At 39.8% G+C, this 144,179-nt stretch overlaps 4 protein-coding genes and 3 pseudogenes across 11 annotated transcripts; all 7 read right to left on the bottom strand.

Annotated features, from left to right (window-relative positions):
- Window positions 1-10,248: 10,248 nt before the first annotated feature.
- LOC123856468 (olfactory receptor 52D1-like) lies at window positions 10,249-11,241 on the bottom strand (annotated as a pseudogene).
- A 13,027-nt stretch (window positions 11,242-24,268) lies between these two features.
- On the bottom strand, window positions 24,269-25,220 carry LOC123840916 (olfactory receptor 52H1-like; annotated as a pseudogene).
- A 19,515-nt stretch (window positions 25,221-44,735) lies between these two features.
- On the bottom strand, window positions 44,736-45,662 carry LOC123856636 (olfactory receptor 52H1-like). Its single transcript, XM_045892784.2, is given in 1 exon segment — window positions 44,736-45,662. A coding segment is annotated over 1 exon segment (927 nt).
- A 20,661-nt stretch (window positions 45,663-66,323) lies between these two features.
- On the bottom strand, window positions 66,324-79,762 carry TRIM22 (tripartite motif containing 22). Of its 3 annotated transcripts, none has more exons than XM_045894263.3 (9): window positions 79,589-79,711; window positions 75,902-75,952; window positions 74,187-74,657; window positions 73,519-73,614; window positions 72,647-72,877; window positions 70,050-70,072; window positions 68,734-68,834; window positions 68,408-68,434; window positions 66,324-68,150 (listed from the first exon to the last, which is right to left on the bottom strand). In XM_045894263.3, exons 2-9 carry the CDS (start codon window positions 75,923-75,925, stop codon window positions 67,555-67,557), a joined length of 1,569 nt encoding a protein of 522 aa, XP_045750219.1. In that variant the 5' UTR covers window positions 75,926-75,952; window positions 79,589-79,711; the 3' UTR covers window positions 66,324-67,554. The 3 variants fall into 3 exon arrangements, with proteins under 3 accessions (XP_045750219.1, XP_045750218.1, XP_045750220.1); XM_045894262.3 differs by having other exon boundaries at window positions 75,890-75,952; window positions 79,589-79,705; XM_045894264.3 differs by lacking the exon at window positions 75,902-75,952 and having other exon boundaries at window positions 79,589-79,762.
- Window positions 79,763-85,302: 5,540 nt separating this feature from the next.
- Window positions 85,303-104,944, bottom strand: LOC123857437 (E3 ubiquitin-protein ligase TRIM34-like). Its single transcript, XM_045894265.3, has 7 exons — window positions 104,824-104,944; window positions 97,168-97,654; window positions 94,305-94,400; window positions 93,436-93,666; window positions 88,503-88,525; window positions 87,211-87,311; window positions 85,303-85,719 (listed from the first exon to the last, which is right to left on the bottom strand). Exons 2-7 carry the CDS (start codon window positions 97,591-97,593, stop codon window positions 85,610-85,612), a joined length of 987 nt encoding a protein of 328 aa, XP_045750221.2. The 5' UTR covers window positions 97,594-97,654; window positions 104,824-104,944; the 3' UTR covers window positions 85,303-85,609.
- Window positions 87,211-127,947, bottom strand: LOC123857439 (E3 ubiquitin-protein ligase TRIM34). Of its 6 annotated transcripts, XR_010406996.1 has the most exons (12): window positions 127,707-127,941; window positions 123,787-123,885; window positions 121,456-121,944; window positions 120,517-120,612; window positions 119,192-119,422; window positions 112,948-112,970; window positions 111,613-111,713; window positions 111,281-111,307; window positions 104,824-110,978; window positions 94,305-94,400; window positions 88,503-88,525; window positions 87,211-87,311 (listed from the first exon to the last, which is right to left on the bottom strand). XR_010406996.1 is itself a non-coding variant. In XM_064577029.1 (9 exons), exons 3-9 carry the CDS (start codon window positions 121,645-121,647, stop codon window positions 110,413-110,415), a joined length of 1,236 nt encoding a protein of 411 aa, XP_064433099.1. In that variant the 5' UTR covers window positions 121,648-122,027; window positions 123,787-123,885; window positions 127,707-127,941; the 3' UTR covers window positions 109,501-110,412. The 6 variants fall into 6 exon arrangements, 5 of the variants coding, with proteins under 5 accessions (XP_064433099.1, XP_064433102.1, XP_064433100.1 ...); XM_064577029.1 differs by lacking the exons at window positions 87,211-87,311; window positions 88,503-88,525; window positions 94,305-94,400 and having other exon boundaries at window positions 109,501-110,978; window positions 121,456-122,027; XM_064577032.1 differs by lacking the exons at window positions 87,211-87,311; window positions 88,503-88,525; window positions 94,305-94,400; window positions 119,192-119,422 and having other exon boundaries at window positions 109,501-110,978; window positions 127,707-127,947.
- Window positions 127,948-140,304: 12,357 nt separating this feature from the next.
- On the bottom strand, window positions 140,305-141,269 carry LOC123856469 (olfactory receptor 52B4-like; annotated as a pseudogene).
- Between the last annotated feature and the right edge of the window lie 2,910 nt (window positions 141,270-144,179).

Raw genomic sequence — 144,179 nt, 5'->3', positions numbered from 1 at the left:
GTCTTTGTTCTGAGTCAGGTGTCAACTGGAGGTAAGAAGTGGCTGAGGGAAGGAGTAGCAGAATGAAGGACCTGACACAATCTATATATCAACAGAAAGAATCACCAACAAAAATAGACAAACAGCGATGCATCTGCTCATAAACACATCTGCACAGCTTCCCCTGAAGAAAGCTTGTTCTAGTATCATGCCAAAATTCTGGGCTCAGTCATTCTTTCCTCTCTGCCCCAGGGAGATCCTGATGGATAATAATGACAGGTAGTAACCAGCAAAACTCCTTTTTTCCTAGCCCTACTGTCTTAGTTTTACGTTCATGATCCAGAGAACTCCCTGCATACTCCTAAAGAATCTTTTCTTGTAGAATATTCCAAAGTTTTCTAAGTGCCATGGTGTTGCCCAGAATATCTGTGACCTCTCAGTCACAAGTTTGAAGCTTGTTCTTTGGATAATCACACTAGTCAGGGAGAATAGCCCTGGTCTGATTTCTCCCCAAGTATTGTACCCTGATCACTAGCATCATGCTTGTCACACATTGGGCAGATAGTAAGAGTCAAATGAATAAGGGGATGAATAAGCCCATGAATAAATTCTTTAAATATGAATTAAGTGTGTCCTAGTTTATGAGATCTTACATGGTTTGTTTTCTTGTGTTCATAAAAAGCAAAGACACAACTACTTGAAGGCTATGCCTTCTTCAATGAATTCATAAATCACGGCCAATCCAAACAAATTTCAATGATTCATTCTTTTTAGAATCTTGACAAAATTCTGAAATTTAACTGGAAGAACAAGTATCTGAAAATAATAATGATATAACAGAGGGGACCTTACCCTCCTAAAAATTAAAAGGTATTATAAAATGTTGCAAACAATGAGCCTATGGTGTAGAAATAGACAACTTATTTGAGCAGAATGGCATCAATACAAATACCAAAGTATGTATACAGACAATATCCAAAAACAGTAGGGAAAAGATGGATAACAGATAATATAATTATATAGAAATAAATAAATCTTAGCATCTCACATCACTCAGGATGTTTTGATGTCTACTAATGTGAAGTCTAGGTTCTTTATTTTAATGTATTTTGGATACACAAAGGTTATAAAGAATAATCTAGCATATATTCATATATTCACAATGTAGATTAAGAAGAAAATGTTACAAACATTGTAAGATCTGCCTGTGTAGCTTATTCCTGTGGCATTTATTTCCCTTTCCCTTAAGAGATGAATTGTATCAACACTTGACATGACCAAGGAGGCTGACAGCAAATACACAATCACTGTCAAAATCAGCTAGATCCTGCATTTCCCTATAAAATTCCCTAGCCCTTTACTCCATGCAGACTTGCAGTTTCTTGAAGGTCATAGCCTGTTTCAGGCTCCAGCAAAGCAATAAAGCTACTATCCTCTTTATCCCAAACTCTGTCTTTGCATTATATTTTGGCTCTGAAGTATGGATGTCTGTTTTCAACAATACCACATATAATTCATAGATTTATTTGAATGAAGATAATCTATTTAATTCATTTTCTTTGATAAACATTTAGTTGGTTTACAATTATTATAATTCTATTGTTGATAATATTCTTATATAAGTCTACCTTATTCACTTGTGCATTGTGCCTCTCAGGCTTGTATTTGTGAAGTTTCTGTTTTATAGGATATGTATATCTCTAATTTTGCTAAATATTATAAATTGATCCTTGAAGTGGTTGATTCATAGTTAATATCCCACTAGCAATGAATAAATGTTCCTATTTCTCTATATCATCACTAATTGTTAGTGTTATTTGATTTTTGTTTTAATTTTGCCAATCTGAATGGTGTTTTTTTAAGTTTTTATTAATTTTTATTTTTTTATTGCGTTTTTATTTTTATTGCGTTTTCCTTATTACTCAGATGGTTGAGGGTTGTTTTCAGGAAAGGTTGAAGTGTGAAGCTTCTGGTTGTCTTTTCCCAATGGGTGCTACCTCCTCTTGGTCACTATTTTGACTATACACAGTGTTATTGACAACCAGGGATGCTCACTTGAGCCTTTGGAATCCAGAATTGGTAATTTGGCCAACCCTAAGTAACTATAAGCATTGGGTAGAGATTCATTTTCTTAGTTTTATTAGATTGTTAATCACGTAGAAAATTGTTTAAGTTAGACATTGTTTCAGTTATTTATTGTTGTATAACAAATCACTTCAGACTTAGTAGCTTAAATCAACATTATTTTGCTCATGAAAGTGAAATTTTAGTGCCCAGCGGGGACAGCTTGTTTCTGTTCCCCCAGTGATGATGGGGACAGATTGAAGGCTGATTCTATTTGGCATCAGAGAAGGGACAGGAATCATCTGGCTACTGGCTTACTCCAGGGTCTGGTGTCTGGGCTGGGAGGATTTAATAGCTAACGGCTGGAACAGCTAGGAATCCTCATGAATCTCTCTTCATTTCTAGATGATATAATGGCAACTTCAGAGAAGCTGGAATACTTACATGTGAATGAGAGAGAAGAACCAAGAGGAAGAAGGAGGGCAACGGTGAGGGGACAGTGGGGAGAGGAGAGAGACCAGTCTGTATTTCCTTCCATAATGTGGCTTCAGAAGTAAGTCATACTCTGTCACTTCTGACACTAGAACTGAGACACTAAAGCCAACTCATATTTAAGGGGAGGGAACATAGCTTGTATCTCTCAGTGGAACGTCAAGGTCATTTCATTAGAAGAATGCAGAATAGGATACATTGGTGTAATTATGTTTTTATCATCTGCCATGGACATCATTAAATTTAAAATTTTTTCTAAGGCAAATTGGATACATATATATAGACAGAGATTCCAATATTCCCAATCCTGATTCACTTCATTTCCCTGATTCCTTTTTTAATTACAGTATAATTAACATACAATGTTATATTTGTTTCAGGTGTACAATATAATGACTCAGCAATTCTATACATTTCTCAGTGCTCATCAAGATAAGTGTACTCTTAATATCCTTTATCTATTTCACCCATTCCCCCACCTACCTCCCCTCTGGTAACCACCAGTTTGTTCTCTGTATTTAAGAGACTGTTTTCTTCATTTGTCTCTTTGTTGTTTTGTTTCTTAAATTCCACATATGAGTAATATCTTATGGTATTCATCTTTCTCTGATTGACTTATTTCACTTAACATAATATCCTCTAGGTCCATCCATGTTGTTACAAATGGCAAGATTTCATTCTTTTTCATAGCTGAGTAATATTTCATTTTATATATAATCTTTATCCATTCATCTATGGATGGATACTTGGGTTGTTTCCATATCATGGCTAAGGTAAATAATGCTGCAATGAACATTTTCAAATTAGTGTTTTTGTTTCTTGGGGGATAAATATCCAGTAGTGGAATTACTATTTTTCTTTTTTTGAATTAGTGGGGTTTTTTTGGGGGGAAGGGGGTAACTAACTACCCAGTAGTGGAATTCCTGGATTGTATGGTACTTCTATTTTTAATTTTTTGAGGAACAACCATACTCTTTTCCACACTGCTGCACCAATTTGCATTCTCACCAATAGGGCAAGAGGTTTCCTTTTTTTCCACATCCTGACCAATGCTTAATATTTCTTGTGGTTTTTTTTTTTAATTTTAGCCATTTTGACAGGTGTGAGGCAATATCTCATTGTAGTTTTGATTTGCATTTCCCTGATGATGAGTGATGGTGAACATCTTTTCATGTATCTGTTGGCTATCTGTATGTCTTCTTTAGTAAAATGTCTATTCAGGTCCTCTGCTTATTTTAATTGAATGATTTGGTTTTTGGTATTGAGCTGTATAAGTTCTTTATATAACCAAGGAGGTGAAAGACCTGGACTCTGAAAACTATAAAAAAATGATGAAAGAAATTAAAGATGACACAAACAAATGGAAAAATATTCCATGCTCATGGATTGGAAGAATTAGTATTGCTAAAATGTCCATACTACCCAAAGCAATCTACAGATTTAATGCAATCTCCATCAAAATACCAACACCATTTGTCACAGTATTAGAATAAATAATCCTAAAATTTGTATGGAACCACAAAAGACCCCGAATAGCCAAAGCAATCTTGAAAAAGAACAAAGCTGGAGGTATCACAATCCCTGATTTCAAGATATAATATAAAGCTATAGTAATCAAAACACTATGGTACTGGCACAAAAATAGACACACAGATCAATGGAACATAATGGAGAGTCCAGAAATAAACCCATGCTTATATGGTCAACTAATCTATAACAATGGAGGCAAGAATATACAATGGGTAAAGACAGTCTCTTCAAAAAATGGTGCTGCATGCAAAAAAATGAAACTGGACCATCCTCTTCCACTATACACAAAATAAACTTAAGATGGATTAAAGACCTAAATGTGAGACCTGAAACCATAAAACTCCTAGAAGAAAACATAGGCAGTAATTTTTCTGACAAGAGCAGTAGAAACATTTTTCTAGATATGTCTCCCAGGCAAGGGAAACAAATCCAAAAATAAACAAGTGAGACTATATCAATACAAAATATTTTGCACAGCAAACCATCAACAAAACAAAAAGGCAGCCTACTGAATAGGAGAAGATATTTGCAAATGGTATATCCAATAAAGGGTTTATATCCCTGATTCTTTTTAAAAATAATGTAGCACAAGCACAATTACAAACCCACTAAGAATTTGTGATGGTTAATTTTATGTGTCAACTTGACTGGGCTAAGAGATGCCTAAAGAGCTAGTAAAACTATTTGTGGGTGTGTCTGTGAGAGTGTTCGGGAGGTGGACCAGGTAATAGTAGTCCCTAATGTGGGCAGGCATCATCCAATCCACTGAGGGCCTGAATAGAACTAAAAGGGAGAGAAAAGGTGAATTTGCTTTCTGTTTGAACTGGACATCCATCTTTTTCCCTTGAACATCAGCATTCCTGATTCTCAGGCCTCAGGTCTCATACTGAGCCTCACATCATCAGTTCCTTAGTTTTCAAACTTTCAGTCTCAGACTGAATTACACCACTGGCTTTCCCAGGACTCCACTTTACAGACAGCAGATTGTGGGGCTTCACAGACTCTAAAATTGTATGAGCCATTTTTTTTTTAACTTAACTTCTCCTTTCCCTACAGCGTGAGTTTCCTGAAGTCACATACTGTGCCTTATTCAACTGTGAAATTCAATGCCCATCATACCTAGTACATAATTGATCCCACAATAAATCTCTTCTTTTATCTGTCTGTCTATCATCTTCCCATCAATCTACTTATTTACCTATCTCTGTAATCATCTATCAATCTATCTCCTATTGGTCCTGTTTCCCTGGAAAACCTGACTAATAAAAAATCCTGTGCTCTAATAAAAGGTGCCCAAAGGTTAGTCTTTGGAGGAAATTTTGATGTGCACAAGATATTTCATTTGTGAGGCACCTAAAACAAAAAGTAAATAATGTAGCCAATGATCTGCTTTCTTTAACTAGCATGAGTAGTGTTACAAACATAGACTCAAAAGTCTCCCTGTTATCTTCCTGAGTCACTCCAAAAAGGGAAAAGCCTATTGAAGACCTATTAAGTTCCTACATTCTGTCTGGGTAGAGCCAGAAGATGCAAAACTGTGACTGCAGAAGACTAACTGACATGGTCCTGAAAATCATTTAAAGTGATATGATTTCTAACATACCTCTTACTCTCCCTCTGCTCCAACATGTAACATTTTTACATGTTAATCTGTGGCTAATTCTCCCTTCTTCCTTCCCTCTTTCCTTCCTTTCCCCTTCCCTCCCTTTCTTCCTTCCTTACTTCTTTTTCTCTTTTTTTCTCTCTCTCTGTCTCTTTCTCTTTCCCTTTTTATTCCTTCTCTTTCTTCCTCTCTTTTAAAAAAGTTTAAGGATTATTGGCCCCCAAAATTGTTCTTTTGGTTTATGCCCACTTTAAAATTGTCTATTCCAGATAAATCTAATATGTATAATATAAAATTAACCTATTTTTTCTTTTAAGGAAATGGCTGAAATTTATTAAGATTATAAATTCTCTATAATATATACATTGTTTTATTATCTTAATATAATTGGTTATGTTTTAAAACTTTAGTTGATAGCCCTTAATTTATAATTTTATATTTGTATATTTGTATGTTTCTGTAATTCTATTTATATTGATACAAATATACATCAAAAAATTTAAAAATCCATAAATAATGAAGAAAATAATATAACAGCTCAAAAATATAGATCTTTAAACATTTTCTCTTTTGGCTTTCAATTGCTTTATCAAAAGTTCATTTTTAAAAAATATATAGTAAAGGTTTTAATAAGCAAGTTTCTTATGGTTTTGTGTTCTCAGTATATTACCTTTATTATCTTGCATTATTTATGTCTTATATTCATATCTTGTCTTCTCTGATAATTTTCTTTGACTTTATATTTCCCAAAGTAAGGCTTTGATTTCAAAATAAGAAAAATGGTAAGATGTCTTGATACTTAAACTATCTTTGAGTTGTCTAAATAACCATTACTTATCATAAAGATTTGCTTGCATACTTCCTTTTTTTAAAGCATAATAGAAATAATTAGGCTTGTTTCACATTCTCTTTTTTTTAATTTTTTAATTTATATTCAATTTATTTATTTATTTATTTATTTAAAGATTTTATTTATTTATTTGAGAGAGAGAGAATGAGAGACAGAGAGCCCGAGAGGGAAGAGGGCAGAGGGAGAAGCAGACCCCCTGCTGAGCAGGGAGCCCGATGTGGGACTCAATTCCAGGATTCCAGGATCATGACCTGAGCCGAAGGCAGTCGCTTAACCAACTGAGCCACCCAGGCGCCCGAATTTATATTCAATTTAGTTCCCATATAGTGTATTATTACTTTCAGGGGTATTTGGTGATTCATCAGTTGCATATAACACCCAGTACTCATCACAAAAGGTGCCCTCTTTAGTGCTCATCATCAGTTACCCCTTCCCCCCAGATACCTCCCCTCCAGCAACCCTTAGCTTGTTTCCTACAGTTGAGTCTCTTATGTTTTTGCATTCTCCAAATTTTAATTCTATTGTGAGAGCTCTCTCATTATCCATATTAAGATAAACTTTTTGATGATTGTTCACTTTTTAGATTAGATAAAACATATTCATTTTTTAAATTAATTAATTTTTATTATGTTAATCACCATACATTACATCATTAGTTTTTGATGTAGTGTTCCATGATTCATTGTTTGCGTATAACACCAGGTGCTCCATGCAGTACGTGCCCTCCTCAATACCCACCACCAGGCTAACCCATCCTCCCACCGCTCTCCCCTCTAGAACCCTCAGTTTGTTTTTCACAGTCCATCATCTCTCATGGTTCGTCTCCCCCTCCGATTCCCCCCCTTCATTCTTCCCCTCCTGCTCTCTTCTTCTTCTTTTTTTTTTTTAACGTATAATGTATTATTTGTTTCAGAGGTACAGATTTTTATATTTAAAGATACAAAAATATATTAGTAACATACATTATGGAATAAACAAGAACCTTGAACATTTGTTAATATCTTTACTGTCCATAATTAATTCTTACTAATAGGATACTTATGTGATACTAAAAGGGTAATCACAGATTAAAAATCTTTAAAAGTTAATTGTGTGTTATCAATCAGTTGGGAATTCCATTTTGATAATGCTAGTTAAGATGATAAACTGACTGTAGCTATTTAAGATTATCAACAGATTATCACCAACCGCCTTCCCATACCAACCACCTATTTACCCTCTACCATACAATCTTAAAAGAAGAGATAGGATATTTTGGAAACACCATCAAAAAGAGATTACCCTGATTCTCACTAAGAGAAGACTTCTCAGGTACTGTAAATAACCAGCACAGCAGTGAAGCCCCAAAGAATAATCCTTGAATACATGTTTCCAGCTAACAATGTCCCTTTTCTAATGAAAATTATTTTTTATTTTATTTTATTTTTTTAAAGATTTTATTTATTTATTTTGAGAGAGAGAATGAGAGAGAGAGCACATGAGAGGGGGGAGGGTCAGAGGGAGAAGCAGACTCCCTGCTGAGCAGGGAGCCCGATGCGGGACTCGATCCCGGGACTCCAGGATCATGACCTGAGCTGAAGGCAGTCGCTTAACCAACTGAGCCACCCAGGCGCCCCTCTAATGAAAATTATTAAGGAATCCACATATTGGAACCTTAAGACTCCTCCAAAAGCAGACAATCCTTGGAGGGCAACAGCTCACCCCAAATTTTCTGCTTATCAGATGATGACACAAAGTGTCCAGCCTCTAGGCAAGAAAACAAACCAAGATTAATTTTTGAGATCTCTGTTCTCTTTTATTAATTTGCTTTATTACTAATCTTCCATATTATCATAGTTTGGTATATTTTGCCAGTCTTGAATTGGTTTTAATAATTTTCAACAGAGGAGATAGGTATCACAGTTACTTAATTGTCCTTTCCCCAAAATATAGGAAGCACCTTATTACAATTACTTTTTGATAGAATTTTTTATAGAGATGGCTTAGTTATTTGGCATAGGAACCATGAGAAGATTAAAACCAAGATACAGACAGGTCATACCTTTTTGCCTCAGACCAGTGGAAAGAGGGCCTAGTATTAGGATGGATCATAAATTAATGATTATTTCATTGTAAGAAAAAATAGGATTATCTTAACATGTACGTATTTTCCTCTTTAATAGTATCTTTTACACCTTGTCACTGCAAATGCCATATTCTGTTGAATTACTTTACTTCCTCTCTCTCTAGAGTGTGAATTTTCTGAAGTCACACACTGTGTCTTATTCACCTGTGAAATTCAATGCCTATTGTACCAATTACATGGTTGATCTTCAATATATACTTTTGAATGAATGTTCAGCTAAAGGGATAAATAAATAAACAGTCTTTCTAAAGTTCTTGCAAAAGGCCTATTTTTGTTGTTGTTAGTAGATTAGAGATGTCCAAAGGCTGGGCAGAGGTAGGAATGGAGAGTTATTGCTTAATGGTTATTAAGTTTTTATTTGTGGTGACAAAATGTTTGGAAATACATAGTGCTGATAGTTATACAACATACTGGTTTGAAAGGCAAATTTTATGTGATATATTTTATAATAGCACAATAAAAATTCTTTTTGATCTCTGCTTATATGACCCTTATGCTTATGCTTCAAACATCACATTACAAATTAAATCAAGTCTTTATAAGTTGAATCTCAGATCTTAGAAAAAGAAAGATATGGATACTGAAGTTGAAAAGTGGCACAAATGCCTTAGAAGATGGAGAATTTCTGGTCAAAGACAACATACAGAAAAAGTGGCTCAGGAGAAGATTGATGTATTGTGTATGAGGGTAGACTGGTTACTTGCTTTCATCCCTTTCAAGGTATCCAAAAACAAACACCCCAGCTATGGAAGGCAAGCCTGTGCTAAAGTATGAAGTTCAGCTATTTGCAGAAAGCAACTTGTCAGCTCTGATTAACCTGTGTTACCCTGGCTAGCATCAGCAGGAAACTCTTTGTCCCCAGGATTTGTATATACCCAAAGCGTTGACTAGATGAGGCAAACAAAAGGTCAGACTACCTCCATAGTGGCCCACAAAATCATTTACATGTAAATCAAGTTCATTTCAGAGAATATCAGGGAAGAATACAAAGATCAACAGAAATGAAGTGAATATATTAGCTACAAAGTGTCATTTTTTGAAGCAATTCTTTGAGAAACTTGAGTTACGGCTTTCCCGTTGATACATGTGCTTCCAGACTTCTTACAAAGCGTCACTTAGCAATCATCTCCATTAGTTTAAATCTAATGCCAGACCCAGAGGATCCTGGGCTGCCTCAGCCCATCTCTCATCTAGGGTTGACACTCCTACTGCAAACACTCTTGGTTTAAGAAAGTGCTGACAATCAATCAATCAATATGTATGTGTGTTTTATTCTCAATTTCTTGAAGCTATACGTGAGTAAATCTTTTCTGATCACTTTTCCTCTTTCCAGCGCTGGGTTTTCTGAACATAGAGTAACTTAACTGGCTCTTATTGTCAAATGTACTACAACAATGCCTCCTGATATTTTCCTACAAAGATTCAAAACCTACGGGCCTATTGATGAGCCACATAATAGCCTTACAGGAAAATAATATTCTGTAGATTTAGCAGGTATAAATGTGTTGTTCTAAATACTTCAAAAAGTTTCAGATAATACATGATACTGACTTGCTAGAACTAGCAGAAACAGAAATCTCTAGTCCAAGGAAGATGACGGATTAATTATAACTTTTTCCATTGGTCCTTGGGGTACATAGAGATTCTAGCTACCTCCTTCCCATAAAAAAAGCCAAATATTCTCAGGCAGATCTGTTTGGTATTAATGCCATAGACCAGGGGGTTGAGAACAGGGGCACAAGGAGATAGAGATTTGCAAGTACAATGTGGACATGAGGAGGTACTTGGTGACCAAAGTGGTGGGTGAAAAAGAAAAAAAAGGCAGGTACATAGAAAACAAGAATCACACAAACGTGGGCTCCACAAGTGCTAAATGCTTGGAATTGGGCATCCTTGGACGGCAGGTGTAGCACAGCCCGCAGGATCAGGCCATAGGAGGTGGTGATGAGGACCACATCCATGCCAGTGACTGAAAGTGCCATAGTGAGACCATAAATGGTGTTGGGCCTGATGCTGGCACAAGCCAGCTTGGCAATGCCCATGTGCTCACAGTAGGTGTGAGGTATGATGTGATGTCCCCAGAAGGGTAAATGTTCGATGAGAATGACAAAGGGAAAAACAAAGAGGAGGCCATGGACCACACATGCCAGACCAATCTTTCCAATCACTGTGGCATTAAGGATGGATGTATAATGAAGCGGATGGCAGATAGCCACAAAGTGGTCAAAAGCCATGGCCAGTAGAACAGCCGACTCTGTGGCAAAGACAGTGTGAACAAAAAACATCTGTGTGAGACAGCCATGGTAGGAAATTATGTGGGACCTAAGCCAGAAGATTGTTAGCATTTTGGACAATGTGGTGGAAGAGAATCAGGTCAGGGATAGAAAATAGGCACAGGAAGAGGTACATTGGCTCATGCAGAGTTCTATCTGTCATGATGATGTAGAGGATGGTGCCATTCCCAATGAGAGTTAGGATATACATAGAGCAGAAGGGGATGGCAGCCCACACGTGCTGGTCTTGCATCCCAGGGATTCCAAGTAGAATAAATGTGGAAGGATGGAAGGCAGTGTCATTGGTGACTGACACAGAAAGCATAATGATGAAGAGAACACATGGCTTTATCTCCCTGAAAGTGGTTAGAAAATGAAATGAATCATCCTAGATGTCATTTATTCCTCCCACATAATCATTCAATTTCTTGCCTCTCTTTCATTCCCACCAATTCTACTCCAATTCATGCCTTCCTCACGTCTTGCCTGGGGTATTAAAATAGCTTTGTAACTAATATGCCTACTTCTAGGATTTCCATCTTCCAGTGAAGCCTCTACATTGCTAAGGAAATATTCTATCATGTGAAATTCATCAACAATAACACAAACATAACCTTTCTTAGTGTGTGCTGTTCAGAATCCCTTGTATTACCCTCCTCTGGTCTACCCTCCACAACTTCCCATCATGTTCTAGGTCCTGGGACACTGGACTACATCCAGAGACACCCTGCTCTCTCACTTCAGAATGGATTTGACAATAAGAAACACCAACAGAGGATTAAAGGCAGATGAGAGATTTATTCCTTCAGCTCCCTTCCTGCAGGATTGCTGCAACCTGGCTTTATCTCTCTGTAAATATCTTTCTCTGGCTTTGGTTTCTTCTTGTAACCATGTCCTCCTCTTGTCCTTTCAGTCCAAGAGACAATAACAGTGCCTGCTGTCACTAATCCAGGAACTTCACAAGCACTTGTGACTTCCCTACACTTACCCACATCTTTGAAAATGGTTTCTGTATTACACTGCCCTGAATGTTCCTAATGTAACTGTGGGTTCCATTTCCTGCTAGGATCTTGATATGGCATGCAAAGCTCTTCTTCCTTCCACTCTTTCCCACATCTCAGATTGTTCACCATCCCACTCCACCACATACTTCATGTTCCAGCCATATTTAAGTGTTTTGAAATGTCCAAAAGCATGCTTTGTCACATCTGCATGCTTTTTCATATGTTGCTTTTTGGGGGCACAGAATAGCTATTCCCATTGGTCACCTGGTGAACTGCTCTTTAATAGTTCAAAACCCACAGGAATATGTCCCCCTTTATGAAGCCCTTCTGTGATCCCTGCTGTTGTGGTGAGACAGTCACACATCTTCAGTATACCTCCCTTAGGAAATATAAACGACTTCTGATGATGTGTATGTCTCTTGTCCCATTATACTATGAAATTTGAGTCTCATTTTTTTCCCCTACAACTAGCATTAATGCCTTATATACATAAGACCAAAAAATAACATTTAACAGGTAAATGGATAAAAGATTGAACACAGCAAATGAATTTTTTAACAGACTTTTGTAAGTGACCACAGTTGAAAAATGGTGTTTCTTTGGATCAGACAAGATCTTTTCTCACCAGATCTATGATCCCCATCATGTTCTTTTCACTCAATATATTCCAGGATGTGCTCCTATTTAGCTCTTCAATACATATGTAATCTAATCTACATATATAATAAATCCCTACCTGCTTTCTTGATTGGCCATATTATTTAGTTGGACCGTAAAATATATCTACCTTAGTCTGTTTTGTTTGCCTTAAAGTATGAGCCCTGATATGATCGGTCAGGCCAGGAGCCTCTCAGGTGGGTGCTCCCTGAAGTCTCCAAGTGAAGCATGCCATGGGAAGGGAAGTAGAATGTCAGAGACCAGGGGCTCACAGGTGAATTAAATCAGGGAAGATTTCTGGGAGAGACTGGGCTATAGATTGAGATTATGACAATAGCCAAGCAGAAAAGAGTGAGAGAGGCATCTTTTCCTGGAGTCATCTTGCCTTGAGAGATCCTTGTAGGTGAAGTCAGAGTTATCATTCCTACCTTATTGAAGTCCAGTGTTTGGGACTCAAAGATCCTCTTTTTTGGAAGGAACATTAACATTAAGTTCATCCAATTGTCCTCCCCTCAAAAGAATTTAGAATGTGGAAACACCTAAGACAAGATAAAAAATTCTATAATAATTAAAAAGAATATCCTTCCTTCAATCTCCTATTCATATCCAACTGTATTATTAAAAGACCAACTAATTTTGTTTGTTTTATTAATTGCAATATGCATTTCTCATATACTACTGCAAGTTTATTACTTCATGCTAACGATTACTATAACTACAAATCACATAGGTTATAATGTTATTACAAGCTTTAATTACTAGTGAAATTATGATTTTGCTTAACTTTTTAAGCCATAAAACAGAATTTACTACAACTCTATTGTAATTTTTTTATGTCCTTAAAAATCCAATAATCAAGTTATAACAGCAAGTGACTATAAACATGTCAATTTCCATCTTGGAAAGTATAAATATTTTTTTTACTTCCATCCAGGGAATACCTGTGGCTTTTAAACAATTGATAGATTAATGGAGCATAATCTTTCATCTATTTTGGAAATAAGTTACAAAGCATGTATAGTTCAGTAATTTTATGGTGCTTGGCTCCCAAATGTGATATCCTGAAAAGTGGTCACCTGGAAGTTGCCTATACAACTCTAATGGCAGAAAATCTATGCTTTCTTGAAGCATCCATTTTCAATTTCAGACCCTCTGGGTCTGAGAGTATTTCTCCTTTCCTTAAGTCAATATTTGTAAATAATCCACATCAGACAAGCACTATTCCTCTTCAGTGTCTTAGGTTTCCAATCTTATGAAATTAATATCTTTTCTAAAGTTGTTCTTTCATTTGGCTTCTTTGTCAAAAAGCACATTATTGATAGTCTACTATGTACCAGACACTCTTCTAGATGTTTTGTATATGCTAAATAGTAAGAATATGCATGTTCCATGACACATTAGTTTTGCTAATGAGAAGACATAATTAATCAAATAATCTCCAATATACATGTGGAAATGCTATGTTGATATATGCTATGAAGAAAAGAGAAAGCTTCACAAAGGAAATAAAATTTAGTCTCCAAATCTGAGTCTTCCTCAAATGCTTCAAGCATCTCTTGTGCAACTCACTTCCTAGGATTGTCACCCTTTTTATGTGGTCTGCAAAATAAGAGATCAGAGACTAAATTCAGACTGCCTGAGTTCAAAATCTGGCCTGATTGCAGTTACTTGCTGAATGTCTTATTCCCCTCTGTTCTCAGTTTCCTAATACAAAATTCAGATAATTCTTTATAAGGTTGTCAGGGAATTGAGAAAAATCATATAAAACATAATACAGTTTCTGTAATTTAATAAGCATGTATTATAACACAGATATTTCTCATACTTCTGCACATGTCAGAGTGCATTGCCTCTCAGAAGAAGAAATTTCATTTAGTTCCTCAAGTTGAAAGACATATTGTCTTTTCTTGAGTCTGTAATCCAAGGGTGAAGGCACTGTGATTTCATCCACTTTTAAATCAAGATCTTCAGAGATATGCAAGACCACTTCTCAGCTGGATTTGGTGAGTTTCCCGAGATCTGTGATAGAATGGTTTCTCAATGATCCCAATCCCATCAATATGATAATGTCATTGAGTTCCCCTCATTAATCTCTTTTGGAGACCAAGAAATAATTGTGATATTTGGGATCCTTCAGTACAATAGGAACGAGCATGCTCTGTGCTGCCACTAAGAGACAGTAAAGATGAAGAAAAATGTGTATCTTATTTGAGTTAAGGAAGAACTTCTATTAGGCTGGTCAATAAGACAGTCATCTGGTTTTGCCCTGGAAAAGACAATAAAACCTGGAGATACTGAAGCAGAGATTCCTGGTTTGGTGGGCTTCTAAGTTTCCTACATGTGAAGTTACTGGAAAGTATTAGAGAATTGATTGAAAGGGTGCCAGCTATACTTGGACCCTGGTGAGGCTGGAAATCAGATGAGTTTATTGATTCCCTAGGCTTTCTGGGGGCACTGTGAGAATTTTAGGTAGTCATGCACAAGGTTACTCTCTAACTGATAGATGATTAGATAAATAGATGATAGATAGATGATAGATTCACTCTTGCCAAGCTGATATGAGTGAGAACAAAATACAGCTATTATCAAGAAATTCTGAATTCATCATTGCTTTAAGAAAGACTGTTCCCAGAGATTTATCTGACTGGCTTGTTTTGAGCCCAAAAGGAAAATAGCAAGAGACTAAAATCTCTAACTGCAACATAAAGGACTGAAGTGCAAAGAAAATAAGGAGTTACTGATGATACATTTTGATACGCAATCAGACTATGCAAACACTTGAGGAATTCAGGAAACTGTACTTCTCATAATGGAGTCAGGGGACAATCTGATATGACCTCCAGAGTGGCCAAGGACATCAATATCTTTGTATGATTGTCATCCCACTGTATCTTCCCCTACCACTCCTCCTGGCTTTACAGAACTGTCCTCAACCTTATTTTCTGTCCATTTCATCCATTTAACACTTACCCCAGCCTTGGTGGTTAGCCGTACTGGAGAAATCTTGATCCAGCACAAGTAACATAGCTCCTGGATGTATGATTTGGTCTCATTTATCTCCACCTTCTGAAGGCTTTTTTGACTCAAGGAGACTGTGGTGTGACTCAGAGCACCAAAGGTCCCAACTGCTAAAAGGAGAGGTGAATTTGCAAATAAGATCCCTAGGGAGACACACCAGTCATTTCAGAGTCTTCTCATAAAGGCTGGACATTTTTTAAGGCAGGGGAAGTGTCATCACTATCCTACAGTAAGTTAGTATCTGCCCAACTTTCAAACAAACAAACAAACAAACAAACAAACAAAAAACACAAAAAAAACCCACAAAAAAACAAACAAAACAAAAAAAAAACAAAAACAAACCACATAGCCAAATTGTGTCAAATGGTTGGGGAGGGAAATTCAGGGAGAAAGGAGGTGACATGGGATGAAGATAGATTGGGAGGAGATATACCTTGAGATAGATTTTGCATGACTTCCTTTGGTTTCTAATTCAATACCACATATTATCTGCTCTCAAGAAAATAATCACTCTGCTTAATCTGAATTTCTCCACATTGACCTTGAGCCTGAGTCTTTATTTCCCTTTAACAGTTTATGTCTTCATTAGGGTAATTCTTTGTCTTTTCTCCTTCGTCTAATTAGATGAGAGGATAAGCTACTGATTCAAAGATACTGCTAGTTACAGTCCAGTGTAAAATGCATTCTTCTCCTATAACACACTGAGGTAATGACATGGTGGCCCTTTGAAATGTTTCTCTTTATTCGCCATCAAAGTCTCACTCAGGCCAAGTATCTAAATAACCTGGAACGAAGATGCAAAATATATGTTGAATTGATTGGGTCAGGAGAGACTCATAACAATAGCATTTCCTTCCAGGACTGGATTGTCATCTGGAACTATCCAAGACTAGGGTGTATCTGAGCCATGGGTGATAGCTTTCTAGGAAGAATGGACAAAGTGGACTCAGATTCATTTCAACTGTACTTAGCAGGCAGATCTCATAGAACTGTAAACATCTTAGTTATCTCTCTTCTCCCTCACTCCAGCCCTAAGCATCTGACTCATTGGTATTGAACTATAAGTACATACTCAGAGCACAATAATATTGATAATTTGTTTGTGACTTCTTTCATGCAAGTTGGTGTGTAAATTGGTTCAAGATTTTCAAAAAGTAATTTGGAAGTAAAAGATTATTCCCCTTAATCTAGTGCAGCTACACAGAGGAATCTATTTTATAGAAAATAAAGCAAATTAAAATGAGAGAGATATAAATTTGAATCCCAGGTCTGACATTTACTAGATGAGAAATTTTGAATAGATTGTTTAATTTTTCAGGTCCTCAGTTTCTTCATCTGCAAAATAGAGCTATTAATTACACCATAAGTCTGTGGTTCCCAAACTATTGTACACTGGGACTTCCTGGGGGCTTTCAAAAAAATGCTGATGTCTTAATCCTACCCACAACCATGCTGATTTAATTGATATGGCATGAAACCTAGGCATGACAGCAGGTAGAGATTATCAAGGTTCTGAGGGGGAATGTACTTGGTGTAGTTGAGAAGATTCAAGAAGACAAGTATGGCAAAAGCAAGTAAGTCAGGGTAATGTAGAAGTAGATGTGATCCGCAATGCACAGAAGTCAAGGTTGTGTTGGATTCTGTAATAGAGATTTCTCATTCTCAAATCTATCTGGTTTCTCTCTCCTTTCTCTATATAAGAGGGGGCCATGTGACTTTTTACGGCCAATGAAGTTAGAATAGAAATGGCAAATGTCATGTCAGGCTAAAATATTTAAGAAAAAGTGTGTACGTCCTGTTTTCTCGTCATCTGCTGCAGTGACAAGGAGGCCATGCTGCCATCACTGAACTGCAAATTACAAGCAGCCTCGGTCCCTGAGTCACTGCATGGAGAAAAACTACCCTTGAGAGTTGTCAACTGCTGTAAGACTTTGTGGACATAAGAAAACAACCTAAGTGTCCATCAACAGATGAATGGACAAAGAAATTGTGGTGTGTGTGTGCGTGTATAATGGAATATTATCCAGCAATAAAAATGAAATCACACCATTTGCAACAACATGGATGGAACTAGAGAGCATTATGCTAAATGAAATAACTCAGAGAAAGATAAATACCATATGATCTTTCTCTCTTTTATATGTAGAATACAAGAAAAAACAAAAAACAAAAACAAAACCAGCTAGCTCATGGACACAGAGAACAGATGACTGGTGGTGGTTGGTGGGGGATGAGAAATGGATGAAGGGTGCCAAAAGGTGACACAGCTAGCATTTTTTGAGACTTTTTCTGAGAGGGTACTAGAAACCATCCCTACAGTATTTTCTTCATCCCCATTTACAGATAATGCTAAGATTCAGAGGTCCCCTGTCCCAGGTGACTTCAATGGTTTAAGTGTCCGGAGAACCCAGGAGGTCTCTCCCCCCAGCACTCACATCCTAAACCAATCCACACAGGCACTTGGTGGCAGGTAGGGTGGAAGGCAATGGGCAGAGGAGCTTGCAGGAGGCCATGGGCAGAGGCATGGATACTGAGGCAGCAAGGGCATTTCATGAATTAGTAGTGTGACAGTCATGGCTCTGGGTTGGTGGGGATCTGTAGGTGTGGGTGGCTGTGGCCCGAGGTCCTTCAGGGAGGACTGGAAGTTATCCAGTCAAGCAGGCCTTTGTAACTGAGAGGTGGACAGTCCCAATGGCCAAGGAAAGCTAGTGGGATACACACACCCCCACAAACACACATCCCAGTGGCCAGGAAATATTTTTTCCAAGAAACTAAATTTAGTAAAGTTAAGATAGTGCATAGAATTTAAAACTTAATCTACTCCCCTCCCTGTGTCTTCCCCAAGACTTAAGGTTTAGTGGTTGAGAATGTGGACTTGGAGACTAGATTGTGTGGGTTAAAATCCCAGCTCCTCCATTTTCTAGCTGTGTGAATTTGGGCAAAGTGATACCCTCTCTGGGCCTCAGTTTTTTCATCTATAAAATGGGGATAATAATAGTACTTCATTCATAGGCTCCTTAGCAAAATGAAATAGAAGGATTTTACTTGGCACTCGGTCTGGGACCAGGCAGGGCCTGGGAGGCTCTGGGGCATTGAGATGCCATAACTCCAGGTTTTGAAAGTTGGGAGGGCCAAACAGCACATAGAGCCAGAAAACTGCCCAAGGCACTCACATAGCCCAGGGAAGCAGCTACTTGCTGGGGAACCTTAGTGTCTGAGGGGGCAAAAAACCCAACAACCCCAAAACAAAACAAACAAAAAAAAGAGTATGAAAATAAATAGAGAAATGTGATATAATTGCCATGAATTAAAAAACTTAGGTGCTGTACTACTGGGTATTTATGCCAAAGATCCAAATGTAGGGATCCGAAGGGGCACGTGCACCCCGATGTTTATAGCAGCAATGTCCACAATAGCCAAACTGTGGAAAGAGCCAAGATGTCCATCGACAGATGAATGGATAAAGAAGATGTGGTATATATATACAATGGAATATTATGCAGCCACCAAAAGGAATGAGATCTTGCCTTTTGCAATGACGTGGATGGAACTGGAGGGTATTATGCTGAGCGAAATAAGTCAATCAGAGAAAGACATGTATCATATGACCTCACTGATATGAGGAATTCTTAATCTCAGGAAACAAACTGGGGGTTGCTGGAGTGGGGGGTGGGGTGGAAGGGATGTGGTGGGTGAGTGATAGACATTGGGGAGGGTATGTGCTATGGTGAGTGCTGTGAATTGTGCAAGACTGTTGAATCACAGATCTGTACCTCTGAAACAAATAATGCAATATATGTTAAGAAAAAAAAAAAGAAGAAGAAGATATATAGCAGGAGGGGAAGAATGAAGGGGGGGAAATCGGAGGGGGAGACGAACCATGAGAGATGATGGACTCTGAAAAACAAACTGAGGGTTCTAGAGGGGAGGGGGCGGGAGGATGGGTTAGCCTGGTGATGGGTATTAAAGAGGGCACGTTCTGCATGGAGCACTGGGTGTTGTGCACAATGAATCGTGGAACACTACATCAAAAACTAATGATGTAATGTATGGTGATTAACATAACAATAAAAAAACCCCTTAGCTGCTGTATATTCCAGCTTGCCCAGGAAAGTCCCAATTTGTAGCTGTTGTCTACGTGAAATTATGTTTCCCTATCATTATCAAATTATTGTGGTCTCTTTATAACTAAAAACATTGTTTTAAAATAAGGTGAGTCAGCACATTTACAATTTTCCCATAGCTGCAGACATAGAGTGGGCAGTTAGATGTAGAAAAAAGTTACTGGAAAAGCACAGTGAAGTGTGTGTGTGTGTGTGTATGTGTGTGTGTTACAAAAGGAAGGAGGGTGAAAGGAGAGAAATAATTTGTAATCAACAGTAAATCTAAGAATGAATCTAAGAATGAATTCTAAGAATGAGTAATTCTTAGAATGAATAATTCTAAGAAATTAATGCTGGTAAAGAGGAAGGAAAAAGGAGAAAAAGAAGGAAATATAAAAAGGTAAAAGAATCAATTTATTATAAATGCATTGAAGGAAAGAGATTGGGGCGCCTGGGTGGCTCAGTTGCTCGCGCGGCTGCCTTCTGCTCAGGTCGTTATCCGGAGTCCTGGGATCGAGCCCCGCATTGGGCTTCCTGCTCAGTGGGGAGTCTGCTTCTCCCTCTGCCCCTCATTCTGCTCTTGTGCTCTCACTCTCAAATAAATAAACAAAATCTTAAAAAAAAAAGAAGTAGAGAGATTATTGGACTAGGATTTGAGGTAAAGTGAAAATAGAAGGTGATGGATCAGGAACTGAATACCCAAAATTTAGATTATTAATAATTTGCATATATTTGTGGAAACACAAATTATAAGGTGTTTCTAAGGAATTAAGTAATTAAGTAGATGAGGTAGGATGGTCAAGATCTTTAGAGAAAAATTCAGAATACTGAGAGTCTAATTGTCCCAATTATTTATTATTGCATAACAAACTACCCCCCAAAGTAGTGGTTTCAAACAATTTATTATCTTATGATTCTGTAGATCTCCTGGGATCATACGGGCAGTTGTCATTTGGCGTCTCTCCTTCTCTCTCTTTCTCTCATGTGGCCGCAATCAGATTGTGGATGGAGCTGCAGTTACTTCCTTTTTTTTTTTTCAAAGATTTTATTTATTTATCTGAGACAGAGAGAATGAGAGAGACAGAGAGCACATGAGAGGGGGGAGGGTCAGAGGGAGAAGCAGGCTCCCTGCTGAGCAGGGAGCCCGATGCGGGACTCGATCCTGGGACTCCAGGATCACGACCTGAGCCGAAGGCAGTCGCTTAACCAACTGAGCCACCCAGGCGCCCTGCAGTTACTTCTAAGTAACTGATGCAATTAATTCAATTAATTCTGGCTGTTAACTAGTAGCTCCGCCAAGCTGTTAAGCACATGAACTCTCCATGCGGTCTGGGATTCTCACAGTATGGTGGCTGTGTTCTAGGGAGAATGTCCCAAAATGCAAATATCTATCCAAAAATACCAATGAAGAAGAAGTAAGGGTTCTTATAATCCAGCCTTGGATATTCTGAAATGTCATATCTATTACATTCTTTTTTTTCAAGGACATCACTAAGGCCAGCCCAGGTAAGAGGGGAGTGGAATTACACCACACCTCTTAGAGAAGTAGCAAGATCATATTGCAGAAAAGTGTATAGGATGCATGATATTGTTTAGGCCATCTTTGGAAAATAAAACCTGCAACAGTGCACGCTAGGCCACAATAACACCAATCTCCTTTTACATACAAAAACATTCACAAAACAAAACAAAAAAACAAAAATAAAAACAAAATACATTCACCTCTTCCCTAAGATCCCAAGGTCTCATTCCCATTATGGGACTAGTTCAAAGTCCAGGATCTCAGCCTCTAAATCAGGACCAAGTGTGAATCAGCCTCTAAATCAGGGCTCCTCCGGTTCAGTTCCTTGTATGCAGATTCCTGAATGCAGTTCCTTTCAATCTGAAGACCTGTGAAGTAAAGAAATGAGAAAGAAATCTGCAATCTACACAGCCAACACACTCTGATGATGCTGAGATGGAGAGCTGCAATTGATACTCATATGTAAAATATTGGGAGAGTCATATTACAGTCACTAGTCCATTAGAGTTTCTAAAATCCAGCCAGAGATTAATATCACCAGTTTCTTAATAAGGACCCAATCCTGCTTCTTGGAAATGATTTTTCATGGCTTTTGTCTAACCTCTGGGCACTTGGCTTTATATTCTGTGTCATCTTTGCTTCTCATTGAGTAGTGCCCTGTGTTTACATCTGAGTACTTTTCTTCATCTGCTTCCTACCTAATGAAGTTGGAGACCCAAAGTCCCCTTTTCATTTTGTATTAACTCTGTCCCTTTTAGTTGAAGCTGATGGTGCTTACCTCTGTACATTTCTCTTAAAAATTGTGGTTCTTTATGAATCCTTTAGGGATTTATTCCATTAGAAAAAAATCATACCTCTAGTTTGCTCCCTATCTGATTTTGCCTGAAAGTTATGGTTCTCTGGGACAATTTCCTTAAGATTCCTAGAAACTTCTTTGTCTAATTGAAAAAATTAATTAGGCATACCCTTAAATATTTCTCTACTCTTAGCAAAGGATTTTATAGTCTCATCCTAGAGATGATATTACACCCTGAGGACATATTTTTTTTCTTTTGAGAGTCTTTTGTCATTTGGAGAGGATGGGGAGGGGAGAGATTTCTTTTTTATTTGATTTCAGCCAGCTATGACTCCTTTGTATTTACTCTAAGTTATGCTTGAACACTGAATAATTTCACTGTAGCTTACATCTATCTGTACCTTATCATCTGTGGCATAAAAATAATGTTGATATGTTCAGTACTCCGCTTCAAAATCTCCTTGGCCAAATGCATTAGTTAATTAGGTGTATTTTCTACTTTCCAAGTTATGGTATTTTCAAACTTCCTACAACTATCTGTTACCTATACCTTTTTCTCCAGCCTCAAATAATAATTTTCTCACTGTCTTTGACCTCCATTTACAGCTTCTTCAAGGTCTTTTCAGCTTTTGCTTGCTGCCTATGCCAAAGCTAATGCTACCTGTGTTAGGTTTTTGCTACACCAGCACCTCACTTTCTGTTACCAATTTCTGCATCATTTATCTATTGCTGCATAACTAACCATCCCCAAGTTTATTAGCTTAAAACAGCAAGTTATTACTTCTTGTGGTTCTATGACTTAGCTTCAATTGGTTGGGTAGTTGTCTCTTTGAGTCTCTCATACATTACAGAGAGATGCCAGTTGAGCCTACAGATACCTGAAGTCTCAACATGACTGGTAGTTGTTGTGGACGGTTGGCTGGGATCTCAACTTAGGTCGTCCACCAAAATATTTAGACATGGCTTCTCCATTTGCTCGGGATACTTGTAGCTCAGTATTTGGGTTCCAAGAAGGAGCATACCAAGATAAATCATTTCAAGAGACCCAAGTGGAAGCTGCAAAGATTTTTGTGGTCTAACCTCAGAAGGCTCAGAATGTTACTTTCACTGAATTCTGTTTATCATGGAACCCCTCTGTTTAACAACAGATTCAAGATAAGTAGTATTAGACTCCAACTGTAATGTGGGAATGGCAAGTTCACACTGCAGAAAAGCATGGAAGATGGAATATAGTACTGTGGCTATCTTTAAAGAATACCACACAGAGTTATTAATGTGTCATCTCTGTGTTTATTAAAATAACCAACAATCATGACAAGAATTTTTTGTGCCAGAAGTGAAATCCTTCAAAGACTACAATAAGTAGAGGTAATTGATAATATATTTTGATGATATGAGACTTACAGTTATGGAATTTTAAGATGGATCACTAAGACTATACTTTCAGGGATTATTTCTATAGTTCTTTAAGATGGATCACTAATACTAAGCAAGAGGCAGTTATGGGGAACATAAAAGGGAGCTATGTTACTTCCAAGCCCAGGAAATTACTAGAAGAACCAAGTCTATGGGTATTTCAAAGGACCAGGACTTTTCTGATTTGGAAGGATCCAAGATTTCTTAGGTATTGGAATCACCTAGAGAACAGTCAAAGAACACAGAGACCCATTGAAGTAGGATAGAACCCGGGACTTTGCATTTCTATCAAATTCCCCAGGTGATGTTGATACTCATCAGTGTTTGAGAACCATGCTTTTAGATGATTAATCTTCCTGGATGATTCCTAAGGAGGGTAATCATTTGCTGTTAATGTTACCAACTTTCATCTGGAAAGTATCCAACAAAGATATCTCAAATTGTTAGACCTTTAGTCATCTCTTTTAACCTGTTAATTAAGAATAATATTCTATTTTTTTTCATCCACATTATATACGATCAGTATTCTATCCTGTAAGTCTTGGAAATCTATCCCAAAATGAAATAGAAATTTCCCTCTGGTCTATCTTTTCAATCAGACATACCTTCTTCAACTTTTTTTGTTGCCCTTCTTTACATCTACTTCCTTACCTTGTCTTACTGATTCCTCCAACACATGGAAAACTTTTAGGATTTCATCACCTAAATTTAAATTTATTTAAATACCTAAATGGTATTTAAATCACCATTGTAGATATTTTAGCTGTAGAAAAAATGAAATGCATACTAAAGTCAATATAGTTACCTGTTTCCTTTCCCAAGCTCTCAGTCTCATGTCACTGGTTCCCTTTAGGGAAAAAGGGTAGGATGATTTTTTCCTGAATCTGCTTGGTCTTCACCCCATAGATGAGTGGATTGAGTGCAGGAGGGATGGCTACATAGAGGTTGGCAGCCAGTATGTGGAAGGAGCGAGGAATATTGTGACCAAAATGGTGGGTGAGGACAGAGAACAGGGCTGGGGTATAGAATATAAGAATGACACAAACATGGGAACCACATGTGTTGAGGGCTTTCTGGTGGGCATCTCGAGATGGAAGGTTAAAGATGGCACGGAAGGATGAGAATGTAGGAGATGCCAATAAGGATCATGTCTGATGTAACAGTCATTATAGGTACAGCAAAGCCATACCAGATGTTGATGGAGATGTCAGCACAGGCAAGTTGGGCAACACCTATGTGCTCACAGTATGTGTGAGGGATGATGAGTTTTCGGCAAAAAGGCAGTCGCTTTAATAAGAATACACATGGGAAGATGATACAAAAGCTCCTGCTGACAATAGCCATTACAATCTTAGTAATAATCTGACGGGTAAGAATAGTGGTATATCTTAGGGGGAAGCAAATAACAACATAGTGATCAAATGCTATAGCCAGGAGAATGGCAGAATCCATAGCAAAGCTGTAGTGGAGAAAGAACATCTGAGTAAGGCATGCAGGAAAAGTGATTTCCTGAGGACCTAGCCAGAAGATGCTGAATGTTTTGGGTACACATGTATTAGACAGGATGGTATCTGTAGCAGCCAGCATGGAGAGGAAAAAGAACATGGGCTCAGGAAGGCTGCGCTCCACGGAAATAAGATAGAGAAGGACACTGTTGCCTGCAAGGGCCACAAGGTAGATAATAAAGAAGAGAATCCCGATCTAGACATGGAACTCCTCCAGCCCTGGGATTCTCAGTAGGATGAATGGGCCTGGATTGAAGCTGCTCAAGTTCAATGTGGCCGTCATGGTCTTGGATTGGATACATCTCATAGCCTGAAAATAAAAATTTCAAGGCTGATTGTTATAGTGATCTACAGACATCCACCTCTGAGCCTTCTTGAATATTATCCCCTCACTTTCAGCTCTGTAAAGTGATAAACTATCGCTTGTCTCTTCTCCTTACTAATAAATACCTGCCAAACTTTTCGTTACAATTTTGTCATAATAGAAGTGGTATCAAAATAATTTTTTTCCCCAGAGACACAAATCACGTAACTCCAGTCATATAATTTTGGACCTGCCTAGTTATCAGCAAACCAGGAAGTTTTCTAGGAAAATAGGTGCCCAAAATACTATTAGGTGGAGAGACAATGACTAGTTAGGGATTTGGAACAAAGTTCAATGTAAAGTCCCAGCCATAGTGAATTGGAACAACAACTATGGGGTCTCAGGGGGTTGAACAAAGGCAGGCTCAATGTCTAACACCAAAGTAGACCACACAGTCTCTTTTTTTTTGCTCTTTCTCTGCAATGGAACATCTGCCCTGGTTCTCATCAGTATTGTAGCAAAGTTCACCAACATAAAGAGGAGACAAATATTCTTCCCTAAAGGCTAAGGTTTAGGTGGTTTACTCTGCCTTCAGATATTCCCAGGTTTGAAAATTTCCAAGAAAAGACATTCTCTAATAACTTACTATGTCAGATTGGTCTCAAGGAAAGAATAGAACCCTCCTATCCTCACGGAGGACATCTCAGCAGGAGGAGCCCAGTCTCTGGGTAAAGTTATACCACAGCATTCTTGACCCTGTCTAATCTATATAATGACTCATTCGTGTGAGACTTCATCAAAAACAGTTGGGCCCTTCTTCCAAAATTCTTCTATTTGTGACATGATACACAAATCTTTTTCTTAACTTCAGTAGTCTCTCATTTTTCTTTTGGCCTATTCTTGAATGTTGGTATTCTGTAGTGCTCTATCTATGTCTGCTGCTTTCTAGGTCAACAAACTCCACCTGGGTGATATGCCCAAATGCCATGACTTTGTGACTCCTATGTTGAAGATTCTGAAGTTTGTAATTTTGAAGATATTCCTCTCTCCTCAGGTTGGAACTAGTTACCCAATGCCTGCCCTCTTAGAAATCCTTTTGGTGCATCCAATTCAGCATGTTCCAAACTACCCTATTTCTCTTTCCATTGCTCCAAATCTGTTTCTTCTATAATGTTTTCCAACTCAGCAAATGATAGTATAACACAATTTCTCAATCTAGAAACCTTGAAATTATCTCAGTCCTATTCTTTCACACACAATCATCTTACTCATCTTCCAAACATTCAGGTGCTCATTCCCTAAGTATCTCTGTCTTACATCCACTTATTGCTATCCCTGCATTAACTGCTTTATCCCACATGCTATCATTTCTCACCAAGACCTCTGCATCCTAACTCAAATGCACCAGTTTTCCTTGAGCAATTAAAAGCAGATGTGATATAAAATCTATCCCAACTAGAAAGAAAAGAAAAATGGAAAGACTATAATTCCAGATAGGAAGAAATGACAAGGCTGGCAGTCAGCAGCAGTAAATATCCTCAGGGCTCAAATCTAGGTGGAGTCCATTTCATTAAAAATAGATATAGTTACAGCAGAGGCCAATGTATAGAGAAGCCTCAGCTAGGTTTCAGGATCCAGGATTTTGGTTCCCTATTCACTGCCACAAAATTATGTATAAGCCACATTGTTCACATCCCATATCCCTTACCACATATACACCCAGATGACTTCTAAAAGAAGGAAGAAAGGACAAAATAGAAATTGGAAGGACAAACTATTACAGAGAAATAATAATAAAACAGGAAGCAATAAATTCCACGACAAAAGCACTACGATTAAAGATTAATCCAAATGAAAAATATATAATAATTCCATTAACATTTATTTAAAGTATTCTTACAGATCACTAAAGCAAAGTGGAAAAAGTGACAACGGATATGAACAATGAAGTCATATAAGAAGAAACTCTAATGTGTAATAAATATGTAGGATATTCTCAGTCTCATAAATAATTAAACTCAGTATAAATATGAATGACAAGGTATATTATTTATTAATTAAGAAAGACTTAAAAATATCAATGGTATCATTGATAATATCCATCCTGTGAAGGGTCTGAAGAAACAAATTGTTGTAACTATTTTAGAAGGGTTTGCTATATAATATTCCTAGATACTAATTTGCCAATGTATATCAAAATATAAAATTCACATATCCATTGCCCCAGAAGTTCCAAATATAGGAATGCTTCCACAGATACAATTATAGTAAAAAAAAGGCATAAAGATATTCACAGCAGGGGCACCTGGGTGGCTCATTCAGTTAGGTGTCTGCCTTCAGCCCAGGTCATGATCCCAGAGTCCTGGGATCAAGCCCTGCATCAGGCTCCCTGCTCAGTGGGGAGTCTGCTTCTCCCTCTGCCCCTCATCCCACTCGTGTTCTCTCTCTCTCTCACTCTCTCTCTCTCTCAAATAAATAAATAAAATCTCTTAAAAAAAGATATTCACAGCAGCAACACTTACAATATGAAGTTTGAGTGAAATTATAACATGAAAAATTAAAACTGAAATGCTGGCACCACTTTAATTTTTAACATGGAAGTGATTTTAACATTTACAGTATGGTCATACAAGTGGAAGAGTATACAGCTTTCAAAAAGAATGAGGTAAAGCTATGTGTATATGAATCAAAAGATGCCAAAAGAGTGCTGGCTTCTGCAGCACACATACTGAAATTGGAATGATTCAGAGAAGGTTAGCTGGTAAATATAATTAAAGGGTAACATAATTTCAGAATATTTTTTAAAAGTAAAAAATATGTAAAGAAAATGTTTTAAATGATAATAAAAAGGATTATGCTATTTATGAGTTAAAAATAAAATGGCATGATTAACTTGAATACATGTATAAAATGCATGAACACATAAAACAAATTAAACACATGAATAAATTACATAGTATATTGCTGGCTCAGGAATAAATATGCCCAAAGAGCAGAAATTATAGCCCCAAAGTTGGCTGTAATTTTTATAATAGTATATGCAATTGGAGGACTCAAGATCAGCAAGAAGATACTGGATAATTCCACAAATAACTTGGAAATTATTTGTTATTTATTAGAGAAGAAAATGTAGGGGCACCTGGGGGTGGCTCAGTCATTAAGTGTCTGCCTTTGGCTCAGGTCATGATCCCAGGGTCCTGGGATCGAGGCCCACATTGGGCTCCCTGCTCAGCAGGAAGCCTGCTTCTCCCTCTCCCACTCCGCCTGCTTGTGTTCCCTCTCTCGCTGTGTCTCTCTCTGTCAAATAAATCAATAAAATCTTTAAAAAAAAAAAAAAGAAAATGTAGATGGATCCATAATTCACACTAAGTAAAATAAAATTCCTCATGAATCAAAAAGATATATGTAAATCATATCACAATAAAATCTCTAGCTTATATTAAAAGTGTATGCACCTGAAATGCATATGAGAATGAGGTCTTTAAGGAACATATTTAGGTGAGGGGCACCTGGGTGGCTCAGTCCTAAGCATCTGCCTTCAGCTCAGGTCATGATCCCAGAGTCCTGGGATCGAACCCTGCATCGGGTTCCCTGTTCAGCAGGAAGCCTGCTTCTCCTCTCCCACTCCCCCTGCTTTTGTTCCCTCCTCTCTTGCTGTTTCTCTCTCTGTCAAATAAATAAAATCTTAAAAAAAAAAAAAAGAAACATATTTAGGTGAATAAATAACCAGCAAATATCAAATAAGGCAGAAAGACAAAAAGGTAGATACAGACTAGAAAATGGCACCAAGGACTCACTAAGTGGCAAAACTTCAAAAGTAGTAGAAGCTGCTTTAAGATGCAAAATATTAGTCTTGAACACATTATCAATTGAATAAGAAATAATTAATATAAGTATATTAAATATCCACAAGTGGAAATCAATTACTTTAAAAAGAAAAAAAGTAAAAAATGTGATCAGTAGAATTAAGTCTCTAAAGTCACAAGTGAACTACATAAACATAATGATTAAAATTCAGATAAGAAGACAAAAACAATATCTAATGACAAAGAAGATATACTTTTTAACAATAATGGTATTTTGAAATCAATTTTCATTCTCTGACAATTAAAGTAAAATTAATGACACTCAGGAAAATATACATTAACAAACATGATGAATAATCATAAAACCTAAATAAACCAATTTATATAAAATAAAAAGGTTGTCAGAAACCTATCTCCCTCCAAATGGTGCCCAAACTAGACAATTTAATTGAATATGTCTTCTTGTATTTAAAGAGCAGGTAATTCATGTAGGATACAATCGATTTCTGAGCATATAGGAAGCTTAAAAATGTTCTAAGTTTATTTTAAAAGCTAGTAAAACTATTTTGTGAAACCTAAATATATTCATTTATTCAAACACTATTTGTAAGTCCTAATATGTGCCCAGATGGAATAGGAACTCATTCTGTAAATAAGAAACCTAACCGAGTACGATAATCACTGTGGTGAGGTAGAGAAAGACAGCCTGAATTAATGTAACAGAAGAGGTTAATTGACTTCAGAAAGATGAGAAGACAGAATTGGTAGGACTTGCCAGTCAATAGAGGGGTATAGAAAGAGGAGTAGTCAAGTTGGAAAGAGGAGTAGTCAAGGTGCTGAAACATCAGTGAACTCTTCCATCTCTATGAACTTGAAGTTAAGTTTGTCGTGTTTTATTTTGTTTTCGGGGCTTCTAATTTGTCTCCATTTTTTTTTTTAAGAATTTATTTATTTATTTATTTATTTATTTATTTATTTATTTATTTATTTATTTATTTATTTATTTATTTATCAGAGAGAGAGAGCACAAAGCAGGGGGAGCAGCCAGCAGAGGGAGAAGCAGGCTCCCCACTGAGCAGGGAGCCCGATGCAGGGCTGGATCTCAGGACCCAGATATCGTGACCTGAGCCGAAGGCAGATGCTTTAACCCACTGAGCCACCTAGGCACCCCGTCTCCTGACGTTAGAGAATAATTTTAAAGATTATTCAAAATATGGCCATTTGTTTACTGGCTACTAAGGTAAGAAAATGGGCATTAACTTGAAGACACATTACCTGGTTGTGTGAGTAGTATCCACATCTGTAGATCTCTTGCTGCATACTCTCATAAAAGAATTTGCAAAGAACTCATGGTTCTCTACCTAACACCATGGTGTTACTGATACCCATGTAGTACCCCAATGTCACTTTAAAGACTTTCAATAGTTTTCCTTGTCCAATCATAAACAAGTATTATGTTAACTAACACCAGACCCCAGATGAGAATATTAAAGTGGAAGAGGCCACAAAGCCTTCTCCCATGTCAAAAGTGAGATAACTTTAGTCTACTTAATGCGTCACTCCCGATTTAAACTTCAGCTTTGGGGAATACTCTTGTTTGATTTCTCTTCCACCTACATTTGGTCTTGGAAGTTTCATCAGCTTGGTCCATTTTCTTTCTTTCTCTAGCTAACTTTCTCTCATCTACAGTACAGAGCAAGCTTTCCTGAACAATATCCAAATTAGGTAATATTCCCAGGTACACTCCTGGCACTCCACATTATCCAATCAGAGCACTTACCACACTATTTTCATTTTGTTTTACTTAGCTTTCTCACTTAAGAAATGGTAAATTTTAAGAGGATAGATATCGTGTCTGCTTATTTCACTGTTCTATCCCTGGAACAGTATCTGCCGCAGTCTTCAGTAAGTTCTTGTTGAGTAAAGGAGTGGCAGAGGACCCAGTGGACTTCACACTAATGAACTTCCAAATAGTGTTGTGAAAACCCTATCATTCACCCACCTCTACCTCAGTCTTATATCCTCACAGCCTACCATAATAACACAAGATAGGCTCCTCCACCTAAACATTGGACAATTAAACATCTGGAAAAGCATGAAAACTTGCTTTCCATATTTAAGTACTTCCAAACTGGATGAAGACTCCCATCAAACAAACCTAAGGAATCCACTGACCTTGCATGCTACCAAAAGATGGTCTGGAAGGAAGGACACAGCTAGATGTGGGAAATTAGTAGCACTTTCCTCACCTACCTTCAAAGTCCTATATACAATAAAAGGTCTGTGGCTTTACATTTCCTTTCTTGAAACTTCTCAGGTATCACTAACTATGCATTCTCTTTAATCTACTAGTATTGGTACTCTTTGATCACAGTCCCTTTGATTACAGATTCCTGAATAGGATTTTGCATTTAGCAAGCATTCCACTCCCACCTTATTTACTGGTCTCTGATTGTTGAGCATTTTTCTCCTCCCTCCTAAGGCTAGGAATATTGAAATGACACATCCTATATCTCTACATGCTCCATCTCTTCCAACACTAAACACAGGACAAGTCCCTCAGTAATATCTTCATCACGAAGTATTATAATTCATACCTTGACTTTATTTCTCTTTTTTGTGCTAAGTGTCTATGTGAATATCTTTCTTCGGCCCCATTTTATGGAAAGGAATATCCATGGTTGGTTCATGGATCACAGAAGGACCATTTTAAGACCGATTCCAGAAAACAACTGTTCAACTGCATTTTGTATTTGTGTCTCTCTATTGTGTGTAGGGTGGGTGGATATCTTAGTGTTTGCCCCTATCATCCCAAAAGAACAACAGGACACTCACTCATAAGTGCATTCACAAATACAAACCACTGCTCACACATATAAGATAACCTAAATATCTCTGAGATGGCATATGAAATTTTAATCTCCAGGTGCCTGGCCCCAGTCTGAAGTGGTTAGTTCTAAATCTATCATGACCACTCATGCTCGCTTATTTATTTATTTGTTTGTTTGTTTGTTTATTTTTACATCCATAGCATTATAAATTTTGATCTTTAGAAAAGCCTAGGAAAAAAAAAAAAAAAGAAAAGCCTAGAAACGTTTTAGGAAATAAGTGGGAGGGGCTCAGAATTAAGCTCCTAATAAACACCTCTCTTCCACACCATTCTCTTAGCATGAGTGTCAGCTCTATAATCTATATGTAGAATTCTAATCTTGTCCTTTCCTCTTTCCTGGAGCCTCCTCTTTCCCCACCTGCCTCTTTCCTCTTCACCAGCTCCTTTTCTCATCGACTCTACTCCATTACTCCCTAATAGTTCTGCATTGCTCACCATGGGCTTATACCTTGCAGATCCTTGTCCCAGAACTGCTTTGCAAAGACAAGGTGATGATCAGAGAGTGCAGAAACACAGCAGGTGAAAAACAGACCAAAGAACAAAAGAAGCAATTCCAGGGTTAGTAAGGACAAGCACAGGGACATAAGGGACAGACATGAGATCATGCTCACAGTAAGGAAGAACTAACACATTGGGGCGCCTGGGTGGCTCAGTTGGTTAAGCAACTGCCTTCAGCTCAGGTCATGATTCTGGAGTCCCGGGATCGAGTCCCGCATCGGGCTCCCTGCTCGGCGGGGGGTCTGCTTCTCCCTCTGACCCTTCCCCTCTCATGCTCTCTGTCTCCCATTCTCTCAGATAAATAAATAAAATCTTAAAAAAAAAAAAAAGGAAGAACTAACACAGAACCTGGAAGAGTGGAGTACAAATGTACTCCCTTGTCATCTCTGGGGATTAGAGACAGGTTAGAACAGAGGACCCTGAACCCGGGGGATCTATGGGCCTCAGGTCCCAAGGCTCCAAGTCAGTCTGGGACATGAACAAGGATTCAACCAAATCAACACTTTCCCAGCTTAGAAACTTACACCTCTGCTCATATTAGCGGTAGCTTGGAAATTTTGGAATCCATGATGATAGCATACCTGAGCCTCAGCAGGATCTTGATCTAGTTTGATCAGTAATTTGATAAAGAAAGTCTGGCAAGAGTCATTCTACTATGTGTCAGCCTAGTTATAGAACTCCTAAAACTTCTTGTGCAGAGACTATTTCATTTTCCTCTGAATCCCTAGCTGAGAGTACTTCATAGTGGAAAATCAGTACATGTCTATTGGGTTGAAATGCATCTGTTTCTAGCCTTATATAACAAAACCCTGGAGATATTTCTCACAGGGGCTGCATCTCTCCAGGTGTGAAGAGGCCTCTCCTCTTAGATACTTACTTCAATGTTCAGTATTGCTTGGTAGTTCTATCTTCCATCAGTGGAGAATCATCACTAACTCTGTGTTCTGTCAATTTTTTAGACTACACGCTAGTAATCTGTTTGTTTAGGGCAAATGTCTAACACAAAGCACATGCAAATCTGAAAATCACAGCTAGCCAGCCAGGGTAGCCAGCCAGGGTAGTCTCACCCTTCCAACAGAACTCTACATACAAATTCCCATCAGACCAACAAGAAAGTCTACTTTCAATGTCTAGTGGCTAAACATCTGGAATTTATCTCTGTTCTACTCATCCCTCCTTTTGTGCTATAACAAAATACTTTAACTCTTCTGGAAATCAGTTTCTGCATCTATAAAAAGGGAATAATAACTTAGAAATGCTTAATTTAAAGAAGGGCTCTGAAGAATAAGTGCGGAAACAACTCTTACCTTACTGTGGAGAAAATAAGTCTTTTTCCATGACTCTCCATAATTTTCTGATTATTCAGAGTTACAAATCCAGGTAGATGCTCACCAAACAAAAGGGATTTCATTCATTCATTAAAACTCATTCATTTCAACTCTTTTATTCAGCAAACATTTATTGCATACCTATTACAAACTAGGAGCTTGTAAATGATAGGAATGCAACAGTAAACAAGGAGGCATGAACCTGGTCTTTGATGATATATAATGGAGGAATAGACATTAAACAACTGAGTATACAAGCAATCATTTTTTTTTATTCTTATGTTAATCCCCATACATTACATCATTAGTTTTTTTTTTTTTTTAAAGATTTTATTTATTTGACAGAGAGAGAGACACAGCGAGAGAGGGAACACAAGCAGGGGGAGTGGGAGAGGGAGAAGCAGGCTTCCCGCGGAGCAGGGAGCCCAATGCGGGGCTCGATCCCAGGACCCTGGGATCATGACCTGAGCCAAAGGCAGACGCTTAACGACTGAGCCACCCAGGTGCCCTACATCATTAGTTTTAGATGTAGTGTTCCATGATTCATTGTTTGTGCATAACACCCAGTGCTCCATGCAGAATGTGCCCTCCTCAATACCCACCACCAGGCTAACCCATCCTCCCACCCCCCTCCCCTCTAGAACCCTCAGTTTGTTTTTCAGAGTCCATCGTCTCTCATTGTTCATCTACCCCTCCGATTTCCCCCGCTTCATTCTTCCCCTCCTGCTACCTTCTTCTTCTTTTTCTTAACATATATTGCATTATTTGTTTCAGAGGTACAGATCTGAGATTCAACAGTACAAGCAATCATCTTATTAAAGTTGTGGTAAGTCCTAAAATGAAAGGTACATTGTGCAATGAGAATGTATATGAAAGATACTAATCTAATATACAGGACTAAAAAAGGAATATCTGAGGGGATTTTTAGTTGAGGCCTAAACAGGAATTGCCAGGCAAAGAATAAAGAGAAAGCACAAGTAGAAGAGACAAGGAGAAATGTGATGCATTTGAGAAGCTGAAACTATGCAAGTATAGTGGTTTACTGTCTTAATTCATTAACAGTAGTATCAGTCTGTCCTGTGCCATCATTTTCTCCAACTTCCCCAAAATACAGGGCTAATTTCATTAAGATTCATTAAGATTCCTTTTTTTTTCCAACTGAGTATGTAAGAGAGACAGTTGAGTTTAGAACAAGATGAGTTTAGGATAAACACGACAATGGCTGCAATGATATACTATGGAATCTAAACTGGATAGAGAAGGAAAAAAGAAAAGTTAGGGATAATGGCACCAAGAAGGAGTTTCTGATAAAGTTTGAATATGTATGAAACCTTTGTTGAGAACACATGATGTGTCAGATATTTTCATATAAAAGGGCATAAGAAGATGCCTAAGACTAAGTTTCTGCCTTCAAGGAGCTCATAATGTAGGTGTGGATAGATAAATAAACAAGCAAATAATTATGATGGTTTGTAATTGTGGCTTGGATAAAGCAGCACTGCCTGTGTATCTTCCGAACTGCCTAAGGGCATCACAGACAGCAAAGAAAATGTCGACACACACACAGACCCACACACACAGAGGATCTCACCTCATTATACCAATTTTACTCTTTACTTCTTACTCCCAAGTAATTTAATATGTTCATCTTGATTAAATTTATGGCTTCTTTTTCAGTGGAGATTGTAGGAAATGGACGTTTTTATAGGATAGTTTCTTAAGAGGAACATAGATGACTCCTGCCCAGCTCTACTCAATACAGTCTACTCACACCAAGTTGTTGTTGTCATTTTAAATAACCAGACACTGAGTATGACACACACAAAAAGAACATCACTTCTGGAATTATTGCTCAAAGACTCAGGGATGTGCAAATTAAGTGTGAGAAACATAAATGAAGTGTAAATGAATGTAAATTAAATGTAAGTCTCCTACTTTCATGGAAGATTGATCTTTTCATTAAATTCCTCCATTCCTTGCATTGATCCTAAGGACAATGGAATTACTGAAGAGATGCAAGGTGCAAAGTGACACAGTCATATGAATTCTAAAACGATCACTCTAGCTTTTATTGAGAGAGTGGATTGAATGGAGAAGAGTTGGAACTCCTTTAAAAAGATGACTCTGAGGGGGGGCGGAGAAAGATGGCGGAGGAGTAGGAGACCTGGATTTCGTCTCCTCTCAGGAATTCAGCTGGATAGGGATCAAACCATTCTGAACACCTACAAACTCAACAGGAGATCGAAGAAAAGAAGAGCAAAACTCTCTCATCAGAAAAGCGACCACTTTCTGGAAGGTAGGACGTGCGGAGAAGTGAATCCGAGGCGATATTCGGGAGGATAGACGGCGGGGGAGGGGCCTCCTTCGGCCACTTCTGGCAAGTGATAGAGCCACGGAGCACAGAATCGGAACTTTTAAAAGTCTGCTCCGCTGAGGGACATCACTCGGGTGGCTAAGCGGGGGGTGGAACCCTCCGGGACAGTGTGGTCTCAGGACCCTCGGGGTCGCAGAAAGACCCGGGGTGCCTGAGTGCGGCAGAGCTCCCAGGTAGCGGGGCAGGGAAGCCGGCTGCAGAGGCGGAGCCCAGGTGCGGGCTCTCAGCTCGGGGTGGCCATAAACCGTGATCCGCGGCACAGTCGGGCCCCTGCTCCTCCAGCAGGGACCCAACAAGCGGCAGATCCAGGGAGATCTCACGTTCCTCCCCTGGGAGGAGCCACACAGGAGTGCACCGCAGGGATCTGCTGGGTTTGGAGACTCCACCCGGGGTCGGGTGCCAGAGATAGAAACGCGTGGTCACAGGCCGGGTGAGCACGGAGTGCGGCCGGAGACCGGGGAGACGGGAGTGACTGACTGCTTTTCTCTGGGGGCTCACTGAGGAGCGGGCCCCGAGTTCTCGGCTCCTCTGGGTCGGAGATTGGGAGGCCGCCATTTGCACTCTCCACCTCCAAAGCTGTACGGAAAGCTCGCAGGGAACAAAAGCCCCGGAGAGCAAACCCGAGCAGATTACTTAGCCGGGAGGTGGCAAGGGCGGGGCAATTCCGCCTCCGGCAGAGACATTTGGAAACCACGGCAACAGGCCCCTCCCCCAGAAGATCAGCGAGAACAGCCGGCCAAGACCAAGTTTACCAATCAATGAGAATGGCAGAACTCCAGCGCCAGGGGACTACTGCACATAGAATTCATGGCTTTTTCATCAAAAGGAATGAGATCTTGCCATTTGCAACGACGTGGATGGAACTGGAGGGTATTATGTTGAGTGAAATAAGTCAAACAGAGAAAGACATGTATCATATGATCTCACTGATATGAGGAATTCTTAATCGCAGGAAACAAACTGAGTGTTGTTGGAGTGGGGGGTGGGGTGGGAGGGATGGGGGGACTGGGTGATAGACACTGGGGAGTGTATGTGCTCTGGTAAGCGCTGTGAATTGTGCAAGACTGTTGAATCTCAGATCTGTACCTCTGAAACAAATAATGCAATATATGTTAGGAAAAAAAAAAAAAGAAGAAGAAGAAGAAGGTAGCGGGAGGGGAAGAATGAAGCGGGGGAAATCGGAGGGGTAGACGAACCATGAAAGACGATGGACTCTGAAAAACAAACAGGGTTCTAGAGGGGAGGGGGGTGGGAGGATGGGTTAGCCGGGTGGTGGGTATTTAGGAGGGCACATTCTGCATGGAGCACTGGGTGTTGTGCACAAACAATGAATCATGGAACACTTCATCTAAAACTAATGTTGTAATGTAAGGGGATTAACATAAGAATAAAAAAATTAAAAAAAAAAAAAAAAAGAATTCATGGCTTTTTTACCATGATTCTTTAGTCTTTTAAAGTTAATTTTTTTAACTGTCTTTTTGTCTTTTTATTTCTTTTTGAATTTTTCTTTTTCCCTTTTTCAACCAACATCTTATCAATCCCTTTTTAAAAAAAAAACATTTTTATTTTTCATTTTTAGAGTCATATTCTATCCCTTCATAGTAGTTACCCATATTTTTGGCTTATATATATAAGTTGTTCTCTCTTTAAAATTTTGAGGTAGTTTCTTCTAACAGATCAAAATATACCCTAAATCTCTAGTATATGGTGTTTTCTATTCCCCTGCCTGATCACATCCTCTCCCTTTTTTTTCTTTTTCTTTTTTCTTTTTTTAAATCCTCTTCTTTCTTTTTTCAAACAACTTCTTATCAATTCCTTTTATAAAATTTTTTATAATTTCCATTTTTACAGTCATATTCCATCCCTTCATCATATCAACCCTTATTTTTGTACATATGTAAGTTTTTCTTTCTTTAAAATTTTGGGAGGCACTTTCTTCTAAAAGACCAAAATACACCCCAAATCTAGTGTGTGGCACTGATCTATACACCATATAGATCATGTTGGATCACATTCTGGTTTTTCTTTTGTTGTTGTTGTTTTGTTTTGTTTGTTTTTGTTTTTATCTTTATCTTTTTCTTTTTTTTTTCTTTTTCTTTTTTTTCTCTTTCCCTTTCTTATCCCACTGCTTCAGGTCTTTTCTGATTTGTTTAGAGTATATTTTCTGGGGACGTGGTTACTCTGCTAGCATTTTGTTCTCTCATTAATCTATTCTCCTCTGCACAAAATGACAAGGCAGAAAAAATCACCTCAACAAAAAGAACAAGAGGTAGTAGCGACTGCCAGGGACCTACTCACTACGGACATTAGTACGATGTCAGATCTAGAGTTCAGAATCATCACTTTAAAGATACTATCTGGGCTTGAAAAAAATATGGAAGTTATTAGAGAAACCCTTTCTGGAGAAGTAAAAGAGCTAAAATCCAACCAAGTAGAAATCAAAAAGGCTATTAATGAGGTGCAATCAAAAATGGGGGCGCTAAGTGCTAGAATAAATGAGGCAGAAGAGAGAATCAGTAATATAGAAGATGAAATGATGGAAAATAAAGAAGCTGAGAAAAAGAGAGATAAACAACTACTGGATCACGAGGGCAGAATTCGAGAGATAAGCGATACCATAAGACGAAACAACATTAGAATAATTGGGATCCCAGAAGAAGAAAGAGAGAGAGGGCCAGAAGGTATAATGGAGCAAATTATAGCAGAGAACTTCCCTAATTTGGGAAAGGAAACAGGCATCAAAATCCAGGAAGCACAGAGAACCCCTCTCAAAATCAATAAAAATAGGTCAACACCCCGACATCTAATAGTAAAACTTACGAGTCTCATAGACAAAGAGAAAATCCTGAAAGCAGCTCGGGAGAAGAGATACGTAACCTACAAGGGTAGAAACATTAGATTGGCAACAGACCTATCCACAGAGACCTGGCAGGCCAGAAAGGACTGGCAGGATATATTCAGAGCACTAAATGAGAAAAATATGCAGCCAAGAATACTCTATCCAGCTAGGCTGTCATTGAAAATTGAAGGAGAGATCAAAAGCTTCCAGGACAAACAAAAACTAAAGGAATTTGCAAACACAAAACCAGCCCTACAGGAAATCTTGAAAGGGGTCCTCTAAGCAAAGAGAGAGCCTAAAAGCAACATAGACCAGAAAGGAACACAGACAATATACGGTAACAGTCACCTTACAGGCAATACAATGGCACTAAATTCCTATCTTTCAATAGTTACCCTGAATGTAAATGGGCTCAATGCCCCAATCAAAAGACACAGGCTAACAGACTGGATTAAAAAACAAGACCCATCGATATGCTGTCTGCAAGAGACTCATTTTAGAACCAAAGACACTCCCAGATTGAAAGTGAGGGGGTGGAAAACCATTTACCATGCTAATGGACACCAAAAGAAAGCTGGGGTGGCAATCCTTATATCAGACAAATTAGATTTTAAACCAAAGACTGTAATAAGAGATGAGGAATGACACTATATCCTACTTAAAGGATCTATCCAACAAGAAGATCTAACAATTGTAAATATCTATGCCCCTAACATGGGAGCAGCCAATTATATAAGGCAATTAATAACAAAAGCAAAGAAACACACCGACAACAATACAATAATAGTGGGGGACTTTAACATCCCCCTCACTGAAATGGACAGATCATCTAAGCAAAAGATCAACAAGGAAATAAAGACTTTAAATGACACACTGGACCAAATGGACTTCACAGACATATTCAGAACATTGCATCCCAAAGCAATGGAATACACATTCTTCTCTAGTGCCCATGGAACATTCTCCAGAATAGATCACATCCTAGGTCATCAATCAGGTCTCAACCGGTACCAAAAGATTGGGATCATTCCCTGCCTATTTTCAGACCACAATGCTTTGAAACTAGAACTCAATCACAAGAGGAAAGTCGGAAAGAACTCAAATACATGGAGGCTAAAGAGCATCCTACTGAAGAATGAATGGGTCAACCAGGAAATTAAAGAAGAATTAAAAAAATACATGGAAACCAATGAAAATGAAAACACAACTCTTCAAAATCTTTGGGATGCAGCAAAGGCAGTCCTAAGAGGAAAGTATATAGCAATACAATCCTTTCTCAAGAAACAAGAAAGGTCTCAAGTACACAACCTAACCCTACACCTAAAGGAGCTGGAGAAAGAACAGCAAATAAAGCCTAAACCCAGCAGGAGAAGAGAAATCATAAAGATCAGAGCAGAAATCAATGAAATAGAAACGAAAAGAACAGTAGAACAGATCAACAAATATAGGAGCTGGTTCTTTGAAAGAATTAACAAGATTGATAAACCCCTGGCCAGACTTATCAAAAAGAGAAGAGAAATGACCCAAATCAACAAAATCATGAATGAAAGAGGAGAGATCACAACCAACACCAAAGAAATACAAACAATTATAAGAACATATTATGAGCAACTCTATGCCAGCAAATTAGATAACCTGGAAGAGATGGATGCATTCCTAGAGATGTATCAACTACCAAAACTGAACCAGGATGAAATAGAAAACCTGAACAGACCTATAACCACTAAGGAAATCGAAGCAGTCATCAAAAATCTCCCAACAAACAAGAGCCCAGGGCCAGATGGCTTCCCAGGGGAATTCTACCAAACATTTCAAGAAGAATTAATACCTATTCTTCTGAAACTGTTCCAAAAAATAGAAACAGAAGGAAAACTTCCAAACTCATTTTATGAGGCCAGCATTACCTTGATCCCAAAACCAGACAAAGACCCCATCAAAAAGGAGAATTACAGACCAATATCCTTGATGAACATGGATGCAAAAATTCTCACCAAAATCCTAGCCAATAGGATCCAACAGTACATTAAAAGGATTATTCACCATGACCAAGTGGGATTTATCCCTGGGCTGCAAGGTTGGTTCAACATCTGCAAATCAATCAATGTGATACAATACATTAACAAAAGAAAGAACAAGAATCATATGATCCTCTCAATAGATGCAGAAAAAGCTTTTGACAAAGCACAGCATCCTTTCTTGATCAAAACTCTTCAGAGTATAGGGATAGAGGGTACATACCTCAATATCATAGAAGCCATCTATGAAAAACCTACAGCAAATATTATTCTCAATGGGGAAAAACTGAGAGCTTTCCCCCTAAGGTCAGGAACATGGCAGGGATGTCCACTATCACCACTGCTATTCAACATAGTATTGGAAGTCCTAGCCACAGCAATCAGACAACAAAAAGAAATCAAAGGCATCCAAATTGGGAAAGAAGAAGTCAAACTCTCACTCTTTGCAGATGATATGATACTTTATGTGGAAAACCCCAAAGACTCCACCCCAAAACTGCTAGAACTCATCCAGGAATTCAGTAAAGTGGCAGGATATAAAATCAATGCACAGAAGTCAGTGGCATTCCTATACACCAACAACAAGACAGAAGAAAGAGAAATTAAGGAGTCGATCCCATTTACAATTGCACCCAAAACCATAAGATACCTAGGAATAAATTGAACCAAAGAGACAAAGGATCTGTACTCAGAAAACTATAAAATACTCATGAAAGAAATTGAGGAAGACACAAAGAAATGGAAAAAACGTTCCATGCTCATGGATTGGAAGAACAAATATTGTGAAGATGTCAATGCTACCTAGAGCAATCTACACATTCAATGCAATCCCCATCAAAATACCATCCACTTTTTTCAAAGAAATGGAACAAATAATCCTAAAATTTGTATGGAACCAGAGAGGACCCCGCATAGCCAGAGGAATATTGAAAAAGAAAAGCAAAGCCGGCGGCATCACAATTCCGGACTTCAAGCTCTATTACAAAGCTGTCATCATCAAGACAGCATGGTACTGGCACAAAAACAGACACATAGATCAATGGAACAGAATAGAGAGCCCAGAAATGGACCCTCAACTCTATGGTCAACTCATCTTCGACAAAGCAGGAAAGAATGTCCAATGGAACAAAGACAGTCTCTTCAACAAATGGTGTTGGGAAAATTGGATAGCCACATGTAGAAGAATGAAACCGGACCATTTCCTTACACCACACACAAAAATAGACTCCAAATGGTAGAAAGACCTCAATGTGAGACAGGAGTCCATCAAAGTCCTAAAGGAGAACACAGGCAGCAACCTCTTTGACCTCAGCCGAAGCAACTTCTTCCTAGAAACATCGCCAAAGGCAAGGGAAGCAAGGGCAAAAATGAACTATTGGGACTTCATCAAGATAAGAAGCTTTGCAAAGCAAAGGAAACAGTCAACAAAACCAAAAGACAACCAACAGAATGGGAGAAGATATTTGCAAATGACATATCAGATAAAGGGCTAGTATCCAAAATCTATAAAGAACTCATCAAACTCAACACCCAAAGAACAAAGAATCCAATCAAGAAATGGGCAGAAGACATGAACAGACATTTTTCCAAAGAAGACATCCAAATGGCCGACAGACTCATGAAAAAGTGCTCAATATCGCTCAGCATCAGGGAAATCCAAATCAAAACCTCAATGAGATACCACCTCACACCAGTCAGAATGGCTAAAAGTAATAAGTCAGGAAACGACAGATGTTGGCGGGGATGCAGAGAAAGGGGAACCCTCCTACACTGTTGGTGGGAATGCAAGCTGGTGCAGCCACTCTGGAAAACTGTATGGAGGTTCCTCAAAAAGTTGAAAATAGAGCTACCATATGATCCAGGAATTGCACTACTGGGTATTTACCCCAAAGGTACAAAAGTAGGGATCCGAAGGGGTACGTGCACCCTGATGTTTATAGCAGCAATGTCCACAATAGCCATACTGTGGAAAGAGCTAAGATGTCCATCGACAGATGAATGGATAAAGAAGAGGTGGTATATATACACAATGGAATATTATGCAGCCATCAAAAGAAATGAGATCTTGCCATTTGCAACGACGTGGATGGAACTGGAGGGTATTATGTTGAGCGAAATAAGTCAAACAGAGAAAGACATGTATCATATGATTTCACTGATATGAGGAATTCTTAATTGCAGGAAACAAACTGAGGGTTGCTGGAGTGGGGGTTGGGGTGGGAGGGATCGGGTGACTGGGTGATAGACACTGGGGAGGGTATGTGCTCTGGTAAGCGCTGTGAATTGTGCAAGACTGTTGAATCTCAGATCTGTACCTCTGAAACAAATAATGCAATATATGTTAGGAAAAAAAAAAAGAAGAAGAAGAAGAAGAAGGTAGCGGGAGGGGAAGAATGAAGCGGGGGAAATCGGAGGGGTAGACGAACCATGAGAGACGATGGACTCTGAAAAACAAACAGGGTTCTAGAGGGGAGGGGGGTGGGAGGATGGGTTGGCCTGGTGGTGGGTATTGAGGAGGGCACATTCTGCATGAGCACTGGGTGTTGTGCACAAACAATGAATCATGGAACACTTCATCTAAAACTAATGATGTAATGTATGGGGATTAACATAAGAATAATAAAAAAAAAAAGATGACTCTGAAATACTCTCAGAGGGACAGATAATAGAAAAGGGCCAGGCAAGCTCTATGGTCATGATAAAGGTGAGATTGTCATGTATATATCTACTGGTATGACTTATAAGTACCTTGAAATCAAATATTTAACCCAAATATTGACTTAATTTTGTTGGAGTGTGACGTAGGATTAATCAAGGACAAGCCATAGGTTTCTGGCTTGGAAATTCATGTGGGTGGTAGGACCACTCACTGTAAAAGAAGATTGAAAAGGAAGGGCACTTTTTATGGAGGAAGTTTGTGAGTTTCCAGGTCAGTTTTGGAGAAATTAAGTTGGAGGCATTTGTAAGCCATTCCAGTAGATATCCAGGAAGCAATTGGATAAAGAATTCTGGATCAGACAGACCTAGGTTTGGATCCTAAATCTACTAATTGTTTTTCTGTAATCTTTGTAAGTCTCTATTTCCTCATCTGTGAAATGAATTAACTAATATTACCCTATCATAATTATTTTTAATTCAATTAATTAATACTTGTAAAATATGGACCAAGGGCGGTGAAAATTTTCTTGGAGCCCGCAATTGAAGAAAACAGATACAAAAGATAATCAGCTCTATGTAATTTAAGATGGGTAAAGAAAAAAATAAAGCAAGTACAGGACACGGGATACAGGACTGAAGCTCAAAGCAATAAGTTTGGTAGTTATACTTGAGAGCATTGATAGCTACTGAAAGAAGGAACACAAGGCCTTTGTCTTTAACTCAGGAACTGAGAAATACAGGGGTGAGTTGTATGTTAGGAAATATCTAGCCTTCAAATATCTCAAAATTAGCAACAGGAAAAATGTAAACCAGAGTATTAGTGCTCTTGTGTACCCATCATCACCTTCTTCATACAAGTGGTGAGAAAACTGAACCAACAAAACCCTTGATTTCCTGAAAGTCTAGAAGATTTTCTCTCTCTCTTTTCCTCCCTTCCCATACTTTACACATGGCTAGAACTCTAAAATTTCAGGTTAATAGGAGTTACAGCTTTATTTTTATGTCTTCCTGTGTTATATAAAATTTCACCTAATTGAATTTTACCTAAACTTCTTCGGTGGCCCTCCCCCACTCACTGTGTCTTCTTCAAAAGAAGAGGAGAATAAATTTGTCCTGGATCTGCTTGGTCTTTACTCCATAGACAACAGGATTTAGAGCAGGGGGGATGGCCACATAGAGGTTGGCAAACAGGATGAGCACATTTCGAGGGACAATGTGCCCAAAGTGATGGGCAAGGATGGAGAAAAAGGCAGGTGTTTAAAACATGAGGATGACACAGACATGGGAACCACAGGTGCTGAGGGCCTTTTGGCGGGCGCCCTGAGATGAGAGCTGAAAGACAGCATGGAGGATGAAGGTATAGGAAACAGCAATAAAGATCACATCCGAGATGACAGTCATGAGAGGCACAGAAAATCCGTACCAGATGTTGATGGAAATTTCAGCAGAGGAAAGCCGAGCAACACCTATGTGCTCACAGTATGTGTGCAGTATGATGCATGTCCCGCAGAAGGGTAACCGTTTCAGCAGAAAAACATCTGGCAAGATGATAGAGAAGCTCCTCACAACGATGCTCAACACGAGCTTGGTGATCACCTGCGGAGTCAGGATGGTGATGTACCTCAAGGGGAAGCAGATGGCCACATAGTGATCAAATGCCATGGCCAACAGGATGGCTGAGTCCACGACAAAGCTGAAGTGGAGGAAAAACATCTGGGTGAGACAGCCAGATAAGGTTATTTCCTGGGAGGCCAGCCAGAGGTTACTGAGCAATTTGGGCACAGTGGCAGTGGACAGGATGAGGTCTGTGGTAGCCAGCATGGTGAGGAAGAAAAACATGGGCTCATTGAGGCTGTGCTCAATGGCAATGAGGTAGAGGAGGGTGCAGTTGCCCACAATAGCCAAAACATAGATGACACAAAAGGGACTCTCAATCCAGCTGTGGAACTTCTCCAGGCCAGGTATTCCCACAAGCATAAAGGAACTGGGATTGTAACAGCTCAAATTATACATGGTCTCTTCAGTCTGGGACCCACCGGCTTTGGAGCCCCGAGGTCAAATCATTTGTCAGAATGGGCTGGGGCTGACCGTGGTAGGGGACTGCAACGGTCTCATTCGGGCTTGCTCTGTCCCCTGGATGTTGGCACCTATAAAATTGGCTTGTTATTGCCCCTTTTTCTTTGCCAGTGGCCCCACTTCCTTTCCTTTATACATTTATTAATACACCTTACGGAAGGGTTACTTTTGTAGGTCAGCAATTTCGTATGATTAAACCTAAGTAACTGTGTCCCTTTCTCAATGTAGATTATTGGGATAGGCCCAGGCTCAAATGGAAAAAAGAAAACATATTATATTTGAGGAGAAGGTTTGTGTATGTCAGTGAGAGGGAGGGCAAGGGGAGGAGACAAGCAGGAAATATTACAACTATTAAACGGGATGAACTGCGAATAATGGACTTTTATACAGCAAATACTATGTTTCTGAAAATAGTTTTGATAAAATAAACTGAAGAATTTCAATAGAGTAGTAGAAAAGGTAATGAAAAGGGAAGGAAAAGAAAGAACAAGTTCCAGAGCTATGGGTGATATAGGAGATTTGCTGCGCAGGGATTGAAATATGGTTCAGATTAGGAGGGATGCTTCCTGGGATGTGAAAATGAGAGAATGTATCCACCAACAAGTGCACGGGACAGGTAAGCAGCATTCTCCTGACTCAGGCAAAGGGCAGTGAACTCAGAGGATGATTTATGGCCTCAGGGATGAGTCCCTAAACCTTAGAGGATCTCTGTTCCCTAACTTAGTAGGGGAAAGAGCTCTACCCACCAGTGAGTGTGACAATGCCTCCGTAACAGATACCCTGGCCTGGGACAAGTCAAGCAGAGCAGATTTCTCACCTCCTAGAGATAAAATTAAAAATAATAAAATAGTGCTGCCCGAATGTTTTCATTTCTGGTCTGCCAGTGCTTGGACCCCATCTTTGCCCTAAATAGAGCCTGCCTTTGGAGTGCCCTTTGCATTTCAGTTTTAACTCCATTGTGTGATCTATTTTACAAAGTACTTTTGCAAAGGGGACCTGTAACGGTGATAGCAGGGAGTGCAGCATTGAAGAGGCCAGCACAACCAGAGTCATCCTTCGGCCAGGTTGGGAGAGGTTTAGTTCTTACCCTCTCCAACAAATTTACAAAGTCATTCAAAAAGCGTTGAAGGAAAGGAAGTGGATCTTGAGGACAGGTCACAACAATTCCATATTATTGTGTCTGGCAGGAATCTGTCGTTGTGTGACAAGCAGGGAGGAATGGGTTAAGACATGTGGGATTTTGTCACCTCTGCCAGAATCCCGGTCAAAACTTTATAGAGTGAGTTCTCTCACACGGGGGATGATTTTGTCATTGCCAGAGTCCTTACTTAGTCCAAGTGAACAGGCACTGACCTGAGAGTCATGTTAACTAGTTCTTACTGTCCCAAAGCAGCCTCCCACCCCGCCCCAACCGAGACTCATCCTCCACGCCCGTAAGAATGTATTGTCTAAGTTCCGTCTGCAGGTCTGAGGCAGGCTAGCAGCCTGTGGGCACCGAACTTATTAGAATAATGGTAATGATGAAATCTTCATGAAATTGTCCCCAAAGGACAGCCACCTCATCTCCTGTGGTATAAAAGGTGAAAGGACTGAGAAAGACCCCAAATACCAAAATGTAGGCTAGATTGCAGCTCAGTCTCTTGAAGCACAGACTCGCTGCCTCTGACAAGAAGCACATTTCCTCAGGGTCCCAGGGAAGAATACATTTGAAGGGGACAAAGTAAACCACGAATCATTGAAACTACAAAGGAGGTCGGCAGAAAACATGCGCACCAAGGTTTGCTGCTTCAGTCCGAATCTATTCTGATTTTGCTTCTTTCACCCAAAGAGCTCTCCTTTCCTTCCGGATTCCCCACTGTATTCCTGGTCACATTAGTTGGTCTGCACGTGAAATCAATTATTTTCTGCCAGGAGCTGTCTTCTTATGGAATCATTGGTGTCAGCAGGACTCCTTCCTCCCAGAGTCATATCCTCTACGACACAGACCCTACTTGGACTGAGTAAGCACAAGGTTACATTGTTTGATAAAAACCAAAGAGCCAAAGTAGTGTTTTTCTCTTCCCTAATTGGCGGTAGTTTTCAGCTCACCAAATTGTCTTCTATCTCTTGCTTTATAGGAGTAGTGGAAAATATCTGTTCAGAAGGAAACAAGTAAAATTTTAGGCTGGGAGATGTTCCATAAGAGGTGAGATGGAAGTTTTTATGCATTACCTTATATTCCTAGGAGATAGACTCCTATTATGTGGGTACCACCATTTCCCTTGAGATGGAATGTAGCTTGGTGGCTTCAGTAGGCTGTGGATATTGTATCCCTAGGAGATTCAGTCTAGACAATTTAGACACAGTCAGTTGAGACAGAATTCTGAGAGGCCTAAGAATGTTTCTGTACATGTGGTACTCTTTAATTAGTCTATTTGTATAACCTTGCATCAATATTGTATGACTACAATTAAAGCTTTCTACTCTTTTTTTTTTTTTAAAAGATTTTATTTATTTATTTGACAGAGAGAGACACAGCGAGAGAGGGAACACAAGCAGGGGGAGTGGGAGAGGGAGAAGCAGGCTCCCCGCAGAGCAGGGAGCCCGATGCGGGACTCGATCCCAGGACCCTGGGATCATGACCTGAGCCGAAGGCAGTCGCTTAACCAACTGAGCCACCCAGGCGCCCAAAGCTTTCTACTCTTGATATTGGAATGTAAGACCTTCAACTTTTTCTTCAAAAAATTTCTTAGCCAGGGGCGCCTGGGTGGTTCACTTGGTTAAGCATCCGACTCTGTATTTTGGCTCAGGTCACGATCTCAGGGTCCTGAGATTGAGCCCCATGTGGGGGGGGTTGGGATTCTCTCTCTCCCACAGCCTCTCCCCTCTCCCCATCGCTAAAAAAAAAAAAAAAAAAAAAAAAAAAAAAAAATTCTTAGCCATTCTTTGCACTTTGCATTGCCAAAAACTTTATAAGCACTTTCTCAATTTATAAACACACACACACTTAGAGTTTTTGTTTTGATTGCATTGACTCTGTATATCAATACAGAAATACCTGATATGTTTATAATACTGTATCTTTATATTATAAATATGATATATTCTATTATTGATGTAGTCTTCTTTTAATTTCCCTGATAATGGGTTAAAAAACTAACTTGAAAAGATATCTGCATAACCATGTTCATTGCAGCATTATTTATAACAGCCAAGATATGGAAATAATATATATATGTATATATATGTGTGTATACATATATACAATTCCACAGTATATACTGAATATTATTCAGCCATAAAAATAATGAAATCCTGCCATTTGTAACAACACAGATGGACCTTGAGGGCATTATGCTAAGTGAAATATGTCTTAGAAAGACAAATATTATATGACCTCACTTATATATGGAATCTTAAAAAACAAAATAAGACAAAAAAAGAAGCTCATAGATACAGAAAACAGACTGGTGATTGCCAGAGGTGGGGAGTGAGGGGTAGAAAAAATGGGTGAAGGTGGTCAAAAGATACAAACTTCCAGTTATGTAATAAACAAGTCATGGAGAGGTAATGTAGAATGTACAGCATGGTGACTATAATTATAATTGTTAACTAGACATTGTGGTGAACATTTGCAGTGTTTACAAATATTGAATCATTGTGTTGTACACATGAAACTGATACAATGTTATATGTCAATTATAATTCAGTTAAAAATACAAATACTCTTTTTTTGTGGGATGCAGAATATTTTTTATAGCTATTATAAAAAAATTACCACAGATTCCATGGCTTAAAATGCCACAAATCACAGTAATTATCTTACAGTTTTGTAGTTCCGAAGTTCAGCTTAGGTCTCACTGAGCTAAAATCAAGGTGTTGAGAAGGCTGTTTCTCTTTTTGGAAGCTCTAGAAGAGAAACTTTCCTTGCTTTTTCTAGTACCTAGGAGCTCCTTTCCTCCATCTTCAAAGAAAGCAATATTACTTCTGCCCTCCTTCCTGTATTCAATTTCCTTCCACTTCTCCCTTCGGGCCTTCCTCTTCCACTTTTAAGAATCTCTGTGATTACATTTGAGCCAGCTACATATTCTGGAATAATGTCCCTATTTTTAAAGTCTACTGATGAGTTTCATCTGATAGTCATCTTAATCCCTCATGGCCATGTGACATAACATAATCACAGAGGTTTAAGATGGGGACACCATTTGAGTGGCCATTATTCTGCCAACCACACGAAGCTTCAGAGTTTGTAAATTTATGTTTGTTGAACTCACTATTCTTGATTAATTTAATCTCTAGATATATTGACAATAATAGATGCATTTAAACATCTCATTTTGTTTTGTTCATTTCTCCTTGCTTCTTAGTGAACATTTACAGATTGAGGCTATATTGTAATATACATATATAATGCCTGTTTTCACATGTCCTGGCAGTTTGCAGCATGGTTCTGAGTGGAAGATTCCCTCTGGCTTTTCTCTTTCTTTTTTACTTCTTATGTGTGCTCATTCTTCCAGTTACCTCATCCTATGCTCCTAAGCACTCTGTCCTGACCCAAAGCTTAGTGGGTGGCTTCTGATCCTGGTCCAGCAATCGTTTCCTGGGCATCACAGCTCTAGTTACTGGGACGGAAGGAAGATTGGTTCAGTTCCTTGGGGCAGAATGTGTCTCTGTCCTTTCACATCTCTAAGTAAACAACTTTCTATAAAGGTAATTCTAGAAAGTGGTTTGATGCCAGTTTTTGGATGTGTGTGTGTGTTTGTGTATGTGTGTGTGTTTAATTTACGTTTTTGAGCAGGGACCCTATCTCTCATTCTTAGCCTCAAGTAGTGACCTTAGTTTTGATCTGCTACATGAAAGAACTGGTCAAAATCTTACAAAGCTAAATATCTTCCTAGGCTACTACTACCTTTTTCTAGATCTGGAACTCAGAATATTTATACATTTGTGAACCCCTTGACCCAAAATCCTTGTTTTATTTTTTTCCTTGACCCACAAAAATGTCATTAGTGTTTAGATATCACAATTCCACAATATTTATTTTCCCTGAGCCTAAAAATAAATGTTTAATCTATTTTCCCCATTTTTCTATTACTTTAAAATGAGAAAGAAAGTTTCATTGGTACCATTTTCTTCTCATAGACTAAAGACAAAGTACCTGTGTTCATTTCTAAAATGACTACTGTCAAACTCTCAGCTCTCCTTCTCCATAAGGGTGATTCCTTTGCAGGGAATGCAATAGGGGAATAGTTAAAGTGTTCAGAAAAGTCTTCCCCTGCCTTCCAGGACATCATATCTCTGACATCATCTGCCAAATTCTCAGCTTCCTACTGTTATTTCCTCAGCAAATTTGGAGTTGCTTACAATTTCTTTGAGAACTACGTCAGGTCAATACAGAATGTCAAGGTGTCTTAGTGTCAGAACATGGGAAGACTAGGAGGCAGATATTATGTTTCCTATGAAGAGAATGTGATTGAAAGATCCACAAGCAATGTGACTGCATGACAAAATAAAAGTCAATACTCTACAAGGAAAGTCAGTAAACCAGATATTAAATGTAAAAAATACAAGTATAAACTCTTTAGAAGAAAGCATAGGGGACCATTTTACAATCTTGAGTAGTTAAAGATGTTGAAAAAGATTTTTAGGCCCAAGATGGAGCTGCTCCTGTCCAGTTTGCCACATTAGCAAACTGAAACTTAGACAACTTTCTTGTCCCTGTAAATGCTCTACTTGACCAGAAACACAGTATATCCAGTTAGCCAGGTCCCAAAAGCCAAGCCAACTGTGGGCACACAAGGTTGATTATGTGGCCCCTGGCCGGTCAGATATTTTTTATTTGCCTCTTCCTTGTTTATTCTTTATTCCATGAAAGCTTTTTGCGTTCAGCCCCATTTTGTGGTTGTCTGAAAGGAGACTATCCATTTCATGAAGTATTTAAAAAGCTTGTGTGTATCACACATAATCATTAAATTGTCTTCTTTCTTTTAAAAATTTTTAAAGAGGTTTAGTTATTTATTTGAGAGAGAGAGACACACACACACACACATACACACACTCACACACACACACACACGCTAGCACAAGCAGGGGGATGGGCAGAGGGAGAAGCAGACTCCCTGCTGTGCAGGGAGCCTGATGCAGTGCTCCATCCCAGAATACTGAGATCATGACCTAAGCCAAAGGAGGATGCTTAACTTACTGAGCCACACAGGCGCCCTACTAAATTGTCTTCTTTATTTTTTTTAACTGTTCTTTTTTTTTTTTTAATGTGGAATTGTTTTTGAGGTTTTCTTTTTTTAATTATGTTATGTTAGTCACCATACAGTACATCATTAGTTTTTGATGTAGTGTTCCATGATTAATTGTTTGCCTATAACACCCAGTGCTCCATTCAATACGTGCTCTCCTTAATACCCATCACTGGGCTAACCCATCCCCCACACTCCTCCCCTCTAAAACCCTCAGTTTGCTTCTTGGAGTCCATAGTCTCTCATGGTTCATCTCCGCCTCTGATTTTCCCCCCTTCATTTTTCCCTTCCTTCTCCTAATGTCCTCCATGCTATTCCTTATGTTCCACAAGTAAGTGAAACCATACAATTGACTTTTTCTGCTTGACTTATTTCACATAGCATAGGCTAACAAACACATGAAACAATGTTCATCATCATTAGCCATCAGGGAAATTCAAATCAAAACCACATTAAGATATAACCTGACACCTGTTAGAATGGCAAAAATTGACAAGGCAAGAAACAACAAATGTTGGAGAGGTTGTGGAGAAAGGGGAACCCTCTTACACTGTTGGTGGGAATGCAAGTTGGTACAGCCACTCTGGAAAACAGTGTGGTGGTTCCTCAAAAAGCTAAAAATAGAGCTACCCTACGGCACAGAAATTGCCCTACTGAGTATTTACCCCAAAGACACAGATGTAGTGAAAAGAAGGGCCATATGCACCCCAATGTTCATAGCAGCAATGTCCACAGTAGCCAAATTGTGGAAAGAGCCAAGATGCCCTTCAACAGATGAATGGATAAAGAAGATGTAGTTCATATATACAATGGAATATTACTCAGCCATCAGAAAGGATGAATACCCAACTTTTGCATCAACTTAAATTTGTCTTCGTTAATCATTTTTTCCACAAAGATTTTCCAAAAGATAACCAGAAATAATAAACTTTTAGAAAATGATAAATTGCATAAGGAATATAGTCAATAATATTAACATAATAATAATAATAATATATCAATAATATTATAATAACTACACTTATGGAGAACATTTTGTAATGCATGTAATTGTTGAATCATAGTGTTATATACCTGAAACTAATATAATATTACATGTCAACTATACTCTAATTCAAATTTTTTAATACTCCAATTCAGATTTTTTAAATGATAAACTTCAAACAAATTTAAAGTTCTTCTCAACCACAGACACCTTTAAAAAGATGGGTATGGGGGCCCCTGAGTGGCTCAGATGGTTAAGCATCTGCCTTCGGCTCAGGTCATAATCTCAGGGTCCTGGGATCGAGTCCCACATTGGGCTCCCTACTCAGCGGGGAGCCTGCTTCTCCTTCTCCCTCTGCCTGCTGCTCCCCCTGCTTGTGGTCTCTCTCTTTGACAAATAAATAAACAATCTTTAAAAAAAAAAAGATGGGTATGCAAGCCAAAGACAGAGAGAAAATAGTCCAATATTCACCAAACATATATTTGCCAAAGGACTTATATCCAGAATCGGTATGGAAATCCACATATCAATAATAAAAAAGACTAAACAATCTAATTTTAAAATAGACAAATGGGGGCCCCTGGGTGGCCTCTGGCTCAGGTCATAATCCCATGGTCCTGGAATTGAGCCCCGCATCAGGCTCCCTGCTCAGTGGGGAGCCTGCTTCTCCCTCTTCTGCTCCCCTTGCTTGTGCTCTCTCTCTTTCACTCTGTCAACTAAATAAATAAAATCTTTAAAAAAAATAAAATAGAAAAATTATTTGAACAGACATGTCATTGTAATTTTAAAATTGCGGAAGATTTGAACAGACATGAAGAAAAGTTATGAATGGCCAATTTGCACATGAAAAAGTGCTTGTCATTATGAGTTCAGGAATATGCACATTAAAATCATAATGAAATAGCACTAAAAATCACTAAAGCTCTTAAAATTACGATGACTTACAGATTCATATGTTGGCAAGGGTATGTGGCAATCCGAATCCTCATATATTGTTGGTGGGTGTGTAAAATGGTATGACAACTTTGTAAGAAAATCTAGTACTTGTCTTAATGAAATATGTATCTACCCTGTAACAAAGAAATTCAAATTTTAGGTATATTCTCAAGAAGAATTAAGCACATGTCCACCACAAGAAGACTTGCATAAAAATGCTCATAATACCTTGATTCATAATATCCAAAAATTGAAAACACTTCAAATAAGCCTCAACAGGAGAATGCATAGATTGTATATATTCATACAATATTATGAATATTAATCAGCAGTAGAAGAGAACAAACCACTGATACATAAAATGATATGAATAAAGAACAAAATGTTAAGTTAGGTGAAAGAAAGTTTATACAATGAAGTTCATACTGTATGATTCCATTCATAAGAAGATTCAAACTGGCAAAATTGAGATTCAACTTCAAGTAGTTGAGGAATTCATTCTATCAAAATAACCTTCCCATAGATAACTTAAAATCATGTGTATGTGGGGGGATGGGTAGGGAGGAGAGAAGGGAAAATAATCTGAAGGCACCATAAAATGATCAAAAACAGAAACCAAAAGGGATTATGCCCTTAGTAGAAAGGAAATAACATTGGGTGAGTTTCCTGTTTTTGTGTCTTTTCAACTGAGAGGTACAAGGTAACACAATTAAAATTTGTAAAAAAGCTCAATTTGTTGACTAGGAAAGGAATTTAAAAAAGAAAATGCAAGTCTACCATGTATGCTGAAAAGTGAAGAGAAATACCGACAAAAGAAAGAGCTTGAAAATTCTATGCATAAATGCTGCCCACATATCTAAAGTACACATGTTTGAGGAAGACTCCATACAATCTAAGTAAAGCTACAAGACCTGAAGAGGTATTTTAGCTGCTACTTACTGCAGAAAAGTAGATGGAATTTGAGATCAGCCAAGTAAACTGCCTGAAAAAATAAATTTAATCCAGAAAACTGTAACAGAATCTAGTTTTGTTTTTGCAACATAGCATTCACAATTTCTGGAGTACAGTATGTAATCTAAAATTATTAGACATACAAGAAAAATAGAAAAAACATGACCCAGGCTCAAAAAAAAAAAAAAAAGACAATCAATGGAGGGTGACTCCAAGATGAGCCAGATGTTTGAATTAGTGGACATAGATTTTTTTTTTAAAGATTTTATTCATTTATTTGAGAGAGAAAGAGAGAATAAGCATGAATGGGGGGAGGGGCAGAGGGAGAAGCAGGCTCCCTGCTCACAGGGACCCAGATGTGGGGCTCCATCCCAGAACCCTGAACTGAAGACAGATGCTTAACTGACTGACCCACCCAGGCACCCCAGTGGACAGATTTTATAGCAGCTACTTTAACTGTATTCAAGGAAGGACACAAGGAAAAACATGTTTCTAATGAATGAGCAAGTAGGAAATCTCAGAAGAAAAATAAAAATTATTTTAAAATAATGAAAAGTAAAAACTATAAAAACAATAACTGAAATTTTAAAACCACTAAGTGGGCTAAAAGAATGATAAGGGATGAGAGAAGAAAGAGTAAGGAATTTGAAGATAGATTAATTACAATTATCCAATCTGAGAAAAAAAAAAAAAACTGAATACCCACCTGCAGAAGAAGGAAACCGGACCCTTGCCTTACACCATACACAAAAATCAACTCAAAATGGATTAAACACTTACACACCTTGAAACTGTGAAGCTGTTAGAAGACAACGGAAATATCTGACATTGGCCTGGACATTATTTTTTTGGATATGACATCAAAAGCACAGGCAACAAAAGTAAAAAATGACAAGTAGGATGGAGATGGGGAAAAATATTTGCAAACCATGCTTCTAATAAGAAGTTAATACCCAAGGGGCGCCTGAGTGGCTCAGTTGGTTGGGCGACTGCCTTCGGCTCAGGTCATGATCCTGGAGTCCCGGGATCAAGTCCCGCATCGGGCTCCCTGCTCGGCAGGGAGTCTGCTTCTCCCTCTGACCCTCCTCCCTCTCATGCTCTCTGTCTCTCATTCTCTCTGTCTCAAATAAATAAATAAAATCTTTAAAAAAAAAAAAAAAGAAGTTAATACCCAAAATAATATAAGAGCTTCAAACAACCTGAGAGCCACAAAAACAAAAACAAAACAAAAAAAATAAGCAAAGGACCTGAATAGCTATTTCTCCAAAGAAGACATACAAATGGCTAAAGGGTGTATGGAAAAGGTGCTTAAGTCTGTTAAGTGTAATAAGCACAGAACTAATCATCAGAAAAAATCAAAGAGAAACCAAATTGAGAGATCACCTCACACCTGTTAAAATAATTATTGTAGGGCGCCTGGGTAGCTCAGTTGGTTAAGCGACTGCCTTCCGCTCAGGTCATGATCCTGGAGTCCCTGGATCGAGTCCCGCATCGGGCTCCCTGCTCAGCGGGGAGTCGGCTTCTCCCTCTGACCCTCCCCCCTCTCATGCTCTCTCTCTCTATCTCATTCTCTCTCTCAAATAAATAAATAAAAATCTTAAAAAAAAATAATTATTGTAAAAAATACAAAAAACAGCAAGTGTTGATGAGGGTGTGGAGAAAAAAGACACTTGCACTCAGTTGTGGGGGGTAAAGTGATACATCCGCAATGGATAACACCATGGAAGCTCCTCAAAAAATGAAGTAGAATTACCATATGATTCAGCAATCCCACTTCTTGATATATATCCGAAGGAAATGAAATCTACATCTTTTTTTTTTTTAAAGATTTTATTTATTTTTTAGAGAGCGAGCGAGAGAGAAACAGCATGAGAGGGGAGAGGGTCAGAGGGAGAAGCAGGCTCCCCGCGGAGCAGGGAGCCCGATGCGGGACTCGATCCCAGGACCCTGGGATCATGACCTGAGCCGAAGGCAGACGCTTAACCATCTGAGCCACCCAGGCGCCGGAAATCTACATCTTGAAAAGATATATGCCCTCCCCTGTTCATTGCAGCATTATTCACAAGACATGAGCATTATTCACAAGAGCCAAGACATGAAAACAACCTAAGTGTCCATCACCAGATGAATGGATAAAGAAAATGTGGTGTGTACACACACACACACACACACAGTGGAATGTTAATCTGCTTTAAAAAGAAGGAATTTCTACCATTTGTGACAACATGAAACTTAGAGGACATTATGCTACGTGAGATAGGTCGCAGGAAGACAAACACAGCATGATCTCACCTACCTGTGGAATCTAAAACAGTCGAAGTCTAGAAGCAGAGTAGAATTGTAGTTGCCAGTGGCTGAGGGCTGAGGGAAATGAGGAAACGTTGGCCAAAGGGTACAAACTTTTAGTTATGTAGTGTAAATAAGTTTTGGAGAGCTAACGTAGGGCCTGGTGACTAGAGTTAATAATACCGTAATGTAGGGGTCCCTGGGTGGCTCAGTCAGTTAAGCATCGAATTTTTGGTTTCAGCTCCGGTCATGATCTTGAGGTCCTGGGATCGAGGTCCCTTGTGGCGTTCCATGCTCAGCGAAGGAGTCTGCTTCAGATTCTTTCTCTGTCCCCCACCCCGCTTGTCCCTCCCCCTACTCACGTGCTCTCTCTCTTTCTAAAATAAATAAATAAAAATTAAAAAAAATACTGTATTGTATACTTGAAATTTGCTAAGAGAATAAATCTGAAGTATTCTCACCACACAAAAAAGGTAACTCTGTGAGGTGACAGATATATTAATTAGCTTGATTGTGGTCATCATTTCACAGTATATACATATATCAAAACATTATTTTGTAGAACTTAAATAAATATATACAATTTTTGTTTGTCCATTATACCTCAATAAAGAGGAAAGAAATATCCAACTTGAACAACATATTTAAAAAATGGAAGGGGGGCGCCTGGGTGGCTCAGTCGTTAAGCGCCTGCCTTCGGCTCAGGTCATGATCCCAGGGTCCTGGGATCGAGCCCCGCATCGGGCTCCCTGCTCAGCGGGAAGCCTGCTTCTCCCTCTCCCACTCCCCCTGCTTGTGTTCCCTCTCTCGCTGTGTCTCTATCAAATAAATAAATAAAATCTTAAAAAAAAAATAAAAAATAAAAAATGGAAGGGAAAAAAAGAAAACAGAGTCCCAGTGACTTGTGGGATAAAATAAAAGGAATAATATACATTTAATTGGGATTCCAGAATTAAAGGTAAAGGAAAACAGTATATATCTAAAAATATTTAAAGAGATAATAGCCAGAAAGGTCCTAATTTTATGAAAGACCCTAATTAGAATAAATACAAAGAAAATCAGGTTCAAGCATTATATTCAAAGTGCTGAGAAAAATTTGACAGCAGCCAGAGGAAGCAGCACAATAAATATAGTGGGATGATTGTTGGCCTCTATTTAGAGACAGCAGAGGCCAGAAGGCAGTGGTATGATATTTTTTAAAAATTGAAGGAAAAAAATTATATATATGAGTCTACAATTCTTTTTTTTTTTTTTAAAGATTTTATTTATTTATTTGACAGAGACAGAGACAGCGAGAGCAGGAACACAAGCGGGGTGGGGGGAGAGGGAGAAGCAGGCCTCCTGCCGAACAGGGAGCCCGATGTGGGACTCGATCCCAGGACCCTGGGATCATGACCTGAGCCGAAGGCAGTCGCTTAACCAACTGAGCCACCCAGGCACCCCTGAGTCTACAATTCTGTGTGCAATTAAAATATTCTTAATAAAGGCAAAATGAAGATATTTTATCAGATAAACAAGAACTATAACTATTTTTATAGCCCAAAGATTAGGAGAGAAAAAATAGAAATGTTTTGTTTAAAAATTTCTTATACTATACCTAATGAAGGGAGGCAGAAATAAGGAGACCATGGTATTTCTGGACTCAGCAGTGCAAAATGAAATGAAGTTCTTGGTGAACAGGAAGACCTGGGGCCATTGAAAACATCTGTGAGGGCCCAGGTGCCACTTGTAAGGTATCATCAGTTCATTCTAGTTTTGCTAGACTATATTAAACACCAAATATATATATAATGTTACACATTAAATATAAATATTGTAAAATTGCATGAATTTGTTGAAGATGACCACTCGGCATAATGGCATGTATGATAGAAAGAAAAATAACATTTATTTATCTGCTATGAGAATTTTTCTCCATACCTTGAAGACGATATGGGTTATTGCTTTCCAATACTCTCAAAAGCAACTGAAAATACTGAGTCTGGGGATGTACCTGTAGGGTCTTAGTGGCAAAGCACCACTCAGGAAAAAAATAAAGCCACACTTACCACCCCAGACAGACTAGATGAGAGTCACAAGAACAGAGGAGTGGGCTGGGGGAGGGGAGGGTGCATCATCCTGAGAGGCAAGGCAGAGGGGGAGGGGCTTAGGACTTTGAGATTAACAACAGATTTGGGGTTGGACAATTTAGAGAAATTAGGGGGTCTGGTCCAGTATCCTCCTTGAGCAAAAAGGTAATCATTGGAATCCCAAACCCATGGGTGCAGTCCGTGTATCACTCTTCCAATAACAGTATCTCAGATCAGCATATTGAGAAATGTCTGATCACTCTCTGGTGATGGTTCTAAGTACCACTGCCTGTACATTGTCCATGGGTGATCCTGAAGGTTGAAGGCTTCTTATGCCCTGAGATTCTCCTGAGCCCATCCAAACTCCCCACTGTGATCACCCACCTCATTCATTGATGTCCCAGCAAATTCCTAAGGCCCCAGAAACTCAAATGGTGTAATTGCCACTCCAAATTCAGAGGTAGTAGGAAGGGCAAAGTCTGAGAACAGACATCTGGATGCTGAGAGTATCTGGAGCTCAGATGATCTGGAGAGGGCTAAGCAATCAGGCGTGAGAGTAGCCGATTAAAAACAATAAGCTAAAATGAAAGTAATGGTGAAGCCTTTAAACATTTACTACAGTAGCATCAGGAAGAGGATAAAACAGGAGAAAGTGCTGTTGACGTTCATAAATAACAGAAGTAACACCGGCGAATTACTGAAGCAGTTATCAGAAATTTATCATGCACACATCAAAAAGACAGTTTGCAAACCAGGAGCACTCAAACCAAAACATGGTATGAGGCGTGGGAGTGTATTAAACAGCTCGTATAGGGGGAAAGCTTTGACTGTTTATTCTTTACAGTGATTGGTTATAATTTTAGAATTTCCTTATAAATTATAGGGAATTGGTCAGTGGTTACCTGATCTCAACCTTGGGAAACAGTTCAAGTTTTGCTTATGATTTCCAAAGGCAGAAGCAAGAAGTGACCCAGATCAAGGTAGCCTTGCAAAATGAGCTAAATTCAACTTTCCATGACTAAACTGTTTTTTTCTGCTCAGACAAAGACTGAGTCTATTATTGATTTTAACAGTGCCAACTTCCTCATTCCATCTCCCCTTCTGGAAAAGAGCACAAGCTAAGGGTCAGCTAGATCAGTGCCGACATGGGGGTTGTCCAAGGGAACCCTGAATGAAAGCCTCCTGCCATTTTATGAAGCCAGCGCCTGATGGAACTTGAAGAGGGAGGGGCTAGGAGAGGAAAAGTACTGAGTACTGAGCCAGAGTAAAGTGTCCTCCCAGGTTCCCAATAAGGAGACCTCCAAGTGAAGGCTTCTGGGTTAGCAGTGCCGATGTGCACAAGAGCGTGGCCTGCTAGGGGGGCCGGGGTCCCTGACCACAGCTTCCTTCTGAGGCTGCCATGCATGGCGGTGCACCAAGTCTGGTGTGGGAGGGGGTTTTGCCCTGTGAGGCCTGCCCTGTGAAGTAAAGCTTTTTCAATTGCCACTGGAGGGGCCTGAGAAATTACACACAGGATTTTGGCCTGAGCTAAAATCCTTCATTTCACTCCTTAAATTTTCAGGACCCAACCTAGACACAGGTTACTCCATCACGAACCCTAATAGGTGAGACTTTGAGGGTTCTGTCAGGAACTGAGTAATTAGTCTGAGGCAACAGTGGACCTGACAATGATCAATATCGCTCTGAGTAGGATGAGACCTGTCTGAAGAATTGAATGTAACCATGAGTCTCCAAAGGTACCAAGCCAGAAGAAGATGTCCCATAGCCAGTAGGGTTTACTTTAGAGAGCCAGGAGGCTTTCTCCCTAAGTTTCTATATGAATCCTTTCTCATCTGGTCCAAAGCATTGAGTCAAGCACAGCATGGCTTTGGGCACGGCACAGCTGAAGTCTGTCCTGCGGCTTTGAGGGGGGCTGAGGCGATGTCAGGATAGTCAGGTTCACATACAAGAAGTACGATCCCAGGGGGCGCATGCAGTTCCCTGGAGAAACAGGGTTTACAGTTGAGGGCACCCCAAGCAGGACATCTACTCATCAGGGAGCAGGCCGACAGAGCTCCTGCCCTGAGGTTCCCAGTCCAGACCCAATAATTCCGTTTAGAACTGAATGGTTTCAGAACTACCACAGATGGTCCGTTTCAGTCTGGTTTGTGTGTGATACCAGTTTATCAGCCTCATGGTGTGAATGACATCTGGGTGTGCTCTGTTGTGTGACTGCCGGCCGGTAGTCAGTCTGAATCCAGAAGTCCTCACAGCAGCTCACAAGGTTTCAATTCAGGAACAGGGCAGAGCTCTCAGGGCCAGTTCTGAGAGATTGGAAAGACCGCTGATGTCTTTCCCCCTCCACCATGCCTCCTTAGGTACCAGAGTTTTAGGATTTTGTTTTGTTTTGCTTTCTCATTTTCCGGTGTTGTTGCTATCAATATGTTCCTTTCAATAATGAACTTTACATTTTTTTTTTAATTCCCTATTTTCATCCAAACCTTTTAGTCCAGAAGGATTGTATGCAAGGGGGACAAAAGCATTCATACAGGAAAACATTTTTGTCCAACTTAATCAGCAAGACACATCGTATTGAAGAATTGGTTAGCACAAAAGTCTTGAATCTCTCAACCTTTGCTGTCATGTTAATCTCTTACATATTTGAATCTTTAGGAAAGGGGTTGAAGGGATTAGATGGCCCTTGTAGGGTCCTCCACAAATACTGAGATGTCGGAATTGTAAAAGAAGGATATACAATTGAAGGATGGGAGCAGAAAGCCTGACCAAACAGGTGCAAGTGAAAAGTGTCCTTTTGGGGAATTGCTGCTTTGAGAACCCAGAATGTTTGCCTGAGATGTGTAGTCCAGGCTGGGGTTGTCTTATCTCTTACCATCAGCTGCAAAATTCCATCCATTAATTGTCCATTAAAATGCTCATTTTCCCCTGGGGCTTGAGTGAGGCATGAAGCATGAAGAATCCACTATATGTCCCATGATTAGGTCCACTGATTTGTAGCTTGGGCTGCAAACCCAGGGCCATTATCAGAGGCAAAGTGCTCAGGAAATCCAAACAGGAAACAAATGTGGCATTGTAGGGTCTGGATAGTGGGGCAAGCTTGAGTCAGTGGAATGTATGGGCTGGCTAGGACACATGCAATGAAAGAATCAACTGTAGACAGGATCGAATGAGATCCTCTGATGGGACAAGAGGTTTGATGTGAGGCAGGATGTTTCACCTGCCAAGAATATACTCCACCCCGTGGCCTGGGGAATCTGTACTTGGGCATTGATGTCTACATGATGTCTGAGAGGTGGGATGGGACAGGCTCTTTATACTCTTCCAGCATCTTTTTCTCACAGGGCAGTCTGCATGTGTAGGCCTGACCTAAGATGGTGTCTAGATTTTCAAAGGCCATCCTCACCTGAATTCAGGAGGAGATTGGTCACATACCTGTTTGCTCTGGGGTAGTGCCCATGTTTAGTTGACAATCAGGGTCTGCTCATTGATTGTTTCCTTGGCCAAGTGTGGGGTCCTCTCTGCCGAGCATCCACATGGATCACAAAAACTTAGTAGGAGCGGAAGAGATTTTTCTCCACATGCCCCATTTCCGTGGGGAGACTTGTTTCATATGCCAGCCTGAGTTTCTTGAGAGGCCCAATCAAACAGCCAGGCCGTTTGTTATAGCCCCCAAATCCGGGAGGTTTACAGTCTTCCACATGCCCCACAAAAACGTCTCTATCATAGCTTGGGTGCAGAGATTAGCAAAGGTGCTCACAGACATTTTCTCAATACCAGTAATACATTCAGCAGTGAGGGCATTACAATAGAAGGCTGCAGGGGCCCAGAGACACTTGCCCATCATCAGGCTTGGGCAAAGGCATGGGTGGTGACAACGATTCTCTCCTTGATCGAACTCGGTCAGGCTCCTCTGAACTCCCTTCTCAACTGGGCCTTGACTTTCAGCCTTCTGGTGTCCTTCTCTGCATTGTTCAGGATACTGCTGAATTTTCTGGAAATTCCCACCCCCGCTCCGAATACCCTTCAACATCTTATCACCCTGGCCTGCCTTCAGCAAAGATTCTGTTGGTCATTTTAGCCATATTTACCCTTTTGGTGATTTTCTTAGTAATGTTAGTAATTTTCCATCTAAAGTCTGACCCTACTCCTTGGCTATAAATCCATTTTCCTTATTATATTCAGAGTTGAGCCAATTGCTCTCCCCCACTACAACACTCCATTGTAGTAGCCCCCCTGGAATAAAGTCCTCCTTACCTTACATCTTTAACAAGTGTCCTTCCTGAATAGTTTATTTTCTTTAAATGGTGGTGGCTTTAGACCCCAAATCAGAGAGCATTATCTATTTTTCCTTCATTTTGGTGCCAGGGATTAAGGGACCACAGGAACCAGTGCATGGATACATAAAATACCTAAAAAGTGCAATTCTCTTTAATCTGGTCCTTACTAGAGACAGAGGGGCATCCACTTAACTCTTAGTCTTGCTTGTATCTGAAAGCAGACACATCCGGGCAAAAGTGGCAGGGCCCTCTCACCGCCTCGGGCTCCAGAGGAAACTGTGGTCCCTGGATGAGTCACAGGGGTGGCCCTCAGGATTGGAACACGGGGAGGGACTGGAGAGCTGGTGGCACAGTGCAGGCAGATGGATTTGAGCTGAGCCCAAGCTTCCCCTAGGCTTTCCTGGCCGTGCCTGGAAGCGTGTGGCTGCTGCCGGTGTTCTGCTGGGGCAACAGCTGCTGTCGGGGCCACCAATTCCCTCTCCAGGACAGGGCTTGTACTGAGGGCTACTGCCATTCTCGCTTACCAACTGGAGCAACACTGCCTCCTTCCAAAGAGGATCTGATTAAGGCTCTAACATCCTTTTAGGGCTGCTGGGCAAATGGATCCCAAAGGGCTCTACACTCTTTTTTCTTCCTGAAGTGTCAACATCTGCCTGCACTGCAGAGTGTCTATCAGGGCCAGGGGCCTGTGTAGAGTCACTCAGCTCCCAGAAGGCCATTGGCTGTTCCCACCTGGCAGGGCACCCTGGGCAGTGGCTGGGGAACAGCTTCCCTAGCTTTTTTCAAACCCCTCTGGGTGAAGAGACCCCCAGTGATCCCCAAATCCTGGTGTTCATGCTTTTGTGCAATCCCTTCCTTTAAAGAGAAGGCAGAATTTGTGAATTCCCTGTGGCCGACGGAATGTGGCAAAGGTGATGAGCTGTCATTACGGTGGGTTATCTAAGGCTGCCTCCCTAGAGGTGCTTTCTCCTGCTGGCCTTGAAGAAGTAACAACCACATTATGAGCTTCCTATGGACAGGCCCACAGAGCTAGGAATTCTGGACACTCTGTAGAAGCTGAGGGTCTCAGTCCTGCAAGTGCAAAGTGCAAGGAATCTCCAAAAACCTAAGTTAGTTTAGATCCAGACCCTTCCCTGCTCTCACCTGTAACTTAGGCAACACCGTGTGCGCATCCCGGCAAGATGCTAAATGAGAGAACCTAGAAAAACTGTGCCCAGGCTCCTGATCCACAGAAATTGTGACATAATAATTGTGCATTCTTTTAAGCCTGAAAGTTAAGCCTGCCACTAACTTCGTGGTAGTTTGTTGGACAGCAGGAGAACATGAATTCAATTTTATCTAGTATGTTAAGTTGAAGAGGCTATTATGATTATAGGGGATGATGAGAATGAAGTTGTTTTTACAGTAATGTAATATTTACTTTAGAACTGGATAGAAAGGAATTTTAAAGACTGTGATTCTTTACTCAAATTATTCTATTTCTTGAAATAAAGCAAAGTTAATTATTTTAGAATGAATGAATGTGCTTTCTTAAAATCATTTATTTCAAGTCAGAAAAGAAACCAATAAAAACACTAATAGGCACGAGTCTGGGGCGGAACTTTTGTGCTAGAAGACAGCAGGTTATCACCAATTTCCTAGTATTTAATTCCCACAACATCCCCATCAGGTAAGTTTTATAATTTTTATTTATTTTATACACGAGAAATTGAATCCCATAGAACTTAGTTAATTTGGTAAGGGCCGCAAAGGAACTATATCATCATTATGCAAAATTTGATCTGTTTTCAGAGGCCAGTCCAATTCCAATGTTCACCGTCTACACCGTCTACACTAAAAAGCGGGATATTTTCTTCATGTCATCTACAATAGAACGTGGCCATGAAGAAGCTTGGCATAATATGCCTATGGTCATGACCTACTTCCATCTCATTTAGGATCAAGCATATCAAATTGCATTTCATGGCACCTAAGGTTTTCCCTAAGATGCACCAGACTTCCCCTGCAGGTAGCACTTCCCGGCTCTCCCTTCTTCCCCACATCCTTGGGAGTCAGGCTGCTGCCCCGTCTGTGGTGTGGTGCAGAGGAGAGCAACAGATGCTGGAGTAACACACAGCTGCCTCTCTCACTCTCTAGCTTTGGGACCATAGGAGAAAATTCTAATGGTTTATAAAGTCCTTTTTTTTTCTAGTTTATAAATTCTTTTAATCTCCTGATATAAATATCTCCCTCTTAAGATATTTGTAAAGACTAACCAAGATAATATTAATATATGTACATGTATTTATACAAATGGTTACGTGTATATATACCCATAGGTGTACATATATATGTGTGTGCATATAGATAGACATGTAAAGATATATACACTGATCCCATGGCAGACATTTTCATTTTTATCCAGCGTGGCCAAGATACTCATCTTTCTCTAAGGTCCTACAAATCTTGATTGAAATTTTGTATAGTGGCGTAGCCTGCCCTAATTTATAATGCATGCTTCTCAAAGAACAATCTGTGTCTTCACTGTCCTAGGTAGTTCTATCTTTCATTTCATATTCTTTAAAGAAGAAGAAGAAGGAGAAGGAGGAGAGGATGGAGAAGGATGGGGAGAAGGAGGAGGAGGAGGGGGAGGAGAAGAGGGAGAAGGGGGACAATGAGGGGGGAGAGGGGGAGGAGAGGGGGAGAGTGCAGAGGGTGGTAAATGCAGTGGCATACTCAGGTGTTTCACCACAAGGAAAAGAACTGAGCACCAGAAGGCTGTCTCTCATAAGCACAGCTGAGCCTAGACCTGACCTTCTCTACAGGACACATCATGAAAAGCCATACTGTCTGCATGGGATTTTAAGATCTGAGAAATGAGACTTCAATAGAGTCAATTATCATTTTATTAAAGCAAAACCAAACCAAACCAAAACAAAACAAAAAAATTGTTTCTCATCGATACAGCTTTCTTTTTTCAGCAATAAAAATATTTATTCTTACATATAAGACTCTTAGGTAAGTGCTTCACATCTAATAAAATTTGGTTTCTCAATGTGACCCTAGGAAATAAGTAGAATCTTTAACAGCAATTTTTATTTTAGGAAAGTGAGACCAAGAGATGCTAAGTAAGTTGTTCAAGTTTACACGGCTTTTAAGTAATGAGACAAGATTTGACCTCAGAAACTCTGAGCACCAAAAATCTACTCTTGATAAATATTTTTTTATGTGCTTCTGCTTGAACTCTGTGATACATAAAGGGGTGCCATTGATAAGGCAATACACTCTGAAGGATCCAGTACCTAGTGACAGATTCCTATGCATTGTTCTATGTCCTATGCACTTAGATAGAATTGATAACTTTTCCTTTGTTAATTCCATTAAACAGCAGAAGGAATGAGGAAAAGAGATGTCAGAGGAGGTACAGAATAGAAGGGATTAGATGTGTTCCCTTTGTAAATAAGCAGTCTCTCCTAATACTAAGCAAAAACTAATAAGGAAAAATAAAGCATTCTCCCCTAATGAAAACAAAATATTAGGAAGAAAACATCAAGCTTTCACTGCATGGTAGGGATGTGTAAAAGACTGTTGAGTTGACTTGTGTTCCCCCCAAATTCATATGTTACAATCCTAACCCCCAATACTTGAGAATGTGACCTTTTGGAGATAGGGTCTTTATAGGGGTGATTAAATTAAAATGATGTAATTAGGGTGGGTCCTTTTCCAATCTGACTGGTGTCCTTTTAGAAAAAGGGAGATTTAGGCACAGAGAAATGCAAAATGGGAAGATGATTTGAATAGATACTGAGAGAAGACAGCTATCTGCAAGGCAAGGAATAGACCCGTCCCTCACAACCTTCAGAAAAAAAAAAAACAACTCTGCTGACACCTTGGTCTTAGACTTCCAGCCTCCAGAACTGTGAAACAAGAAATTTCTGTTGTTAGCCTTTGTTTGGGGGGACTTTGTTACAGCAGTCTAGCAGACTATTCCAAAAACATTCTAAACTGAAAGATGGAGAAAAGAAGGAGATGTGTTCAGAATGGTGCAGATGAGCTCAGGTGTAGATGAACCCCAGGACAAGGGGCGTTACACAGAAGTAGGAGAGGGACTAAGAAGGTTCAGGAAGTCGGTGTGCACAGGGTGATTGGGCGTTGACAGTTCCAAGGATTGAAATATGGGCAAGTAGTCCGAGAAAACTGACAATTAGAAAACTTGTAGATGACTGACCCATGGTTTGTGACATTGAAAAATGAGACAATACGTGCTTCACAGTCTAGGAAAACCCCAACCCGACAAGGAGGAACAGGCATAAAAAGAGTCAAGACCTTGGAATCAGAGGTGGAAGACTCCTCAAAGACCTTATACTCAGATCCATTCTGTAACCCAATAACCCAGTAGCCAAATTGAGGTGTGTATCTGGAGTAAACATCTGGACGGTTTACATTCGGATCAAAAACAAACCCAGAGCTCCCTTTTCTCTTGAGGTTTCTTACTTTACTGTACACCCCGAGGATCCAGGCAATCTTCTCAGACACATCTACTTCCCAGTAATACTTCCCTGAGGAGAAATATTGGCAGCCCAAGACATCAAAAGCAGAGAAATCACATAGAAATATATTTTTAGGCGAGAAGTTGTGCACAGCTGTCACTTGTCTTTTATCAGCAGAAAGGGCAATATTCGAAATAGCATTGACTGGCTTCAGGATCATGTCCACTGTAGGAAAAATGACAGGGTCAGGTGATAGATACAGAGTAGGTGTGTCTTGTGACATTGGAGGTGGAATATCAGGAATTGACTGGGAGGAACTTATGCTGATGGGTCAGAGATGAGTAGAACACTTAAGAACTGTTGTATGAATGGGTGTTTGGGGAGGAACACATGAAGCTAAGATCATAGGGCCTGATAGTAACCACAACGTCTAAAAAGGGATCAGAATATGGTGATTTGAAGAACCTGTAACTCCTTCTTACCCCAGTAACGTTGGGCCTCTGTCAGCTCTGAAATGACAAAAGTTTCAATGATGTTGTTAGAAGCAAGGAGTAAACACTGATATCTATCTTCTCACTAGAATAAGGATAGGGAGGGGAGTCCTGTGAGGCTATGAACTGGTGAATGAGATGATGAACCAGACACCTTGACCATTCCCCCTTAGGTCTGATCACACCTTCAGCATTAGAGATCTATCTCTCATTGTCAAGCCTAGATCTTCTCTCATCTAGAAACAACATCCTCTCTCCCATTTTGCCCTGATACTACAAGAATTCCACACCCACAAACTTCCTCTGACTCTCCTTACCTTTAAACACTTGCAGCATCCCATTCAAATCTGGAATTAGGAATGTACTCTTCAGTTTCTTGGAAACAATGTTTGGCTTCTTCAAGGTCCAGCTCTCACTCCTAGAGAAGACAAAAATTGATCACCCCACACTTCTGACCTTGTGTCTCTGCAGGACCACTGTTTCCCTTACTTTTCACTCCACTGATGCACTTGAATTCTCTCCACTGGAGACACTGAGGAGGGGGGGGAGAATGGAATGAGCACTGATGCTGCAACCAGAAGAAATATGCTCATATCTACCTTTCCATTTACCTCTGTGTGACCTTCAGAAGATCACCTCAAAGAAGCTCATGCTCTTCATTCTAAAAAGGAAAAATTAACTGCATACTCTATTCCTTAAAAATAATAAAACTAGATTAAATAATGGTGCCTTTAAAAGGTATTTGATACCTCTAAAAAAAAAAGTATTTGATATATGAAGTAGTCACTGCCATCTTAGTGGTTCCACCTGGGACAGGCCAAAGATGTGAGTTCCCAGGCAGGTGATCAGTAAAGAAGCTCCAGAGCCCAGCTACTGAAGGATTTAGGTTATCAAGTATGGAGCTCCTGTATTAAAAGTCTGAAGGGTCTCCAAAGCCTCTTATCCCAGTACAGAAGTCCAGATATTGATATTTGAGGTTATATTCTCTGGGGAAACATTACAAATATCTGGAAAAGGAGAAGTTATGACACCAAATTAATAGTGGTCTGAATTTCATGTGTTTGGGAAGACCTTATACTGCCAAGTAGGTAGGCAACTTTAGACACAAGAAGACCATATTTTCTACAAGATGCTAAAGTGTGTAAGCAAGGTGAGATTAATTATTGGCACCAGGATGAAAGCCACTATTCCCCAAAACTGGAGACTTTTTTTTTTTTTTTGGAAGTCCAAATAAAACCACTAGAAAGATCTTGTTTCTTCTAACATCAGGAAGAAAATAAATGCAAAGGAGCTGTCCTTGTGGAAAATTTGGGGGCCTGGCAGATGGAAGATAGGGTCTTCTCTGAAATAAGATAGGCACCTATGAAATATGGAAACAAACTGAGGCAGAGACTGAGGTTTGACCAGAATGAGTGAAATCATGGTCTTATTGTCCCTAGCTCTGTGACCTCCCACCACCCAAATTCCATTGAAAACCTTCATCTTTGATCAAAAATTTGAAATGATATAATTCCCAAATTCCCCAGCTCTGTGTTTTTTTTTTTTTTTAATTTTGATTGATCCCAAGATAACTCTCATGGCTCTAATTCTGTCCTCACATAAAAAAGGACCATACCTGGTCTCCCACACATACCTTTTCATGACATAAATCATATCCTGGGGAGAAGAGAGAAAACATGAGTCAAGTATAGGATTGCCATATTTAGAAAATAAAAATGGCTGGTTAAAATTTAATTTTAGGTAAATAACAAATATGCTTTAGTTTAAGTATGCCTCCTACAATATTTAGGATACCAGGATACCCTTCTACCAAAAAAAAAAAACCCAATTTATCGTTTATCTGAAATTAAAATTTAATTATGCATCCTGTATTTTGTCTGGCAACCCTCCCAGGAGTTATAAGCCCTCCTACCTTAAAAAATTTTATCCACCTTAGATCCCTAAAGCCCCTTGGTATGATGTGAATAGATTATCAGAGTATGGAGGACAAAATGTAGAGATAAGACCAAGATCAACCATCCCAAGGACTCATGTGAGGATGTTAGAAAGATGATTTCCAGTATTTGGAGATGGGATATATTTAAAAAGAAGGTAAGAGACTTGACATTTAAAAAAATACATTCATGAGAAGACCTCATTAATTCATTATGCTTTTATTTATTCTAGAGACAAATAAAAGTGAAACCCATATTTGCCAGACATCATTCCAGGCTCTGAAAAGTCAAATATGAATAATCAATAATAATAGTTCTCAAAAAGTATACTTTCTTTTGCTGCAGGTACAAGTAAACAAGAACTTCAAACAAATGTTTCTCTGACTTCCCTCTACTCATTCTATATACCTCCTCTACACTACCTACAAGTAATCTTCCCAATTTTTAAGCATGAAATAAGCCACAGGAGCCAGAACCTGAGGAAGTCTAAAATGTAACTTACTATTTCCCAACTATTTACATTCCATTGTCCAAAACGATACCAATATCTACTTAAGTCACTGTTTTAGAAACTATAATATCCTACTCTGAATTCCAATATTGTATTGTCAGTCCAGTCTATATCCTCAAAATATTTTAGCCATCTTTTTATTCCCAGCATAGCCATTATTTGCCTTATTTTTTGAACAGAAATGTAACAATATATTTGGTTTCCCTCTCTCTAGCCTAACCCCTTTTATACCAACAATGACTTGGCCACCAGTTGGCTCTACATCCTCAGATAAAGTTTTATTCTCTGTATTAAGCTTTTTTTGTTGTTATTGTATATGACTAAAACTGGTTTAAATTCAAAAGAAAGAAGAATAAATTCCAGGGCAGGTGTAACTTTAGTCATACCTAGGTTTTTAAATGAAAATCTTGTCATCAGAATCTGTTCTTCTCAAAATTCTATTTTCCACCTGCAATATTGACTTTCTTCTTAGACTGTATGGAATCAACTTGAATCTCCTGGTTTAAATGATAATCCCTGATATATTACTTAGTGAAAAAGAGAATTTTTCTTTCTAGTCATGATAGTAAAATTCTAAGCCATAAAAACTGACCTAAATTGGGTCAGGTGCATATCTTAAAATAATTACTGCATCATTGGTAAACATATAGGAATCTGATATTCTGATTTACCTAGAATTGAGAGACACATACCTCCCTGATGCTGCTGATTTTATAAAACCTAACCAACTACATGGACTGAGGGTAAGGATGGTTCCTTAATGGGTAATTCAAGAGGTTGTTATAAAAAAAAAAAGGTAATGAATTGAGGTTGGACAAACAAATATCCCATACAGCCCATCCCTTCACTGGCTACCATCTCCTCACCCTTTTTAACAAATTATTTCTGCCAAAAAAGGCTCAACATAATACAACGGTTACAATAATTTTAAATATGGATGACTTATATCACATATAAATTATAATTTAAGATCAATTAAAGATCTAAACTTAAGATCCAAAAGTATAACACTGTTAGAAGAAAACAAAAAGAAAAATCTTCACAGTACTGGATTTGGTAATGGTTTTTTGGATATGACCAAAAAAAGCACAGGGAATAAAATAAAAATAACTAAGTTGGACCACAACGAAGTTAAAAACTTCTGTGCATCAAGGGACACCAGGAAGACAGCGAAGAGACAATGCACAAAAAGGGATAAGATATTTGCAAATCATATATCTGATAAGGTATTAGTATAGAGAATATACAACAAACTCCTACAACTCAACTACAAAAAGCAAACAACCCAATTGGAAAAACGGGGAAAGAATTTGAATAGATGTTTCTCCAAAGAAGATATACAAATGTCCAATAAACCACATGAAAAGATGCTCAACATTATTGGTCTACACTCAGGAAATGCAAATCAAAACCACAGGTATTGCACAGTCTGGACTCAACACAACAAGAAAATCAAACATAAACAGAGATTTGTGTTATCTGACTAAACTTAGTGAAGAGTTGCCTTACAAATGCAAGATGACAGATAATGGGAGCTTTTGAAGAATTTCTCTCCAAATTTTTTGCACTGCCTTTTATAAATTACTAACAATGGCAATTTCCCTTGTCGTTCATACTTTGAATTATCCTTAGGACACTTGAAATGACAGAGAAGAGGTACTGAGGGGCCCAAGAGCCTTGAATGTCACCAGGGGGAAGAAAGTGCGGGGACCCAGCAGAGAAGGAAATTTTGTCTCTGTATTGCCCCTGAATCTCATCATGTAGGAGCTCCAACCCAAGACTTACCTGCACTGTGTCTGCTGACGACCCCCATATCTGATGCTCAATGTCTGAGATGAGCTCTCTCAAGCACTGCTTCTGCCGGGCCAGCTGGTCTCTGGCCACTACCAAGTTATCCAGCACATTCACTTCATCTTCCTCCAGCTTTTGCAGCACCCTCTTCTCCTCGCTGTCCAGGGTGGCTCTTATTTCATTAAACCCTTTCAGAATCCTTTGTCTCTCAGTCTGCATATGATTCTTTGGGGATGAGAAGAGAAAGAGGCAGTCAGTCTGTCTGGCCAAGGGCCTACATTGTCTGGGCCTGGGAGCCAAGACAAGAACTATTTTCCTCAGGGACTTCTCAAAGAGAAGGGAACAGGCAGTGAGCAACTACTGAGAAAGCCATTTCCCCACTATTTTCTCTTGAGTTTCTCCCAAAGGAATATATTAAAGTCTACTTTAACAAGGCCCACCCTGAGACACAAAGTGACACCTGGATGAGGCTTGGATTGCAGACACCTGTCCTGGATAATCATGCCACACTGCATAGGAAGACCTTCCACCCACAGCTCCTAAGTAGGGAATGCTGGGCTTTTCTCAGTGTGTTTTCTGGAAGTATTAGTGCCTCAAAGTTGATGATGGATATGGGACATGGGATTCATGAGTCATTTTTGCATTGCTTTCCTCCATGCCTTCACCTCCAAATATTTGGTTTCACTTGTGATATTTGTACTCACTGGCACCCAACCCCAACAGGGAAGGAATGAAATGAGGACTAATTGAGAATCCCCTGAACTCATTAATTCTGAGGTAACAGAGGAAGGGGCCTCCTTGTGACTGGACTGAGGTGCTGCCCAGTTTTCTGTTTCAGAACTCCCTCAGGAAATATCTCTTCCTGCCTTCCAGGAAGCTTTCTCCTCCCTGATGTCAGCTTCCAACTCCTCCATTTTCGGCTGCTCCTTCCTCAGCTTCTTCAGAGCTGCCTGGAGCTTTTCCTGTGAGAAAAGAATCACCAGAATCAAGCTATGAGCTTTCTTAACACCTGGATAGAGGAAAGAAAACAGACTCCTCTCAGAAGAGACTAGGTTACAGAAATGAAACTGGTGATTAGAATCTAGGATGTAGACAAAAATCTGAAGAGATTAATGTACTCTGTATCCCTGGGTGCTGCAAGCTACCATCCCTTGATTAAGAGTAACCTGATTATCTCTTTTCCTAGAGGAAGAACTGATCCTGCAGCAAGGAAAGTCCTTTCATCTCAGTGACATGTTCCCCACATCCAACCAACCGTGTTCCCTAGAAACCCTTCTGCTCAAAGGCACAATCAGAATTTATCTTGGGAAGCATTTCTCCACTCATCCGACTGCTCTTTGTAGCCTAGACTTATTTCTGATCAAATGAAAGAATGCACAAAAATATCCTTTAAATCTCAGAAGCTGAGCAAAGGGTATGGAAAGAGATAGCAGAGCTCAGTTCTATGATGACTAAGGGAAGAAAGTAGTTTATAAAAGTGAAGGATTCACTTGAGGTACCTTTCTGCCCCATCTACCTTCACCTTTGGGCCTACCTGACATTCCATGACCACCTTTTCCATGAAGAATATTTGATGACCACGGTGCTCCACAGACTGGGCACAGTGCTGGCAAATGGCCTTCTCATCCTCCTTACAGAAGATCAGGAGTTTTTCTCCATGGTGCTTACAGAGATTTTTCTGCTGTGGGCTCACATTCTCCCTGACTTTCTTCACTATATTGGCCAGGGGCTGATTAGGTCGGAGATTCCAAAACTGGTATTTACACTGGCATACTGGGCAGTTGCCTTCCCCTCCTTGGAGGGCCCCTGACTCCTTACTCTTTGCAGTGATGCAAGCTTGGCAGAAGCTGTGGCCACAGTCCAGGCTCAGGGGCACTGTCAGAAGATCCAGGCAGATGGGGCAGGTCACATCCTTCTGTATGTTCACCTGCACTGGAAAATCCATTGCAGCGTTCCCCTGGCTTCTTCTGTCCTGACAACTGAGGCTGTTCTTGCTCACAGACTCCTGCAGGGCCGGGAATGTTGAAGAAAGGCAGAAATAGAAAGGATACTGATTATGTAGAGATTTAGAGCAGGGCAAAACATTAATATACAATAAAGAAAAGAAAACAGACAAGAGGAGTGGGTCAGTAGCAGAATGAAAAGGGCTCTTGGTAATAATTACAAACATTTTACTCTCAGTTTATGTTGCATGACAAATTTCACCCCATCAGGGCAAGCTTGCTAGTTTCTCTTCTTCTATTGGAAGGACAAATTGAAGCCCTTCCTACCAAGAACCTTGTGCAACCCATCAATTTTTCCTGTCTTTATTCCCCTACCCCCAAACACATCCTCCATGTGAAATACACTAAACCCACTGTGGCCCTTGGTCTTTTGCACTGCTCTCCTCCTGCGTGGAGTGATCCTACCCCTGATTTTTGCATATTTTAAAAAAATTTTATCAAGTCATATTTATATCAAATGCATTCATTTTAAAAGTACAATATAATGATTCGAGTAAACTTAGGGAACTGTATAACTACCCACACAGTCCAATTCTAGAACATTTCCATCGTTTGAAAACAAACTGAATGCCATTAGCAGTCACTCTCATTCTGAACCTGAGCCTCAGGCGACCATTAATATTATGTTTTTATAGATTTGCCTTTTCTGGTCAATTTATTAAAGTGGAATTATATCATATGGTCTTTTGAGGCTGAATTCTTTCACTTAGGATACTGCTATTGAGCTTCATCTATCCTGCCTTTCTCTCTAGTTTCTTAATGTCGAAAGCACAAAAGCCACTGCTGCCTCAGAAACTTTGGCCTTGCTTGTCTCTCTGCATGGAACCACTCTCCCCTGATCTCAGCACAACTCACTCTTTTGTTTCATTCAATCTCTTCTTCTGCCCTCTTATCAGGACCTGCTTTAACTTCTTTATAGCAAAACTGCTGATACTATCGCTTGCTGTACATTGGCTATAGTTCTCTTATTTTTACTATATAATATATAGCATCTTTCTTTAAATGTCTTCCGCTTCCTCCTAAAAAGTAATCCACGCATACATCAGGCATGGTTTTGTGCACTGATGGATTCTCAGTACCTAGAACAGTGCCTCAGACACAGGAACACAAAATGTGATGAATACATAAAGCTAGAATCTCCTTATCTCTCCATAAATGATTAGACCTTTCTCATCAGGTTTTCATCTTTTCTTTCTATCTATTAACAGTTCTTTAATAGTTGAGAAGAATTTACCTCTAAACGCACCTGTCCTGCACAGAGCCTTCCCATGCCCTCAAATTCATTCCCCAGAGACACCTACAGAAACAGCAAGGGCCACAATCGGGAGGTGATTTTATCACTAACAATTTTATAATCAGTTACAATTTACAAATCACTTTGACTTATTTATCCCTTATATAAAAATCCTTGAGAAATAAGAGTACTCCCTTTCTTCAGATGTATAAATAGAATCAAATGACCTACAGATCATTCTTTTACAGAGACCATTCTATTATAAAAGGTAGAGTTGGGTGGACATACCATCCTCAGGATCCTCTTTCAGAGTTCTCTCCATTACTGCATGGATTTTAACAAAGACAAACAGAGGTAAAGGTTGTAAGAACTAGATGGATACCCATTGCTATGGACGTGTAAAATGGAGATAACAAGACCAGCTTTGTGGTTCTGGGGAGTCTTGTATTTGTAGATGGGATTTTACCTTGGCCTGGACATACAGCAAGAACATCTGTCAATGGGCACCTAAAGGAGTGTTTTTAGGGTGGAAAAGAACAGGTTCATATACACATAGGATCACACACATGACAGATACTCAAGAAACATAAATTCCAATGAGGAATCTGTTGGTCATGGGAGAGAAGACTCTACACTTTGTATGGAACAAAGGCCATAGGTAGAGAGATAAAGTCTGTTCTGTTTCAAACACATTGGGTGCTATTACAGGTTAAACTGTATTCCCCCAAAAGAGGTCAAGGTCCTAACCCCTAGTATGTGTAAATGTAACTTTACATAGAAATAGTGTCTTTGCAGATGATCAAGTTAAAATGAAGTCATTCTGATGGGCCTTAATTCAACATGACTGTGTCCTCACAAAATGAGGCTATTTAGAAATACAGATGGATATGCACACGTGGAGAAGGCCATGTGAAGACAAAAGCTGAGATCAGGGTGGTACATCTACAAACCAGGGAACACCAGAGATTGCCAGCAAGCTCCAGAAACTAGCAGAGACATGGAACAGATCCTCCATGACCACCCACGGAAGGACCAACCTGGCCAACACCTTTGATCTTGTACTTTTAGACTCCAGAATTGTGAGAAAATAAATTTCATTTAAGCTAACCATTTGTGATGTGTTTTTTTATGGCAGCCCTAGAAAACTAATATAAATGCTTATGTTTCCTCTATTCATTTATTCTTTATTCTATCATTGAAGAAGTGTGACACCATTGAAACTCTCTCCACCTAAACCAGACAGACCGATACAGAGACAAAATGTAGGCTCCCCTTGGAGATGGTACAAATGTAGAAGTTTTTACAGTAGGGTAAGTGCCAACTAGATCCTAAGTTTCCTTATCTCACTATATCCTGATTGTCTGCACAGAGGTCTGCACAGTTTAGATGAGAAAAATGAAAGTGTCTCCACAATAAGGAGAGAAAGTCCTGTGAGGATTTTAGACAACATCCTTGATACTTCCTCTGTTCCCTGGGTCAGGAGCTGCCAGTGGGAAAGCAGGGCCTGTTCTTGGCATCCAGAGACCTGGGGAACTCAGAAGTGTTGCAATTCCTCTGCATTTCTCTACATTCAGAGCTCCCTCTTTTACCACCCCTTGGAGTCCAGGGTTTAATCTGCCCCACATAAATGGCCCTGTCCCCCAAGAGCTCAAGCTCTGAGGTCAAATTTTTTCAAAGCAGTCATTTTGTCATAGAAGTCCATGTCCATAAGGCTATGGCAGGCTCATCCCTGTCTGTCTCTTCAAATTAGATCCCATCCAACTGAGTCTTTTACCTGATTTCTGGAATAGGTTCCCCACCAGTCTCCCTGATATTGTCATTCATCTTATACAATCTGCTTTCATCACTGTTCACACCACCAGCAAGAAAGACTTTTTTTTTTTTTAAGCTTCCATTAATCTTGCCATTCCTCTGCTCAAATACATGTCATTCAGGGGCGCCTGGGTGGCTCAGTTGGTTAAGTGACTGCCTTCGGCTCAGGTCATGATCCTGGAGTCCCGGGATCGAGTCCCGCATCGGGCTCCCTGCTCGGCAGGGAGTCTGCTTCTCCCTCTGACCCTCCTCCCTCTCATGCTCTCTGTATCTCATTCTCTCTGTCTCAAATAAATAAATAAAATCTTTAAAAAAAATACATGTCATTCAGTTTGAGTCAGTCTTTAACATGGTAGAGTTAGGTTCACATTATATATCCCTTCCTATTGCCTCATCCCCTCAGTCCAGCTCCTACTCCTCCCCAACCCACACTGGTTGCCTTATGTGTTCCTTGATCACTCTGGGCAAAAATTCATCTTAAATCCATCAATTCCTTGAAAACTCAGCTCAAAATCACCTTCCCACACTGAGACCTAACCTGAAATCTATTTTAAATTGCAAAGCCCTTTACCAGGGCACATCATAGATACAGAGCCTTGTGGTGGGCTTTTTGTCTCTTAGTGCTATTGTTTCTTTGTTTTCATCTTTTCTCATACTGCATTATTCTTTTGCTATTTGTTTATTTTCTCTCACTCACCCAGAATATAATCTTTTATAGATGCTTAATATTTATTGAATGCTCAGTAGGTGTTAATACAATTCTTTCATCATAGCTATATGCTTTTATTCTTGTGAATTTAATCAAAAATATTTTTAAAATTTCAAAACCCACTTTCTCCCATCCATTGGACCCTGTACTAGCCCCCTGAGTAAACAATATAAACCAGATATGAACCTTGTCTAGATGTAAGACACAGACCAATGACTTCTGAAAAGTGAGAGGAAAGGAAAGTACACATCAAAATATATAACATAGAGATCAGTTACAAGGTATTCAGAGGTGAGATTAAGATGGAGTTATTTCTGAGAAATTACCAACTCCTTTCCTTAGCTCTGTGCAGGGAAAATGCAGTAAGGAGTTGAGCTAAAAAATCAATGGAAAGGTTTGTCTAAGATGATGGAGGACAAGTTCTGAATCAGGAGTAGACACCAGAGTGTCATGGGGTGCTGCTGAGGTGAGAGTAAGCCATGCACACTCAAAAGAGAACAAATTCCCTGTGGCTGGAGCTCCAGAGAGACAAGTGACCATGGGGGAGCTGCAGAGATGCACAGCAGTCTGATCATCCAGCCTCTTTCATCAGGCTGGCCAAAAGTCTGGTGATTTATCAGGAAGATTCTGGACAGCTTCCTAGAAGTTATCAGGACAAGAAGAGTAAAAGGATAAGTTTCAAGAGTGTCTTCTGCCCGGCATAGCCCTTAAGATCGCTTTCCCTCCCACAAGTCCAGATAAGCACTCTTGTCTCTACTGGCTCTGTCCAGGAGTTTGGGCTTTTATGAAGAGGGAAAACAGAGCTCCATCTCATAGGCTTTGCTGGAGGAAAAGAGGAAGAGATTTTCTGTATCTGAAAAAAAAAAGTTATTCTGGCTCACCTTGGCAAGGTAGAAAAGTCGAAACTACAGAATAGAAAGAAGATGAGAGTAATTCAGCCTGGAGAAACAATGATCCCTCCAAGAAACAAACAAGGCTCTCAGTGTTCTTAAGTCTCCCTTTTTCAGCGGTCATGCCACCCCCAGACTCCATGCACCTCTCTTCTGCATTAAACATACAAGCTGGCTCTTGGGTGAGTTCAGAGCAGCTTCAGAACCACAAATTAAACTCATCCAAACACATTCAATCTGTTCCTCCCAAACTTCCTGCCCTTTGCCTTCACAAACTGCCCCACAAACCTTTAGGCTGAAGTGCAGAAGTCTTGACTCAGTGGAGATCAGATGCAGGTATGGGCAAGATTCACTCACCAAGCCAGAAAACTGGTCTTCACAAGGGAGTTTCCCTAGAGAAACTGGGAAGAAATGAAACTTAAAATCTGAGAAGGGGAAATGAAAGAAAGGAAGTAGAATTGAAACTTACAAAACAATAACAGTGGGGGGGCACCAAGTAGGGTGCCAGGAAAGGGTATGTTCTAGGACTTGCACCAGCTAAGCACTCAGTCACTACATTTTTATTCCTGCCCTGGCTTACTCTGGCAAGAATGTTTGTGTAAGAAAAAATGTGAAGTACAATGATACAGCCTGAATACTCAGCCTTTCAATTCAATCCTATAATTATTTGTTGAGCTTATGCTATATTCAAGCCCCAGGCAAGCCACAAAGGATAAAGTAATGATCTGGAAAGGCATGGCTCCTGAACTCTTGCAGACTGTGGTGGGAAAGATAATCAGTTATAAAACTCTGTAAATATGAGCAGACATAGTGACTATCAGCAGCCATCATTGTGAATAGTAAAAATAAAATTTAAAAATTTCTTCAGTGTGAGCCTATGGAGAAAATTTTTCCAAAATGTCATTGAATCTTAGGAGTATACCAGTTAGCTACCAGTTCCTATTATGCAGGCAGGTAAGAAAGAAATTAACCATAGTAGAACCAAGTCAGTGCCTTGTTACCCAACAACTAGGAAGCAGGTGAGAACGTGGAGGTTATACATGGTAGTATTCAAGCATAATCTTTTACTGAGTAACACACCTCCATAATTTTTCTACCTTTCCCCACTTCCTTTGGGAAAAATTTGTCCTTTTTAATCTCAGTCAAAGGCAGGACTGAAACATCTTGTATTTCCTATACAGACTTTTGTGCTGTGTGTCTATCTTGTTCTTGTTCTGATGACATGTTCTAGATGGGGCAATTGCATGATGGTGGAAGCTCCACCACGGACCCCTGACTGGCAGAATTGCAGAGCATGGCAAACTTCACACATGAACCGATGGGAGACCCTGTAGGGTGACTGAGAAGCCAATGTTTGGTGAATTAAAGCACAAAGATTTTGGTATTGTTTGTAACCCACAGAAATGTAAAGTAATCATGGCTTAGAAACTCCTTTTGAATCACTTACATCTACGAGGCAGGAACTGAAAATCATGCAGGCATAATCACTGAGCTATACTGAAGTAAGTTTTTCATAACAATGAATAAACTTGTGATGCTTTTCAAGTGCAATCATAATCACCTACATTTTGTACAAATTACATTCTGAGAGCTGGCATTTTTTATCACCTTTTTATCATATAATACTATCATCGAGTATCCTTCCTCATGCAGCTCTGCACCAAACAACAGTAAGTTTTATGAAGGCAGGAAGGGAACTTTTCTGTGTTGTTCCTTTTTGTCCCAGATCTATTACAAGGTGCTGCACATAGGGAATGATATTAGAATAGAAAAACAAGCAGTTATACAACTCTAATATTTTAATTGCATTGAACATGCTGACGATAATCAGAGTTCTGTTCCACTATTGCCCTTGCAATCAACGTAATTGCTGTGGTGCATGTAAATTCTGGTATGAACACTGATACCAACTCCTTTGAAAAATGTTAAATAACAATTTTTCCTGTCTTCTCTGTTTTGTTTTTAAAGTTTACTCAGATACTTATCTCAATGCCTGTTGTTTATTTGTTCTGTATGAGCACAATCAAACCACATTACTTCCTGTGGCCTGTGGTTTTTTTCAGACTGAAACAGTTAAAATTCATGGGCCCAAAGTGGGAGATCTCTCATTTAGATTCCTTCCCAGCAGGAGGTATAGGAAATGGAGGGGGACACAAAGCCCTAAGGAGGACTTTTTATTCCCTGATACCCGAGTGCATAGTAAGCTGGAATATGGATCACAGCAATGTGGTGAGCTCCAGAGACAGACTTTGGGTGGTAGGAGAAGGAGCAAGCTTCATTCAGGTTTCCGACCAAAAGCCCATGTTTCTTTGTATTGACAAACTCTGATTTCTTCACTGATTTCTCCCACTTTAAACCTGATGTCTCAGAGGTGGTTCCTGGGACATCAGCCAGTGCCATCCTCTTACCCTCCTACCCTCCCACCCTCTCATCCCTCTTGGGCCTCTGATTCCCTCCCACATTTTCCAGATGAATTTTTTGTTATCTCTTCTCAGACAAGCTCAAAAACATCAGGTCCTCTATGTAAGTGTAATTTTCAAATTATAGATTGATCCAAGGTTTTACAGTCCCAAACTGCCCTATCTCAACTTACTCAGAAATGCATAAGGGGTACTGGGTGTTTGAGTTTGGGAAGTAAGGGAGTTCTTGAGGGCTAAATAGAAGGAATCCTGATTAAAAAGTCAGCTTTTACACCCTGTACTGCCAAGCATCTCTTTCTTCACATTCCAGAAGCTCTTGCCCTCATAAAAACTTCTCACATGAAGTCTGGAGGGAAACTTTAGGTGTCTGGGGCCCAGGATGTGAGGTCAAATCAGAGATTCAAAAGGAGTAAAAGGATGAATATAGGATTTGTAGGAGGCATGAGAAAGGAGGAAGTATTAGGAACTCATCTCTTTTGGTCCTCGTAATAAACTCACCTATCCTGCCCCTGTTCACACCCCATAAATACACACACACCTGGAGCCCTGCACTCCCCTCCAATTGTCAGCAAGATTTATAGAGCAAAAAAAGACTATCCAAAGTCACATCTACTGTACATCTCTGCCTTCACCACTACATACCATATCATCCCTCTTCTCCTTTCTGACCTGTGATAATGAAAAAAGGGACAACCACTTTGAAAAACATCTGGCAATTTGTTATAACATAAAATATGCATTAATTCTAAAAACCAGTAAGTCGATTTACAGTATTCACTCAAAAGGAATGATTGGTCTGGATTTTTAGAGGAGTGGACAGGGAGATCTCACCAAGGCCTGCCTGAGGAACCACTACAGAAAAAATTCTGGAAGAAAAGAGGGGAGAACTGGCTTTTCTTCATTCCTGAGGACTGTCAGAGTCCATCAGCTCACTGGGAAGAAAGAGGCAAACCAGGAGAAACCAAAGTTTGGCTTAGGACATTGTTGAGAAATCCCACAAAGTACTCTGGACTCTTCCCATATTACCATGAATAATGATTGAGTAAAGCCAGGCAAACAGAAGGAGATTTCCAATGAAATAGAATTACTGCAGAAACAGGGGAGGATATTAACTTTCCAATAATATATTCAGTTAAAGAGGCTATTATAATTATAAATAAGACTGGGAAGCTATGAAGGTGGTAAGAAAAAACTCATAATGCTAAAATATTTATTTTACAATCAGATAAAATTCTTTTAGAAATCTGTAATTATTTAAGCAATTTATTCTATTAATTAAAACCAAGCAAAGGCAATAATTTTGAAATCAAACTAATATGTGTTTTTTAAATAATTTATTTCAAAGTCACAGGTAAAGGGAATCAGGAAAATAACAGACATCATTCTAAATCACTGCTCATCTGTTAGGAAATAGTAGCAATTATTAAAAATATTCTGTTATTTAATTTTCACCATAACTCATTAAGCAATTTCATTACTTTTTTTTTTATAAATGAGAAAGTATATCTCATAAAATTTAGTTTATTTGATAAGGACCAGTATGTGGCAACATCAGAATTATAATAAAAGTCCACCTGTGATACAGAAAGAGAAATACTGCATTTATGTGCAGGCTCTGCAACAGTTACACTAGGAAGTAGAGATCAGAATTGTGGTTGTCAGGAGCTAGGAGCTGGAGGAAATGGGGAGACACACACACACACATACACACCACACAATGGTAACCATGTAGAGGTGATGCATGTTTATTAGCCTAATTGTGGTGATCATTTCACAACATATACATGTATTCAACCATTAAGTTGTACACCTTAAATATTTACAGTTTTTATATGTCAGTGATATCCCAAAGCTGTTAAAAAACTGAAAACAGGTCTGCCTATGAGGGGTGTGTGTGTGTGTGTGTGTATCTAAAGCAGAACTGGAATAGTCTTGACAGTGGTGACAAGGATCTGAAAAATGGGGGAAATTGAGGAAAGTATACAAAGCATGTCTCTTTGTTATTTCTTACAAATGTATGTGAAGTTACAGTCATCTTTTATTTTTTAAAAATGTTGACAATTTTGGGAATTCTTCTTTAGGGTACAAGTTTTACTTTGGTTTTGCATCCTTGGCTGAACTTTGCTTCCAGGTGGCAGACAGGGCCCAGGCAGAAGCATGAGTATTCAGAAACCTGTTGGTTTTTCCAAAGGACTGGGCAAGGGGCTCAAGAGAGACAAGTGAAGAGAGGAGAGGTTGCAGAACTGTGCAGGGGCCCCATCATCAAGCCTCCTTTACATAGTTAAAGGGAGCACTAGGAATTTTTCCATAGGATTACAAACATACTATATATTTACAAGTACAAGAAGCAAATGGACCGGCTTTCCTAGATTCCTCTGGCTTTAAAATAATGAAGTCTCCTCATTTCCTTTTCTCTCCTGAAGCAGGGCAGACAGAGAGATTATCTGCTGTCCCTGACTACAGAAGTGACCCAGATGCTGGGCTATCGAAAGAAGCATTGCCTCATATACTTTGGGCACCTATAATTTCATAGTTTTGTACACTTTCATTATTATGATCCTATCACATTTTCTGCTACTTCTAGAAGACATTTTTATATTCCTCAAATTATTCATTGTAACGATGGGGTGACAGGAAGGCAGAGGTCAAAGGGAAAATTTAGAAGATCAATTTCCTCCAGTTTCTAGGGATGAGTGCTGAGATATAGGTGTATGTGTGTGTGTGTGTGTGCACCTGCACACACATAGATTCCAGAAATATTCACCTTGGAATCCTTTGCGTCATCAAAGGTCATCCAAAGATGAGGCAGATGGGGTTCTGGGGATAAGCAGGAATGAGAGCAGATGCTGTTTAACCAGACAGCCCATTTTTTTTTTCTCCTAGCTCTGAACATAGTTAAAGAAGAGTTGGGAATACAGGGCGCCTGGGTGGCTCAGTTGTTAGGTGTCTGCCTTCGGCTCGGGTCATGATCCCAGGGTCTTGGGATCAGGCCCCGCGTCGGGCTCCCTGCTCAGAAGGAAGCCTGCTTCTCCCTCTCCCACTCCCCCTGTTTGTGTTCCCTCTCTCGCTCTCTCTCTCTCTCTCTCTGTCAAATAAATAAATAAATAAATCTTAAAAAAAAAAAAAAGTTGGGAATAAAAATGCTAAAAGACACAGGGATCCCACCAAGCCCCAAATGAACATCCATTGCAGAGATAACTCCCCTCCAATCTCACCGAAGGAGGAGAGCAGGATTTCCCTCTTCCTTCCTGAGAAGTTTCAAGTTGTTGCAAAAGGAAAGCTGATCAGACAAGCAAAACACTTACCTACACCATTGTCAAGAAATCCACTATTGTACTTCTCTTACTGTATCACTGTGAATAATAACTTTTTAAAGCTGGGCAAACAGCCCAAATCGAAATTCAATTTCAGTGAAATAGAATTACTGCAGAAAAATGAAAAAAAAAAAAAAAAGACTAGGCAGCTATACAAAAACATTTATTAGCTAAGATTAAAATAAAATTGTAAAAAAAAAGAAAAGAAATAAAATTGTAATTCTTTAATCAAGTTATTTTATTTCTTAACACAAAACAAGTGTACTAATGTTGAAAGCAAGCTAATATGTATTCTTAAAATCATTTATTTTAGTCCAAATGAGAGGGGGCCAAAAAATAAATAGACACCTACTAGATCCCTTCTTACGTGCTAGAAAACATTTTGTTGGTTAATTTTCACAATTCTATATCAGGTACCTTTCTTTTTTTTTTTTTTACAAATGAGAAAACTGAATCCCATAGAATTTCATGAGACACTGACACAGCTTATATTTTCTAGGAGCAAATATTTATTAATAAATCAAGATACTCAGGGGCACATGGGTGGCTTAGTAGGTTAAGCATCTGCCTTCAGCTCAGGTCATGATCTCAGAGTCCTGGGATGGAGTCCCATGTCCGGCTCCCTGCTCAGTGGGAGTCTGCTTCTCTCTCTCCCTCTGTCCATCCTCCTGCTCTCTCGTTATTTCTAAATTTAAAAAAATAAATCAAAACACTTAGATGTTTATACTTAATGGCATTTATTTTCTTACAGTGATCCTAAGCATGGTGCAGTTTTTACAGCAAGATGATTTTAAGAAAATAAACACATCATTTATGTACATTATTCAAGGTTACACTGCATTGTGTGGAGAGACAGGACAGGAACCCAAACACTCTGGACACAAAACTATCACTCTTAGTTATTATTTTTGATGTTTTTTTCTGAATGAAGAGTGTTCAAATGGAGAGAAGGAAGGCAGCAAGGAAAAGATGATGAGAATGGTGCAGATAAGCTCAGTGCATCAGCTGCACCCAAGGCAAGAGGCACTACAAAGAAATGAGTATGGATGTAAGAAGGTTCAAGAGCTTGGTGAGCACAGAGTATGGGGTCATTACACTCCATAGGGTTGAAATACAGAAAAGCTTCCTGAGAAAAGGAACATGAAGAGAATTTGTAGATGAGAAACCCGTGGTTTGTGACATTGAAAAATGAGACAGTGCCAGCCTCATAGTATAGGAAAACTCCAACACAGTGGGGAGGGACAAGCAGGGCCAGGATTAAGATGAAGGGATCAGAGAAGGATGACTCCTCAAAAGCATTATATTCAAGTTGATCTGGCACCTTTTAATGCAGTAGTCATATTTGGTTGAAACCTAGAGTAAACATGTTGGTAATTTCAATTATGTCTAACATGAAAGTTCACATTGGGTTCTGGGCATTTTCCATTATATACCTCCAGAATCTACCTCCAAGTAATGTTTCCCCAATCCAATAATGAGGGATCCCAGAACACCATAATTGCTATTATATGCATTATTTGGTTTCCAACAGCACACACACCTCATTTGTCTTCGATCTGTAGAAATAGGCAGCATATGTTGTATTTTGGAGATGATATGGAGTCATGTGAGGTGCAGAAAAATTGGGGCTGGGTGAGAGACATGACTTAGCTTTGTTTGTGACACTGTCACAGTTATCTTGGGAATAACGTGAGTGGGAACTAGGAAGAATTCTGTCTGTTCTTGGGAGAGGTATAACACTGCAGAAGCAGAATATGTATGTATGTGTTGGAAGGGAAAACAAGGGTGTTGGAACATGAGACCTACTAGGAATGAAAAATTCTGAAAGGTGATGAGAACAAGGTGGCTTGATGACACTGATTTCTCCTCACCTCAGTAGCACTACATGTGTCAGCTCTCAAATAATAAAAGACCATAATCAACACAAAGGAGACAGCCCTGAAATCTCTTTCCCCTGAAGATTAGGGGAAGGACTGGGGACTATGGAGAGGTAGTGAACTGGTTAAGGAGAGTGTGCCCCAGACACCTGGCCACGTCCCATTAAATATGACCATATCATCAGCATGTGATGTCCTTTGTCTTCTCTCTCCATACCTAGAAGTTGTGCCCTTTTCCCCATTTAGCCCCTGCCATCACAAGACTCCCACAGCCAACCACTTGCTCCAGCACTCCTCACCTCTAAACGCTTCTATTATCACTTTCAGATCAGGAATTCGGGACACTTTCCTTTGTTCCTTGAGAAACATGTTTTGTTTCTTCAGACTCAAGTGCTTACTCCTAAGGATGACAAAAATTAAACCCCACACTTCTGAATTTTTGTCCTTCCAAAATGACTGACTTCCTATTCATCCTATTGAAGAGCTTGAGCCCTCCTCCACAGAGACCCTGAGAAAGAGGAGAGCAGACTCCTGACCTTGGAGCCAGAAGAAATGTGTTCATGTTTACCTTCCCAGTTACCTTCTGTGTGACCTTGAGAAAGTCTTGACCTCTCAGAGACACAGTTTCTTCCTTCCAAAATTAAATCATCAACCTCTCCCTCTCTATCTCCTAGAAGTTATATGAAATAATGGATATAACAAAACAAAATTTTGGTAACTTGAAAAAAAATGTGTGGAAAAGCCACTGCATGGTGCAGGTTCCCAGGCCAGATGTTCAGAAAGTGAAGTTGCAGAACCTGGCTCCTGGATGTTTGGAACATATCAAGTGTGGGAATATTGTCTGGGGAGGACCAAGATCTTTAAACTCTGCTCCCCAGTTGGGAAGCCCTCAGAATAACATCTGAGCTTTTAGGTTCTCTGGTAAAATTTGCAAACACTTAGAACAGAAGACACGAACACCAAAGTAATGATGGCCTGAATTTCGTGTGTTAGGAAAAAGCTTGATGCTGTGAGGTAGGTGTGCAAATTTATACACAAGGATGTTACCTTTCCATTCTGGCTTCTAAAATGTGTGACGGAGATGGATCACTTGTGTGTATACTAGGGCCAAAATATTCCATGAGATTCAAGGTTGTCTTTGGAAATCTAAACAGAGCCATATAGAAGGTCTCTTCTATTCCCAGGGCAGAAGTTTAAATATAAGGGAACTGTCTCCAACTCCAGGTGCTTGGCTATGAACTTCCCATAGCCAAGCTCCTATGAAATATAAGTACCTGAGTTAGTTACGGGCATGCAAGGTGAATAAAATTTATGAAGTCACAGGGGTCTGCCACCCCTTATCCACAGTACTGCTACTGACCCAAACTGTGTGACTTCCCACCACCCACCTTCCCTCCCACAGAACCTGGTCCATTGTCAATAGTTACAGAACACTCAAACCACAATTTGTGAATAGAAATTTAACATATAACTATACCCAAACTGTCCTGCCTTGAGAGATGTTTTATTCTAATTGATTACCATAGAACTCTAATGACTTTAAACCTCTTTTCACTGCACAAAAGGACCATCTCTGATCCCCCACACATACCTTTCCATGATGTGATTCACATCCTAGGGAAAAAAGGGAAGACGTGAGTCAAGAGGTAATAGACCCTTCTCATTTACAAAGCTTCATCACATCCCCACCAACCCCATGGTAGGAGTAAAGATGGTCTCAATGTGAGAGCAAATAAGTAAAAATAAGATCCAGGCTAATCATTCCAGAAGATATGTGAGGTTGTCAGATGTCCTAAAAGGTAGAAACAGCTTTGAGCCTTGTAGAATTATAGCATGAAGCTTCTAGTATCTGGAAATGAGACATATTTATGAGGACAACAAGAGTCCCATAATTGTTTCCTAAATGCATGAGAAAGTTTGAATAATGCAATGGTTCTTTCATTTATTCAACAGAAACATAAAGTGATATGCCATTATTTGCCAAACCTCAGGACAGGCTTTGGAGAATCAAAGATGAGTAAATAACCATAATATCCCTCAAGAAGTTTACACGGCTTTGCAGAGGACACAAGCAAATATATTAAGTTAGGTGTTTTTCAAATCTCTCCTCATTTTATACACTACCTATAATTGACCTTATCCACTCTCTTAAATTCAACACACACATATAGGCACTTGATTTCCAACTCTTTGTTTTTACTCAGTTTTGTCTCTTAGATGCACATTAACATATTCAGTAGTAAAGAAGCCACAGGAACTAGTGGGTTAAGATGTTTAATATGTAACTTACCATTCACCAACCAAATCGTCTCCTCTCTTATACTCCATTGTTCATATTGTTACAAATATTCACTCAGCCACTGTCCTAAAACTACAATTTTTACCTGCACTTCAGGTTCTACTGAGCAATTTAATCCACATTCTTTTTTTTTTGTTATTGTTTTTATTTTTTTAAGTTTTTATTTAAAATTCCAGTTAGTTAACATACAGTGTAATATTAGTTCAGTTTAGTCCATATTCTTAACAGTTTTTAGCCATCTGATTTTCTTTATCATCACAGATATTGTTTTGGTTGTTTGAACAAATATCTACCAATATATTTGGTTTCCTTTACCTCAGCCTTCTTTCATGTCACCAAAAATTAGGCCAACAGGTGGGTCAACAAGGGCCAAAAAAAAGAAAGGTTTTGCTCTCTGTATTAGGACTTTTATGTTGTATATGACAAAAAGCAAAACCAAGTAGAGAAAAGGATTTGGGGGAGCAGTTATAACTTTAATCAAAGCTGAATTTTGAAGCTCAAACCCTATCATCAGGATCTGGTCTATGTCTTCCAAATTCTATTTATTCCCTCTATATTGAATTTACTCTCAGTTCATGAAGGAAACATGAATCTCCTGATATAAACTCCAGAAGAAAAGAGAACTTCTCTTCCCAGTTAAAAACAACACCAACAACACCACCAACAAAACACAACCAGAAAACAAAAACCAAAAAATTCTTATGTCTGCGTGTCATTGCTCTGCATTGGATCAGGTGCCCATATTAAAGCATCCCTGTGTTGGAGCTGGAAGGAAATGAAGCAGTGTTGGAGGCAAGTTTCTATATCTTACTGGAATTAACTTAGTATTAATCTGAAGTAGGCCATGATAGGGTAAGATGCATACTCTAATCACTAGAACAACCACTAGGGGGAAAAAGATTAAAAAACAAACAACAACAACAACAAAAGAAACCCACAGAAATAGGAAAACTTAACATTTTATGCTAGAAATATTTCTTTAACTCAAACAAATCTAGTTAAGGAGAAAGGACAATGAAAACTACAGGCGACATATGGAAAAAAACCCAGTAATATGATAAATGTAAATACAGCTACATCAACATTAGCATAAAATGTTACTGTCTTTAACACCTCCATTAAAAGGCAATGATCATTGGACTGGATAAAAAGCAAGATTCAACTATTGCTATCAACAAGAGACATATTTTGGATACAAAGACACAAATATGGCAAAAGTAAAAAGATAGAAAAATATATACCATGCAAGCAGTAATCATAAAATAGCTCGTGTCTATATTAATATTAGACAAAATAGACTTTCAGACCATAAATATTATGAGAGAAGGAGAGAGAAATTTCAGAATGATAAAAAGTTCAGTACATCAAGAAGGGATATAACAATTACAAATGTAAATGTACAAGAGCAGAGTTTCAAAATACACAAACCAAAATTGAAAGGATTAAAAAGAAAAATAGACAATTCAGTAGTTGTAGATTTCGACAGCTCACTCTAAATAATTGATAGAATAGCATGTCACCAAAAATACAGAAGACATGGATGATACTATTAACCAATTTGACCTAACAGATATCTATAGACTATTTCATCTAATAAATGCAGAATACACATTCTTCTCAAATTCACACAGAAAAATTTTCTGGACATACAATATTTTAGTCCATAAAACAGGTATCAATACATTTAAATAGTGAAATAATAAAATATGATTACAAGAAATTATATTTGAAAACCACAGCAAAAAAAAAGTAAGAAATCAAGTATTGTTAAATTAAACTGCATACTTTCTAGGTATTTACCCAAAGAATACACAAATATAATTCAAAGAGATACAAGCACCCCAGTATTTCCAGCAGCATTATCTACAATGGCCAAATTATGGAAACAGCACAAGTGTCCATCAACTGATTACTGATAAATAAAACATGGTGTATATATATTATAATATATAATAATTTATTTATGTCTTTATATATATAAAGAATATGTCATATATATGTGTATGGGGTGTAGATAGATGATAGATAGATAGATAGATAGATGATAGATAGATGATAGATAGATAGATAGATAGATAGATACTATGGAATATTACTCAGCCATAAAAAAGAATGAAATCTTGCCATTTGCAACAACACGGTTTGAGCTATAAGGTATTACACCAAGTGAAATAAGTCAGTCAGAGAAAGACAAATACCATATGATTTCACTCATATGTAGAATTTAAGCAATACAACAAATGAGCAAAGGGAAAAGAGAGAGAGCGAGACAAACCAAGAAAAAGACACTGAACTATAGAGAACAAACTGATAGTTATCAGAGGGGAAGTGGGTGGGGGGGGGATACGTGAAACAGGTGATGGGGGTTAAGGAGGGCACTTGTGATGAGCACCAGGTGATGTATGGAAGTGCTGAATCACTATATTGTACACCTGACACTGATATTACACTGTAGGTTAACTGGAATTTAAATAAAAACTTAAATAAATAAATAAATAAATAAATAAATAAATAAATAAATAAATAGCACACTTTCAAATATCCCAAGGGTTAACCAAAAAATTCACAAAAGAAATTAGAAAATAAGTAGAACTAATGAAAACAACAACTAAAGAATCAAAATATGTGGAATAATATGTTGGCTAATTGAACATAATAATTAAATAAATAAATATAATAAATATATGGAATATACCTAAATTATTGCATTTATATCATTAAATACTATATCAGAAATGATGGTCTCAAATAAGTAATCAAAGTTTCACTTTAAGAAACTAGGAAAAGGGGCGCCTTGGTGGCTCAGTCGTTAAGCATCTGCCTTCGGCTCAGGTCATGATCCCAGAGTGTTGGGATCGAGTCCCACATTGGGCTCCCTGCTTGGCGGGAAGCCTGCTTCTCCCTCTTCCATTCCCCCTGCTTGTGTTCCTGCTCTCACTATCTCTTTCTCTGTCAAATAAATAAATAAAATATTTTTTAAAAATTTAAAAAAAGAAACTAGAAAAAGAATGGCAAACTAAACTCAATACACACACTCATGTTCATGTGTGCATACATGTTAGTGTTCATGTATGTACACACATTCGTGTTCATGCATGCACACACACTCATGTTCATGCGTGCATATACACATACACACACAAAGGAAACAATAAAAAGGAGACGAGACACAAATGACACAGAAATGTTAAAAAAAGCGGGGCGCCTGGGTGGCTCAGCTTGTTAAGTGGCAGCCTTGGCTCAGGTGGTGATCTCAGGGTTCTGGGATTGAGCCGCTGTTGGTCTCCCTGCTCAGTGGGGAGTCTGTTTCTCCCTCTCCCTCTGCCCCTCACCCCTGCTCATGCTCTCTCTCTCTCCCTCTCGAATAAATAAAATCTTTAAGAAAAAAAATGGTTAAAAAAGTAAATGAAATAATAAAGTTTGTTCTTGAAGAAAATCAATAAAATTGACCAAAGACAACTAAACTGTCCAAGACAAAAAAAGAGAAAAAGCACACCACCAAAATCAGGAATAAAAGAGGAGACATTACTGTGTGTGCTATAGAAACCAGAGGGATTATAAGGGATTATTATGACTACCTTTATGTCTACAAATCAGGCAACTTTAAAGTGGACAAATCCCTACAATGACATTTATTATCAAAATATGACTTAAGAATGGTAAAAAATATAAGCAAACCTAGTACATATTTTTAAATATTATTTTAAGCCTTTTGAAAAAGAAAAGCCCAGAATGAGATGGCTTCACTGGTGAATTCTATCGAATATTTAAAGAATAAATAATACTAGTCCTTCACAATTTGTTTTTTGTTTATTTGTTTTTCAGGAAATAAAGAAAGAGGGAGAAAAATCTTAGTTTATTCTATGAGGGGGAAAAAAAGTCTTAGAATGTGACGTTCATTTGTCTGTGACCAAGCTGAATCATGAAGAGGTACCTGAGAAGTCCTTGGCACTAGATCACTGATCACAGAGCCCTCTAGACTATCACTCGATACAGTACAAATTCTGCCACCATCAGATTTCTGCACTGCACTTGATAAATAAATATGAAATTGTCCCTTGTTATTTATTCCTATAATCTCTGACACACATACAAGAAAGGGGATACTGCAAGGCCAAAGGAACCTTAGTGTCACCACCAGGAAGAGCAAAGCAACATGGGAGAGAAGGAAACTCGGTCTTCATTTTTGTCAAATCTCAGATGCTGGGGCTTCTTCCTGAGTTACCTGCAGCATGTCTACTGTCGACCCCTGCAGCCGATGCTCTAGTTCCGAGACCAGGTCTCTCACCAGCTGGCTCTGCTGGACCAGCTCATCCTCCGTTGCAGCCAGGGTGTCAAGAATAGCTTTCTCCTCGCTCTCCAGTTTCTGCACCACCCTCAACTCCTCATTCTCCAGGATAGTCTTGAGTTTTTTAAACTGTGCTTGGACACCCCTTTTTTCATTTTGCATGTGATTCTTCAGAAATGAGAAAGAGAGGTACTCAGGCTATTGGCAGAGACTGGGAGTCAGAAAGAGAACTATTTTCTTTGGAAAGTTCTCACTGGGAAATGACAGAAGAGCAAGGGAGCAATTCTTGGGGAAACGAACTTTTCCTATTATTTTTTGTCCATCACATTCCAAAACGATGATCTCAAGTCTGCATTATTGAGGCCAACCTTGAGCCCAAATAGGATCCTTGGGTTTGGCTCTATTTTCACGCAGCTGTCCAGGACAACCAAGACTCCTTGCTTTACTGCTGACCCCCATCCTCTCACCCTTGGCTGAAAGTTGAACAATGAAGACAAAACCATGAGTCATTGCTAAGTGTCTTCCCCAAGGAGGGTCAAAGACTCAAAATCACAACAGGAATGTAACACAGAATTCACTAGCCATCTTCTATGTGAATACCTCCCCCTAAACATCTGTGTTCATTTATAACATGTTCACTTTTCAGCCCCCACTTTATCAGGGAAAGGATAAAGAAGAGGACTAACCAAAATACTTTTGGACATATCAACTATCAGGGAACAAAAAGGAAGGGAGCTCCTTGTCACTAACACCCAAGGTCCTGTCTATACTTTTGTCTAACTCTCTCAGGAAGTATCTCCTCCTACCTTCCAGGAAGTTCTCTCTTCTCTGAGGGTAGCTTCCAACATGTTCGCTTCCTGCTGCTCCTCCCTCAGCTTCTGCAGAGCTGTCTGGAGCTTCTCCTATGAGAGAGGAGTCACACCAGAGTAAAACTGTCAGATTTCCCAGCATCAGCATAGAAGATAAATGGGGAAAATATCAGGCCAATCTCCAAAGGGACTAGAGTTTACAGAATCAGTGAGAATAGCAATTAGAATCTATGACTTGGAAGAAAACTCGACGTGGTGAACATGTTCTTTAAGGCCCAGTGATGAGCAACAACTAATGAATTGTTGAACACTACATCAAAAACTAATGATGTATTATATGTTGGCTAACTAAACATAATAATAAAAAAATCTTTTCAGCATCTACAGAAATAATCACTTTTTAAATATATAAATGTATCAATTATATTAACAAAATTACATTCTATTCAGAAAACTATATTAAGAGATTTCCCAGTACTTAATTATACTTGCATTTAAAAAATAAACCAAAAATTAATCAAGAAAAAAAAGACCCAGGTGATAGACATCACCATCCCTTCATCAAAAAGAGGACTGATTCTCTTTGTACTATTAGAACAAACCAAACCCTGCAGCAAGGAAAGAACTTACATCTCCATCTACCCTCCTGTTCAGCAGGGTGATGAGGACCTCTCTTGAGCACTAAATCTCCACCCATCTAGCACAAGGCATAAAAGTATCTACTTCTGACTAAATCTGTACTATAGGTTTATCCTTTCATAATTTAATGGAATGCACAAAAATGTCCTTCAGGCAAAATTTTTTTTTTTAAATGTTCTTCAGGCCTTGAAAGGTGAGAATAGAAAGAAAAGACATCACAGGCCTCAGGCCTATGATGACAAGGTAATTAAAGTTGAGTGCATACACCACACACAAAAATAGACTCAAAATGGATGAAAGAACTAAATGTGAGACAGGAGTCCATCAAAATCCTAGAGGAGAACACAGGCAGCAACCTCTTTGACCTCAGCCGCAGAAACTTTTTCCTAGAAACATCGCCAAAGGCAAGGGAAGCAAGGGCAAAAATGAACTATTGGGACTTCATCAAGATAAAAAGCTTTTGCACAGCAAAGGAAACAGTCCACAAAACCAAAAGACAACTGACAGAATGGGAGAAGATATTTGCAAATGACATATCAGATAAAGGGCTAGTATCCAAAATCTATAGAGAACTTATCAAACTCAACACCCAAAGAACAAATGATCCAATCAAGAAATGGGCAGAAGACATGAACAGACATTTTTCCAAAGAAGACATCCAAATGGCCAACAGACACATGAAAAAGTGCTCAACATCGCTCGGCATCAGGGAAATCCAAATCAAAACCACATCGAGATACCACCTCACACCAGTCAGAATGGCTAAAAGTAATAAGTCAGGAAACAACAGATGTTGGCGGGGATGCGGAGAAAGGGGAACCCTCCTACACTGTTGGTGGGAATGCAAGCTGGTGCAGCCACTCTGGAAAACAGTATGGAGGTTCCTCAAAAAGTTGAAAATAGAGCTACCATACGATCCAGCAATTGCACTACTGGATATTTACCCCAAAGATACAAAAGTAGGGATCCGAAGGGGTACGTGCACCCCGATGTTTATAGCAGCAATGTCCACAATAGCCAAACTATGGAAAGAGCCAAGATGTCCATCGACAGATGAATGGATAAAGAGGTGGTATATATATACAATGGAATATTATGCAGCCATCAAAAGAAATGAAATCTTGCCATTTGCAAGGACGTGGATGGAACTGGAGGGTATTATGCTGAGCGAAATAAGTCAGAGAAAGACGTATCATATGACCTCACTGATATGAGGAATTCTTAATCTCAGGAAACACACTGAGGGTTGCTGGAGTGGTGGGGGTGGGAGGGGTGGGGTGGCTGGGTGATAGACATTGGGGAGGGTATGTGCTATGGTGAGTGCTGTGAATTGTGTAAGACTGCTGAATCATAGACCTGTACTTCTGAAACAAATAATACATTACAGGGGGCGCCTGGGTGGCTCAGTCTTTAAGTATCTGCCTTCGGCACAGGTCATGATCCCAGAGTCCCGGGATAGAGCCCCACATTGGGCTCCCTGCTCAGCGGGAAGCCTGCTTCTCCCTCCCCCACTCCCCCTGCTCATGTTCCCTCTCTCACTGTCTCTCTCTCTGTCAAATAAATTAAAAAAAAAAAACTTAAAAAAAAAGGTGTTGAGTGAATAAATAAATGAGCTAAGAGCCAACCTTTATGTCAAATGCCAGGCATTCACTAGTGCCTGGTATGTACTTATTGGGATGCCTGGGTGGCTCAGTTGGTTACACATCTGCCTTTGGCTCGAGTCATGGTCCCAGGGTCCTGGGATCAACTTCTGCACCAGGCTCCTTGCTCAGTGGTGAGCCTGCTTCTCCCTCTGCCTGCTGCTTCCCCTGCTTGTGCTCTCTCTCTCTGACAAATAAATAAACAAAATCTTTTTAAACAAATAATATATTACATGCTAAAAAAAAAAGAAGATAGTAGGAAGGGAAAAATGAAGGGGGTAAATCAGAGGGGGAGACGAACCATGAGAGACTATGGACTCTGAGAAACAAACTGAGGGTTCTAGAGGGGAGGGGGGTGGGGGGATGGGTTAGCCGGGTGATGGGTATTGAAGAGGGCATGTACTGCATGGAGCACTGGGTGTTATATGCAAACAATGAATCATGGAACACTACATCAAAAACTAATGATGTATGGTGATTAACATAACATAATAAAATTAAATAAAAAATTGAGTGCAAAGTGGTGATTTCTCAACAAGTTCTATTTTCTGCCCTGTGTTCCCTCCATCCTGGTCTCTTACCTGGTACTCCTGGACAGCCTCCTCCATGAGGACTGTTTGGTGACCACGGTGCTCCTGAGACCGCTCGCAAACCCAGCAAATGACCCTCTTATCCTTCTTACAGAAGAGCAAAAGCTTTTCTTCATGGCGCTCACAGAGATTTCTCTTCTGCTCCTCTTCAGAGCTCACCTTGACCTCTTGGAGCCTCTCCACTATTTTGGCCACATGCCAGTTAGGCCGCAGTTCCCCATAGCAGAAAGCCATTTGGCACACAGGGCAATTGCTGCTCTTCCCTCCTTGGCTTGTCACAGACTCCTTGTTCTCTGCAGCGATGCAGGCTTTGCAGAAGCTGTGGCCACAGTCCAGGCTCAGGGGTTCCTTCAGGAGGTCCAGGCAGATGGGGCAGGTCACCTCCTCCTCTATGTTTGTAAGGAGTTTAAAAGCCATAACAGCTGCTCTTTTGCTCCTATCTGTCCTGACCTCAGTGGTTCCTCTTGTTCACCGATCCCTGTATGATTGGCAAGGTTAAAAGGGGGCAGAGTTGGAAAGAGTAAAATTATAATAATTGTGTAGAAATCAAGGACAAGCCCAAATCATAATATTGAAGGGCAAGAAAGAAAAGGTGGAGAAGGTAGGAGTAGGGGACCCCGTTTCAACAGGTCCCTTGAATTTAGCTGGATATCTATGAAGCCATTCTGAACACCCACAAAAATCAGCCTGACATGTTAAGAATATGTATCGGGATCTCTACAAGCAGAAAAGCACTGCCTATCTCAAGGTAGGAAGGGCAGTCATGAATCTGTGGGGTGATATCCGAAGATAAACAGAAGGGGGCAGGAGCCACCATAAGCTGGCTCCTGCAAAGTGCTGTTAACACCAGAGTGCCAAAGTGTCCTGTGTTGGGGACCCAGCAAAAACCCGCAGAACAGTAGCAGCTGCGAAAGGGCTTTAGAGCAGCGCTCAGACATGACCCAGGAGGTGAGGGTGTGGACGCAGCCCAGGGCCGCTTGAGATTTTAGAAGCACAAAGGGCAGGGACAAGCCCAGGCCCCTGGGATGACCTCTGAGAGAGTCACTGTGGGTGTGCACCCTGGGAGGCTGAGGTTTTCAGCATCGCATACAGAAACAGAGACTGTGTCCTGGCAGGTTTAGTGAAGAGAGCAGACTGCAATTTCTCTGCTCTGGGCCAGAGGTTTGGGTGCGGCCATTTGTGCTCTGACCCTCTGAAGAGGTGCAGAAAGCCGCCAGAGAACAAAAGCTCAAAAAACCGGTTTCCAATGAGCCCATCCCCCTGACAGGGGGCAAGGCAACTCCACCCAAGCAGGGTCGCCTGAGAAACAGCATGGCAGGCCCCTCCCCTGGAAGACAGGCTGGAAGAACAAAAGGGCGACAACCCACGGACCCCATAAGACTGTACAATCTCAACACCAGGGGAAAATAGTATATTGAGCTCCAGGCATTGCCTCATGGCTTGTTTATTTTTCACATACAATGCTCTTTTTCTTGTTATTCTTTCTCTTATGTTTCTTCTGTTTTTTCTTTTTACCTTTTTTCTCATTTCAACTAGATGTTTAATATACCAATTTATATTTCATAGTAGCTTTTTAACTTGTACTTTTTTACACCTATGTTTTTTATAGATACATTCTTCATTGTAGTCCTTTTTTCCCTATTCAATATTACCTTTTTACATATACAAGTTTTACTTTCCCTGTAATTTTGGGAAGTAGTGTCTTCTAACAAACAGACCAAAATACACCAAGAACAACTGAAACACCCTACTTTGTCCACACTGAGAGATTATAGCCCCCCTTTCCCTTACCCCAATTTTTTAAATTTTTATTTATTTTTATTTTTTAATTTTATAAATTTTATTCTTGCATTTCATTTTGACTTTGTTTTTTTGGTGGTGGCTTCCGACTGCTCTGAATTTTCCTACGGCACATCTTGCTTGGTCGTGGTTGATATTTTGGACTCTGTACATGCCCTCAACCATCCCTCAACAGAATAACTAGGAGGAGGAACTCCCAGCAAAGAAAAGAACCAGAGACAATGTCCTCTGCTACATTATCTAATGGAAATAAAGATAGACTTCAGGGTAGCAATCATGAAGTCAATAGCTAAGCTTGAAAAAAGCATTAGTGACAATATAGAATCTCTAAGTGCAGAAATGAGATCTAATCAGGCCGAACTTAAAAATGCTATGAATGAGATGCAGTTTAACTCATTTTCTAACAACCAGGGTAAATGAGGCAGAAGAACGAGTTAGTGATCTAGAAGATAAGCTGATAGGAAGGAAGCTGAGGAGGATAGGGATAGGCAGCTGGAAGCCCATGAGAACAGACTTAGAGAGATCAATAATGCCATGAAACGTCCCAATGTCAGAATTATTGGGATCCCTGAGGCGGTGAAGAGAGAGAGAGAACTAGAAGGTATATCTGAGCAAATCATAGTTGAGAACTTTCCTAATCTGGGGAAGGAAACAAGCATTTGTGTCCAAGAGGCAGAGAGGACCCCTCCCAAGATCAATGAGAAAAGACCGACACCCTGACATATAAGAGTACAATTCACAAATCTTAGATCCAAGGAAACAATCTTGAAACTGGCTAGGGGGAAGAGATTCCTTACATACAGAGGGAGGAACATCAGAATAACGTCAGACCTATCCACAGAGACCTGGCAAGCCAGAAAGGCCTGGCAAGACATACTCAGGGTACTAAATGAGAAGAACATGAAGCCAAGAATACTTTATCTAGCAAGGCTGTCATTTAGAATGGATGGAGAGATGCAGAGCTTCCAAGACCAGCAGAAACTGAAAGAATATGTGACCACCAAGCCGGCCCTGCAAGAAATATTAAGGGGGGGTTCTATAAAAGAAGAAAGACCCCAAGTGTAATAGACCAGAAATTTACAGAGACAATCTATAGAAACAAGGACTTCACAGGCAACGTTATAGCAATAAAACCGTATTTTTCAATAATCACTCTCAATGTGAATGACCTAAATGCTCCCATGAAAGGCACAGGGTTGCAGTTTGGATAAAAAAACATGACCCATCCATATGCTGTCTACAAGAGACTCATTTTGAATCTAAAGGTACAACCAGACTGAAAGTGAGGGGATGGGGAACCATTTTTCATGCCAACGGACCTCATAAGAAAGCTGTGGTAGCAATTCTTGTATCAGACATATTAGATTTTAAGGTAGACACTGTAGTAAGAGATACAGAAGGACACTATATCATTCTTAAAGGGTCTACTAAACAAGAAGATCTAACAATTGTAAATATCTATGCCCCCAACATGGGAGCAGCCAACTACATAAACCAACTATTAACCAAAATAAAGAAACCTATTGATAATAATACTTTAATAGTAGGAGACCTCAACACGTCACTCTCAGCAATAGACAGATCGCCTAAGCAGAAGATCAATAAAGAAACACAAGCTTTGAATGACACACTGGACCAGATGGACTTCATAGATATATACAGAATATTCCACCCTAAAAGAACAGAATACTCATTCTTCTTGAACACACATGGAACTTTCTCCAGAAAAGACCACATACTGGGTCGCAAATCAGGTCTCACTGATACCAAAAGATTGAAATTATCCCCTGCATGTTATCAGACCACAGTGCTTTGAAACTAGAACTCAATCACAAGAAAAAACTTGGAAAGAATTCAAACACTTGGAAGCTAAAGAGCATCCTGCTAAAGAATGATTAGGTCAACCAGGAAATTAAAGAAGAACTTAAACAATTCATGGAAACCAATGAGAATGAAAACACATCGGTCCAAAACCTATGGGATACTGCAAAGGCAGTCCTAAGGGGGAAATACATAGCCATCCAAGCCTCTCTCATAAAATTAGAAAAATCCCAAATGCACAAGTTAATCTTACACTTAAAGGAAATGGAGAAAGAACAGCAAATAAAACCTAAACCAAGCAGGAGAAGAGAAATAATAAAGATTAGAGCAGAGACAAATGAAATAGAAACCAGAAAAACAGTAGAACAGATCAATGAAACTAGAAGCTGGTTCTTTGAAATAATTAACAAGATCAATAAACCTCTGACCAGACTTATCCAAAAGAAAAGAGAAAGGACCCAAATTAGTAAAATCATGAATGAAAGGGGAGGAATCACGACTAACACCAAGGAAATAAAAACAATTATTAGAAATAATTACCAGCAATTATAGGCCAACAAATTAAGCAACCTGGAAGAAATGGATGCCTTCCCGGAAACCTATAAACTACCAAGACTAAAGCAGGAAAAAATTGACAATCTGAATTGACCAATAACCAGTAACAAAATTGAAGCAGTGATCTAAAACCTCCCAAAAAACAAGAGTCCAGGGCCAGATGGATTCCCAGGGGAGTTCTACCAAACATTTAAAGAAGAAATCATACCTATTCTACTAAAGCTGTTTCAAAAAATAGAAACAGAAAGAAAGCTTCCAGACTCATTCTATGAGGCCAGCATTATCCTGATCCCAAAACCAGACAAAGATCACATCAAAAAGGAGAATTATAAACCAATATCCCTGATAAACATGGATGCCAAAATACTCAACAAGATCTTAGCCATAAGATCCAACAGTACATTAAAAGAATTATTCACCATGACCAAGTGAGATTCATTCCTGGGATGCAAGGGTGGTTCAACATTTGCAAATCAATCAACATGATAGAGCACATTAATAAAAGAAAAGATAAGAACCATGTGATCCTCTCAATTGATGCAGAAAAAGCATTTGATAAAATACAGCACCCTTTCCTGCTTCAAAGTGTAGGGATAGAGGGAACATTCCTCAATATCATAAAAATCATCTATGAAAAACCCACAGCGAATATCATTATCAATGGGGAAAATCTGAGAGCTTTTTCCTTAAGGTCAGGAACTTGACAGGGATGCCCACTTTCACCACTATTTTTCAACATAGTACTAGAAGTCCTCGCCTCAGCAATCAGACAACAAAAAGAAATAAAAGGCATTCAAATCGGCAAAGAAGAAGTCAAACTCTCTCTTCGCAGATGACATGGTACTTTATGTGGAAAATCCAAAAGAATTCCCCCCCCAAATTACTAGAACTCATCATACAGCAATTCAGAAATGTGGCAAGATACAAAATCAATGCACAGAATACAGTTGCTTTTCTATACACTAACAGTGTAACTGTAGAAAGAGAAATGAAGGAATTTATTGCATTTACAATAGCACCAAAAACCCTAAGATACTTCGGAATAAACCTAACCAAAGAGGTAAAGGATCTATACTCTAGGAACTACAGAATACTTATGAAAGAAACTGAAGAAGACACAAAGAGATGGAAAGACAATCCCTGCTCATGGATCGGAAGAATAAACATTGTGAAAATGTCTATGCTGCCCATAGCAATCTATACTTTCAATGCCATCCCGATCAAAATACCAATATCATTTTTCAAAGAGCTGGAACAAACAATCCTGATATTTGTATGGAACCAGAAAAGACCCCGAATTGCCAAGGAAAAGTTGAAAAAGAAAAACAAAGCTGGGAGCATCACACTGCCTGACTTCAAGCTATATTACAAAGCTGTGATCACCAAGACAGACAGCATGGTACTGGCACAAAAACAGACATATAGACCAATGGAACAGAATAGAGACTCTAGAAATGGACCCTCAATTCTATGGTCAACTAATTTTTGACAAATCAGGAAAAAATATCCAGTGGAAAAAGACAGTCTCTTCAATAAATGGTGCTGGGAAAATTGGACAGCTACATACAGAAGAATGAAACTCGACCATTCTCTTACACCATACACAGAGATAAACTCAAAATGGATGAATGACCTCAATGCGAGACAGGAATCCATCAAAATCCTAGAAGAGAACATAGGCAGTGATCTCTTTGACTTTGGCCACAGCAACTTCTTTCAAGACACATCCCCAAAGGCAAGGGAAACAAAAGCAAACATGAACTTTTGGGACTTCATCAAGAGAAAAAGCTTCTGCACAGCAAAGGAAACAGTCAACAAAACAAAGAGGCAACCCACAGAATGGGAGAAGATATTTGCAAATGACAGTACAGATAAAGGGGTGGTATCCAAGATCTATAAAGAACTTTTCAAACTCAACACTCAAAAACAAATAATCAAGTCAAAAAATGGGCAGAAGACATGAACAGACACTTCTCCAAAGACATACAAATGGCTAACAGACACATGAAAAAATGTTCATCATTATTAGCCATCAGGGAAATTCAAATCAAAATCACATTGAGATACCACCTTACACCAGTTAGAATGGCAAAAATTGACAGGGCAAGAAACAACAAATGTTGGAGAGGTTGTGGAGAAAGGGGAAACCCTCTTACACTGTTGGTGGGAATGCAAGCTGATACAGCCACTCTGGAAAACAGTATGGAGGTTCCTCAAGATGTTAAAAATAGAGCTACCCTATGACCCAGCAATTGCACTACTAGATATTTACCCCAAAGATACAGATGTAGTGAAAAGAAGGGCCATATGCACCCCAATGTTCATAGCAGCAATGTCCACAATAGCCAAACTGTGGAAGGAGCTGAGATGCCCTTCAACAGATGAATGGATAAAGAAGATGTGCTCCATATATACAATGGAATATTACTCAGCCATCAGAAAGGATGAATACCCACCATTTGCACTGACATGGATGGAACTGGAGGAGACTATGCTAAGTGAAATAAATCAAGCAGAAAAAGACAATTATCATATGGTTTCACTCACAAGTAGAACATAAGAAATAGCATGGAGGACCATAGGGGAAGGGACGGAAAACTGAAGGGGGAGAAATCAGAGAGGGAGATGAACCATGAGAGACTCTGGACTCTGGGAAACAAACTGAGGGTTACAGAAGGGAGGGGGTTGGGGGAATGGGGTAACTGGGTGATGGGTATTAAGGAGGGCAGGTGTTGTGATGAGCACTAATGCAACTAATGAAACATTGAACACTGTATCAGAAACTGAGGTACTATACAGTGGCTAACTGAACATAATAAAAAAAGTTAAATTAAAAAAAAAAAAGTTAGAAAAGATACCACATTTGGAAAGTGCTCCCCTTGCTCCTGATCTCTCAGGTGGCCTCTGTTTCTGGGTGGCAGATACGGCCGGGGGAGAGGGATGAGTAAGGTAAGTGATTGGGGCTTGCAGCTGTCACCCCATTAAGCTCCTAAGCACAAGACAGACCAAGTTGATGAGAATTTACATAGAGTCATGCAGAAATGCTACATTGTTACGGGATGGGCATTAAAATGTTAGGATTCAAAGATCCCTCTGCCTTTGCTCTTGCTGTGGAGAGAAGGAAATTTCTACCTCTGAAAAATAGAGGATTCTGGCTTGTCCTCAGCAAGGTGCAATTCAAAATTATAGAGTGGGAAGGAGAATCTCCAGGGTAGATTCAGCCTGTAGAAATAATGGTCCCTGCATGAAAGAACAAAGCCTTTCAAGCCTTCAAACCTCCCTTCTTTGGGGACTGCCCCTCCCCCAACCTCCCCGGCCCATATCCCTGCCCCACTCACTCTCAGCCGGAAGCTTGCAAGCTGGGCGTTACCCCCCTCCACCCTTCACAGCAGCTGCCTGAACACACGTTCAGCTCCCTCCAAAATTCAGGTCTTCTCCCCACCTCTGCCCTCTGCAAACCACTCCACACACCTTCAGACACCAGGTGAGAAGTCGTGCCTCCTTGGAGAAGAGTGGAGGCAGGCCAGGGAGGGAATGTGGTCAGGATTCTCTCAGCAAACCAGGGGCCGATCTCCACCAAGATCCGGAGGTGCTAAGTGAAAATGAAAGTTAAAATCTCTGGTTTGGGCAGGAAGGGAGGAGAGAGGCTGCAGACCAATGGGAGATCCCTAAGAGGTGACAAGGCTTTGTGCGGGGGGCCGGATGAGCCAGTGGTTGCACTCATTCCTTTCCGGTCCACTCCTAGATGCTGCTCTCCTGTCCTTTCAAGGTAATCAGTCCTTTGGGGCACTAGGCTTACCTGAGCAATATAATTTCACACAAGTGCGCCTAGCCTTTTTTCCCTACAAATGAGCTGTCGTGTGGAAGGAATAAAATTCCTCCTTTACCACAAGGAGGAACCCACACTGAAGGCTGCCCTGAAGCAGCCTTAGGAACACGGTCTCTACTGTTCTGAATCCATTTGCTAGACTAAGTGAATCTGGCAGGGGTGTATCCTATTAGGTGTGTGAGCGGGAAGGGCTATGCAAATCTGCAAGTCCCTCAGTGGGACAGTCAGTGGCTCTCACGGAGTGGCAGCACAGTGAGCCTGACCTTCAGAATTTGGATTCAGTATGGCCAAAATGACACTTCTGCTAAAGATGCTGGGAAGATGAAACTGTGGATGGTGTCATTTGTTGGGCAATGCTATCTAACATTATTTAACATACAATCCCTATAATCTTAGCATAATAAAAATGAAGCAGGAAAATCATTGTGAAGATTAATTTTGTGTTATCAACTTGACTGGCCACGAGTTGCCCCCATTAAACATTTCTGGGTCTGGGAGGTGGTTGTTTCTAGATGAGATTAGCATTTGAGTCTGTGGACTCAGTAGATTGCACTCCCCAGTGTTGTCGGGCATCATCTGATTTGTTGAGGGCCTAAGAGAAAAGAGGAATTCATCCCTTTTGTTTCCTGTTTGCCTGCTTGAGCTGGGATATAGGTCCTCTCCTGTCCTTGGACTGGAATTTACACCGTCACCCACCCTGGCTCTGCAGCCTTTGGTCTTGGACTGAATGACACCACCAGCTTTCCTGGGTCTGCACTTTGCAGGTACCAGATCCTGGAACTTCTCAGCCCCCATAATCATGTGAGCCAGTTGTTTATAATAAACCCCTTCGTGTAGGTTCTGTTTCTCTGGAGAACCCCAACAATTCTAAAGTTCTGTGTCAAGTGGCACAGGTGAATTGTGGTAATGACAGTGACAGTGAGACAGGTGAAATGTGCGGTGTCTAAGGATACATGCCAAACAGTGACGCAGTAGAGGTAAGGGCACAAGGAGGATATTGTAGAGGTGATAGTGTTTAAGAAGTCAACCATAATCCCATAAGACCTAGTCACATAGGAGGGAGTCATGGTTTAAAAAAAAGAGCTTTGAGTGGGATCTGCCATCTGAGTGGGTCAATCTGGGGTGCGGCTGTCTTTCACAGGAAAAGAGGTAGTTAAACAAAGAAGTTCCCCTACGTTAGCCCCTATTCTTATAGGTCTTAGGATCTTGTTATCACGCCACTTCTTCTGATGTCTCTTCATACTATTAACAACAAGCATGCATCTCATTTTGTTGCTGTTGTTGCTTAAACCCTGAGATCAAGACCTGAGCTGAAATCAAGAGTAGGATGCTCAACCTACTGAGCCACCCAGGTGCCCTGCATTTTGTTCTATTAAAAGTTGTCAAGATGCCCCTTATGGAAATTCCTCCTACATGCTCTTCTAGCTGTCTCCCAGGTGAGCTCAGTTTCTGGGTGGCAGAAATGGCCCAAGAAGAAGGATGGGCAAGGTTAGTTTTTCTGTTGTTTGTTTGTGAACTGCAGTAGATCCCGGAGTTTGAACTTGCAAATCTTGTAAGACTAGAAAACACCAAAGAAACTGCAAAGCAGAGCAACCATCACCCCATTAAGGCTCTCAAACCTAGGGAGGACAGGGCGCTAGGAATTTCTATGGAGCGTCATGCAGAAATCCAACATTATTATACTGAAACATTAAATTGTTAAGCTTCAAAGAACTTTCTGACTTTCCCTTATTGTCTTCCTCAAAGTATCTTTTTCATCCCTGAGCAGAGCCAGGCCTAGTGCTCTTCTCTGCTGCTTTCAGTGCGGAATTGGTCCAGAAGCCTGGGCTGTGGCCCATGGACACTTCATAGGCTCTTTGTCTAGGGCTTTCTTTGCTAGAATTTTTCTGGAAGTCGTTTCTAAAACTAGGGGTTACTCCTAGAGGTGAGGACTCGGTCACTATTCCTTGAATTGGAAAATGAAAATGCATGAGTGGAAGGCAAGAGAGAGAAGTGCAGTGGGAAACCTAGTGTTATTACTGATCTTATCAGTGGTAATCACCCCACCTCACACTGCACCTCCAATTGTAAGTTTCATGAAGTCAGGGAGGGACTTTCTCTACTCTGTTGCTTATTGCCTTAAATCTATTAGAAGTTATTGCATATAAGGTCTGATAGATAGATATGCAGATATGTAACTATAAAAATATTTTTAATTGAATGGAACATCTTGATGATAAATCATACTTCCAGTTTACCATTCTTGCTGTGAACACAGTTGCTGTCACATCGTATAATTCAGTTATTCTTGGGATCCCTGGGTGGCTCAGTTGGTTAAGCATCTGCCTTTGGCTCAGGTCATGATCCCAGGGTCCTGGGATCGAGTCCCGCATCGGGCTCCCTGCTCAGCGGGGAGCCTGCTTTTCCCTCTCCCACTCCCCCTGCCTGTGCTTGCTCTCTTTCTTTCCCTGTAAAGTAAATAAATAAAATCTTTAAAAAAAATTCAGTTATTCTTCTGGTATCAATAACATACATATGATTCCCCTTTGATAATTTTTTATTGAAGTGCAATTAACATACATTATATTTGTTTAGGTGTACAACATTTGTATACATTGTGAAACATTCACCACCGTAAATCAAGTTACTATCTATCACCATAGGAAGTCATGAAAAAAATGTTTTTCCTGTGATGAGAACATTCAAGATTTACTTTTGTAGGAATTTCAAATTTGCAGCACAATACTATTTGCTATAGTCACCATGCTATACATTATACCCCCATGACTTATTTTATAACTGGAAGGCCTTACTTCTTGATCCCCTTCACCCATTTTGCCCACTCCCAGACCCTGGCCTTTAGCAACCACCAATCTGATCTCTGTATCAATGAGTTTTGTGTTGTTTGCTTGTTTTGTTTTTCAGATTACACATATGATGAAATCATTATGTTATTTGTCTTTCTCTGACTTATTTCACTTAGCATAATACCCTCAAGGTTCATCTGTGTTGTTGAATGGCAAGATTTTCACTCTTTTAATGTCTGAGTAGTATTCCACTCTATTATTCCATTGATGGACTCTTGGGTTGTTTCCACTTTTTGACAAATACTAATCAACCTTTTTATCTCCTGTTTTCTTCCTAAGGTTTACTTGGATTGGTGTTTAATCTGTCTCCACCAACACACTTCAACTGCGTTAACTCTTGCTTTACCCTAAGGTTTTCTCAAATGGGAAAGTGTTAAAAATCCATGGGTCAAAGGGGGGGGATATTTCATTATATTCCTCTCCAAGTAGGAGATGTAATGACTGGAGGGAAAATACAGAGCCCTAAGAAAGATTTATTTTTCCCTGTAACTCAGAATATACTGAGCTGGAATATGGAACATACCAACATATTCAGCTCTGGTGAAAAAAATGTGTATGGTGAGAGAAGTGTAAATCCAAGTATTCTGCTTGCTCAAGTTTTCAGGTATCTTGACGAGACCTGATTTTCTCACTGATTTCTCCCAGCTCTCATAAGAGAGTCCCGAGATACTAACCAAGGATGTGGGGTCAATTAAGCAATTCAGAGGAAGAGGAGTAAAACAATGGATCTAATATCCAGTAGATGGGATTGGGAAAGGAAGAAGTACCAGACAGAGAAGAGGTCTTTGGCTAAGGAAGCTCTTTCCTTCTGAACACTGCAGTCAATACCACTATGCTGTGCTCATCACGCAGTCAGACTCAGCTCTCCAATCCTCTTCAGTTTCAACCAAATATACCGAAAAATACACCTATTCTTAATATCTTGGCATTGACCACCCAACCCTATACCATCATTGTTCCCTTTCTGAATTTGTGGGAATGCAAAATGGCATAATCACTTTGAATAAAATCTGGTGGTTTGTATAACAAAAAAGGAAAAACAAACCACTAAAATTCAGCGATTGAACTTATAGCTTAGACTATCCAGAGCAAGAAAAACTAAAGTTCTGTTTCTATAAACGGAGGTATATATTCTAACAAAGCAGCATCCATAACCTATATATCAACACTATAAACCTTGAACAATTATAAAAACAAAGCAAAACAAACAAAAAGATGAAGGCACTAGAGACTGACAAAACACTTAGAACCTAGAGTGTAATAGACAATTGGAAGAAGGTAATACTATTGGAGGAGTTTTCTGGTTTTATGGCTTTTTATTTGAAAGCAAAACTCAACTGGTAGTGAGTGGGATAGTTAAAACTCAGCGGCATACAGACTTACTAGCTTGAAGAGCAAGAAGAATGATTTGGAGCTATCACAACAGCTGAAAAATGGTAGGAGAATGTCTGTAAAAGAGAGATCCAGAGGAGGAAATCTCAAATTGTACATACACACTGAGCAACTCTCTGAAATACACATGTTTGAGGCAGATACCAAGCAGCCCAAATAGAGCTAAAAGAACTGACCAGAGATTTCAGCTTCTGCAAAATTCAGGGGACAATTTCAAATTTGAGTTTAACCAAATGCCTGAAAAAAAATATTCTTCAGAAAAATAAACAGAATCCAGAATCTTTACATCTCATTCACAATTCCCCCTGGGGAATTTTAGATACATGTTAAAATTGTTCAACATACAAAGAAACGAACATGGTCCATACTCAAGAACAAAGGCAATCAATGGAGATCAATTCCAAGATAATGCAGAAGTCATATTTACAATAAGGACTCACAACAAGGAAGACAAGGACTTTGCAGCAGCTCTCACATCTAGGGTAAAGGCTATGAAAGAAAATATGCTTATAATAATGAGCAAATAGGAAATGTCAAAAAACAAAAATAGTTTTGTTAATTGAAATACTAAAACTAAGAGCTGCAATCACTCAAAAAAATGATCTAGGACTGGCTTAAGAGAAATTCAGGATTACGAAAGACTAAGTGAACTTAAAAGTAGATTAATGTAAATTATCCAATATGAAAATGATGAACAGAACCTCAATAATCTGTGAAAAAAAATCAAGGTACTAACAACATAGGCATAAACCACAGAATAACTACTAAAATACAATAATAACAAAACTATAAAGGTAGTTGAATTAAATAAGAAACAAAAGGGTAAAAGTTGCATGTTCATTTCAATACATGCAGAAAAGCATTGCACAAAAACATTCTATAATAAAAGGAGAAAGGAAGGACGAGGCGTTCGGAAGGGTGCAGGTAAGCTCAGGTGTAGATGAGCCCCAGGACAAGAGGCTTTACACAGAAGTGGGTAGGGGCTAAGAAGGTTCAGGAACATGGTGGACACAGGATGATGGGGCCTGGACAGTTCCAAGGATTGAAGTATGGATAAGCAATCTGAGAAAAGCAACAGTTAGAAAATTTGTAGATGAGTGACCCATGGTTTGTGACATTGAAAAATGAGACAATGCCTGCATCATAGTCTAGGAAAACCCCAACACGATGGGGAGGAACAGCCATGGAAATAGTCAAGACCATGGGATGAGATGTAGAAGACTCCTCAAAGGCCTTATACTCAAATTTATTCTGTAACCCAATAACCCAGTAGCCACATTGAGGTCTGTATCTGGAGTAAACATTCTGATGAACTGTGCCTTGTCTAACACCAAACTTTATATTACAGAAACGTTTTCTACAGTATACCCCCAGAATCCAGGCAGTCTTCTTGGACACATCTATTTCCCAGTAGTGTTTCCCTGAAGAGAAATATTGGGAGCCCAAGATACCATAATTAGTATACTTAACAGGCCAAATTGGCACAGACATCACTTGTCTCTGATCTTCTGAAAGGACAAGGTTTAAATTTAAGTTGATTGGATTCAGTGTGATGTCCACTGCAGAAAAAAAATAAAAATTGTAAGATCAGGTGAAAAATATAGGATAGGTTTATCTGGTGACATTGTGAAGAGGGAAAGTGGGAAGTGACTAGGTAGAGCTTGTATTGATGGATTGGGGAGGGGGTAAAACACTGGAGAAATGTATTTCATATATATATATATTCTAAAATATATATAGAAATATATAATATTATATATATAAACACATGGAGCTAAGGTCATGAAATCACATTGAAATCACAAGTTTCTGAAAGGGGAGTAGAACACAGGGATTTAAAGAACCAGTAACTTTTTCTTACCCCAGTAGCACTGGACATGTGTTAGCTCTGAAACGATAAGAGATTCAGTGATGTTAACTGGAAGCAAATGATTAAGCACCAATACCTATCTCTTCTCTGGAGTAGGGCCAGCAGAGGGGAGCCCTGTGAGGCTATGAACTGGTGAAAGAGATGATGAACTAGGCACCTTGCCATTCCCCCTTAGATATAACCACATCTCTCTCAGCAATATCCCTCCTTCTCTGAATACCCTCCTCCTTTCTATCCTCTCTTTGAAACTATACCAGCTCCCCAATTTAGTTGCTGACTCCACAGGAGTCCCACATCCACCCTCCCATCCTGGTTCTCCTCACCTCTACACATGCGCAGCATTGTGCTCAGATCTGGAGCGTGGAATACACTCTTCAGTCTTTTGGAAACAGTTTTTGGCTTCTTCAGTGTCCAGATCTCACTCCTAGGCATGACAAAAACGTTAACCCTACATCTCTTACCTTGTACCCTTCCAATACAACTGCCTTTCTCTCTCCTTCCATGCCACTGATGCACCTGAACCCTCCTCCCTGAGAAGCCTGAGTTGGGAAGAAGGGAGAGTCCTGATGCTGAAGCCAGAAGAAATGTGCTCATGTCTACCTTCTCATTTACTATTTGTAACCTTGGGAATGTCTTCACCTTAAATAAACAGTTTATTCTTTGAAAAATGGAATAATTAACATTTTTCTTGATACCTCATGGACATAATAGAAAATTCAATGAAATAACATGTAGAAAAAGCCTTTGCTACCTCTAAAAAAGGTATGCAATATGTGGTAAAGTCATCACAGTGGTCTTTCATGGAGGCCATAGATATGTCTTCCCAGGCAGATAGATCAGTAAGTAGTGAGGCTACAGATCCTAGCTATAATGTGAGAACCATAAGTCTCTTTTTGAGAGCCTGTGAGTTTGTGCCTTAGTCCAAAGCCTGAAACCCAGTGATGTGACCCACAAATAACATTTGAGATTTCAGGTGCTCTGGAAAAAAGTTAAAAACACTTGGCAAAGGAGAAGTTATGACCACTGAACTACAAATGGTTAGAATTTCATGTGTTTGTAAGGAATTTAATTCTGTCAGGTGGATTAGCAACTTAAGCCACAAGAACTACACTTTCTCATGTAAGTTTCTAACACGTGTGACTAGGAAGAGATTAGTTATGGCACCAAGGTCAATGTCACTAACCCTGAGGTTCAGGTTTGTTTTTGGAAAACTAAACAGAACCTTGTAGAATGACCTGGTCTTTTATATTTCCGTGTAAGCAAAGTAAATATAAAGGAGCTGCCCCTATAACCTATTTTAGGGCTTGATGAAGTCTTCCATGTGATAGGATAGGCACCTATGGAATACAGAATTGAGAGCAAGGACAAAGTGAAGTCACAAGAGTCGAATAGTGAAATCCGTGATCCTTATTACCTTTACCATCCCTAATTTTGTGAACTCCAACCACTGAATTCACTGCCATAGAATCTGGTCTATTCTCCTTAGATAGGGAACACTTAAATCCTTTGTCAATGATCAGAAATTTAAAATAATACTACATCCAAATTTCCCTGATTTGGAATATTTTTTATTCTAATTGACCATCAGAACACTCTTATGGCTACAAACCTTTCTTCATAACATAAAAGCACCATTCCTGGTCACCTATCATACATACCATTTCATGATTCCACTCATGTCCTAGGAAGAAGAGAGAAAACATGAGTCAAGGAGTATAGAAAGATTAGAGCAGGATTAATGAAAGAAAGAATAGAAAAACACTAGAGAACATCAGAGAAATCAAAAGTGAACTAATTGAAAATATCAACAAAATTGACAAGTTTTTATGCAGACATACCATGAAAAAAACAGAGAAGACAAGTTATTAAAATCAGGAATGAGGGCACCTGGGTGCCTCAGTTGGTTAAGTGTCTGCCTTCGGCTCAGGTCATGATCCCAGGGTCCTAGGATTGAGTCCCGCCTCAGGCTCCTTGCTCAACAGGGAGTCTGAGTCTGCTTCTCCCTTTGTCCTTCCTCCTGCTTGCATGCTCTCTCTCTTTCTCTCCTTCTCTCGCTCTCCCTCTCTTTCAAAAATAAAGTTTAAAAAAATCTTAAAATCAGGAATTAAAGGGAAGACATTACTGCCGACTTTTACAAAAATTAATAGGAATATAAAGACTGTGAGCAATTGTAGGCCAACAAATTAGATAATCCACATGAAATGGACAAATTCCTAGAAACACAGAAACTACCAATACTGATTCAAGAAGTAATAGAAAATCTGAATAGTCCTAAAACATGTAGTGATTAGATTGGAAATCAAGAACTTCCTGCAAAGAAGTCAGGTCCAGATGGCTTCACTGGTGAATTCTGCTAAAGGTTTAAAGAGGAAATAATAGAAACACTTTACAAATTCTTCCAAAAAATAGAAAGAGAGGTTACAATACCTGACTCATTCTATGAGGCCAGTACTACTCTGATGCTAAAACTAGACAAAGGCATCACAAGAAAAGTGAACTACAGGCCAGTATTTCTTATGAATATAGATGTAAACTTCAACAAAATATTAAAAAACTGAATTCAGCAAAATATGAAAGAGTATATATACACCATGGTCAAATGGGATTTATCACAGAAATGTAAGGTTGGTTTAACATAAGAAAAGCAATTAATGTAATTCATTGTTATTAATAGAATAAAGGTAAAAACCACGTGATGATATTAATAGACACAGGGGAAAAATTTGACAAAATTCAACATCCCTTCATGATAAAAACAATTCAAAAAAGGAATAATAACAACCCACCAGGGATAGAGGGGAACTTCCTTAGCCTGATAAAGGGCATCTATGAAAAACTCATAGCTAACATCATCCTTATGATGAAAAACCTAATGATTTTTCCCTGAGCTTAGGTACAAGACAAGAATGTCTACTCCTACTACTTCTATTTAAAGTGGTACTAGAGGGCGCCTGGGTGGCTCAGTTGGTTAAGCGACTGCCTTCGGCTCAGGTCATGATCCCAGGGTCCTGGGATCTAGTCCCACATCAGGCTCCCCCTGCTCTGAGGGGAGCTTGCTTCTCCCTCTGCCTCTGCCTGCCACTCCCCCTGCCTGTGCTCTCTCTCTCTCTGTCAAATAAATAAATAAAAGCTTTAAAAAAAATAAATAAGTGGTACTAGAGGTTCCAGTCAAGGCAATTAGGCAAGAAAAAGAAATAAAAAGCATTTATATTGGAAAGAAGTAAAACTATCTCTATTTGCAGAATACATAGTTTATATATAGCAAAGTTCTGCTCCATACACTGCCTTTACGTAACCTCTTCCACTTCTTAAATTTCAGCTCACATGCAGGTGCTGTTGCTCCCAAACTTTATATAATCTAATCACGATCTATGGTCTCTAATCATGTATACAGGCTAATATAATAAACAAAGAAGAAGAAACACTAACCAAAAGCCCAGAATATCTAAAATATAACCTACTATTCACCCACTATATTGTGTCCTCTCTTATGTCCACTTGTCAAATACGTTACCAATATTCACTTAGTCCCTGTCCCAAACACTAAAACACCCTACTAAGGCAGTCCATTCCACATCCTTAACTTTTGGCTAATCTGCATTTCCACATCATCACGACTATGGATTTATTTGTTTTCAACGATATATACCAATATATTTGGCCTTACTCTTAAATGCCACCAGCTGGGTTAACCAAAACAAAGGAATGGTTTTGCTTCCCTGTATTAGTGTAGTTTGGTTGTATATGACAAAGAAGCCAACTAACATTGCCTTAAACTACCCCCCACTTGCCACCCCTCCCCCCCAAAAAAAACCATGTGGCCAGAGAAATACTATTTCAGTCACAGGTGGATATGGAAGCTCAAATGCTATCATATATGTGGCTTTTCTGTGTCTCATAATTCTCTTTTCTTCCCTGTCTGTTGACTTTATTCTCAGACTTTAATTGATAGCAACTTGAAATCTCCTGGTTTAAATTATTTTCACTGATATAATTCACATGTAAAAGGACAATTTTCTTCAATGAAGTGACAATACAATTCTGGTGCCTAGAGCCACTGACCAAAATTGGGTCATATGCCCAACTTCTAATGCCCAACTTTGTAGTCTGTGGAAATACAGGAATTAGATAAACTACTTTACCTAAGATTAACCTATGCATCCTCCATGATGCTGATTATCTTAGCCCCAAACAAGTACATGGATAAAAATAGACATGCTGTGTTTCTTCAGAAAGAAATCCCAGGAAAAGGGGCAATGGATACTGAACAGATAAAAACAATAGGTGCCATGTTCACTCCATCATTTAACTCCCTATTGTCATTCATTCATGTGTCATGCTACAAAATTTGAAAAACAAAAATGGCCCAATGTAATAATACTATTACAAAAACATTAAGAACAGAAGTGCCTCCTTTCTAAGTCTCATCTAAATTTTCATCCATTCTCAAGTTTGGCAATTCTCTGTTAGCTCATTCTTCCCAGTTAGTTTTGAGTGTAGCCCTCAAGCAAACAACAGCCCCTCTAGCAAACAATAGGCATATAATGAAATGACCCATCCAAATCACTACAATGAAGATCCAGACAGAAGAAAAGCTGTTTAAGAACTTTCAGGAAACAAGATTATGAAGGGACAGCACCACAATCAATAGCATATATCTCAACATGTTGGAAAGGAACATCCAAACTCCCTAATCTAGTAAAAGAGTAAGTTCCTTGGTTAGCCCATTTGTCATTCTTTGAAGCTGTTATCTAAATGTGGGAAGTTAATCCCACAAAATGTATAACATTTATCTACTGAGCACTGTTTTTATTACAAGTAACCAGGTACCAACTTAAGCTGGCTTAAGAAGAACAGATGCCTGGAAAAGTGACATAAACACAAGAGTCTTTGTGAAGTTGGCAATAGAAAGAGTTGTGAAGAGCTTGTGGATGAACTATAAACAAGGGAAAAGGAATAAGCCTGCAAAGTTTTTGTTTTTACTCAGATATAACAAAATACCAAAAAAAATCACCTTTTATAGTGTACAATTTAGTAGATTTTAGTATATTTACTATGTATATTTACCATCACCACTATTTAATTCCAGAACATTTTCTATTGCAAAAACAAACCTTACTCTCAGTAGCAATCATTTCCTATTGCCTCCTCTCCAGTCTCTGGCAACTACTAATCTCATGTCTGTGTCTATGGATTTATCAATTACAGACTTCATATAAATAGAATAATACAATAAGGGCCTTTTTGTGTCTGTCTTCTTTCACTTATATTTTCAAGGTTCATCCATGTGGTAGCATCTATTAGTGCTAATTTCCTTTTACAGCCAAATAATATTACATTGTTTGGGTATAACACATTGTGTTTATTCCTTCTTCAGTTAATGGAGAATTGGGTTGTTTCCACTTTTGAGCTATTATGAATAATGCTGCCATGAACTTTTGTATACAAGTTTATGTGTGGACATGTTTTCATTTCCAGGAATGGAATTTCTGGGCCATATGGTAACTCTATCAACTTTTTGAGGAACTGCCAAGCAGTTTTCCAAAATAGCTTCACCATTTTACAACTTCACTAGCAATATATGAAAGTTCCAATTTCTGCACATCTTTGTCAACTCTTGGTATTGTCCATTTTTTTTTTTTGGTTTTGGTTTTACCTTTCCCCAATGGCTAAAGATATCAGTCATCTTTTCATGTGCTTATTTACTATTTATATATCTTCTCTGGAGAAATATCTATTTAAGTCCCTTTTTAAAAAAGATTTATTTATTTATTTGAGATAGAGAGAGCAAGTGAGTGGGGAGAGAATCCCAAGCAGAATCCACGCTGAGTGTGGAGCCTGACTCAGGGCTTAATCTTCTGACCCATGAGATCATGACCTGAGCTGAAATCACAAGTGGATGCTTACCTGCCTGAGCCACCCAGGCACCCCTCAAGTCCTTTATCCATTTTTAAATTAGGTTGTCTTTTTATTGTTTTTTTTTAAAGATTTATTTATTTGAGAGAGAGAGTGCACGCACAAGTCAGGAGGAGAGGGTGGGGGAGGAGCAGAGGGAGAGGGACAAGCCAACTCTGCGCTGAGCACAGAGCCAGATGAGGGGCTGGATCCCAGGACCCTGAGATCATTACCTGAGCTGAAATCAAGAGTCAGATGCTTAACTGACTGAGCCACCAGGTGCCCCAGGTTGTCTTTTTATTGTTGAGTTGTAAAAGGTTTTCCCTATATCACGAATACTAAACCTTATCAGATATATGATTTAAAAATATTTTCTCCCATTCTGTGAGATGTTTTTTCACTTTTACATGGTGTCCTTTGAAGCACAACAGTTTTCAATTTTGATGAGCTCCAATTTATTTTATTTTTGGTTGCTTCTGTTTTTGGTGCCGTATCTGTGAAGTTATTGCCTAATCCCAAGTCACAAAGATTTATACCTATGCTTTCTCCTAAGAGTCTTATAATTTTTACCTTTTTACTTACATTTAGATTTTTGATCTACTTTGAGTTAATTTTTGTATATGGTGTGAAGTAGGAGTCTACCTTCATTTTTTGGCATGTGGATATTCTGTTTTTCCCAGCCCAATTTGTTGAAAAGACCTATTGTAGTTTTTATTAAAATTTGTTTGGTGGTATAATCACTTAGAGATCCTGGTTTTTAAAAAATGCAAAATCTGTTACTATAATGGGTCTGAGGACCTAAGGTTTTTATAGCACTCCAGGTGATTCCAATACAAAAAAAGAAGATTTTGTGACCTCTGCCCCAGAGTAATCTGAAATCAAAAAAGAAGAAAAAAGTCAAGGGAACTGAAAAAAAAGAAAACAGGAAAAAACTAAGATACAAGCATCAGAGACAAAGGAAACAAGCCAACATGTGAAAATCAATTATCCTTCTGCTTGATATCAAGAATTAAAAAAAAAAAAGTGGGGCGCCTGGGTGGCTCAGTTGGTTAAGCGACTGCCTTCGGCTCAGGTCATGATCCTGGAGTCCCGGGATCGAGTCCCGCATCGGGCTCCCTGCTCGGCAGGGAGTCTGCTTCTCCCTCTCAACCTCCCCCCTCTCATGTGCTCTCTCTCTCATTCTCTCTCTCTCAAATAAATAAATAAAAAATCTTAAAAAAAAAAAAAAGTGTTTGGAAATCCAGAAAAGAAAAGGAAGAAGATAGGGAATCAGGTAAAAACTATGAAAAGTCTGGAATTCCCTGAATGACCATCATACATCATGGCTCAGAATCACAGTCACAGTATTAATGCTTCAAAAAAAAAAAAACTGTTTAAATTTTAACATTAGTTCGAATTGTTGCCTCAAGTGTCTATAAATTTGCACCAGCATGTTTTCCTGACACCAGCAACCTTTCTGGCACACACACACTCACATACACACTTGCACACAGACTCTTACCACTCAAGTATAATACCTCCTATCCATATATTTGCCCATCCTCCTAACAAAAGGCTCAATGTTCTATCTCTTCATGTTTAAAAAAAAAATCTAACAAGAGAAGTTTGTAATAATAAATACAGATTTTTTTTAATTAAAAAAAAGGGATAAATTTCTTATACCTGAAAATGCATGTATTTGCCTATGGCTAAGATGAATGAAAAGAACTTGAAAATTATCCAACACTGGATCACAGATAATAGGGGTCTAGAGAATATCACTGGATACCATGGATCTTCTCTCCAAGGTCAAATGTATTCCCTTACTTCATAAAATAATAAAGTAGGACACTCCCCTGGAATGCTTATGTTCGATGGTCCATAATATCTTGAATGGATGACAAAGAATGGCTCCGCAAAGCCAAAGGAACCTCTTAGTGTTAACACCAAGATTAGAGCCCAAGGACACAGAAAAGAAGGTAGCTTAGACTGTATTTCAAGAATTCCAGATTGGAGCATTCCTCTTACCTGCAGCAGGTCCACTGTTGACCATGTACGGCGATGCTCCAGATCTGAGATGAGTTCTTTCACCAACTGGTTCTGCTGAGCCAGCTCAGCCTCAGCCTCAGCCAAGCTATCCAGTATCCTCTTCTCCTCTTCTTCCAATTTTTGCAGTTCTCTCTGCTCTTCACTGTCCAGGATGCTTCTAAGCTGATTGAATTCCGTCCATATCCTTTGTCTCTCAGTCTGTATCTGGTACTTCAAGGTTGGACAAACAAAAGAGGTAAAGAGTCTATCTGCCTGAAAACCTACTGTATAAGGGATTAGGAGCCAAGAAAAGAAATTTTTTTTTTTTAAAGATTTTATTTATTTATTTGACAGAGAGAGACACAGCGAGAGAGGGAACACAAGCAGGGGGAGTGGGAGAGGGAGAAGCAGGCTTCCCGCTGAGCAGGGAGCCCGATGTGGGGCTCGATCCCAGGACCCTGAGATCATGACCTGAGCCGAAATCAGGAGCCAGATACTCAACCAACTGAGCCACCTAGGTGCCCCTGGCACCATTTTAAATGACTTCTCCTTTCCCATCCCTACTTTCTCTATTCTTTTTTTTTTTTTAAAGATTTTATTTATTTATTTGACAGAGAGAGACACAGCGAGAGAGGGAACACCAGCAGGCGGAGTGGGAGAGGGAGAAGCAGGCTTCCTGCCGAGCAGGAAGCCCGATGCAGGGCTCGATCCCAGGACCCTGGGACCATGACCTGAGCCGAAGGCAGACACTTAACGACTGAGCCACCCAGGCGCCCCAAAAAGAAATATTTTTTCACTGAGTTCTAACCAAGAGGGAAATGGAGCACGGGGGCAATTTTTGGGAAAGCTGGGTATTTTTCCTACTATTTTCCCTTTAGTAAACAGGCCTCAGACTGTCTTATCTAGGCCAACCCTGGGATGAAATGTAAAACCTAAGTGAGGTTTAGGTTGTAGATGGCTGTATTGGACACTCACACCTCCCTGCATTACCACACTTCCAAGTTTGAACCTTGGGGAAAATCTTGGTCCTTTGCCCAGTGTCTTTCACTGGAGGTGTCAGAGTCTCATTGGAAAAGAGGAATGGAAGACAGAATTTTCCATCCTTCCTCACTGAAGAGTCTGTCTTTATTCTCAATTCCAAATACCTGTGTGTCCACTCTCCAGCCTTCAATGTAACAGAGACAGGACAAAGAGGAGAACTAATCAAATGGCTTCTGGACGCATTCTGTGTCAGGGAACAAAGAGGAAGGGGCTTCCTTGTGATTTGGACTGAAGGTCCTGCCAAGATTCCTGTGTCAAAAATCCCTTAGAAAGTCTCTTCCTACCTTCCAGGAAGTCCTCTCTTCTCTGATGTCAGCTTCCAACTTCTCAGCTTTCTGCTGCTCCTTCCTTAGCCTCTCCAGAGCTGCCTGAAGCTTCTCCTGTGAAAGAGAAGTCACATCAGATGACTCACATCAGATGACTCACATCAGGACTCATCAACAATCTCCGAACTTTTGCAGCAAAGAATAAATGGGGAAGAAATCAGGCTGATCCCTGAAGAGACCAGTTTACAGAAATTGTGATTAGAATCTATGATACAGGAGAAAACCTAAGGAGAATACATCCTTTGTTCCTGGGTGTCACCATCCCTCACCAAGAGTAGCCTAATTCTCTCTTTTCATAGAGGATTGATTCTGCAGTCCCAAGAAAAATCCTATACTCTTACTGACACTCTTTCCACATCCAATCCACAATGTTGAAGAGCAACCATCCTGCTGAGGGGAACAATGAGAGCCAAGCTCTCCACTCATATAACAAAAGGGAAAAAAAAAAAAAGGAAAACCTCTCACTCTTGGCCAAGAGTCTAGGCTCTAGACTCTAGGCTCATTCCCCCCCATTTTTAGGATTTCTTTATTTGAGAGAGAGTGGGGGGAAGGGGCAGAGGAAGAGAGAAAGGGGAAGCAGACTCCCCATTGAGCCTGGAGCCCCATGTGGGGCTGGATCTCATGACCCTGAGATCACAAGCCAAGCTGAAACCAAGAGTCGGAGGCTTAACTGACTGAGCCATACAGGCACCCCAAGGCTCATTCTTTATGTAAGTGGAAAGAATACACAGAAATGTCCGTCAGGCATTGGAAGCTGAGCATAGTGTAAGAGACATACATGAAAAGAGATTACAGGGCTCAGTACCATGGTGCCAAGCCGTGTACAGAAGGATGGAAAGGTGAGATTTCCCACCAAGTACCATCTTCCTCCTTTTCTCCCTCCATCCTGGGCCCTACCTGACATTCCTTGACTACTTCCTCCACGAGGTATGTGTGGTGACCACGGTGCTCCTGAGACCGCTCACAAAGCCAACAAATGACCTTCCTATCCTCCTTACAGAAGAGCAGGAGTTTCTCTTCATGGTGCACACAGAGGTTTCTCTTCAGCTCCTTCTCTGGGTTCAACTTGAACTCTCTGATTCTCTCCATTATGTTGACCAGATGCTGATCAGGACCTAGGTTTCCAAGTGAGTATCTGATACCACACACAGGACAGCTGCTTTCCTCTCCTGGGCTGATCTCTGACTCCTTGGTGTCCACAGTGATGCAGGCTTGACAGAAGCTGTGGCCACAGTCTAGAGTCAGGGATTCTGTCAAAAGCTTCAGGCAGATGGAACAGGACACCTCATCTTGTATGTTCAGGATTTTTAAAGCCTTAGTACATCTCCCCTGGCTTCTTCCTGTCCTAACTCCTGGAGCTCTTCTTGCTTAAATGTTCCTGGATGGCTGGGCAGATTGAAAGGGGATGAGGTAAGAATGGCAGGAGTAAAAAGGATTTTAATTGTACAGATATTAAGGATTGGTCAAAACTGAAATGTTGAAGGACAAAAAAGAAGAGAGAGAAAAAAAAAACAGAAATAAAATTCAGTGGCCTGGGTAAACTGCTAATGCCTCAGGCTTCCGCATTTGCTCTTCTTTAAGCCTGGAATGATCCACCCCTGGATATTTGCATGACTTCCTCTTATACTGCATCCAACTCTCTCCTTAAATATCATTTCATCAGAAGGACCCAATGATTACTTTATCTATAACACAATTACCAATATATCATTCACTACACATTAGTCATCCTTTTCTTATTATCACTATATAATATACTATATCTTTTCCTTAAATATCCTACTCCTAAAATACAATCCACACATAGATTAGGCACTTTGTTTTTATTCATTCCTGTATCCCTAGTGCTAGAATGCACAGGAACACAACCTTTGATGAATATATAAAGAACCTCCTCATTTCTCCATAGGTGATTAGACCTCTTTTTTATCAGCATTTCATCTTTTTGTTCCATTAATTATCTGTTCTCCAATAGGTAAACGTTGGGACCACAGATACAGTTTCAACATAAGAAATGCTTACCTCCACATATACCTGTCCCATACAGAACCCTTCCATTCTCTCATATTCACTCCCAGAGACACTCACAGAAACAAATGCCACAGTAGGGAAGGAATTTTACCACTAAGAATTGTAGAACTAGTTACAATTTATAAATCACTTTGACCTATTTATTCTTTATACAAAAGTTCTTGGGAAATAGAGTACTTTATTGAAGTGTGTAAATTGAATGAAGTAACTTATAAAGATTATTTCATTCAGTAAGTTGAATTAGGGTGAATACAGTGTCCACAGGATCCTTTTTCAGAGGTCTGGTAGGTGTGATAAACACTACCACCCAGGGGTCCCTGTTTTGGAGGAACTAATAATTTGCCAAATAGGAGAATATCAAAGATATCCCCCTTGAATAAGTAAGGATTGAACTAAAAGTTGTAAGAAGGGATATGGAATGAGAAAGAGTAAAAATATATTTTAGAGAGAAGAGGTCACATATATGAATGCCCTGTTGATGGAAGACACAACATCTTCTACAGATCTTAAAATACCCGTATGGCTGGTACACAGAGAGCTGCTAGGCTTTTGGCATTAATAGGCCAGCAGGGACCAAAAATGTGACACTTCCTAAATGATGTAAAAGAGACAGCCTCTCTCCAAAGAGCAGGGATCAGTGTTGGGAGTTTGTAGGACAGGCTGCTGGAGGGAATGAGAAACAGACGAGGCTGAGAGAGAGGGTAAGATAAAAGGGACAGGATTGGGAGTTAGGTTGGATGTACGGGAACAAAGGGTCATCATCAGGCTTAAGTCCTTTCTTCCCATAAAAAGGACATGGATATTACCGTCTCCTAGCACTCTGTTTTATTTTTATTATTTTCGGTAAGCACAGACCTCCGCTTCCACAAGTGGGTTGTGACTCGTGTAATGAAATATTTGCCAGTAGGGTGCTAGAAGCTATGTTCATGGCTCTTACAAGGTAATCAGTCCACCGGCCCAAGACTTACCTAAGCTGTGTTAGTTTCATACATACCACGTGGTCTTGTTCTCTTACAAACGGCCAGATGAAGGAGATAACGTCCCTCCTATACCACTGTATGGACCCTCCCTGGGAGCTCACGTGAGGCAGCCGTGCTGCTGTGTGGCATCTCCTGTCCTGTAGGCCCCAGCTAAGCTACGTGAACCTGACTGGTTTCTGTCCTGCTAAGTCACATGAGTAGGAATGACAAACCAAACCTAAAATTATTCCTGGTGGTCAGTCAGAAGGCATATCACAGGGTGGCAGCACGGAGATGCTGCTGATCCTCAGAACCCGGACTCATTATGGACAAGGAACTGTGAGGCAAAAAAAAAAAAAAAAAAAGGAAGATCTAGTAGATATTAATCATGATACTTGTTTTAAATGATTGAACTCTATCCCCCACATGGACATCGCCTTGTGAATGTGACCTTGTTTGGAAATAAGGTCTTTGCAGATGTAATCAAGTTAAGATGAGATAACACTGGAATAGGTGGGCTCTCAATCCAATGACCAGTGTCCTTTAAGAAGAGGAGAGGGTGCACCACATACAGGGGAGAAGGCCATGTGGCAATGGTAGCAGAGACTGGAGCAGTGCAGCAACCAGGCAAGGCATGCCAAGGACTGCTGGAAACCACCAGAAGCTAGGAGAGAAACATGGAACAGACTCTCCCTCGGTACCTCCGGAAGAAACCAATTCTGCCAACACCTTGACTTTGGACTTCTGGCCTCCTGAACTGTGGGAGAATAAATTCCTGTGGTTTTAAGCCATAATTGATTATAAAACCTTAGGAAAGTAACACAGTTGAAAAGGTCCGATGAAGAAAGAACTGAGGTTCGTAACAAACTATAATCTTCCCTTTGCTCTAAAAAGAGAAAATAGGGGCATGATGAAAGCTGTATGGAGATAAATTTAGGTCTAGAAATATGCTCACTTCTCCAATCATCCATTAAGTGAACCTGGTGAAAGATAAAGCTGAATGTGGGCTGATCAATGTGATCTAGCCAATGGTACGGATACTGAAAATTGTCCTATGGTCAGATCAGGCTTTAATGACTGGCAAGACCAGGGGTTTATAGGACATGATAATATCCACCCCTGCTCACAACTGAAGCTATAAGCCAACCATAGGCATGGGGTTCTCTGTTATCTTTCATTCTATTCAGTATCCAACCAATGCTGAGAAACATCTCAAGTCTATGGGGAAGTGGACCATGCATCCTATTATGGGGTTATAAACCTCATGTTCACAGTGGGGCTACAAGAAGTTGATGTTAAAGCAGTTGCCACCACACTGGCCACAGAAGGGGGAAGGTACAAAGGAGGCAGAGTCCCCACACATGGGCAGTGACCCCACCAATGCCCAAGATTGACCTGAGAGCCCAGCAGTGATCAGGAAGGTAGGAAGGGAATACAAGTAGTATCTGCCTGATGGGAGTCCCAGGTCAACGGGCGGCCACAAATATCCTACACTTGAGTTTTCTCCTAACATCAGGACTCCTGAAAATGCAACTCTATGCCTCTCTGCAGGTCACATAGTAAAATAAAAGTGTCTCCAGGAAGTGGCATGCAGGGAAGGATATTCTTTGAAGTTTTAGACAGCATTCTAGACATTTCTCTTGGTTTCCTGGGCCAGGAACTGCCCCTGGGGAAGTCGGACCTGTTTTTGACATGGAGAGACCTGGGGAAGTCAGAAATATTGCAATGCTCCCTCCCCATAACTCTATATTGAGAGTTCCTGCTTCAGCAACTCCTTAGAATCCAGGGCTAAATCTGTGCCTGCCCCCCCCCCCCCAAAAACACCCCATTCATGACCCTCTCTCCAAGAGCTCTAGCTCTCTGGTAAATATGTTTCTAGAAAGTAATATTTTTAAAAAGTCATTTTAAAGAAAGTCATTTTGTAACATAGGACCACTTTTATTAAATTGCTCCTGGTCTCATTAGTTCATCAGAAGACACTGAGTGTTTTCTTCAAATTAGTCCCAACCATTTCCACTGCCATCCCCCTGGCAGGAGCCACCTGCGTCTCCTGCGTGGATTCTGGGTAATGGTTCTCCCTGAAACTATCACTGCCCTTTCTCAGTGTCCTGCCATCGCCGTTCTCACGTCGCTGACTAGAGTGCTCCTCAGAGCAGACACCAGTCCCGTCACCCTTGTGCTCAAATACACGTCGTCCAGCGTGAGCTGGTCGTCATCACCACCAGTCAGGCTACATGACACATTCCTCCTCCCTGCCTACTCCGCCCCAGCCCACACTGGCCTCTTTCCAATCCGGGAGGAAACCCATGCTAAAGCCTTTGAATCCCTCACATTCTTAAGATTCTACTCAAATATCTCCTCACAAGGAGGCCAGTTGCAAGGCCTTTACCAGGTCACTACATTTGACACTTAAAAACTGTTACCTCATGCTATTAGTCACCTTCTTGTATACATATCAATTATTTGTTTGTTTACAATCTCTCCCCAACTCAACTGTAAGCTCTTCTATGTATTTAACATTTACTCCATGTTTAATGCATATTCATTGCACTTTTTTTTTACACCAGCAGCTTTAGTTCCAATGAATCAACTGTTTAAATAAATAAATAAATCTATTTCATCCTATGGGTTTGGGCCTTGTTTTGGATCCTGGGGGAAAATCAGTATCGGGGCAGAAATGGACCCCCCCCCCCAGGAAGACAGGAACAGCGACTTCTGAGAAGTAGGCGTACAGGATATCCTGTACATGTGTCAGAAGGTATGTAACAAACCCATCAATGTGAAAACTGCTCAAAAGTGAGCTTCAGATGGGACATCATCACTGTCAGTCATGGAGCAAATGTCTTAGCAAGACCACTGGATCTCTGGGCTCCTTCATTTTTTTTTTTTTAAGATTTTTATTTATTTATTTAACAGATAGAGAGACAGCGAGAGAGGGAACACAAGCAGGGGGAGTGAGAAGCAGGCTTCTTGCTGAGCAGGGAGCCCAATGCGGGACTCGATCCCAGGACCCTGGGATCGTGACCTGAGCCAAAGGCAGACGCTTAACTGAATGAGCCACCCCGGTGCCCCTGTATATGAGCTTTTATTTATTTATTTATTTATTTTTAAGATTTTATTTATTTATTTGACAGAGAGAGACACAGCGAGAGAGGGAACACAAGCAGGGGGAGTGGCAGAGGGAGAAGCAGGCTCCCCGCTGAGCTGGGAGTCCGATGAGGAACTGGATCCCAGGACCCTGGGATCATGACCTGAGCCTAAGGCAGACGCTTAGTGACTGAGCCACCCAGGCGCCCCCTCTGGACTCCCTCTGAGCAATAATCAGCTCTGGTTAATTAGCTCTGAACAAAGAAAAATAGTAAGGAATTGAGATAACCATGCAAAGGTGTGTCTACAGAGGAGGAATGATGGAGAAAGAGCCCTAAGGCAGGTGGGGATGCTGATGTCAGCGGGCTCCTGGAAGCAAGAGGACAGGGGCCTATGCAGGGAAGTGCAAAGAGACCCCTGAGACTGGCACTCGGAAGGACACAGGGTGAAAGGGGGCCATGGAGGCAGGTGGCAGGCACATCACCTTGCAGGCCAGCGGGAGAGGAAGGCCAGAGACGGCCCCTCGGTTGGTTCCCCGGGGGAGGAATGAGAGAATCAGCTTCAATATGAGCCCGGCCATGACCCCCAAACTCCATTCTGTCTTGTGCTCCACCCTAGGAGCCTGGGCTTTCAACCTCTGGAACATAGGGACCTCTTCTGCCAGCTTTTCTTCAAGCAGGTAGAGGTGGGCAGAAGAGAAGATACTTCCTGTTCAACTTTGAGAAAGAGAGAGTGAGAGAGGGAAAGGATTCCAGTTCTCCTCAGCGATCTCGCTGAGGCAATTCAAACTCTAGAACAGTAAGGGGATGAGGATGGACGCAGCCTGGAGAAAGAAGGGCCCCTCCAGGAAAGGAACAATGCTCCCCACCTCTTGGGCGCTCCTTTCTCTCCAGGCCACCCGTCTCCAGAATCAAGGCTGCCGTCTGTCTGCACTCAGAGCAGGAAGTCTGCAAACTGACTTTTCTTCTCTTCAGAGCACGTCTGGGCCACACACTAAACTCACATACCTTCCTGTCATACCTTCCTTCTGGCGTCTTCCACCCTCTGCCCCCCACTAACTTCCCCACGCACCTTGAGGCCCCAGCAGAGAAGTCTTGGCTCCTGATTTAAGTGGTGAAGAAAAGCCAGGGCAGGCTAGGTCAGCATTTCCTCACCAAACAGGCGCTGGGTCGGCCAGAAGCCACTCCTCCTGAGCAGATGGCTGGGAAGTGAAAGTGAAATCTTCAGGGCTGGCAGGAAGATGAAAGGGGAAGGAGCTTCTGGGCCCAATGGGCAGCGGTCCTATAGGGCCACTGGAAGAGAAATGCTTCAACTCAGTGCTTCGAAAGGGGGCGGGGGGGAGGGAGGGTTTGCCCCAAGGGACTTTTGGCAAAGTCTGAGGACAGATTTGGTTGTCCAACCTGGGGGATGCCACTGCCATCTAGTGGGTAGAGGCCAGGGGTATGGCTAACCACTCTGCCGTGCACAGGACAGCTCCCACAGCAAAGAAGGATCCAGTCCAAAATGTCCAGAGTGCTGAGGTTGAGAGGCTGTTTTAACCCTCTCTGCTTCCTGGGCCAACTAGGCACCGAGAGTCTCCTCCCATCTTATGGTTGTGCACAGGCCGTCAGTTCAGCCTACCAATTTGAATTATCCCCTCAGATCCCACCTTCCATTTGCCCCCAAAGAACACACAACCACCTCCTAGGAAATAGCCAGGAGTTGGGCAGACGAGGGATGGAGGGTGCTGGAAGAGTTGGCTACAAAAGACCAGGACAACTTTTTGGAATATGATTTTCTAAATCCTATTTGTGCAGTAGTCACAGAGATGTAAAACTTCAGCTTTTTAAGTCAGGTGTACAATATAGTGATTGAATACTTCCATACATCACCCGGTGCTCATCACAAGTGCCCTCCTTAATCCCCATCACCTATTTCACCCATTCCCCCCGCCACCTCCCCTCTGTTTGCCCCCCCGTTTTTTTCTTTGCTCATTTGTTTTGCTTCTTAAATTCCACGTGAGTGAAATCATACAGTATTTGTCTTTCTCTGACTGACTTATTTTGCTTACCATAATACTCTCCAGCTCCATCTGCATCATTGCAAATGGCAAGATTTTATTATTTTTATGGCTGAATAATATTCCGTTGTAGATATATACTACCTCTTCTTTATCCATTCATCAATTGATGGACACTTCATAATTTGGCTATTGTAAATAATGTCGCTGTAAACATAGGAGCATATGTATCCCTTTGAATTAGCATTTTTGTATTCTTTGGGTAAATATCCAATAATGAGATTCCTTGATCATAGGGTAGTTCTATTTTTAACTTTTTGAGGAAACTCCATATTGTTTTCCAGAGTGACTGCCCCAATTTGCATTCCCACCAACAATGCACAAGTGTTCCTTTTTCTCCACATCCTCACCAACATCTGTTGTTTCTTGTTGATTTTAGCCATTCTGACAGGTGTGAGGTGATATCTCATTGTAGTTGTGATTTGCATTTCCTTGACAGTAGGTGATGATGAACATCTTTTCATGCGTCTTTTGGCCATTTGTAGGTCTTCTTTGGAGAAATGTCCACTCATGTCTCCTGCCCATTTTTTAGTTGGATATCTGTTTTTTGGGTGTTGAGTTTTATAAGTTCTTTACAGATTTTGGGTAGTGACCTTTCATCAGATATGTCATTTGCAAATATCTTCTCCCATTCCCTATGCCTTTTAGTTTTGTTGATTGTTTCCTTCTCTGTGCAGAAGCTTTTTATTTTGATGTAGTCTCTCCAAGTGATTCTTATGTGAGTCTGAGGTTGAGAACCAATGGCCTCAAGTGGTGAATTGGGCCTTTGGGGCCTTGGGACAGAAAGGACTGCTTTGAAATTGAGATAACCTTGACACCACATCTGATAGGAAGTCATCTTGAACAGGAGTGTTCCTATCAGAAGTCACCACCCTTTCTGGGCACAGGATGATCTCAGCACATTGTGCCTCCATGAAGAGCACATGAGGAAAATAAATTGATGGATTAATTTTCTGTTTGTATTCATCAAGGAAATCCTAGTCTCCTGGGCTCCTTAAGAGCACATTACATAAAAAGTGCCACTTCTGGAATTGCTTTCCAAGGTACCATTGTTCTTTCTGCCCTCCCTCATCATCTGACTCGTGTTTGGGGCCCAAGGATAAGCCCCAAGCAGAAAGACAATTAAAAAATAGTTTGAGGGACGCCTCGGTGGCTCAGTCGGTTAAGAGGCTGCCTTCAGCTCAGGGCGTGATCCCAGGGCCGTGGGATCAAATCCCGCATCAGGCTCCCTGCTAAGCAGGGAGCCTGCTTCTCCCTCTGCCTGCCACTCCCCCTGCTTGTGCTCGCTCTCTCTGACAAATAAATAAAATTTTAAAAATCTTTAAAAAAATTGTTTGAAATTTTAACAACTTTCCCATAAAAATATCTGTATCTATTACATTTAGATTTTTGCTATGACCACTTTTAAGGAGTCAATAATTACCCATTTAGGCTTGTTTATCCTTAATTCAATATTGGTAATTTACATCATTCAGATAACAAATCATTAGACAGATTTGTTAGTTTAGGTGTGTAAATCATTAGTTTAGGTGTGTGAATTACCTCAGCATTGTCCATCACTTCTGTGTGAATAACATCCAATTTTCATCACTAATTTTATACACTTGGGTTTTTTTTCCTCTATTTTTCTTAAAACCTGATTTCTCTATGAATTCAACGGGCTTGCAAGCATGCTATGACTTTGCCATATTTTTACTATTTCCCTAACCATCTACCAACATGTAATATATTAAAGATAGAACAAAATGGCATTTTTGGAAACTCCTTTTAGGGTATCAAGAATTTCTCTGGCATGTCACTGTCAGCTGAGCTATGCTTCCAGAAGACAGGAATGGCCTGGATGGAAGGATAAGCAAGTTCGGTGTATTCAGGAATCTGCACATAGTTCCATGGGACTGTACTTGGAGCTCTAGGTAAACAGAAGAGAGGCCACAAGAGGGGGACAAGTGTCAACATCATCAAGACTCATTTACACAGGCAGGGAGAGAGCTAGGGAGTTATCTGGAGGAGGATGTCAACCACTGCAAACATACCAGGGCAGGAGTAAAGTGTCAGTTTTCCCAGATCCCCTGACTTAACCCCCATTATCCCCATGGGACCCACACTCTCCCCTGGCAGGGCCTAGCTGGGCTCTCTGCTCTGCGAGCCTTCACTTGTAGAAGTAACTCGGAAGCCTGGGTCTCTGCAAATATCAGTATGCATAAGGCCCCCTGAACATGGAAGATAATTGTGTACATCTTTTAATTTTTATTTCATTGTGAAGCTTTTCTGGTTGTTTTTTGAATATTGGACTTTTTTTATTTTTCACAGAATTCTAGAGTTTATTAGCATTGAATCGTGTAATTATTTTGACTATTTTTAATTATCTGTAATGAACTACTTTCATTCACAATTTTGTTAGTTTGTGCTACCTTTTGCCTTGTTTGTTTGTGTAACTTAGCTTTCTTACAACACAATAAGAATGCACTCATATCCCACATTAAATATAAATATTCTAAAATTGTATGAGTGTGTTAAAGATGACCATTTGGCATAATAGCATTTCGGTAGAAAGATAATTAACACTTACTTATGGACCATGAGGTGCCCTCTGCCCACCACCAAACAACTTGAAGACAATTATGACCTTTGTTCTTAAGTGTCCAATATTCTCAAGAATAACTTAAAGCACTTGGGAAATAGTACTTTGCCTGTAGGGTCTCAGTGGCAAAGCAACCCTGAGGAGAAAAGCAATTCCTCTCCTCCCACCCTTGGGAGACTAGATGAACCACCTGCACTGGGTAGGTACACAGCCTGGGAGAGGCACTGCAGAGTGGGAAAGGTTGAGGGTCCTGAGATTAACAAAAACAAAACAGATCTAGGGTGCAGTCAGGATCAAGAGATTGTCCAGCATCGTCCTCAGACAAGAGGGAAGATCATTAGAATTTCACACAAATGAGCGCAGATCTTATGTCTATTTCCAGCGAGGAGCTCAGTTCCCAGGGTTGAGAAGGTTCTGATCGCCCTCTGGTGATGTCTCTAGTTACTGCAGCTTGCTCACTGTCCATGGACAGTCCTGTGGACTGAAGCTCCTTATGCCCTGAGATTCTCCTGAGCCCCCCAAACTTCCACGGTGGACACGTCATCTCTAATTATGGCCCAGCGCAGTCCTAAAGCCCCAGAAATACCAGATGGCATTACTGCCATATACACTTTCAGAGATGATAGGAAGGAGAAAGTCCTAGAACTGATTCCTGGGTGGTGAGAATCCACACTGGGCACCCACAGGATTTTTTTTATTTTAAATTCAAATCCCTTCTCTGATCCTTCCCTGAAATTGGAAAAATTGAAAGCAGCCCGCAGGTTCGTGGTCTTGTCAGCAGACGGCGCCATTTCTAGGGCCCCGGGGCTCTGTGGAAAAGATCATGGCCTGTGGCTTGTAGATCTTTTTTTCCAGTTTGCTATCTCAAGTCTCTTTTTTTTTTCTTTCTCTGTAACCACTTTCTCATCTTGAACTGGGGACTGGGAATTTCAGAGAATGAAAGACCTGAATATCTCTGGAGAGTTATCTGTCAATAATTCAGGAGCCAGCGCAGCATTGTAGTAATAAACTGGTATGCAGGGGTCTAAAGGAAATAGTTACAAGCTGATTTCTGACAGTTTCCATGCAGGAGTGCTGGAGGTAAGGGCGTGTGTCTACACAGAGAGATTGGATGTGTCTGATTTGATACCCTCTCCCTCACCAAAGGTCGCCCGGAGCTGGGGAACTGGAAAATTCCTGACAAGGAAGGGATCAGAGCAGAAACTACTTGGTCAAGCAGCTCATTACTTCTCTTTGTCTCAGTTCAGACGTTGGTAAGGGATAGTCCGCAATGAAAATGCCTGAAGACCTGGGGATATTACCAAGTATGGTGACACCTTTTGATCTCTCTCGCTGGAGGCACAGAACAGGCCCTACCTCATTCCTGACCTGAATGAGTGACGCTCGTCAGGAGAAAAGCAACACTGACCCACCTTCACCACTGCTGTGGGCACTAGTCCCAGCATTCCGGAGCCTTCCTCTGTCACTCTAAGTCATAATGTGAACAGGTAAACTGAAAAATGGACACTTAGCTGGGCAGAGAGAGAGTCTCTAGTGAAAGAGAATTACTGAGAATTAGAATATCAGACTTGCCGTTTTAGTTCCAACATGTGAAGAACTTGAAAGTCATTACTTCTAACTTTTAAAGAAAAAAGCTGAACAGAATGACTAAAATCAAGAAGGCAAAAAACGTGTTGGAGAGGATGTGAAGAAAAAGGAACCCTCATACACTGTTGCTGGGAATTAAAACGGATGTACCACTGTGAAAAACAGAACGGAGGTTCCTCAAAAAATTAAAAATAGAACTACCATATGACCCAAATAATTCCACTACTGGGTAATTACCCAAAGAAAGTGAAAATACTAATTCAAAAAGATATATGCACCCTTACATTTATTGCAGCACTTGTGAGTGCAGCGTAATGTATAGACATGTGCAATCACTATGTTGTACACCTGAAACAAATGTAACATTGTGTGTCAACTACACTCAAATTAAAAAAAAAAAAAATGTAAAGAAAGAACAAACTGAACATCCACGACTTTTTTTTTTTTTTTGGATGCAACAGAGACTTGAGGCCACAGGATAAACCACCACTCTGGAATCTAGAAACAGATGATAGGTTAGCACAGAGAATAACAGCCTCCATCTGCTTACCTAGAGAAGTTGCATGAATCATAAACTAATAGGCACATTAAAAATGGTAATTCTAATGAATTGCTGGAGGCCGAGTATGGATGGCTCCACGGTGAGAAATTCCTGAGACAAACTGCCACAGGGGACAACCTCACACAGTCCTGGAATTTATTTCCAAGGAAACCAAATCAGGTCTGCGGGGAGGGGGGGGGGAGTCCTGTCTTTTCTCTGGCAGAGGGAGGGTAAAAGAACCATTATGGAATATGCCCAAAGAAGTCCCCATAACAAAATGAAATGCAAGAGAAAAAGGAATGATAAGGGAAAACAAGAGAAAATGTCCAAGAATTGTGGGACAATTTCTTAATATGTAATATATGTATAATTGCAATACTAGAAGGAGAAAAGAGAGAATGAAGCAGGACCACAAGAAATATTTGAAATAAAAATGGCCAAGAATTTTCCAAAAAATAACAACAAACACCAAATCAGAGATCTAAGAAGTTCTGATAACACCAAACAGGACAATGTTTTGTTTGTTTGTTTGTTTTAATTCTACACCTGGAAAAAGAATATCAAATCAATTTTTAACTATTTAACTATTAATAATATTTAACTATTTTTTAAGCAAACTAATTTGCTTAAAAAGGCAGCAAGGAATAAGAAGAGAATAAAGTTTTGGTTTTAGAATAAGTTTTTTTTTTTTTACAATGATGATTTCTTTTACAATCAGATCAAATTTTTAAATTATCTGTGATTTTTAAATCAACTTCTTCTATTTCTTGAAATAAAACCAAGGTAACCATGGTTAAGGTACACTAAAATGTATTCTTAAAATGATTCATTCAAATCATAAAGATCAGAAGCCAGGATAAAATCAATGGACAGCTAGTTACAGATTTAGATAATTAGGTCACCAGGAATGAGCTGTTTCACACTGACACGTGTCTTTTTTCATATCCATATGACAGTTACCCCTCGCACAAACTGCATAGCCAGGAACGACCTCTCTGGAAGCCTAGATTGGGGTCAATTCAGAGATTCAAGAAGAGATAAGATTAAAAATGAATATGAGCTCTGGGTGGGCTGGAGAACCCATGCACCACTCTCCCTCCACTCGGGCCCCTCACGCAAACCCACACAAATACACGGGGCCACCCACCCTCCAGATGCCATCAGAAGATAAGTTCTCTTCATTATATGTATCTAAAATTCCATCTACTTTTTCTCTCTCAGATTCCAGCATCATTTTCCACACCAGCATCACCTCTTTTCTGCCCTATGGCTTCCTAATTATTCTCCCGGTTAACACATTCTACCCAACATATATTCTTCACAGAATAACCAAAATTTTCTTTGACAATGGAAATATGATCATGCCATCCTTGAAAGTAAAACATTTCATTGGGTGTCTATTGCTTTTAGGATTAAAACTTAATTTATTAACAATGTCTACCCGGCACTTAGTGAAGGGGTGACGGAGACCTCTGGTCTTATTTTAAGCCACTCACTGTATTCCATTCCTGCTGCCCCTCTTATAATACGTCACCAGAGCCAAGCTCCTTCTCCTGTTGTGTGTTTTTTTCTCCAGAAGTCTCTGCCCCTCCTACTTCACTTAACCAAATCTAACGAATCCTTCATATCTCTCATTAAAGGCTCCTCCTTCAGGTAAGTATCTCTGACCACAGGACCTAACAATGTCCTCCATTATCACAAGTGTAATTCAAATGTCTTCTTATAGCTTTATTTTTAATGTCTGTCTTCTCCTCAAGTCTGTAAACTTTGAGTTTCTTAGCATATCCCCCTCATATATTAAAAAATATGTGGAGACTGAAATGAGAAAATACCATTTTTAACTATACCAAAAGAAAAAAAAGTACTTAGGTATAAAATTAGCAAAATATGTATGGGATCTATATGCTGAACACTAGATTGCTGATGAAGTAAGTCAAAGGAGAACTCAGTAGATGGAGAGGAATACTAGGTTCATGAATTGGAAGACTCAACATAGTAAAGAGATCAGATGTCGATCTTTCCAAATGTGATCTATCTATTTAATGAAATTCCTATCAAAATCCCAGCAAAGTTTTCTGTAGACATAGACCCACTTATTCTAAAATCTATAAGGAAAAGCAAAGGACCTGAAATACACAAGATGATTTTGAAAAAGAATGGTGTGTGAGGAATCACTCTACTTGATGTTAAAGCTTACTATTTAGCCCTAATAATCAACATAGTGTGTCATTGGCAGATGAATAGATGCAGAGATCAATGGAACAGAATAGAAAACCACAAAACAGACCTACATAAATATGCCCAACTGATTTTGGACAGTGGCACAAAAGGAACTGAATGGAGGAAGAACAGCTTTTGTCAACAAATAATGCTGGAGCAATGAACATCCATAGGCCAAAAAGGAAAAAAAAAAGAAAATTAGCTCAAAGTCGAAGTAAAGATAAAACAAATACTCATAAAACATTTAGAAGAAACAGAAGAAAATCCCAAAGATCTAACGCAGGACAAAGAGTTTTAAGATGACTCCGAAGCACAACCCCCAAAAAGGAAAAATCAATAAACTGGAGTTCTTATCAATTTAAAAACTTTAAAAAGTTTTAAAAATTAAAATTTTATTCTGAGAAAGTTCCATTAAGAGGATGAAAAGACAAGCTACACACTGGGAAAATTGATTTGCAAACCATACATTTGACAATGGCTTTGTATTTAGAATATATGAAGGACTCCCAAACTTAACAGTAAAAACACAAAGAATTCAATTGGAAAACAGACAAATTGCACAAACTGGTATTTCACTGAGGAGAAATATGACAAGCAAACACATGGAAACAGGGTCACTCATACATCCTCGTGGGGATGTAAACTGATAAAGTCACTCAGGAATACAGACTGGTGGTTTCTTATAAAACTAAATAGGAACTTATCATAGGACCCAGAATTGCACACTTGAGCATTAATCTCACAGACATGAAAACTTACATTTACACAAACACTTGTGCATAAGTGGTCATAGCAGCTTTATTCATAGCCCCAAACTGGAAAGAACACAAATGTCATTTAACATATGAATGCTTAAAAGCACTCTGGCACATCCTTTCTACATCCATGGTAGAATACCACGGAATTCCACTCAACAATAAAAAGAAATAAACTACTGATATACACAACTATTTGGATGAATTCAAAGCAAGTTATGTTGAGTGAAGTAAACCCAGTCTCTAAAGGTTATGTGCTGTGTGATTCCATTTACATAACATTCATGAAATAACAAAATTGTAGAATGGAGGACCAATTAGTGGTTCCCAGGGGCTAGGTATGGAGGGAGAAGGGTGTGGGTGAAGCTACAAAAGGGTATCATATGTAGTGATTGAACAATTCTGCATCTTAATTGTGGTGGAGGTTCTGTGAGTCTATAATGTGATATAATTATTTAGAACTATACACACACACAAAGAATTATACACACACAGACACAGAACACACACAAGTAGTGCATGTAAAACTGATGAAATCTAGTGAGTTCTATGGTTTTGTACCAATGTCAACCTTACAGTTTTGATAATTGTATTATAGTTACACAGGATGTTACCACAGGGGAAAACTGGTTGAAAGATAAGCATGACCTTCCAGTACATAGTTATTTTGCACCTTCCTGTGAATATGTAATTACTTCAAAATTAAAAGATGTTTTGCACGTGTTAAATGTGAAAAAAGATATCTGAAGACAAGGGAAAATAAAAAGTAATAATTATAATAGCAAATACATATAACACTACATGCTTGATGCCATTCTAAGCACATTACATATAGTAAGTCATTTAATCCTTATAAGAATTCTATAATGTTTACAAAATAATCCTAATTTAGAGATGAGAAAGTGAAAATAGAGAAATGTATGTGAAAAATACTCAAATCCTAGCTTAAGGTGAATTTTCTATGATTAAGCAAAGGGAAAAGACAGAAGCAACCTACATACAGCTATTAATATACTTAAATATGTTAAATATTTAAATCAGTTCATAAAAATGTTAAAAATAAAAGACAAACATACTGGATAAATACTTAAATATGAGAATGAAAACATATTATTATGACACTTTTTAAAAATCATGAAAAGAGATATGGACAACACAGAGTTTTCAGAAATTAAATGGGCAAAAACAAAGACAGCTAAAATCATCTGGGTGATTTAGTAGTCAAGAGCACAAACGTGACAAATAAAAAAGAAACAGATTTGTTTTTGCCTCTGACATTTTCCTCCATAAAGTTTCCATTTCCTCATCTGTAAAACCTATTTTACGAAGTGCAAGTGAAGGTGACATGAGGTAATGTACATAGAATGTTTAGCATGGGAGCTGGAACATAAGTACTCAAGAAACGGTAGTTATTATTACTTTGTAAGATGAGGTATAGCTATCTAATATATATTTAACCTCAAAACAATTAAAAATAATTAAACAATTTAACCTCAAAACAATTAAAAGTAAAAATTGCAGTATAATATTTTTGTCCTTTTAAATGGCAAAAAAAAATTAAAGAAAAATATTCAACTCCATTGTTAGTGCAGAGAGATATATTATGATCCTTTCTGAGTACATTTTTATAGGATTCATCAAAAAAATTCTATAAAATATGCAATAGCATTTCTAGGACTCCATCCTTAAAATAAAAATTGAAACACAAGATTTATGTTTAATATTTAAAATGTCTGAAAAAATATATGCAAAGAACAACAAATGTTAAGTCAATATATCAAAAAGTTACCAGTAGTTTTCTCCTGACTAGGGATTTTCTTTATACTTTTGTTGTTTTCCAGTCGCCTTACATTGAGTATTTGCATCTTATATTGAAAGACAATACTTACAAAAAATTTATCTAAACATATCTGGACTGTATACTTAAACATCAAATAGAATTGAGCCTTAAATCTGTAAATATATAGTCATAATGCCTTGCAAAAAGGGCCTAAAAGAATAATGTTTTGTTAAATAAAGTATAGTAAAACCCTGCAATAAAATACTATGCAGGCACAGTAATTGATTATATAAATGCATATGTATTAGAAACAATGTCAACAAGTACTGCCAGAAAAGTAGTTACAAACCCTCTACATACTGTATGGTGACTCCATAACATAATAAAATAAAATAAAATTTGAAAAAAACCCCTATACATAGTACAATCAATATTTTATATATGTATCATATGATAATATTTTCCAGGTAGATAAAGGAGTAGATCAAGCTATAGATACAGATGGAGAAAAAAATACAGACACAGATAGAGATACAGATGCAGATGTAGATATGTAAGTATATAGATATAGATATATAAACATAGGAGACAAAATTTTAACAATAAAATTGCTTGGGGGCTGTACGTTTATGGGTTTATGAGTTCCATTTCATGTTTGCTTTTTTTCATAATTTCTAATATTTTCCACAAGGGACATAGATTTTTTTTTATAAAGATTTTATTTATTTATTTGAGACAGAGAGAATGAGAGACAGAGAGCACGAGAGGGAAGAGGGCAGAGGGAGAAGCAGACCCCCTGCTGAGCAGGGAGCCCGATGCGGGACTCGATCCCGGGACTCCAGGATCATGACCTGAGCCGAAGGCAGTCGCTTAACCAACTGAGCCACCCAGGCGCCCGGGACATAGATTTTTAATTAAATACATATTTAAAAAAGAAACATGGACAACACACTATCTTCCTCCAAGAGGAAGTATCAACTAAAGAGCACACTGGGAAGGAGCTGTGGGTGGGGAGAGTCACAGAGGAGAAGAGATGAGAAGTGGGTGTGGAAGGAGGAATAGGAGTTTTCCACAAGCCGATGGAGGTTATCCCAAGGCAGAGCAGGGACATGGAGAACATGGCATGGCCTGGGAAAGGTGAGGCATAAATGGCCTGGTGAGTCTGATGCTCCGGTCGCTCGGAGGTGACATGGGCAGTGCTGCAGTAAAGGAGGTGAAGAGTCAGGTCGTTAAAGGCCTCGACTACCCCACTGAAGAGGGGATCACTGAAGAACATGGCCTGACATTGAGATTGGAGGAGCCCCCTCCTCAGCATCCCCCCAGCACACATCAGCCCTCAGAAACCACAGGAGGGACCAGTCTCCATTACCTCAGTCTCCTCAGGGGTTGTTCTGCCAAATACAAAACACACAATTCATTTACATTCTCTTATTACAGACCTTCATGTTGACAGGATATAAATTATAATATAATAGGAATAACTACAAAACATAGAATCACTGATTCTGAGAATGTCATTAGCCAGAATGAAGGGCATTAAGGAGTATATGATTGTCTAGAGATCTCACAAGATGTCTCAGAGCTTGAGAAACTCACTGAGGAATAGCTGAACAAAATCCCAGGCCAGAGCACTGCTCTCACTTCATCTATTTTTAAAGATCATGCTAGAGTCATTAAGGATATATGACTTCTGAAAATCAATGCAATCCTGTCCCAGGGTCTTGGTGGGAGCGGGCTTGCTCAGTCCAACGGGGTGCTGTGCTCAGGTTGTTTTGATGACAAAGGAGTAAGTCCTGCAACCTCCCTGGTGAACTTGCTCCAGACACAGAACTCACTGAGCCATTTCCGAGTGTTTCAGTGGATCCCCCCTACGCACCACTTCCAGAGACCACTTCATAGATGGCTAGGGATTCTGAAAACTCAGTTTGTTTTTTTTTAAAAGATTTTTATTTATTTATTTGACAGAGAGAGACACAGCGAGAGAGGGAACACAAGCAGGGGGAGTGGGAGAGGGAGAAGCAGGCCTCCCTCAGAGCAGGGAGCCTGATGCGGGGCTCGATCCCAGGACTCTGGGATCATGACCTGAGCTGAAGGCAGACGCTTAATGACTGAGCTATCCAGGTGCCCTGAAAACTCAGTTCTTAAACTAAAGTGATTTCTGCTTTGTAAACAACACATGAACCACCTGCTCCCAGATTTGCTTGGTCTTGATCCCATAAATGACAGGATTCAGCATAGGTGGGGCAAAAGGCATGCAAAGATGGGGCATGCAAAGATTAGCCAACAAGATGTGGGTATGAAGAGGAATGTGGTGTCCAAACCTCTTAGTAAGGATTGTAAAGATTCCAGGCCCATAAAAGAGGACAATGACACAGATGTGGGAGCCACATGTGTTGAGAACTTTGTGGCGAGCATCTTGAGAAGGGATGCAGAAGACAGCACAGAGAATCAGCACCTAGGAAACAAAAATTAGCACAGCATCTAAAACCACTGTTAACATTAGGATGGAAAATCCCTACCAGATATTCATTCGAATGTCATGACAAGCATATTTGGCCAAGCCAATGTGTTCACAAAAGGTGTGTGGAATGACATTATTGTGGCAGAAAATCAATCTTTTCAAAAGAAATATGGGGAAAAGTGTACAGAACTTCTCAGAAAGACAGTCACACCGATTTTCCCAATCAGAGCACGTGTAAGAATAGTGGTATATCTCAGTGGGTAGCATATGGCAATGTAGTGGTCAAACACCATCACCAGCAAGATCCCTGACTCAGAGATGAAGGTGGTATGGATGATGAAGAACCGAGTGATGCAGTGATCCAGGGAGATCTCCCCAGCATGGAACCAGAAGATGGCCAAGGCCTGAGGTACTGTGCACGTGGAGAGGACAATGTCCGCTCCGGCCAGCATGCAGAGGAGGAGGTACATGGGTTCATGGAGGCTGCGCTTTGTGAGGATAATGCAGATGAGCAGACTGTTTCCGAGCAGGGCGATGACATAGGAAATGATGAAGGGGATGGAAATCCACGTGTGCTGGTCTTCTAGCCCAGGGATGCCCAGGAAGTGGAAGACCATATAGCTAATAGCAGTGTGGTTTAAGGCAGTCATGCCTGGAGTAGATGACCTGGGATCTCACTTTCTGTTTACAAAGAGATAAAAATACATATTCTTAAAAAAAAAAAAGTATTTTATTTATTTGAGAGAGAGAGAGTGAGCGAGCACAAGCAGGGGGAGGGGCAAAGGGACAGGGAGAAGCAGATTCGGGCTGAACAGGGAGCCCGACATGGGGCTCAATCCCAGGACCCTGAGATCATGACCTGAGCTGAAGGCAGATGCTTAACCCCGAAAATACACATTCTTTTTAATATATTCTTAAGGGGAATTATTCTAATATTCTTTGTGAATATTAGAACTTTTGGCATATCTCACACTCTTCATCTTCTCGGAACATGCAAATAGGAAATATGCAAAGATAAAGGATATGGTCTGTGCCTCAATGAATGACAGCCAGTTATATTCACCTCCAACTAATCAAAGTCAGAAACATTATTGTATGTATTTCACTTTCAAACAGAGGATTATACATAAACAGAAAAACTCATTATGCATGACTAGGGAGAGTGTAAAAGATACTTGAAATTGACTAATTTATCAGAAGGGAGACAGCATAAGAAAAGGTGAATATACTGATCAACGCACAATATGTTCATGAAACATTTCCAGCCTAGGGTGACAGGTGCATAGGGAATGCTTGGGAGGCAGGGAGGAATGCACAGGCAATGAAGAGCCTTGATCACAACTTCATACTTAGACCTCACCCTTTACACAGGGGTCAGTCATCACATGTCTTGAAGATTTACTGGAATAGTAATTGACTGAGAAACTGGATGCTAAAAGGTAAGTTGAGTTCTAGGAATAGAGTGGGTCTGAATGTAATACAGTCACAGAGGAATTAAACTAATATTTACTGGGGCACCTGGGTGGCTCAGTCGTTAAGCGTCTGCCTTGGGCTCAGGTCATGATCCTAGAGTTCTGAGATCGAGCCCTGCGTCGGTCTCCCTGCTCTGCGGGAAGCCTGTTTCTCCCTCTCCCACTCCCCCTGCCTGTGTTCCCTCTCTCGCTTTCTCCCTGTGTCAAATAAATAAATGAAATCTTTAAAAAAAAAAAAACACTAATATTTACTAATCATTGTTTTATGCCAGGGATTGCAGTATCCACGTTGCATGTGGCATTTTGTATACTCTTCGTGTAGGGAGCAGACCTCCACTCTAGTAAGTGGATATTTTCATTGTCTCCATTTCACACCTAAAGAGAGATTCAAAGAATATGAATTACTTGCCAAATTTCACAACAATAATTGATGGAATGAGTTTGAAATCTCTCTGACTTCACCACATACAGTTTGCTCACTTGTGAAGACAAGAGAACTTTAAGAGGTAACAGTCGGGGCTTGTGTGTCTTGCATTCACACCTTGGGGAGCTAAGCTTAGAAATGACTGAAATTGGGGTGCCAGGCTGGCTCAGTCAGTGGATCGTTCAAGACTTTTGATCTTGAGGTTGTAGGTTTGAGCCCCGTGTAGAGGTCGCTTAAAAATTAAAAAACAATTAAAAAATAAAAAGAAATGACTGAAAGTTGGAGAAAAAAAGGCATTATTTCTGGGGAAGGGGTGTGCAGTACTTGGTATTTGGAAGATTCTTCTGATAGAAACTAACATGTAATTTTAACCATTTGCTTCCTAGCAGACTTTCCTTCATTCATTGGCTTAATTATTCAGCAAGCTTATTTGAAGCATGGGCTATTTTTCAGGCATCTGTCCTAACTGGGCTTATGGATTGGGAGAGTGGTGGGTATGTAAGCAGATGGGTTCAGCAAAACGTTTCAGGTGTAGCTCAGAAGGCATCTCCTGAAAAGATAGCCATATCTAATCCTGTTTTCTCCAGAATGAAGAAGAAGTGGAGCCAATAATAAAATACCTTCTTCACAGGGTTTCTGAAGATATTAAATGAAGGGGTATTTTAAAATATCTAGCTCAGGGGCTAAGATAAATCTTACACTTCCATTCCAGCTCCCTCTCTTGGTGTGGCGCGAGCCCAGCTACTCATGCTGTTTGACAAAGTCCAAGTTTGGGGGACGATCCTGAAAACAGGAGACTCCACAGCTGGCTCCTGCTATTCTCTTTCATTTTGTTTATGGCAATCTTTATAATTGTGGGAATATTTCTGGGCTGGCTCCTGCTATTCTCTTTCATTTTGTTTATGGCAATCTTTATAATTGTGGGAATATTTCTGGGGTTTCATGATAAAGTGACTACTCACCTTAGTTACGCCTATCTAAGCAATCATAACGAAACTAATTCCACGAAGAATTAGTTTCTATAGAACAAAATAACAAAACGGTCACGCTCTGTCTAGCACCTTTCTCTTTGCGTACTGTTTTTTAGTTTTAGCGAAAGCCAATAAGCAGAAGTCAATAAAGGTCATGTTAATCATTACAAAGGAAAAATGAAAGAAGGCTATGGCTGTAATCCAGAAAATGATCTAAGATTTGGAAAAACAAAAATATCCTAACATATAAATAAAGTTCCTCCGAGGCTGTCAGGATGAGATGCTTGCAACCTGACCCTGTGTCTGTGTCTCCTCATTCGCCGACGCCGTCCTTTCCTATGAGAGACCCACCCCGGCTGGAGCTGGATTCCGGCATTGGTGCCTTGATTTTTCTTTCTGGAAGGAAAGTAGGCTCCTAGTTCTCACACCTGCCAAGATGCCCTGGCTCCTTCCCCAAAATCCCCTCCAGTATCTGGCTTGGGGCAGGTGACCAGTTCGCTGCCATTCTCAGGGCTCCTTTCATGGTTTTCCAGGAGGAGTCTGTAGTCTAAGTAAATGCATTTTCTGTTTTCTCATCTCTAGTCTATAATTATTAGGGCATCTGCCACTGATAGAATTGCTTCTCCTGATTTGCCACTCTTCAGGAACTTCCATTCAGCCCATATATCCTCAGCTCCCCTCCCAGACCTCACC

The sequence above is a fragment of the Mirounga angustirostris genome, unplaced genomic scaffold (assembly GCF_029215605.1).
Source record: "Mirounga angustirostris isolate CCGP_5_RB_7025 unplaced genomic scaffold, mMirAng1.0.hap1 SCAF_13, whole genome shotgun sequence".
In the NCBI taxonomy this organism is placed as follows: Eukaryota; Metazoa; Chordata; class Mammalia; order Carnivora; family Phocidae; genus Mirounga; species Mirounga angustirostris.
This window is presented reverse-complemented; position numbering and strand designations above follow the sequence as displayed.

Excerpts from the sequence above, each read along its gene's own strand:
- TRIM22 (XM_045894262.3), bottom strand. The coding sequence starts at position 75,925 with ATGGGAAGGCTCTGTGCAGGACAGGTGCGTTTAGAG. Across the intron at positions 72,878-73,518 it reads AGGAGAAAGCTTCCTGGAAG|AATCATATGCAGACTGAGAG; the intron begins GCAGGAAGAGAT and ends TCATCCCCAAAG. Across the intron at positions 68,435-68,733 it reads GATGCTGCAAGTGTTTAAAG|AGCTGACAGAGGCCCAACGT; the intron begins GTAAGGAGAGTC and ends TTGTCATTTCAG.
- LOC123857437 (XM_045894265.3), bottom strand. The coding sequence starts at position 97,593 with ATGGCTTTTAAACTCCTTACAAACATAGAGGAGGAGGTGACCTGCCCC. Across the intron at positions 94,401-97,167 it reads AGGCTGTCCAGGAGTACCAG|GAGAAGCTCCAGACAGCTCT; the intron begins GTAAGAGACCAG and ends CCTCTCTCATAG. Across the intron at positions 85,720-87,210 it reads GATAATAGAAGCGTTTAGAG|AAATAACGAGAGAGCAGGAG; the intron begins GTGAGGAGTGCT and ends TTTTAAATTTAG.
- LOC123857439 (XM_064577029.1), bottom strand. The coding sequence starts at position 121,647 with ATGGAGAGAATCAGAGAGTTCAAGTTGAACCCAGAGAAGGAGCTGAAG. Across the intron at positions 112,971-119,191 it reads CAACAGTGGACCTGCTGCAG|GACATGAGTGGAATCATGAA; the intron begins GTAAGAGGAATG and ends TCTTCTTCCTAG. Across the intron at positions 110,979-111,280 it reads ACATGTCCAGTGCTACTGGG|TGGACATCACACTGAATCCA; the intron begins GTAAGAAAAAGT and ends TTTTTTCTGCAG.